Source organism: Odocoileus virginianus, chromosome 30, assembly GCF_023699985.2.
Source record: "Odocoileus virginianus isolate 20LAN1187 ecotype Illinois chromosome 30, Ovbor_1.2, whole genome shotgun sequence".
NCBI classification, from domain to species: domain Eukaryota; kingdom Metazoa; phylum Chordata; class Mammalia; order Artiodactyla; family Cervidae; genus Odocoileus; species Odocoileus virginianus.
The window spans coordinates 33,776,984-33,899,354 of NC_069703.1; the positions used below are offsets into that span (position 1 = coordinate 33,776,984).

The 122,371-nt window shown below is 46.3% G+C and overlaps 1 protein-coding gene, 1 long non-coding RNA gene and 1 pseudogene across 7 annotated transcripts; 2 read left to right on the forward strand and 1 right to left on the reverse strand.

Annotated features, from left to right (window-relative positions):
• Window positions 1–4,116: 4,116 nt before the first annotated feature.
• Window positions 4,117–5,469, forward strand: LOC110133655 (eukaryotic initiation factor 4A-I pseudogene; annotated as a pseudogene).
• Window positions 5,470–7,142: 1,673 nt separating this feature from the next.
• On the reverse strand, window positions 7,143–23,885 carry LOC110125477 (uncharacterized). Its single transcript, XR_002310082.2, has 3 exons — window positions 22,984–23,885; window positions 20,598–20,684; window positions 7,143–13,070 (listed from the first exon to the last, which is right to left on the reverse strand). It is a non-coding gene; the product is annotated as an uncharacterized lncRNA (long non-coding RNA).
• Window positions 23,886–25,682: 1,797 nt separating this feature from the next.
• ZBTB40 (zinc finger and BTB domain containing 40) lies at window positions 25,683–99,073 on the forward strand. 6 transcript variants are annotated; one of them, XM_020874498.2, is made up of 20 exons: window positions 25,683–25,843; window positions 32,886–32,926; window positions 53,401–53,451; window positions 61,813–62,576; window positions 63,033–63,166; window positions 72,207–72,396; window positions 73,002–73,159; window positions 77,130–77,322; window positions 79,670–79,806; window positions 80,203–80,404; window positions 80,771–80,904; window positions 82,528–82,696; window positions 83,006–83,464; window positions 84,537–84,743; window positions 88,345–88,509; window positions 91,725–91,939; window positions 93,224–93,386; window positions 94,107–94,193; window positions 95,068–95,285; window positions 97,037–99,073. In XM_020874498.2, exons 4-20 carry the CDS (start codon window positions 61,886–61,888, stop codon window positions 97,229–97,231), a joined length of 3,717 nt encoding a protein of 1,238 aa, XP_020730157.2. In that variant the 5' UTR covers window positions 25,683–25,843; window positions 32,886–32,926; window positions 53,401–53,451; window positions 61,813–61,885; the 3' UTR covers window positions 97,232–99,073. The 6 variants fall into 6 exon arrangements, with proteins under 6 accessions (XP_020730157.2, XP_020730164.2, XP_020730163.2 ...); XM_020874500.2 differs by lacking the exon at window positions 25,683–25,843 and adding an exon at window positions 30,803–30,880; XM_020874505.2 differs by lacking the exon at window positions 53,401–53,451.
• Window positions 99,074–122,371: the final 23,298 nt, after the last annotated feature.

Here is a 122,371-nt window from a genome sequence, read left to right on the forward strand (position 1 = left end):
ATTCTTTCTTTCCTCGCTGAGTTGTGAACAATCTCCACTGTATACCAGGTTCTCAGCCCTATATTTAATAATAGTGGTATTGGGAAGTATATGTGGTATACATGTGGTATACAGAAGTATATGTGTGGTTTCCATGTTAAGTAGATATCTATGGGTTGGTTTTTCTTTTCTATTAAATATAATGTCTGCTGGCTCAGTGGCAAAGAATTCACCTTCCAATGTAGGAGATGTGGATTCAGTCCCTGGGTTGGGAAGATCCCCTGGAGAAGGAAATGGCAACCCACTTCAGTGTTCTTGCCTGGGAAATCCCACGGACAGAAGAGTCTGGTTGGCTGCAGTCCATGGGTTTGCAGAGTCAGACAGAACTTAGCGGCAGAACAGCATCTTTAACATTAGATCTTAATTTCCCTTGTCATATCATCTTTATCCTGTGGATTATTTAGAGATATGATTTTCAGTTTTCAGACATATGTCCACTTTCCCTTTGTTAGTGATTTCTGCTTCTGTTGCATTTGATTTAGATAATTGTTCAATATGATGTCACTTCTTAAAATTTATTAATCATTCCTTTCTAGCTTAGTATATGATCCATTTTTACACATTTCATGTGACTTTGAGAATAATTTGTATTCTGGCTGTGTGGGTATATATAAAAGCTTAAACTCATAATTGTTCAAAATTTCTTTGAACTTTTAAAAAAATTATCTCTGCCTGATCAGTTTCTGAGAAGTATATGTTAATGTCACCAGCTACTGTTGGAAATTCACCCACTTTGCCTTGTGAGTCTATCAGTTAAAAAGATTTCTAAGTTATATTATTAGATGAATATATGGTTATTATTGTTATGTTTCCTCAGTATAAAGTTCTTTTCTCTGATATCTGTGGCCCTTTTAGTCTGTATGGATGCTTCGTTGCTCTGGCTTTCTTCTAATCTGTATTTGCTTGGTATATATTTTTCATCATCTAGTTTTTAATTTGCTGAGTAAGGAATATGTTTACAGAAAATGATGTTTAAAGGTATATAGTGAATAGTTTTGCTCATACCCAGTTTCCATCCACCATGTGGCAGTCATCAATTTATTGTATCTCAGCTCTAAATTCACTCTTCTTTATGTTGCTTTGAGATACTGAAACCAGACTCTGTAAACATTTCTCCTTTGGTAGATGGTATCATGCTACACCTTGTCAAGCAGAGAGGGCTGAAGGAAATTGCAAGAGGAAAGGGCTTATCTTCTGATTCTGATGCTTTTCTTTCTGGCTTTTATAGTGTGGCTGCCAGCAGATGGCTTCCTTGCTAACCAGTGGCTTCCCTGTCAGAGATGGGCAGCGGTGCACACGCTCCAGCTTCTCATGGCCTATCACAATACCTTCTCCAGTGGAGTGTGAATCTCAGCTTTGGGGTGAGGGACTCTTCTGAGTTTCTTCTTCCTTGAGTACACTCCTTCAGCCTTAGAGACAGCAGCTTACTCTCTACATCTGTGTCCTATGTGGTAGCCACTTTCCAAATGTGGCAACTTAGATTCAAATATAATTAAAATAAAATCAATTTTAAAATTCAGTTCTTCAGCCTCACACTAGTTACATTTCAAGTGTTTCATAGCTCATGTGGCTAGTTGACTATTGCACTGGACAGTGCAGATATAGAACATGTCTATCAGTGCAGAATGTTCTATTGGTTGGTGATGCTTTAGCAGCCTCTCTATTTCTCTTAGGAGTTAGTTTCCTTTATTAGCTAATAATTCTTTACATTGTTCAAATTAATTTTATACTAATTACATTGCTGTGCTGTGCTCAGTCACTCAGTCATGTCTGACTCTTTGCAACCCCATGGACTGTAGCCCGCCAAGCTCCTCTGTCCATGGGGATTCTCTAGGCAAGAATACTGGAGTGGGTTGTCATGCCCTCCTCCAGGGGATCTTCCCAACCCAGGGATTGAACCCAGGTCTCCCACATTGCAGGCCAATTTTTCACTGTCTGAGCCTCCAAGGAAGCTCAAGGATACTGGAATGGTAGCCTATCCCTTCTCCAGGGGATCTTCCTGACCCAGGAATTCAACCGGTATCTCCTGCATAGCAGGCAGATTCATACTCATACTAGCTGAGCTACCAGGGAAGTCCACTAGTTGCATTACTAACTAATAATTCTTTTTATTTTCTGTTCTGATTTCCCAGGTTTCTGTCTGCTGATTGGCCCATGAATGATACCCATTCTATTTTTCATATGTAACTTTCCAATATTTTTATGCAAATATGAGCAAATACAAGTATATATTCCTTTTTTAAGCTTTTTATTTTGTGTTGGGGTATAGCCAATTGTGGGTTTCCCTGGTGGATCAGAGGGTAAAGAATCTGCCAGCAATGCAGAAGACCTGGTTTTGGTCCCTGTGGTGGGAAGATCCCCTGGAGAAGGGAATGGCTATCCACTCCAGTATTCTTGCCTGGAGAACTCCATAGACAGAGGAGCCTGGCAGGCTACAGTCCATGGGGTTGCAAAGAGTCAGACATGACTGAGCAACTAATACATACACATAGCCAATTAACACTGTGATAGTGTCAGGTGAATAGCAAAGGGATTCAGCCATACATATACATATATCCTTTCTTCCCCCAAACTCACCTCCCATCCAGGGTGTTACATAACATTGAGCAGAGTTCCATGCGCTATACAGTAGGTCCTTGTTGGTTATCCATTTTAAATATAGCAGTGTGTACATGTTCATCCCAAACTCCCTAAGTAACCCTTCCCCTCATCCTTCCCCCAACCTGGCAACCATAAGTCCATTCTCTAAGACTGTGAGTCTTTTTCTGTTTTGTAAGTTCATCTGTATTAACAAATATATATTCCTATCTCTATCCACTCCAACACATACACTTATTTACACAAAGATAGCAAAATATGTATATAGAGCAGAAGTCTGACAAACGACTGCCAGCAGGCCAAAGCTAGCTAAATCTGTCCACACCCGTATGTATTGTCTGATTGCTTTCAGGCTACAAATGGCAAGTTGAAAGTCAAGCAGCTGCGACAGAGATTGCATGGCTCGCAAAGTCAAAAATATTTACTGTCTGGTCCTTCAGCAAAAAAAAAAAAGTTTGTTGATTTCTGTTCTTCGTCTTGCTTTTTAAATTTAGTAATATATATAGGAGTTCTTTCTCTGTGAGAATGTTAGTGCTTCTTCACTCTTTTTGAAGCTGTATACTATTCCACTGAGTGGACACATCACAACATATGTAAGTTTGTTCCTTTGGTTTAAATCCCATCTTTTTTCCTATTTCAAGGGTTATTTCAGTGAATAACTTTGTATATGCATCATTTTGTACATCTGTAGGTATATAGACAAAATAAGTACCTGGAAGTGAAATTATTAATCAAAGGGAAAATGCATTTTAAAGTTTGATAAAATCTGTTAGTCTTGGGACTTCTCTGGTGGCCCAAGGATTGAGTCCACCTGCCAGTGCAGGGGACATGGGTTTGATCGCTGGTCCAGAAAGATTCCACATTAGCTACAAAGTAACTAAGCCTGTGTGCTACAGCCCACAAGCCACAGCTACCGCGGCTGTGCTCCCACCAGAAGAAGCCGCCGCAAGGAGAAGCCTGCACACGGCGACCAGAGAGCAGCCCCCACCTGCCACAGCTAGAGAGAGCCCGTGAGCTGCAGCGAGGACCCAGAACAGCCCAAATAAGTAAATCAATAATAATCCCTCATCTATGCAGGAATGGTACTAATCTACACTCCAGTCAACATGGAGTGCCTGTTTCCCATCTCATTGTCAAGTTTCCAGAATTTTGTGAAATTTGATAGGTTTTTTAAAAACAGGTATTTCAGAGTAGTTTTAATTTGCATTGCTCATATCATGAATGGGTTGAGCACATTTTTGTGTGTTTATAGCCCATCTTCAAGTCTTCTTAAGTGTGTGAACTGCCTCTTGATGTCTTTTTTTTTCTTTGATTTTCAGAAGACTTTCAGTCTTGTTCTTATTAACTTCTAGAAGCTCTTCGTGTGTTAGGGAAATTAGATCTTCGTCTATACTATGTGTGGCAAATAAATCCTTCCAGGTTGCCATTTTTGTTTAAACTTTATTTATGAGCCTTTTAAAAACTCTGGCTAAGAGTTTCTAAGGATCATGTCTGCGAGTCAGGATTCCCGATCCAGAGACAATGGCCCCGATGGGATGGAACCCGAAGGCGTCATCGAGAGTAACTGGAATGAGATTGTCGACAGCTTTGATGACATGAACCTCTCAGAGTCACTCCTCCGTGGCATATATGCCTATGGTTTTGAGAAGCCCTCTGCCATCCAGCAGCGAGCCATTCTTCCTTGTATCAAGGGTTATGATGTGATTGCTCAAGCCCAATCTGGGACTGGGAAAACAGCCACTTTTGCCATATCAATTCTGCAACAGATTGAATTAGATCTAAAGGCCACCCAGGCCTTGGTCCTGGCACCCACTAGAGAGTTGGCCCAGCAGATACAGAAGGTAGTTATGGCCTTAGGAGATTACATGGGTGCCTCGTGCCATGCCTGCATTGGGGGTACCAATGTACGTGCTGAGGTGCAGAAGCTGCAGATGGAAGCCCCTCATATCATCGTGGGTACCCCAGGCCGTGTGTTCGACATGCTTAACCGGAGATACTTGTCTCCCAAATACATCAAGATGTTTGTACTGGATGAAGCTGATGAAATGTTAAGCCGTGGATTCAAGGACCAGATATATGACATATTCCAGAAGCTCAACAGCAACACCCAGGTGGTTTTGCTGTCAGCTACAATGCCTTCTGATGTGCTTGAGGTGACCAAGAAGTTCATGAGGGACCCAATTAGAATTCTTGTCAAGAAGGAAGAGTTGACGCTGGAGGGTATCCGTCAATTCTACATCAATGTGGAACGAGAGGCAGTCATCTTCATCAACACCCGGAGGAAGGTGGACTGGCTCACCGAGAAGATGCATGCCCGAGACTTCACGGTCTCTGCCATGCATGGAGACATGGACCAAAAAGAACGAGACGTTATCATGAGGGAGTTCCGCTCTGGCTCTAGCAGAGTATTGATTACCACTGACCTACTGGCCAGAGGCATTGATGTACAGCAAGTTTCCTTAGTCATCAACTATGACCTCCCCACCAATAGGGAAAACTATATCCACAGAATCGGTCGTGGCGGACGTTTCGGCCGTAAGGGTGTGGCTATTAACATGGTGACAGAAGAAGACAAGCGGACTCTTCGAGACATCGAGACCTTCTACAACACCTCCATTGAGGAAATGCCCCTCAATGTTGCTGACCTCATCTGAGGGGGGCTGTTGTGCTACCTAGCACCAGCCAGGGATAAAACCTTGGAGGGGGCTGAGGAGCAGCAGGAGGGGGGAGGGAAGGGAGCCAAGGGATGGACATCTTGTCATTTTTTTCTTTTTTTTTTCTTTGACTCTTTGAATAAATGTCACTTTTTGAGGCAAAAGAAGGAACCGTGAACATTTTAGACACCCTTTTCTTTGGGGTAGGCGCCGTCTTCTCCCAAAAAACACTAATCCATTTCCCTAACGTAGTCAACCTCCAAACCCTAGAGGCTCTCCCACCCCAGCTGAATTCCTCTGAAAACATGCATTCAGTAGGGGCTACAATTTTGCTCCACCTCATCTGCTGGGCCAAATCTGGAGGGCGAACCCCTGAACTACGTAGCCCAGGGGATTGTCCCCAGGTGGGGGGAGCAGGGGAGAGAAAATGGTAGCCATTTTTACATTGTTTTGTATAGTATTTATTGATTCAGGAAACAAACACAAAATTCTGAATAAAATGACTTGGAAACTGAAAAAAAAAAAAAAAAAAAAAAAAAAAAATAAAAACTCTGGCTAAATTGATCAATCTTTTCTTTTTCAGTTTTTAGATTTTGAATCAATTAGAAAGTCCTTCAGTACCTCAAGGTTATAAGGAAATTTGCTCATTTCTTCCCCTAGTACTTTAATGTCTACAATTTCGTAGCTTTAGTTCTTTGATCTATTTTTAGTTTATCCCAGCATAACATGTGAGGTATAGATAAAACTCTTTTTTCAAATGATTATCCAGTTTTCCTCAAACCATTAATTATAAAGCTTGACTTTACTCTTATACTTTTAGAATATATTAAACTTTCATATGAATTTTGGTTTAATCTTGGACTTTCTATTTCATTCCATCAGTTTGTCTGTTTATGTGCTAATTATTCACTGTTTTAATTGTTGAGACTTTAGAATGCAGTTTAATATGATAGGTCTAGTTCTTCATATTCTTTGCTGTTTATTTTTTCCATAAGAAATTTAAAATCACCTTGTCCAGTTGCAGAAAAAAAAATATGTTTTTGTGTTTTCTGAGAATTAACATTTTTATATTTAGTCTTCTTGATATTTAAGAAATGATGTATCTTCCCTCTCAAGTTTTCTGTTGTATTCTGCACCAATATTTGAAGTTTATACTTAAAATTAATTGATAATTTATTTTTTGTTACTATTGTATATATGGTCTTTTCTTCTATTATCTCCTCTAAGTGGTTTCTGTATAAAGTTTATTCATTGGTATATCAGTCAGAGTTCTTCAGAGAAACAGAATCAAAGGATACGTATAGACATGAAAGAGTTTTATTTTGGGAATTCAGTTCAGTTCAGCTCAGTCGCTCAGTCATGTCCAACTATTTGCGACCCCATGGACTACAGCATGCCAGGCTTCCTGTTCATCACCAACTCCTAGAGCTATCTCAAACTCATGTCCATCGAGTCAGTGATGTCATCCAACCATCTTATCCTCTGTTGTCCTCTTCTCCTCCTGCCTTCAATCTTTCCCAGAATCAGGGACTTTTCTAATGAGTCAGCTTTCACATAGCTCAACTGGAATTCCATCACCTCCACTAGCTTTGTTCATAGTGATGCTTCCTAAGGCCCACTTGACTTCACATTCCAGGATGTCTGGCTCTAGATGAATGATCACACCATCGTGGTTATCTGGGTCATGAAGATCTATCTTGTACAGTTCGTCTGTGTATTCTTACCACTTTTTCTTAGTATCTTCTGCTTATGTTAGGTCCATACCATTTCTATCTTTTATTGTGCCCATCTTTGCAAGAAATTTTCCCTTGGTATCTCTAATTTTCTTGAAGAGATCTCTAATCTTTCCCATTCTATTGTTTCCCTCTATTTCTTTGCACTGATCACTGAGGAAGGCTTTCTTATCTCTCCTTGCTATTCTTTGGAACTCTGCATTCAAATGGATATATCTTTCCTTTTCTCCTCTGCCTTTTGCTTCTCTTCTTCCCTCAGCTATTTGTAAGGCCTCCTCAGACAACCATTTTGCCTTTCTGCATTTTTCTTGGGGATGGTCTTGATCACTGCTTCCTGTGCAATGTCACAAACCTCCATCCATAGTTCTTCAGGCAGTCTATCAGATCTAATCCCTTGAATCTATTTGTCACTTCCACTGTATAATCATAAGGGACTTTATTTAGGTCATATCTGAGTGGTCTAGTGGTTTTCCCTACTTTCTTCAATTTAAGTCTGAATTTGGCAATAACGAGTTCATGATCTGAGCCACAGTCAGCTTCCAGTCTTGTTTTTGCTGACTGTATAGAGCTTCTCCATCTTTGGCTGCAAAGAATATAATCAATCTGATTTTGGTGCTGGCCATCTAGTGATGTCCATATGTAGAGTCGTCTCTTGTGTTGTTGAAAGAGGGTGTTTGCTGTGACCAGTGCATTTCTCTTAGCAGAACTCTATTAGCCTTTGCCCTGCTTCATTCCATACTCAAAGGCCAAATTTGCCTGTTACTCCAAGTCTCCAAGTATCTCTTAACTTCCTGCTTTTGCATTCCAGTCCCCTATGATGAAAAGACATCTTTTTGGGAGTGTTAGTTCTAGAAGGTCTTGTATGTCTTCATAGAAACGTTCAACTTCAGCTTCTTCAGCATTATTGGTTGGGGCATAGACTTGGATTACTGTGATATTTGGTTTGCCTTGGAAGCAAACAGAGATCATTCTGTCATTTTTGAGACTGCATGCAAGTACTGCATTTTGGACTTTTTTGTTGACTATGAGGGCTATTCCATTTCTTCTAAGGTATTCTTGCCCACAGTAGTAGATACAATGGTCATCTGAATTAAATTCACCCATTCCAGTCCATTTTAGTTTGCTGATTCCTAAAATGTTGATGTTCACTCTTGCCATCTCCTGCTTGACCACTTCCAATTTACCTTGATTCATGGACCTAACATTCCAGGTTTCTATGTAATATTGTTCTTTACAGCATCAGACTTTACTTCCATCACCAGTCACATCCACAACTGGGTGTTGTTTTCACTTTGGCTCTGTCTCCTGATTCTTTCTGGAGTTATTTCTCCACTCTTCTCCAGTAGCATAACTGGGCACCAAACCTGGGGCATTCATCTCTCAGTATCCTATGTTTTTGCCTTTTTATACTGTTCATGGGATTCTCATAGTAAGAATACTGAAGTGGTTTGCTATTCCCTTCTCCAGTGGACCATGTCTTGTCAGAACTCTTCACCAGGACCTGTCCATCTTTGGTGGCCCTGCACGGCATGGTTCATAGTTTCATTGAGTTGGACAAGGCTGTGGTCCATGTGATCAGTTTGACTAGTTTTCTGTGATTGTGGTTTTTTCTGTCTGCCCTCTGACTGATAAGGATAAGAGGTTTATGGAAGCTTCCTGATGGGAGAGACTGACTGTGGGGCAAACCGGGTCTTATTCTGATGGGCAGGGCTATGCTCAGTAAATCTCTAATTCAATTTTCAGTTGATGAGTGGGGCTGTGTTCCCTCCCTCTTGTTTGACCTGAGGCCAAACTATGGTGAAGTTAATGAAGATGACAGCGACCTCCTTCAAAAGGTCCCGTGCTCACACTGCTGCACTCAGTGCCCCAGACCCTGCAGCAGGCCACCGCCAACCCACGCCTCTGCTGGAGACTCCTGGACACTCACAGGCAAGTCTGGGTCAGTCTCTTGTGGGGTCACTGCTCCTTTCTCCCAGGTCCTGGTGTACACAAGGTTTCTTTGTGCCCTCCAAGAGTCTGTTTCCCCCATCCTGTGTAAGTTCTGTAATCAAATTCCACTGGCCTCCAAAGTCAAATTCCATGGGGGTTCTCAATCTCTTTGCCAGACCCCTAGGTTGGGAAATCTGTCGTGGGTCGCAGAGCTTTCTTACCAGTGTGAGAATTTATTTGGTGTAATTGTTCTGCAGTTTGTGGAAACAGTGAGAGACTTTATTTTGGGGGGCTCCAAAATCACTGCAGATGGTGACTGCAGCCATGAAATTTTTACACTTGTTCCTTGGAAGAAAAGCTATAACCAACCTAGACAGCATATTAAAAGCAGAGACATTACTTTGCTGACAAAGGTCCATCTAGTCAAAGCTATCGTTTTTCCAGTGGTCCTGTATGGATGTGACAGTTGGACTATAAAGAAATCTGAGTGCGTAAGAATTGATGCTTTTGAACTGTGGTGTTGGAGAAGATTCTTGAGAATCCTTTGGCCTGAAAGGAGATCCAACCAGTCAATCCTAAACGAAATCAATCCTGAACATTCATTGGAAGGACTGATCCTGAAGCTGAAGCTCCAATACTCTGGCCACCTGATGTGAAGAACTGACTCACTGGAAAAGACCCTGATGCTGGGAAAGAAAGCAGGAGGAGAAGGGGATGACAGAGGATAAGATGGTTAGATGGCATCACTGACTTGATGGACATGAGTTTGAGCAAGCTCCGGGAGTTGGTGATGGACAGGGAAGCCTGGCATGCTGCAGTCCTTGGGGTGGCAACGAGTCGGACACAGCTGAGCAACTGAACTGAACTGATATCTATAACCATGAGTACAGCTGTGAAAAAGAGAAAAGCACTAATAAATGCAACAACACAGATGAAAATCAACTAATTACACGGAATGAAAGAAGCCAGGAAAAAAATACTATTGCATAATTTCAATATATGAAATTCTAGGACAGTCAAAAGTCATCTATATGGACAGAACGTAGATCAGTGTTATTTGGGGAGTGGGAGGGGGAAAGGGAGTTGAACTAGGAAGGGGCACAAGAGAACTTTTTCAGGTGATCAAGGCTGTATATTGTCACCCTGCTTATTTAACTTATATGCAGAGTACATCATGAGAAATGCTGGGCTGGAAGAAGCACAAGCTGGAATCAAGATTGCTGGGAGAAATATCAATAACCTCAGATATGCAGATGACACCACCCTTATGGCAGAAAGTAAAGAGGAAGTAAAGAGCCTCTTGATGAAAGTGAAAGAGGAGAGTGAAAAGTTGACTTAAAGCTCAACATTCAGAAAACTAAGATCATGGCATCCAGTCCCATCACTTCATGCAAATAGATGGGGAAACAGTGGAAACAGTGGCTGACTTTATTTTTCTGGGCTCCAAAATCACTGCAGATGGTGACTGCAGCCATGAAATTAAAAAATGCTTGCTCCTTGGAAGGAAAGTTATGATCAACCTACACAGCATATTAAAAAGCAGAGACATTACTTTGCCAACAAAGGTTCATCTAGTCAAGGCTATGGCTTTTCCAGTGATCATGTATGGATGTGAGAGTTGGACTATAAAGAAAGCTGAGTGCCGAAGAATTGATGCTTTTGAACTGTGGTATTGGAGAAGACTCTTGAGAATCCCTTGGACTGCAAGGAGATCAAACCAGTCAATCCTAAAGGAGATCAGTCCTGGGTGTTCATTAGAAGGACTGATGTTGAAGTTGAAACTCCAATACTTTGGTCACCTGATGTGAAGAGCTGACTCATTTGAAAAGACTCTGATGCTGGGAAAGATAGAGGGCAGGAGGAGAAGGGGATGACAGAGGGTGAGATGGTTGAATGGCATCACAAACTCAATGGACATGGATTTGGGTGAACTCCGGGAGTTGATGATGGACAGGGAGGCCTGGTGTGCTGCGATTCATGGGGTCACAAAGAGTTGGACATGACCGAGTTACTGAACTGAACTGAAACATATTCTAGAACCTCTGGTTTCTAGTCTGCCATGTAAGAAGCTTGGAGGTTACCACTCCATTCTAACATGAAGTAAAAACCTGAACAAACTGAAAGATCTATAACTCTCCTTAGATTCATCAGAGAAGTGAGGTCACAGAGCAACAGAAACCTCCATGGGAACCAGTACCAGAATAGGAAAACTAAATTGAAATTGATGGATTTCTTGTGGATAAATCTGAAAGTTACAAACTACAGAGGGACCCAGTAATAGATGGGGGTGGAGGGGGTGGGGTGAAGGGGGAAGCAACACACTTTTTTGAGTTTTATCTCCTTGAATTCTCAGTGAGTATCACAGAGAAATCCCCTAGTCCTTCTGGCATCAGGAGGAGGAAAGGAACCATTTTGGAGTACACCAGAGCATTTTATTTTATTTTTTTTTTAAGAATAAGGCCTTCCTTCATAGGAAACCACTGAACCAGAGTCTAACCTGCAGGGTTCTATCACAGTCTAACAGCCATGGGTGAAGGTAAATACACAATTCTAGCTCACTCTTACCAATCTCACTTTTGCCAATCCCACATAAGGGGGTTTGGGGATGAGAAGCACTGGTGAAGTTCATAGTCCAAAGACACAGGCTCACCAAAAATCTGAGATCTAGTCATAGGTCTACAAAATACTTTCCCTCCCCCTATGCCTTACCACCCCATCACTAAAGGTCTATTCTCAGCAATTCCTTTTACCTAGTACATCATTTCCACCTTTCAACAAAAAGATTACAAGGCATAACAGAAGGCAAAACCCATAATTTTATGAGAGAAGCAAGCTGTATGGCTCAGGAAACTCAAACAAGGGCTCTGTAAAAACCTAGAGGAGTGGTATGGGGAGGGAGATGGGAGGGAATTTCAAAGGGGAGGGGATATATGTATACCTATGGCTGATTCATGTTGAGGTTTGACAGAAAACAGCAAAATTCTGTAAAGCAATTATCTTTCAATAAAAAATAAGTTAATTTAAAAAAAAAAAGAGAGAGAAGCAAGCACCAAGAGTTAGAGGGACTTCCCTGGCAGCCCAGTGGTTAAGACTCTATGCTTCTGCTGCAGGGGGCATGGGTTTGATCCCTGGTCAGGGAACAAAGATCCTGCATGCCATTTGGTGCAGCCAAAAAATAAAAGTGAAAAGAAAAAAAACAGAGTTACATATGCCAGAGACATTGGAATTACCAGACTGAGAGTTTTAAACAACTATGACTAAAATGCTAAGGGCTCAATGAATAAAGTAGGCAGCATGTGAGAACAGATTAGCAACGCAAATAGAGATGGAAATTATAAGAAAGAAAGCCCAAAATGCTAGAGAACAAAAACAATGAAATGAAGAATGCCTTTGATATGGGCGTATGAGTTGAATGGACGTGGCTGAGGAAAGAAATTCTGATCTAGAGGCTGTTGTTGTTGTTCAGTTGCTCAGTCAGGTCCAACTTTTTGCAACCCCACGGATTGTAGCCTGCCAGGTTTCCCTGTCCCTCAGTGTCTCCTGAAATTTGCTCAAAGTCTTGTCCATTGAGTCGATGATGCCATCCAACCATCTATCCTCTTGTCGCCCTCTTCTTCTCTTGCCCTCAATCTTTCCCAGCATCGGGGTCTTTTCCAGTGAGCAGGTTCTTTGCATCAGGTGGCCAAAGTATTGCCAGATTTAATAAATAAAAATACAGGATCCCTGTTCAATTTGAATTTCAGATAAACAACACTAGGCATAGGGTATGTTGTTGTTGTTCAGCCACCAGTTCATGTCCAACTTTTCAAGACCCCATGGACTGCAGCACACCAGGCTTCCCTGTCCCTCACCATCTCCCAGAGTTTGTCCAAGTTCATGTCCATTGCATCAGTGATGACATCAACCATCTCATCCTCTATTGCCCTCTTCTCCTTCTGTCTTCAATGTTTCCCAGCACCAGGGTCTTTTCCAATGATTTGGCTGTTTGTATTAGGTGGCTGTTTGTATTAGCTCCAAAGTACTGGAGCTTCAGCTTGAGCATCAGTCCTTTCAATGGGTATTCAGGGTTGATTTCCCTTAGGATTGACTGGTTTGATCTCAATGGAAACCTCCAGAACTGAAAAACATAAAGAAAAAAATCCCTAGAATATATAAGATCTGTGGAACAACTGCAAAAGGAGTAACACATAAATAATGGAAATACTAGAAGGAAAAGAAGCAGAAAAAGTTGTTACTTGTTTCAAAGCAATATTTGAAGCTATAATGAGAATATTTCTGCCAGTTAATGACAGATAACAAACTGCACATCCAAAATCTAAAAGAATGCCAGCATGATAAATATGAAAAAAATAATCCACAATCCATACTGTATTCAAACTTCATAAAATTAACTATAAACAAAATATTTTTGAAAGAAGAGAGGAAAAAAAAACCCACCTTACTTACAGAGGAGCAAAGATAAGAATTTCATCATACTTCTCAGAAACCGTGCTAGCAAAAAGAGAATGAATGAAATCTTTAAAGTGTTAACAGGAGAAACCCACAAAGCTAGAAGCAGGTATCCTTCAAAATTATCCTCTGTAAGTGAAGAGGAATTAAAGACTTCTCAGACAAGAAAAATTTAAGGAACTGGTTGCCAACAGAACTGCCTTGCAAGAAATGCTAAAAGTTCTTTAGAGAAGAGGAAAAATATATAGATCAGAAAACTGTATCTTTTGTGCCCAGAAAGAGCATAAAAGAAGAAGAAATAAGTGTGGATAAAATAAAAGTTTTATTTTTCTTATTCATATTGAGCTAACAGGTAACAGTTTGTTCAAAATGATAATATCTGCTTGATTTTATAAGTATATAAAGTCCCCTTGTGGCTCAGACAGTAAAGCATCTGTCTACAATGTGTGAGACCGGAGTTCGATCCCTGGGTCAGGAAGATCCTCTGCAGAAGGGAATGGCAACCCACTCCAGGACTCTTGCCTGGAAAATCCCATGGATGGAGGAGCCTGGTAAGCTCCTGGGAGCGCAAAGAGTCAGACATGACTGAGTGACTTCACTTTCACTTTCAGAAAATACAAGGATATATTCATGTATGTTTATGTTTCAAGGAAATGAATGATAGCAATGATACAAGGAATAGGAAGGAGGAATTAAAATTATTTTGTTCTTATAATGTATTGACACTACTTGTGAAGTGTTATAGTGTTTGAAAATAGACTTGAATTAGTTATAAATGTATTTTGCAAATCTAAGGCAACTACTAATGAAAGGAAAATAAGTCTAACTGATACACTAAAAAAGAAGAGAAAGTAGAATAATATAAAATGCTTGATTAAAACAAAAGAATACAAAGGTGTAGAAGACAAAATTAGGAACAAAAAAAGGAAAACAAATAGAAAATAGTGACAAATGTGAAAGCTATTAATTCCATTACATAATAATCACTTTGAATACCAACTAAATACACCAATTAAAAGATATCATAACAATACACAAAAATCAGTGTGCTTCTAAATACTAACATGAAACTATTTAAAAAGGTAATTAAGAAAACAATCTCATTTACAATGGCATCAAAAAAATAAAATGCTTAGGAATAACTTTCACCAAGATGAAAGACTTGTCACTGAAAACTATAAAACATTGATGAAAGAAAGCAGACACAAATAAATGGAAACACATCTTGTGTACACGGAATGGAAGAATTAATATCATTAAAACGTCCATATTATTTAAGATAATCTACAGGTTCAATGCAACCATTTTCAAAATTTCAATGGCATTTTTTCAGGAATAGAGAAACAATCCTAAAATTCATATAGAACCACGAAAGTCTTCAAAGACCAAAAGCGATTTTGGGCAAGAAGAACAAAACTGGAGGTCTTACACTTCCTAATTTCAAAATATTAATATATTTCAAAGCTACAGTAATCAAACAGTATGGTAGTGGCATTAAAAAAAGACACAGACAAATGAAACAGAATTGAGTCTATAAATGATAATTTCTCCAACAAGTGATGTTGGACAAACTGGATATTCACATGTAAAAGAATGAAACTGAATCCTGTCTTACACCATATAAAAAACCCAACTAAAAATGAATTCAAGACTTAAAGACCCCAAACTATGAAACTCCTAGGAAAAAAGAAAAACATAGGAAAAAATTTTTCTTGAAATTGATCTTAGCAACGATTTCTTGGATATGACACCAAAAGCACAGACAACAAAAGTGAAAGTGCACATGTAGGATTCTATCAAACTAAAAGCTCTGCAGAGCAAAAGAAAAATTAACAGTAAAAGACAATCAATTCTGCAGAATGGGAGAAAACGTTTGCAAACCATATATCTGATAAAGGGTTAATTACTGAGCTATCAGGGAGGCCCATACAACTCAACAGCAAAATAATAATAGTAACTACCTGATGTTAAAATGAGATGCAAGAATTTTGTCAAAGAAAGAGATAAATCTATCTTTATTTACAGGTGGCATGACTATCTGTTGAGAAACTCAGAAAGAACAAACCAATAAAAACTTCCTAGAACTAAGAAGCAATTATGGTAAGGTTGAATGATACAAAGTTAACATTAAAATGTCAATACTTTACAACATGCCATCAATGACAAGTAAGTTTTGAAATTAAAAATGCAATACTACTTATCTTAACACCCCACAAGATTAAATACTTAAGTATAAACCAAACAGGATATGTTTAAGATTTTTATGAAGAAAGCTACAAGATTCTGGTAAAAAGAAATCATAAAACTAAATAAATGGAGAGCCACGGGGCTTCCTGCTGGCTCAGATGGTAAACAATCTGCCTGCAACGCAGGAGACCCAGATTCGATCCCTGGGTTATGAAGATCCCCTAGAGAAGGGAATGGCAATCCACTCCAGTATTCTTGCCTGGAGAATTCCATGGACAGAGGAACCTGGTAGGCTACAATCCATGGGGTGGCAAGGAGTCAGACTTGACTGAGCAACTAACACTTTCCTTTTCATCCCATGTTCATGGATATGAAGACCTAATACTGTCAAGATATCAGTTCTTTCAAACTTGATCTATATACTTTATGCAATCTCAAGGAAAATCTCAGTAAATAATTTTGTGGATTTTGACAAATTGATTATAAAGTTTTTATGGAGAGGCAAGAGACCCAATAACCAACACAATATTGAAGGAGAAGGACAAAGTTGGAGGACTGACACTACCCAACTTCAATATTTACTATAAAGCTATGGAAATCAAGACTGTGGTATAAGCAAAAGAATAAATCAATGGAACAGAATAAAGAGCCTAGAAATAAACCCGTATAAAGTCAACTGATATTTGACAAAAGTAGCAAAGGTAATACAATGGAGTAAAAAGGTTTTAACAAATAACACTGAACAACTGGACATCCACATGCAAATAAATGAACCTAGACACAGACCTTACTTTTCATAAAATTAATTCAAAATGGATCACAGACAGAAATGTAAAATGCAAAGCTCCTAGACAATAACATAGGAGAAAATCTAGATAATCTTGGCTATAGTGATGACTTTTTTGGATACAAACCAAAGGCAGAATTCATGAAAGAAAGAATCAAGCTGGCTTATTATAATTAAACTTTTTGGTTCTGCGAAACATTATGTTAAGAGACTGAGAAGACAAGCCACAGACTGGGAGAAAATATTTGCACAAGACATACCTGAAAAGGACTATTATTCAAATTATACAAAGAACTCTTAAAACTCAACAATAAGGAAACAAACAACCTGATTTTAAAATAGACCAAAGACCTTAATAGATCCCTCTCCAAAGAGGATAAACAGATGGCAAGTAAGCATACTAAAAGATACTCCACAACATATATCATCAGGGAAATGCACATTAAAACAATAAGATACTGCTATATACCTCCTAGAATGGCCAAAATTCAGGACACTGACAACACTAAATGCTGGTAAGAATGTGGAGCTGTGGGAACCCTCACGCCCTGCTGGTGGAATTCAAAGTGGTACAGCTACTTCGGAAAATAATTCGGCAGTTTCTTACAAAACTAAACATATTTTTCTTATGTGACCCAATAATTGTGCTCCTTGGTATTAACCCAAACAAACTGAAAAGTTCTGGCCACACAAGAGCTTGCACACAGATGTGTATAATGCCTCTATTCATAATTGTCAAAACTTGGAAGCAACCAAGACGTCTTTCAATGGGTGAATGGATGAGTAAACTGTGGTACATTCAGAGGGTGGAATATTATTCAGTGCTAAAAAGAAATAAGATAACAAGCCATGAAAAGATATAAAAGAAACTTAAATGTATATTACTAAGTGAAAGAAAGTAAAAGTGAAAGTTGCTCAGTTTTGTCTGTTTGCGACCCCTTGGACTATATATGGTCCATGGAATTCTCCAGGGCAGAATACTGGACTGGGTAGCCTTTCCCTTCTACAGGGGATCTTCCCAACCCAGGGATTGGACCCAGGTCTCCCACATTGTGGGCAGGTTCTTTACCAGCTGAGCCACAAGGGAAGCCCTAAGAGAAAGCAGCCAATCTTAAAAGGTTATATACTGTATAATTCCAACTATGTAACACTCTGGAAAAGGAACAACTATGGAGACTCAAAAGGGCAGTGACCTCCAGGGGTCTGGGGGCAGGGAGGATGAATAGGGAGAACACAGAGGACTTATTTATTTTTCAAGTGATTTTTTTAAGCTTTAATTTTTAAATTATAAACAGCATATGAGCACATTTATTAGAAAAACTCAATCATCACCAAATATATAGCAGAAAGGTGAAAAGCCATCTGCAAATCTCAGGCTCTGCCTTATATACAGATGTCAAGCAGTTTGATGGGTTTACAAATGTTCATTTTTATAATAATTTTTGAATAGGAAATATATGCTAATAGTTCAAAATTCAAAAGCTACCAAGTAGTTTATAGGAAAAACTGTCTCTTTCCCTGTTTCCAGCAATTAAATTCCCTCCCTTGAAGAAAATCCTATTAACAGTATATATATTTATGGGCTTTTTTAAACTTTTTATTTTATAATGGGGTATAAGTGATCCCTGGTGGCTCAGTGGTAAAGAACCCACCTGCCTGCCAACATAGGAGACCCAGATTCAATCCCTGGGTCACTGAGATCCAGTGGAGGAGGAAGGATCCCCTGGAGGAGGAAATGGCAACCCATTCCAGTTTTCTTGCCCGGGAAATCCCATGGACAGAGGAGCCTGGCTGGTTACAGTCCATGGGATCTCAAAAGAGTTGGATACGACTTAGCAACTAAGCAACATTTGCGTTTTTTTTTTTTACTTTTTATTTTATATTGAAGTATAGGTAATTAACAATATTGTGTTAGTTTCAAGAATACAGCAAATGTGTTTCAGAGCAGCAAAACTACTGTGTATAATGCTATAGTGGTGCACACATGTTATGCTGTTGTTCTTGTTCAGTCCCTAAGTCATGTCTGACTCTTTGCGACCTCATGGATTAGAGCCTGCCAGACTCCTCTGTTCATGGGATTTTCCAGGCAAGAGTACTGGAGTAGTCAATCCCTGGGTCAGGAAGATCCCCTGGAGTAGGATACATGTTATGCATTTGAGCAAATCCACAGAACGTACAACACCAAGAGTGAACCCTAATATAAACTTTAGGTGATAAGGATCTGTGAATGTAGGTATATCAAGTGTAACAGATGCTCTGCTCTGGTGGGAGATGCTGATGGTAGGAGAGGCTATGCATGTGTGGGGATAGGGGAACGAACACTGGAAATTTATATACTTTCCTCTCAATTTTGCTGTGAACCTAAAACTGCTCTTAAAAATAAAAATATTCTATATCTTGATATGGTGGTGGTTACATGGGTGTGTGTACTTTCCAAAATGCCACTTTAAATGTGGAGAAGGGAATGGCAACCCACTTCAGTATTCTTGCCTGGAGAATCCCATGCAGGCTATAGTCCATGGGGTCACAAAGAGTCGGACACACCTGGAGCAACTTAGCAGGCACACATGCACGCACTTTAAGGGAGTATACTTTTTCTTTTATGTAAATTATATTTTAAAAAGTCGACTCTAGATGAGATGACATATTACACTGTCCTGTCTGCAGAACAAAGGATAATTAAAAAAAAAAACTGCAGGAGGAGGATAGGTGAGAGATAAAAGCCATTCAAACTCTGGCCATGGAAACAGAGTATATTTAGAGGTAAAATCAACAAGACTTGGTGACTAGTTGAGGGTGAGTGACAGACATGTCAAGGACAATTCCCAACTGTCTAACCTGAGCAATCAGGTAGAGAGTGGTGGGTGGGCTGTTCTCTCTGAGCTCGGGAGCTGCAGGGGAGAAGCAGACTGGGCTGGAAAATTACAGCCTCTGTTTTGGATTAGATGGATACGATGGGCCTGTGAGCCATCTCCAAACATGTTGATCCCGTCAGTCTGAATGCAACAACGCCTCTTGTCTCAGGAGAAATTGAGATTCATGATATAAGATATAAGAAGACCAGACCCCACAGAAGTACCCTTATTGGCTGGGAGCCCCTTTGGAGTGAGGTAGTCTCTCCCTTCTCTTGGTTTTTTTGTCATCTCGGATGGATGAGCAAGCTGACCTTTCTGAGTCATTTGGCAAATTCCAACAGCATCCTCATCTGAGACTCTGTGGCCTCCACTGGGCAAGATCTGAAGACAAGCTTCATTTGGATTGGAGAAAAGGGTTAGTGGAATTCTAACACTTAGAAAGCCAGGGAAAAGAAGGCTAAGGCCCAGATACCTACTCTAGCAGATAAAAAGCATATGCTGAGCCTCTAGCAAACTTCACTTCTACAAATAACACCACCGCCTTGGGGAACAGCAAAGACATTTGACCAGGCGGCAGCTGTGCGGAGAGTGCTATTTAAAGACATAGCTTTTGCAGCCCAAGGACTCTGGGCTTAAGATTTGATTGGAAGGCGGAGCGAAGACTGAGGAAAGAACCAGATTTGGGGAAAAACATCACCAGGTGGTTGGCTGCTGATATGAACTCTGAATATGTTAAATGAGCTCATTTTAATAAAATTATGTCTATCCATCTCTCTCTGAGTAAATTAAATGTGCTAATTCACAGAAAGCACTTGGAACAGTGTCCAGCTCATGGTGCTTATTGAAAGGAAACTGTCCTTATTACCATCATTATCTCCCCATCTACCTACCTACATATATTTGCTCAGAGATGGAGAAATACTCTTCTATAATGATATGTTACTGCTAAGTGGTAGGATTTAGAGTGATTCTGTTTCTAACTCTCTTCTTTATATGTTTCTGTAATCCTTGAACTCTTTATAACAAACACATATATTTTGTAAAACCCACAAGTCATTATTCTGGGGGCAGGGGGAAGTGAAGGCTCTGGAGTCAGAGCCTTAACCTCAACTCCACTGATTAATCGCTGTGTAACCTTGAGCAAATTATTTACCTCCTCTGAGTCTGGTTTCTCCTCTATCAAAGGAGGTAATGATATTACTTACCTCATTTGGTGGCTATGGGAATGAAATGAGATAATCTAGGTAGAACTTGGCATGGTACTGGCGGCAAACAGAGAGAGATAAATAATGACTGCTATTACTAGTGGCAGAAGTGGCCCTGGCTGTGTTATTTCCTACCAGGGCAAGGCTGATGTCCTACTCACCTCACTGTTCTTGCCCTGAAGTAGTCATTCTGGAGACAGTTGGCAGTTTAACCAGGGCCACCTCAGGCATCAACCTGGGAACACTTTCTGTCAAGGTAGAAAAGAAAGTGAAGAGACCTCAAGCACCATCCCCCTCATGATCAAGAGCTAGGTCCTTTTGGTGATTGAGAAGTACAAGTTATTTCTCCAAAACTCTTGAGACTCTCCCAAGCGAGGAGGTCCTTAGAGGATCCACCATTGGCTTCTTATTCTCCCACATGATGGCTGGCCAGAAGCCAGGAACACTGCTTTCCATAACTTTATGCTGTTCTTCATGGGCTATAGGCAAGTCATTTCCATGAGAATTTCTAATAATACAAAAGCTCAAGGGAACAATTGTGGGGGAGCTGCAGCCACTTTCCATTGACCATGTGTGAGTATGTTGGGGAATTGCATTCATTGTTATGTCTAAAGCAATCCTTCAAAAAACAGATGACCGATAGGCATATGAATTCCAGCTGATCTATTTAAAACCCTAAATGATGATGCTGTTAACATGCTGCACTCAATATGACAGCAAATTTGGAAAACTCAGCAATGGCCACAGGACTGAAAAAGGTCAGTTTCCATTTCAATTCCAAAGAAAGGCAATGCCAAAGAATGTTCAAACTTTCATACAATTGTGCTCATTATACATGCTAGCAGGGTTATGCTCAAAATCCTTCAAGCTAGGCCTCAACAATATGTGGGCTGAGAACTTCCAGATGTACAAACTGAATTTAGAAAAGGCAGAGGAACCAGAGGTCAAATTGCCAGCATCTACTGGATCATAGCAAAAGCAATGGAATTCCAGAAAAACATCTACTTTTGCTTCATTGACTACTCAAAAGCCTTTAATTGGGTGGATCATGACAAACTGTGGGAAATTCTTAAAGAGATGGGAACACCAGACCACCTCACCTGCCTCCTGAGATACCTGTATGCAGGACAAGAACCAACAGTTAGAACTGGACATGGAACAACAGACTGGTTCAAAATTGGGAAAGGAGTATGTCAAGGCTGTATATTGTCACCTCACTTATTTAATATAGATGCAGAGTACGTTATGCAAAATGCTGGGCTGGATGAATCACACGCTGGAATCCAGACTGCTGAGAGAAATATCAAAAACCTCAGATATGCAGATAATACCATTCCAATGACAGAAAGTGAAGAGGAACTAAAGAGCCTCTTGAAGAAAGTGAAAGGGGAGAGTGAAAAAGCTGGCTTAAAACTCAACATTCAAAAAACCATGATCATGGCATCTGGTCCCATCACTTCATGGCAAATAGATGGGAAAAAAGTTGAAACAGTGACAGATTTTATTATCTTGGCCTCCAAAATCGCTGTGGACGGTGACTGCAGCCACAAAATTAAAAGGCACTTGCTTCTTGGAAGAAAAGCTATGACCAACCTAGATGGCATATTAAAAAGCAGAGACATCACTTCACAGACAAAGGTCCATATCGTCAAAACTTTTTCTTCCATTTTTTTACACTCTTCCTGTGGGCATGCCTTGTGGCTCAGCTGGTAAAGAATTTGCCTACAATGTGGGAGACCTGGGTTTGATTCCTGGGTTGGGAAGATCCCCTGGAGAAGGGAAAAGCTATCCACTCCAGTAGTGGGGTCACAAAGAATCAGACACAACTGAGGGACATTCACTTTCACACTTTTCCTGTAGTCATGTACAAATGTGAGAGTTGGACCATGAAGAAGGCTGAGTACTAAAAAATTGATGCTTTCAAACTGTGGTGCTGGAGAAAACTCTTGAGAGTCCCTTGGACTGCAAAGAGATCAAACCAGTCATTCCTAAAGGAAATCAATCCTGAATATTCACTGAAGGACTGATGTTGAAGCTCCAATACTCTGGCCACCTGATGTAAAGTGCTGACTCATTGGAAAAGACCCTGATGCTGGGAAAAATGGGAGGCAGGAGGAGAAGGAGGCAGCAGAGGATAAGATGGTTGGATGGCATCAGTATCAGTTATCAGTTCAGTTGCTCAGTCATGTCCAACTCTTTGCGATCCCATGGACTGCAGCATGCCAGGCTTCCCTGTCCATCATTAACTCCCAGAGCTTACTCAAACTCATGTCCATCAAGTCAGTGATGCCACCCAACCATCTCATCTCTGATGGGGTCACAAAAGAGTCAGACACGACTGAGCAACTAAGCACACATACATGCACTCCTAAATTCACAGGAGCAGCATTTACAATAACCAAACATGGAAACAATCTACAAGTCCATAGACAGATGAATGGATAAAGAAGATGTGGTGTATGTGTGTGTACACACACACACACACACACACACACACACACAGATACACCAATGGAATACTGAAAGAAAAGTGAAAGTGTTACTCACTCAGTCCTGTCCAGGTCTTTGCCACTCCATGGACTCTAGCCTGCCAGGCTCCTCTGTCCAAAGACTTCTCCAAGCAAGAATACTGGAGTGGGTTCCCATGTCCTTCTCTATCCAATGGAATACTGCTGCTGCTAAGTCGCTTCAGTCATGTCCAACTCTGTGCGACCCCACAGATGGCAGCCCACCAGGCTCCCCGTCCCTGGGATTCTCCAGGCAAGAACACTGGAGTGGGTTGCCATTTCCTTCTCCAGTGCATGAAAGTGAAAAGTGAAAGTGAAGTTTCTCAGTCGTGTCTGACCCTTAGCGACCCCATGAACTGCAGCCTACCAGGCTCCTCCGTCAATGGGATTTTCCAGGCAAGAGTACTGGAGAGGGTTGCCATTGCCTTCTCCGAATGGAATACTACTTCACTATAAATAATGAAATAATGCCATTTGCAGCAACATGGATGAATCTAGAGATTATCATACTAAGCAGAGTAAGTCAGAAAGAGAAAGACAAATACCATATGCTATCACTTGCATGTGGAATCTAAACTATGACACAAATGAACTTTTTATAAAACAGAAACAGAAAGAGACTCACAGACTCACGGACATAGAGAACAGACTCATGGTTGCCAAGCAGTGGAGTGGGGGTAAGGGCAGGGATTGGGAGTTTGGGATTAGCCGATGCAAACTATTACATGTAGAGTGGATAAATAACAAGGCCCTATTGTATCTCATGGGCAACTGTACTCATTATCCTATAATAAACCAAAATGGAAAAGAATATGAAAAAGAATATACATCAATATTTATAACTGAATCTCTTTGCTGTACAGCAGAAATTAAGATAACATTGTAAATCAACTACTCTTCAATAAAATTTTGAAAAATAAATAAAACAAACCTTTAGATGAAAAGAGTTCTTTCCATATTGTCTAGACTTTACAACAAATGTATACTCCATAAAATAAGAAACAAAACTTATTTAAAACCTATAACCATAACCCCAGGAATTCAACATATCCACACTTCTCTTTTTTTCTTCTTCTTGTCTCTGTAGGATTCAGTCTTAAATAAGGAGCATAGATTGTGTCTGCAGTTATTCCTGTTGCTTGAGAATAATAAACCTCAAGCCATCCACATTTCCATATAGTACCTTGGCAATAACACTGCTCCTTAAACATTCGACTGATCAGATAAATATTTCAATAGCACCTACTATGTACCAAGCACCACTCTATGTGTTTGTTAAATCTGACAATGTGGTATTGAGTGCTCCCACCAAAGGAGAATGCAGAGATCGTGAAAATAAGCAATTAGGAGACACAATAGCTATAGGTGTGAGTCTAGTGACTACAAAAGTGACTGTTATCTACAGTTACTTTGACTCTTAATGTGATAGTGACATATGACTATACTACTGAAAGTGACAAAGTGGGCAGTAACAAGGACCCTGTATACCCAGTTGTGTGTGTTAGTCTCTCCATCGGGTCCAACACTTTGCAACCTCATGGACTATAGCCACCCAGGCTCCTCTGTCTATGGAGTTCTCCAGGAAGAATACTGGAATGGGTAGCCATTCCCTTCTCCGGTGGGGTGGGGTGGGGGGATCTTCCTGACCCAGGGATCTAACCAGGGTCGGCTGCACTGCAAGCAGATTCCTTATTCTCTGAGCCACCAGGGAAGCCCACCTATCCCGTTGGGGTCTGTAAATGTTGACTGTGTGGCAGGGAAAGTAGCTGAGGGATAATGATGGTGAAAACAACTGAAAGGGTGACAGCTGAGCACACATTCCAATTGCTACACCGCACAGGAACTGTTAGAAGTTTGTGGTCACAGAGAGGGGAGGTTGCATGCTGGACAGTGACTGTAGAAGATAATGAACCGGATGGCAGCAACAATACAAATGACAGTTTTGCCCAGTAGATTGAATTTATGATTAAAAAGGTGATGGGAGTGGGTCCAACAATGACATCCTTCACAACGACTGAATATTGACACTGTGGATGGACAGCTGTAACCAAACAGGGAGCTTGGCCTTGTACTGAGACAACTAGATTTGAGCAGCATGACTGGCAGTGAAAGAAAAATTTGCTGTCAGTGACAGAATGATATTGTGGGGTTCAGCGGGCCAGCATCGATGTGATTTAACTTATCTGACACTGTTTAGATATGATTTCATCTGTCCGGCTGAGGGAAGGTGGCAAGAGGATTCCCCCCAACTGGAAAGCATAGGATGCGATGGCATGTCAACAGAAAAACAGAGCAAAAGCAAAGCTATCACTTCACCCCCAAACCCATGCATCCTACAATGGCCTCTTAACGTCCAAGTCAAGCTTCTTCACCAATGACGAGGCGTTTGGGGACAAGGCTCGGGTCACGTCTCTGTCTTGCACGTGAACTTGCTGTCTTTGGAAAAGTGGAAAGAAACCTTTAGCGCCTAATTCTCTGCTGTGGTTTGAAATGAGAGAATCTTAGCGTGGCCTCACCCAGGATAGTGGAAACCCGTTAGAATTTCCTCAGGGAGTGTGGGGAGGGGAGCGAAGGGTCAAGGGTCAGAGGTCGGAGAAGGGGTTAGCAACCGGCTGGTCCGAGCGTGTTTGCATTGGTAGAGATCACGCGCGTGCGCGTGACGCAGGCCACGCCCCCGTAAGGCCCGCCCCCTCCCCCAGCACGTGACTGGCGCGCGAGGCAGGCCGGGCCGCCCCCTCCCGCTCCTCACACGCCTTCAGCGCCGGCCTCAAGATGGCCGCCCTCTGGCGTATCTGGCGCTGTTGAATGGAGAAAGCTTTATTGTTCCCTTCGGGTAGGAGTGTTCGTGTCCTCTATGGCGCTGTCAATAAAGAACGGCAGTTTGAATCGGTCCTGAACAGGTAACCATAGAAACGGGGCCGGGACTCCGCGTTGGAGACCCCTTTTGCCGCTGAGGGCCGGGAGGCGCCCCAAATGAGGGGCGCGCAGAGACCCTTCGGCCTGGCGAAGCCCGCTGCGTCCTGCCGAGTGTCCCAGCCGCCTGTCCCCGCCCCCGGGGGAACTTGGAACCCCCCTACCGCACCCCCGGAGCGGCCCACACTCCTGAGCGCAGGCTCTGCTCTCGTCTCCGGCCGAGGGGTATGCCCCGGGGTCCCGGCCCGGATGCTCGGCCGGGCCTAGGCCCCGCTTGGGGCCCGCCCTCCGCCGGGGACTTGCCTTCGCCCCGCATCGCCGGCAGCTCGGCGCAATCGGAGGCATTCTCGCAGCTGCTCCTCGCATTTTTTCCCCCCGCCCCCGCTAGAATCCCTACCCCTCCCCGGGCCTCGGCAAACTGAGGCCTTGGCCCAAAGCCGCCGCTCCCCTCCCTTCCCTTTTTTTTTTTTTGGTCTGCCGGGAGCTAAGAAGGCTTTACTTTTTTTTTTTAACTGGTTGAGGGAGAAAGTATTTCACATAACTTGTGACAGTTAACAGGAAATCAAATTCCGGTGTCCATCAGTGGAGTTTTCTTGGAACACAACCGTGTTCGTGGTTTCTATATTTGTCCGTGGCCGCTTTCCTCGTGCAAGAGCGAATTTGAGTAGTTGCAAGGCTTAATCTGATGGCTCTGACGCTTTGATCCCCAAAGCCCACGCTGTCTTTGCCCTTTCGCAGCAGTGTGGCAGGCCCAGCTGTAGACACAAGTAGGCTGGGTCAGTGCTGTCCTTCAGGCCTCAGGGACTCCTCAGGCCCCTTCTCACCCGAGTGGGAAACTCGAGTTACAACTGCCCTGTGCACCCCTAGAGCTCTGTAATTAACCACACACTCTGGTTTCCATTACTTCTGGTTTTATTGGTTTATTATTCCAAGTGGAATTGTTTCCCCTCCTTTGAATAACAGTACCATCTACTGAGCACCTGCAGTAAGCCAGATGCTTGTTTGTATTCATGCACAGCGATTTTGTGCCAGCGACTTTTGTGTGTCCATGTGTCCGTTTTGCGTGAGTTGAAAGCCCAGGTTCTGAGAGGTTAAGCTGTTTTAGAGCCTAATCGATTACGGGTCTGGCAAGTTGCTCCTGGGAGCCACCTGCCTGGGGACCCATGTCATTCTGCTTGGATTTTATTCTTTCAGATCTGTCAACCTGGCACTATTGGCTCTTCCTTGGAATGGAAGCCAAATCTTTGTATGGTTTGTGGATTTTAATTACAGTCTCAAAATGAAAATTTCCTCTTACTTGGCTAAATCATCAAACTTCTGCTGCACCCCCACTTTCTAATTTAGACTTTGTCCTTTTATAGGAGTTGTTCCCAAACCCAACTATTCATCACTAGCTTAACAAGTAGACTCAGAGTACCCCATACTTGTATGCATGCATTTGTTAATCATTCAGTATTTGTCGTGTGTCTACAAAATACTAGGAATGATTCAGACTCCTGGAAATAGAAGTACAATGGTGAACAAGATCAGCGTGATCTCTGCCCTTCCGTGGAATTTAAATTCTGTAGAGTCTTGGACAGATGGCATACGAGTAATCAAAGATAATTTCATATACAGCTGTCATAGCATCTTTATAGTAAAATTAGTAGTTAATTTTTATTGAGTGATTCCTGTGTGCCAAGGACTGCATTATGTGCTTTATTTCCATAGCCTATCATTTAATCCTCACACCAACACTATGGCATAGGTTGAATTAATAGTCCTATTTTAAAGATGAGGAAACAGAATCAGGAGAGATGTCCAAGGTTACATAGCTAATGCCTAAGGGAGCTAGGACCTGAATTTAAACTGATCACACTAACCACCCTGCATTTCCCATCTGTTTATTATCTTTCCTACTGCTTGGGAGGTCTTCAAGGGCAGGTCCTGCACCTTGCTTGTTTTTACACCAGCTGCTAGCCATTGCCCACAACCTGGCATTTGGCAAATATTAAATAAATGCAGGTCATTCATTGAGCAAATATTTGAGTGTCTGCTGTCCACCAGTCAGCACTGTGACTGTGATTACCAGGATGAAACATGGACCTAAAACCAGTGTCTTAACACAGGAAAGCAACAGCCGAGTTATTCCAAGTTGTGGCAGCTGCTGTAAAGGGAACAAGGCGGTGCTGGCTTGGGAGCCCACCTGTCTCCAGGGGTCTCTCTTCCAGGTAGTTTAGGCTGAAACTTGTGGGGTGACCAGGATCCAGTTCAGAAGAAGGGAAAGGGGGAGGAGTTGAGGTGGAAGAACTTTTCAGCAGTTCAAGCACTGTGCGATGGCAGCAGCTTGGAGAGGACAGGGCTGAAAGAAGCCGGTGATGGTGCCGTGGTTCACAGGCCTGAGCCGGCAGTCCTGGCCCTGTTTCCAGCTTTCCTGCTGATAAGGAGCATCTCTTGGGCCAGTTACAAGTTATCGTCTTATCTGATACATGTTGGTAATGGATAATGGTACCAGAGGACTCTTGTGTATTTTTTGTTACACGTATTGCTGAATTCCAGTTAGAGTAGCCAAGTTTGGCCCCAAATGGAAACTTACTTAAAATGCTGGAAAGTGAAAGTGTTAGTCACTCAGTCCTGTCCAACTCTTTGTAATCCCATGGACTGGACTCCACTGGCCCTTCTGTCCATGGAATTCTCCAGGCAAGAATACTGGCGTGGTTAGCCATTCCCTTCTCCAGGGGATCTTCCCGACCCAGGGATCAAACCGGGGTCTCCTACATTGCAGGCAGATTCTTTACCTTCTGAGCCACCAGAGAAGCTCACTCAAAGTGCTAAATAAGAACAAAAATTCAGAAGTGCATTACAGTTGAATTTGAGGGTGTGTGTGTGCATGGGTGTATGTGTGTATGTTTTTATGTTTGGGGGAGGGGACAGGTCTTATTTTTTTCTTAATGTTTATGTTAAGAGGGGAACATTTCCAAATGGGATTTAATTTTTTTAATAAAATTACACAACTGCCTGTAGAGAGTGTTTCATCGTTTTGGTGTTTTAAGCTTGAAAATATTTGCATTCCTTCATTCTAAGAAAACGATAGGCTTCTTCTAGTTGGTGGTAATTTTAGAATTTGTTTGCAAATGATTTTAGGTTTCCTCTAAAAGCTTTCAAAATAATGTTGCATACTATAAGCAGAATGTTGAATGCTTTAAAGCAGGTAGACTTTTTGCACAGGTAAAGACACATGATGTTTGGGCTCATAAACATGAAAAATTACAGAGGCAGTAATAAATTGAGCAGATTATATAGGAAGATCAGCAGTGTCAAGTTTTACTTTAAACTCTCTCCAGTAAACACACTGACTAAGTCATCAGAAGATATGATCCAGCCCAGCAAATGGAGCAGGGAACCCAACAGAGAGTGGCATGTTAATGCAGCGCTAACCAACAAGCCCTGAATTAAATTGCTATTTTAGGTTTGGGTGGGACCTTCGCATTTAAACTCTTGCAGTTTTACTCTGTGATTTGGGTCTGTTGGGTTTCAGTAAAGAGTAGGTGGTAACACTATTTGAAGGATAATATAAAACTGCAGGAAAAGCCAGGGCATACCAATTTGTTTTTCAATCTATTTTATTTCAGTTCAAAGCATCACTGCAGACAAGCAGCGCAGGGTAGCAAGCCACATTTGGGCAATACCTACCTGCTTTTGGGGATTGAGGAAGACTGAGAATAACCAAAGTGTGGCTTGTTTTCTTGGACTATCTGTCTGCAAAGATGCTTTGAACTGAAATAAAATAGATTGAAAAACAAATTGGTGTGCCCTGTTGCCTCGTACTGAGTATTTACATTACCCTTCTGGAGTACTGCCTGTGCCAGCACCCTGGGGGGAGGCCTGACCCTTCAGCCTCTTTCAACTCTTCAAGAGCGTGAGCTCTTTGATTTTCACAAGGAAATTAAATTGGGATATGTGGTTTTCTGGATCTCCAATAGCCTGCCTTCTAAAGCCATCATCCTAATAACGTGGAGAAGGCAAGCTATAACCACAGAGAGGAAAGAATTAAATATTAAGGGCATTTAAATTCAGAGATGAGGTTGTCTCTTCCTTTAAGTCATGCAGAGGGTGCGGTATTTCATTCATACAGAGTGCAGTTTTAAGGCTCCTGCAGCTCAAGGCAGAGAACGGTAGAGAAAGAAAACTGTCTTTCCTAACATTACCCTAATGATGTTATTTAACTGCATAGCCTCAAAATCATGACATCAAGTATTTCATTTCCATAGATAAAGTAAATATGTTACTGCTGATCCACATCAACTTGCTAATCTGGGGTAGATGGTCAGGTTGCAAGGGACCTATGAAGCCTTTGAATTTGCCTGCAGACTTGTGTGAATGCCATTTTTAATTCTGGGAAAAGAGCCCATTATAGGCATAGCGCAGAGATGTGGTGGGTTCAGTTCTAGACCATTGCAATAAAGTGAGTCACATAAATTGTTCGATTTCTCAATTTCGATTTCTCAGTTTCTCAAACATGACATGTAAAAGCTATGTTCACACTATACTAGTCTGTTAAGTGTGTAATAGCATTATGTCTAAAAAAAAAAAGATACCTTAATTTTTAAAAAACTTTATTGTTAAAAAATGCCAACCATCATCTGACAATGTGTGATTGCCACAAACCTTCCATTTGTAGAAAAAAATGAACTCTTTTTGAGCCACAGTAAAATGAGGTATGCTTGTACTTTAGTCAGATCTCAGAGGGGTGGATCCTAGACCCCTCCAAAGGTACAGAGCCAACAATGAACATACATACACCACTGAACTGAAACAGCGAGGAGAATCCCCTTAAAACCAGTACTTTCTGTTTTTCTTTGACCTTGACCTCAAAGATGGAAAAGTATCTTTCCTGGCTTTGTTTCCTGTCTAAACCGGTTGAACATAGTTGAATGTTTGTGCATAAGCCTTTACCCAGTGAAGTGCTTCAGAGATGCTTTAGAGATCCTTGTCATTGTTTTACGTGAGGCTGGTGAGTGGGGACGTGTTGTCTCGGCAGCCTGGTAAGCAGATAGAACAATCGTTTCTTCCGACAGGTGAAGGGAGGAGCACAGAAGCCCGGTCCTGTGGCTCTAGGCGCCAGCTTTCTGCAGATAGAGTCAGTTCCTCAGGATTGGAAAGCGGGGATCAAGGGGAGGGAGGAGGAGCACAGGGTCAGCACAGGGGGGAGGGTGCTGCCTCGCGTGTCCTGGGGCCCCTCTGTGACGGCAGAGCTGCTGCTTTGAAGCCAGACTCATCTCAGACTTTAGCTGGTGTTAGGGCCTCTGAAAAAGTCAATTTGTAGGCGTGTTTTCTGGCTTCATTAGTACCCAAAGCGGGTTGGGGAACGGGGAAGAAGGAAATATCTTTTACATCTTTATGTTCTGTGTGTGCATGCTCAGTCATGATGACTCTTTGCAACGCCATGGACTGCAGCCAGCCAGGCTCCTCTGTCCATGGGATTCTCCAGGCAGGAATACTGGAGTGGGTTGCCATTTCTTCCTCCAGGGGATCTTCCCAGCCCGGAGATCGAACCCGCATCTCCTGCACTGGCAGGTGGATTCTTTTACCACTGAGCCTCCTGGGAAAGCCCATCTGTATGTTAGGATATATATTTATTTAATGGGACCTTAGTAGAAAACAGTTTAAGCCAGAGTTTGGCCCATGCAGTGTTTACCAATTAATTGCTTACTTTTATTTTATTTTTAAACATTCTGTCAAATTAATTGCTTGAGATTTTACATCTGTCTGACCCCTGAAGGCGTTTGCATGAGTGACCTCTGCTACAACTAGAATCTGATTCTGGGACACACCATAGAGTCTGTTTTGTGAAGAAGAAGACCCAGGAAGGTTGAGGGAGATTAGGAGCAAAGGTTCACGAGGCTGAATAGCTTTTTAGGTTCCAAATACTGGCTGTTTGACTTTTTAAAAAATATAAAATCATAAGTGAACAGTATACGACTCTGTTTCTGACTTTGAGAAAATTTTACTACGGGTAATCTAACTCTCCAGTTTCACCTGTTTCTCATCTTTCCAGGACTGTGGCCTGACAGCTGGGTCTTTCTTCTTGACTTCCCTTAGCTCCCTGCCCCCACGAGGGGCTCCAGTAGCAGTGAACTTGTTCTTTTTCTTTCATCTGCCACTTCTCTTGGGTTCCTCATCTCCATGGATGGCGCCACAGTGTTGCCAGAGGTAGAAGTCCGGCAGTCGTCCAGTGTTCTTCTTCAACTCCCCTTCTCTTCAACTCTCCATCCCCTTCCACTCCCCATCCGCAGATGGCACCCATTTATTTAGCCTACAAGCCTGTTGAAGTCCCCTTTCTCTTTTGGCCAAAGCTGCTATAATCTCTTGTCTTGAATTACTGCCACAACAGTCTTCTAGCTGGCTCGCCAGCTTCCAAGCTTCGTTTCTCTGCTGTCTATTTGTACACTGTTGCTTGTGATCTTTGTAAAGCACAGATCTGAACGTGTTACTCTCCAGGCTAAAACTCCTCTGCACGGTTCCTTGGCATGGCTTGGGCTGCCCTCAAACCTTGGCTGTGCCTGTCTCAAGCCTCAACTCTTAGCACTGTCTCCACTCACCTCTCACCCTTCTACTTGACTAACAGTCATTAACACTCAGTGGGCCATGCTCTGGGGCTTTGGGGCTGTTCATTCACTCTGGATTTCTCTGGCCATGTTATTAGCCAGGCAAGTAGCAATGCTGTTATCTGTACTGACCATTAGATTGCTGAATGTTTTAGTTTTCTATGTGGTTTCTTTTGTCCTTTGAATATACACTGTTTGAGATGAATAGTCAAACACTGTTCCAAAGTCCCTTGATATAATTGTTTTCTCTATGTGATTATGCCACCAACTTGATAATCAGACTGATTTTTGTTTTAAAACTTAAGAATTGCTTTTTAAAATTTAATTTTGTTTTTTTAACTCTGAAAACCATGTACATGCTTCCAAAATCAGAACTATATAACAAGGGACATTCACTGAAGTTTTTATTTCATGCCTGAGCTTTCTTTTCTTTTTCTCTTAGGTCTTGCTGCCAGAGTTTTTGGGGTTCTGTCAGTCTGTTAGGTAAGAAATAATATTTAAGTATACTTTTAATTTGTTTTCTCCTTTTATGAGTTCAGAATATCTGCCCAATGTCTGTGGTGTAAGTTACAAAAATATTTTTTACGGTTTGTCATATGCCTGACTTTTACATATGTTGTATTATTACTGTAGAGTTTTATATCTTTATATAGTCCTAATTATCAGTCCTGCAGTGTATTACTTTGTAGTTTGAGTCAGAGTTAGGAAGTTTGCCCCACTCTCAATTTATGAGGAATTCATTAACGTTTTCTTCTAGAAAAATATATGGTTTCACCTTTTTAAAAAAAACATCTAAGACTCTGATCCATTTGGAATTTATCTTGGCATTTGGTTTGAGGAAGGATCGAGTTTTATATTTTTTCCAATGGCCAGCTGTTTATTGTAACACTACTTATTAAAGGCTCTTATCCTTTCTTCACTGATTTGAGATGCTGTCTTCAGCAGATACTACTAAACTCTTATGTGCATTTGGGTTTCCTACTGGATTTCCTGTTTTGTCCCATTGGTTTGATTGTCAATTAATACGCCATTACAAAACTGTCTTAATTTTAGTGGCTTTGTAATTTGTTTTGATATCTGGAGGGATTAGTTTTTCCTTTTCAGAGTTTCCCTGGCTGTTTTGCTTATTTATTCTGCCATATGAGCTTCATAATAAGTTTGTTTAATTTCCAGATGAAACAGCTTGGTGGTATTTTTATTGAGATTATGTTTTAATTTATAAAGTAGCTTAGAGATAATCGACATCTTTATGAGGGTGAAATTTTCTACCCAAGGATCATGGTTCGTTTTTCCATTTCCTCAAGGCCACTTTTGTGATTTTTCAAGAGTATTTTATGTTTTTCCTTATATAAATTTTGCTTGCTTCTTGCTCAGTTTATTATACTTTTCATTCTTAAAAAAAAAAAAAAAATCCTTTTAGAATCCCCCCAGAACATCTCAGAGAAGTTGTATACACCCATATACTCAAAAAGAATTTGCATATCATTTCTGATGGTTGATAGATGCCCTCCTCCAAAAGCCCATCCCACTGTGTCGTCCCCTCAGAATCCCTCCTCTTCTCTCTCTTCCCACTCTGAGTGCTGAGCTCCGAGTCCTACATACTGAAGGCAGTCAGTGCGTGTTTGCTGAATGGAGTGAGTAAAGCAGTAAGAGGAGAGGAAAGAGAATCAAAGAGTGGGGAGGAAGCCTGTAAGACCTGCTTTAGGGAGGTTTTCCATGTACAGATGCTAGATGTCCCTAACATTCAAAAAACGAAGATCGTGGCATCCAGTCCCATCACTTCACAGCAAACAGATGGGGAAATAATGGACACAGTGACAGACTTTGTTTTCTTGGGCTCCAAAATTGCTGCAGGTGATGGACTGCAGCAATGAAATTAAAAGATACTCCTTGGAAGAAAAGCTATGACCAACCTAGACAGCATATTAAAAAGCAGAGACATTACTTTGTCGACAAAGTTCTGTGTAGTCAAAGCTGTGGTTTTTCCAGTAGTCACGTATGGATGTGAGAGTTGGACCATAAAGAAGGCTGAATGCCAAAGAATTGATGCTTTTGAACTGTGGTGTTGGAGAAGACTCTTGAGAGTCCCTTGGGCTGCAAGGAGATCCAACCAGTCCATCCTAAAGGAGATCAGTCCTGAATATTCATTGGAAGGACTGATGCTGAAGGTGAAGCTCCAATATTTTGGCCACTTGATATGAAGAACTGACTCATTAGAAAAGACCCTGATGCTAGGAAAGATTGAAGGCAGGAGGAAAAGGGGACGACAGAGGATGAGATGGTTGGATGGCATCCCCGACTCAATGGACATGAGTTTGAGCAAGCTCCAGGACTTTGTGATGGACAGGGAGGCCTGGCGTAGTACAGCGCATGGGGTTGCTGTGCGCTGGACGTGACTGAGCGACTGAACTGAACTCCAGTCTGTAGTCTTAGTTCACTGGTTCATAGCTTTTTGTTCTCCTCTAATCCCCATCTCAGAACTTAAAAAATACAAAAAATACCGTGTTGACAATAAGAGTTACCATTTATTGAACACCTAAAAGGTGCCAGGCACTGTGCTAGGTGTTTTACCTAATTATTTCTTGTAATCCTCACAGGAACTAAGCAATAGATACCATTATCCCCATTTTAAAAATTATGATGGAAATTTCAACCATAAAAGTGAGTAGAGCATTATGAGCTCCCATATACATGTTCACTCATTTTGCACTTGAGAAAACAGATTGTGAAAGGTTAAGTAACTCAAGGTTTCAGAGCTAAGGTCAGGCTTAGAACCCAACTCTTGTTATTTCCTTACTAAGACTGGTTTTTGGTTTTTCAACTCCCAACTGGCCAGGGAAACGCAGAAGCAAGGGAGATGGTCAAGAGCCACGCTTCTAAATGCCTGCTAGTTGTCGCCTAGTCACTAGATCATGTCCGGCTCTCATGGTGCCTGCTAGCTGTCGCCTAGTCACTAGATCACGTCCGGCTCTCATGGTGCCTGCTAGCTGTCGCCTAGTCACTAGATCACGTCCGGCTCTCACGGTGCCTGCTAGCTGTCGCCTAGTCACTAGATCACGTCCGGCTCTCACGGTGCCTGCTAGCTGTCGCCTAGTCACTAGATCACGTCCGGCTCTCACGGTGCCTGCTAGCTGTCGCCTAGTCACTAGATCACGTCCGGCTCTCACGGTGCCTGCTAGCTGTCGCCTAGTCACTAGATCACGTCCGGCTCTCATGGTGCCTGCTAGCTGTCGCCTAGTCACTAGATCATGTCCGGCTCTCATGGTGCCTGCTAGCTGTCGCCTAGTCACTAGATCATGTCCGGCTCTCATGGTGCCTGCTAGCTGTCGCCTAGTCACTAGATCATGTCCGGCTCTCACGGTGCCTGCTAGCTGTCGCCTAGTCACTAGATCGTGTCCGGCTCTCATGATGCCTGCTAGCTGTCGCCTAGTCACTAGATCATGTCCGGCTCTCATGATGCCTGCTAGCTGTCGCCTAGTCACTAGATCACGTCCGGCTCTCATGATGCCTGCTAGCTGTCGCCTAGTCACTAGATCATGTCCGGCTCTCATGATGCCTGCTAGCTGTCGCCTAGTCACTAGATCATGTCCGGCTCTCATGATGCCTGCTAGCTGTCGCCTAGTCACTAGATCATGTCCGGCTCTCATGATGCCTGCTAGCTGTCGCCTAGTCACTAGATCATGTCCGGCTCTATGGCCTGAGGGACTGTAGCCCACCAGGCTCCTCTGTTCAGGGCATTTCCCAGGCAAGAAGACTGGAGCGGGTTGCCATTTTCTTCTCCAGGGGATCCTCCCAACCCATGGATAGAACCCCTGTCTCCTGCATTGGCAGCTGGATTCTTTACCACTGAGAGGTGATGTTGAGGTGGATTCTTTACCACCTTACATTCTAATTCACATCACGATATTTCCCTCAATGCACTGTTTGCCAACAGCAAGCCCTCCCCTCCCTCTTTACTGCCTCTCTTATGCTCTCTGCCTTTGCTCTGCCTTCTCTTTATCTAGTCTTATTAGTGCGGTCTGATACTAGTTGATTTTTAAAGGCCTGTCACTGTTTTGAGTACCTAGCTGCTAACTTGATGTTGGGAACATAGTAAAAACTTGTATATTTAAATAACAGTGAAACTTGCTGCTCTTACTCATTTAGCCTGTACCCAAAAAGTTTGGTGCGGTGCTATAACTTTTGAGTGATGCTCAGACGCCCCGGTAGTCATTAAATCTGACCACCTAGACACAAGCTGCTCTTCTAGCTGGTACTTAAAGCTGCTGTCAGCTGCCCTCAGTTCCAGTCAGATTTAAACCAGAGGGAGGCTTTCTAAGGTCAGAGTCCAAGACAGCAGAATAATTGGCCCCTAGAGTTCTGGGTTTTGTTTTTTTTTTTTTCCTGGGCAGCAAAATGTTGAGGATAAAATTTTCCATGTATTTCTTTGAACATTTTTGAGCAAATATTATGGAGTCCCATAGGCTCTTTTCAAAAGTTAAAGGCAAGAGAGAAGTTACCCTTTTTTTTTTTCTTTTTTTTAAGTTAGCTACTTAAGTTAACCTTCTTGTCATAATCCTTAGTGATGGGTGAGAGAAAGATTGAGATGAAAATAATTGCCACTTCTTCAAAGACAAGACAAAAGGCTTACAGCACTGAGAGGAGAGGGGACTGGAGTTCATGTCTGCAATATCCACAGAGGTGTCCTGCAGGCTGGGTGACCTGAGTAGTGGAATAGCACAGTCTTGCAGGAAGGTAGGGCTCCACAGCCTCTTCAGAGCTTCTGCTGCTTAACTGCAAAGTAGAAGAAAAGAAGGCTCTTAAACTAAAAGTGGTCTCTCCTTCCCAGATATGCCGCAAACTCCTTGAGAGCAGGGAGTACGCTGAACTTCTTACTCCGTGTAGTTCCGAGCCAGTGAAGGGCCTTTGGCTGAGCTCACTAGAGATCCTCAGGACAGACAAGCACACCCTGTCCACTGGCAGTCTAGGAAGTGGGTCTTGGAGCTTCGCGGGCGGCGTGGGGTTCACATCCCCCAGTGGCATTTTGACCAGCTGTGTGGCCTTGAACAAGTCGGGGGGCTAGAATACTGTGTATGTGCTGCTTCCTCAGATAGCAGGGGGTAAGGGCTCCCCTCATGGGTTAGCTGGTAAAGAACCTGCCTGCAGTGCACGAGACCCGGTTCAGTCCCTGGGTTTGGAGGGTCCCCTGGAGAAGGGAACAGCTGCCCACTCCAGTATTCTGGCCTGGAGAATCCCATGGACGCTATAGACCATGGCGTCACAGAGAGTTGGACACGACTGAGCGCCTCTCACTTCAAGTAGGCTCTAAATCAAGGTCATCTGTTCTTCCTTAAAAAACCACTTCATTTGCTGTCTGTCTCTGCACTGCCTCTGAACGGAGAAGTTACTAAAAAAAGGAGGAGAAGGACTCAAGGATCAAGAGCTTCCATGCTTTTTAAATTCTCAAGCTTGGGCAATATCCAGTGGGAAAGGTTCTGGCTCCAGAGTCAGACAGCATGGGTTCATTTACTGACTCTCCCTCTCACTGGCTTTGTGATTTGGGGCCAGTCATTTTATCTCTCTAGGCCTCCACTTTCTCAGTTAAAAGGGGAGTTAATAATAGTAACTACCTCACAGGTTTTGCAAAAATTATATAAGGCCACCCATGCAAAATGCTTGTCACAGTGCCTGGGCTGTAATCTTCATAAAACGTTAGCTCCCGTGGTTAGGTTGCTGCCTTAACCCTTCCAAACTATGCCTGTCTTTCCCCCTTTCCATCATGTCTTCCTCACTGCTTTCCATTTAAAAAATACGTATCGGAGTCAGAGGAAACAGAAGAGTCTGATATCTGTCGTTAGTGAACTGGAAGGTCTTAAAACACTTCTCAGGGCCTCAGTTTCTTCATCTACAGATGAGATAATTGGAGCAGGTGGTTTCAGTTCTTTGTATCTGCTATTAATTTTCAGTGAATTAAGGGCTTTCTGTGAATCTCTCGGATTACAGTCCAGCATGCTGTTATGAGAGGCCCAGCTCTCTCCCTTTCTTAGCTGATTCAGCTATGAAACTAGCGATGTGATTGTCTATAAATTCTTCTTTAGAAATTATGTAATATTTGACATGTAGCATATAGAAGATACTGATACACATATAATTTATATAAGTGATGAGGCAAAATGGTTAAAAACAAGTAAATCTGTGAACTGACCACACAACCAAAAACTGTAAAAAGAGTATTTGGCAGGTGTATTTTTATGCTCCCGTTTAGCATTTAGTAAATGTTTACAGTGTTACGGGAAAGGCTGTCATGTCTGTTAACTCATTAACAGCGACTTATTAATGCTTGGGTTTCCCTGGTGGCTCAGATGGTGAAGAATCTGCCTGTAGTCAAGGAGACATGGGTTCCGTTCCTGGGTTGAGAAGATCCCCTGGAGAAGGGCATGGCTACCTACTCCAGTATTCTTGCCTGGAGAATTCCATGAAATGAGGAGCCTGGCGGGCTACAGTCCATGTTTACAGCTACCCCATGAGATATGACTAATATTATCCCCATTTTATATGTGAGGAAACTGAGGCCCAGAGGGTTAAGCAGCTGGCCTAAATTTGTATAGCTGGTAAGAGAGACCTGGCTGCAATGCAGCCCCTGGGCAAGCTGTCTGTCTCTGCAGACTGTGCCCCAAACCTTGACTGGTAGACGCACTGCCTCTGGAGTCACACGGCCTGTTTTGGTGTTCTTAGCTGCCTGAGCTCTTTTCCATCAGGTGGCTGTCTTTGAATTTGAAATTTGCTCCTGAGTGGCCCAGACTTACTCCCTACTGCAGAAAAGTGTATTCTCATAATCAGATTGGCAAAAACTCAGAACTCATCCACATTTTCAGATCAAGGTACGAGTACAGTGCCAAAGCCAAGGGTCCTTTATGACACCTAAGAGGTTGGCTGTGAAAGCGCTGAAGTGGTGATTGCTTGTTGAGACTCTGCAGGCTGGAAGGGTCGGCATTAGATGTAATGCAGTCACAATCCCCAGTCACTCATTAGATGAACATGTTGCTCGGGAGATTTTGCAGTTTGGCCTGTGAAGAGTCATCTTGGGTGAACTACTGGATCAGAGCAGCATGGCCCAGAAAGGCAGGGGAAAGGCAGATAAGCCTCTCAAAGCCACCTTCCATTACAATAGCCTTGAAAAAAATTGCTTGTTTCTATGAATTAGACAAAAGCTAAGAGGACACAAGCAGTTTGTTATGCCAAACAGTTGGGTGTTGTATTTTACAGAACATCTCAGAAAAAGAGTGTCATTAGAGATTGAGAGAATCTGGAAAAAGAAATTAGTTGAATGTAATAGTTATTATAGGCTTTATCAAGAAGCAGATGCTAGCTGCCAGTTTTGAGATGTGGGAAACAACCTTTCTAGTGGTCCTTAGTCTACTGTGTCCTGCCTCCTGAGAGTGTGGTGGTGAGGTGGTGGTGATGCTGACAGTGAGGCTGATGCTGGCAGCTAGCCGCTTATTAATTTATTGAGCACTTACTATGTCCCCAGCGTATAATGCCGGTGCTTTAGCTGTGTTAATTCTTTTGATCTTCCAACAGCCCAGTGAGAGAGGTACTGTTATTACCCCTATTTTGTAGATGAGGAAACTATGCCGCATGGAGTTTAGGTGATTTCCCCCAGATCACAGAGTTTGTAACTGGGCGTTCAGGATTCACACCCAGGTAGTCTGACTCCACCTCCAGCCTTTAACCAGTGAGCTACACTGCTGCACGTGATCGTCTCTCAGAAAGTGTGAGGTTGAACAATATTGTGTGTCAGGTCATTTAAAGAACTTACGGATGCATCTTCACCTTCCTAGTCCATGGACTTGGGCTCAGACCCCACACTAGACATATGTAAATTCCTTGTGGGCACTGATTTTACCTTATTTAACTTTGCTTGATACATGGTGGTTGTTGTTGTAGTTGTTTAGTTGCTCAGTCGTGTCTGACTCTTTGCAACCCTATAGACTATAGCCTGCTGGGCTCCTCTGTCCTTGGGATTTCCCAGGCAAGAAAACTGGAGTGGGTTGCCATTTCCTTCTCCAGGGGAATCTTCCCAACCCAGGGGTTGAACCCATGTCTCCTGCCTTGACAGGGGAATTCTTTACCACTGAGCCACCAGGAAAGTCCTGGTACCTGGTAGGAGATAAATAAATATCTAGTGTGTTGGAAATAACACTAGCTTTGAAGCTGGGCAAACATACCTGGGTTTTTTAATTTGCAGATTATAAAAATAATTTATGTTTACTGTAGAAAAATTTGAACTATATGAAGAAGAAAATAAGTCCCCCATAGTGACGCTACCTAGGGACAACCACTGTTAGCATTTTAATATATTTTCTGTCTTTTTTAATGCATATGTATGTATGCATTTACATATATTTAAAAACCACATTGGAATTATATATACAGTTGCATGCTGTTTTTTTTCCTTTTAGTACATTGAAAGCGTTTTACCATGTTATTAAAAATCTTCAAGAGCCTAATTTAAAAAATTTATTTAGATATAATTCACATACCGTACAATTTACTGTTTTAAAGTATACAATTCAAAACCTGTGTAACTATCACCACTTTCTAATTCTAGATCATGTTCATCACTCCCAAAGAACCCCCACACCCATTAGCATTCACTCCCCAATCCCTCCTCCTCCCAGCCTCCAGCAATCTAATCTACTTACTGTCTCTATGGATTTACCTATTCTAGACATTTTATATAAAAGGGATCATGCTCTGTGTGGCCTCTTGTGTCTGGCTTCTTTAACTTAGCATAAGGTTTTCAAGGTTTACCCCTGTTTGTAGCACTATGAGTATTCCATTCCTTTTAATGACTGAATAATATTCCATTGTATAACTATACACCATTTTATTTGTTTATCAGTTGGTGGATGCTTGAGTTGTTTCCACCTTTGGGCTGTTATATATACTGCTACAGTGAAAATTAGTGTACAAGTTTTTGTGTAGACATATATTTTCATTTCTCTTGGGTATATACCTAGGAGTGGAGTTGCTAGGTCATATGATAACTCTGTATTAAATTTTTGAGGAACTGTCAAACTATTTTTTTGCAGTGGCAGCACCATTTTACATTCCTACCAGCAGTGTGTAAGGTTTACAGTTTCTTCATATCTTCAGCAATGCTTATATTTTCTGTTTGTTTGTTTTATTATAGCATCCTAGTAGGTGTGGAGTGACATCTCGTGGTTTTGATTGGCATTTCCTCTGTGACTACTGATGTGGGGCATTTTTTCATGTGCTCATTTGCCATTTTGTATGTCTTCTTTGCAGAGATATCTATGCAAATCCTTTGCCCATTTTAAAATTGGCTTATTTGTCATCTTATTGTTGAGTTGTTATGAGTTCTGGATACTTTGTTCTGATATACTATGTTTATATATTCTGGGTACCAGACCCTTATCAGATATATGATTTGAGAATATTTGTTCTTATTTTGTGGGTTGTCTTTTTACTTTCATGATAGTGCCCTTTGATCCACAGAAGTTTTTTAATTTGATGAAGTCCAATTTATTTTTCCTTCGATTCCTTAGGCTATCTATAGGTATCATATACAGAGCCTGATTTTTAATGGTTGCATAATATTCCATAGTATGTCTGTATACCATATTTACTTTAAAAATCTCATATATCTAAGTTTTCAGTTTCTTTACCGTTAAATCTATTGCTCTGCATAAATATTTTATTATATCCCTAATTGCTAAGTATGTCTTTATTTAGATAGATTCCTGGAAGTAGGTCTAAAGGAATAAACATTAAAAAAAACCTTTTTCTTCTAATATCATGGGACTCATTCTTTTTTTTAATCTGTAATTATACAGCTGATTTATATTGCAGATATATTCTGTAAAACACGTCCTGGTAAAACATTCAAACAATGCATGTAAGGTATATTTTCCACAATCTCCCCAAATTCTCATGTCTCTCTCCAAGGACATTTTTTATAGCTTTAGCTGAGCAGGTTGCTTACTGGATTACATCCCTAAAAGATTTCTACCAGTTTATACTTCGGTCAGCACTGTATGGGTACCTGCCTCATTGCTCCCTTCCCTCTGTTATCAGTGCAAATATTATATTTATCACAATAAGTAACACATATTGACCATTTACTGTTGACAGGCACTTTGTTAAAACATTTAGGATGCATTGTCTCATTTCATCTTCACACCAAAACTGTAAAGACATTAAAGTGACTTGCCCAGGATCACTGACTGAGTGTCCAAGTTAGGCTTCAAACCCAAGTCTAAATCAGAGTCCATGGCCTAAAACCACTGCTTCCCACTGAAATACTATCATTGCACAACCTTTCCAAATTGATTACCCCTAAATAGTATTAATGTTTTGATTTGCATTTCTTTGTTTATCAGGGTGAACTTTTCTATTGGGTTGTTAACTGTTTCTTTAGTGAAATATCTGTTTTTCTTTGTCCATTAAGAAATATAAATGTTGAGATTTTTCTTGTTTTTGTATTATCATTCTATTCTAATATTAGCTGCTTATTTTTCACTTCATGTGATATGAAGTGTTTATGTTTTAATTTTGCTAGTGCTGATTTTTTTGGCAAGTTTTCATTTATATGTAGTCAAATCTATTGATCATTTGTAAGTTTATTGTGTTTCCCATATGCATAGAAAGGCCTTCTCCACCCTGACCTTAGTTAAGTATTCATTAATATATCTTTTAAATATCTTAGTCACTGAAAATTTTTTTGTTTTGGGGGTTTTTCTTATTTTTGTTAAGTCACAAATCCTCCCTACTACAGTTCTCCCTTTGGCAGTGGATTGGGAAATTTGCAGTTATGTATTCCCTGAGATACTTGTGGGCAATTCTGTGGCTTGAGAATAATTATTTTCTCATTGTTAGAGCTATCAATGATTGATATTTAAATCAACATTCAAAGAAAAAACTAGTAAACCAAATAACGTACCTAGTACTAGTGGCTGCCAGTCTGTCAGATACACAGGAAGCCTCCCCGCTGAAAGCCTGTTGTGTACACTTAGGAGTTTGGTACTTGGTTCAAGTGCTAGCTTGAAAGCCCAGAAACCTAGGTCCTGGCTCTAGCCCTACCATTGCCTAGATAACAGGACTTGGCAGTTCACTGAATTTCTATCAGTTTCTTCATCTGGAACATGAGAGGGCTGAATTACATAGTCTCTACAGATAATTCTCGTAAAATTCTCTGATTTTTTTTTTATTATCCTTCTGATCAGGAATCATTCATGTTTGTTATTAATATATCTATATATATTTAAGTTTCAGTGGTTTGTGGCAGAGTGGTCTGAAAGAATGCAGAGCAATAGGTGAACAAAGTGCATGAGAGGAAGGAGGAGGTGAGTAGACCAAGGGAAGGGGAGTAAGGACTGAATCAGGTTCAGCTAAAGCAGATGACCCAGATAGAAGTTAGAAGGTGGATGAGTTCAAAGTTGAGCACTTCCTTGGGCATAGGCTCCTTGAAGGAGGAGTAGTTCTGATCTGCTATGGATAGAGGTTTGGAGCATCTGAAGAGAAGCCTGTGGATGGGAGCAACCGGAGGGCACTCCCTATGTCCTAAAAGACGGAAAAATTAGCTCACGGTCAGTGCTATTAGGTACCTGCACAGGGTCACCTCAAAGGCAAAGCTGAGTTCAGCTGTATCAGAAGAGAGGCTGGAGCCACGGTAGAAACCAGGAACTTGATAGTGGAAGGGACAAGCCAGAATGTCAGTGGCCATGCAGTGGACGTTGACCCCAGACTACCTGCCTGGCCTGGGGGCCACACATTTACTTCCATGGCAAAGACAGATACACCAGGCCACCACTGAATGTTGAGAGATGCAGTGTCTTGTGGGATTTTTCATTATACTTGACCTTACTGCTGTAATTCTTTCACAGATGACTGCAAAGAGTAGGCATATTTCACTAATAAGTGAACTAATAAATTGACTTTCTGATTTATATTTCTTCTCTTGTAAGTTTAGACAGTGCTATCCAAACTCTCAGATGCTTTTGAACTGTGGTGTTGGAGAAGACTCTTGAGAGTCCCTTGGACAGCAAAGAGATCCACAGTCCATCCTAAGGGAAATCAGTCCTGAATATTCATTGGAAGGACTGATGCTGAAGCTGAAACTCCATTACTTTGGCCACCTGATGTGAAGAACTGACTCATTGGAAAAGACCCTGATGCTGGGAAAGATTGAAGGCAGGAGGAGAAGGGGACGATAGAGGATGAGATGGTTGGGTGGCATCACTGACTCAATGGACATGAATTTGCGTAAACTCTGGGAGTTAGTGAAGGACAGGGAGGCCTGGTGTGCTGCAGTCCATGGGGTTGCAAAGAGTTGGACACGACTGAACTGAACTGATCCAAACTCCCTAAGTCTGATTAACTTTGAGACCTAGGGTGTTTGTATGTGTGAGGTTGATAATTGAACTAGACCTTTGGTAAGTGAAATTCAAAGCATCGAGGGGAAGTCACCTGCTAGTCTCTTCCTGGCAGGTCAACTGGCCTGTTCCAACATCACTTTTTCCCAGATACACATTTCCATCCATCTTTTAGCAGAGATCACCAAAAGACAAGACATCTCAAATTCAGGTGATCCTGTTGGATCTTCCAGCCACACATCTCTGTCTATGAGAGGGGTTGAAGAATGGTGGCATTGAGCCCAGAAATCCTCTCAAGACTAGGGTAGTAATTAAGAACAGGTAGATCTGTGTTTGAACGCTGCTCAAACCTGTATGGTCTTGGACAAGGTCTGGCATGACCTTGTTGCATAGTTTAATTTCATCTGTGTATTAGGGATAATAGTGAGATCTACCTCATAGGGACGTTAGGGGGATTAAGTGGGGAAGTCTATGGACAGAGCTTAGAACAAATGCTGGGTATCATTATCGTCATGGAGCAGTTAAGTGCCAAAAAGAGCAGAGACCAGTGGATTGAGGAAAAAAAAAACTGGTTTAATCACTTCCTCTTCACCCCGTTGAGGAGGGAGGGACTCCTACCCTAGGATTGTGTGGATGGGTGAGCACACAGCAGTGGACACTGGCAGATGAGACTGATGGCAGTTTATAACACTTATACTAACAGCCCAGGGAAGACACAGCGGGCGTACGCAGGAGCAGAGTGAACAACCAAGGGCTGTGGGAGGCAGGCCTGTGAGTATCAAAAAAAAAAAAGTGGATGCCATCTTGGTTATGCCAGAGGGTGTGATTGGCTTGTTGAATAATTCTGTGGGCTGTCAGGGAACTGAAACCCACTGCCCAGGAATAAACAGAAACAGTACCTGCCCTCTCTGATAAGGAAGATTGTTTGGCTAGGGGACCTTGTCCACAGGAGAAAAATGGGTATTGGAATTTGTGGTTAGGACATTCGAGGTCCTCTTGATTTTACCAGATGTCAAGGCAGCACAGATTATTAAGCCTTCATCTTTAGACTTTATACCATAAAAGAGAACATAGGCCTTGAAATGCTATTTGATACAGCTTTCAGGGGATTTGAGTAGAAGGCCGTGGAAGGCAAGCTAAGTTGTCTGGTTCAATGGGGGAAGACAGATGGGCATAGTAGTTAGAATGGAAATGTCACAGTACGTCACACATGGTGTCATGAGCCCAGAACTGTTCACTCTGTCCAGTTCAGCCTGCATTTATGGATTGGCTGTACCATCCTAGGACCTGACAAGGCTTAGCCAGGTTCAGCTGACCCCTTCACTCTAGATCAGGAGCAATTTGACTTCCATTTACTTTGGCAGCAACCTAGGAAGCTTGTCTATCCCTGGAAGTCCAGGTCGCTAGAATGCATTCTAAAGGAGTTTGGGTTGGTTCCAGGCCACAGAGCTATTCACCTAAGGTTATTAGAATCCTCCATATTTTGCAGGTTTTGTTCTTAGAGCTGTTCTGACTAGAGAAAAGGGCAGGTGCAGAAGGGAAGGTTTTGAGGATGACTTAGAACTCTTTAGGGGTGAAGGGTTGCATTAACATATTTGATAATAATTAGATGTGAAAAAATGTGATTTGAGAAGAGTGTGGTATAATGTTTTGCTAGTCAGAGAAGGTTTCTTGGACAAACAACATCTGAATCAACTCAGAGCTTATTAGAAATTCAGAATTCAGATCCCATCTTAGGCCTTTTGGATCAGAATCTTTTCTTTGGTGAGACCCCAGGTGATTCTTACCTACATTGAAGTTTGAGAGACTGTTCTAGTGGGTAGAAGGGCATGAGCTTTTAGAAGGCTCAGACAGACTGGATTAAAATTTCAGTTCTTCTACTGATTTGGCCCTGTTGCTTAACCTCTCAGCCATTGGAACTGAATTGTAAATTGGCTTTAGCTATCTTGCTGGGTTATTAGTATTAAAGAGGGTAACATGTAAAACATGCTTAGAAACATAGTAAGGAACTTTATTAGCAGTTCTTATTTGTGGTTATTTGATAAATAATATCCTTGTGAAATTTGATAGAATATGAAAAGAGAGAGCAGGCACCATCAGAGCTAACTCTGTTCGTGAGACATGTGTTGGTGATTTAGAGAGTATGGTCTCCTGAGCCTTCGGGCCCATGGTTGTGGTTGGCTCACTAAGCAGTTCCCCTCTGGGTGCCACTGTAAGTGTCCTTATTAAGTAACCAAGAGTTGATAGCTGTACTTCTTAATGGCCACTGAGCTCTTAGAAGCTAGAGTAATCTGCAGAAGTAGTAGTGAAGTCTTGGCCTCCAGCGAGGTCTTCACATTATAGAGAAAAGACCTATGTCTTGAGAATAGTTCTTCTCAAGAGACCTGGGCTCATTTATGCCCCTTGTTAGCTGTGTGGCCCTCACCAAGCCATTTGACACCCTGAGCCTAAGTCTGCATCTGTAAAAGAAAAATAAGTGGAGTGCTGAGGTAGGAATCCCCGTAGATAGCAAGATACTGTCCCTGCGTGGTGAGTACCATAGAGCTCACTAGACAGCCTCCCAAAACCCCAAAGGTGAATCTTAGGCCTGATTCAGCTGCTTTAGACTCTTCAGTGCAGTAAATCCCCTGCACCCGAACCTTCAAGGCACAAACTTTCATCTGCATCTCACAGATGTGCCCCTGTATGCCAACTGTCATACAGTACTACTGTGCTTTTCAAGATACTGTACTGTGAGGTTAGAAATGTTTTATTTTTTGTGTTTGTTGTGTATTATTTGTATGAGAAGTATTATAAACCTATTACAGTACAGTCCTATTATAGCCAATCATGTTAGCTGGGTACCTGGGCTAACTTTGTTGGACTTACAGATTGGACTTATGAACATGCTCTTGAATGGAACTCACCCAGTTGTAGGGGCCTTGTTGTATGCAGTGCTTCAGAGCTGTTCCAGATCCACACCCAGATCTCCCAGTAACCAGATTGTGCCTTAGGAAAGCACACAGGCCATTCAGGCATTGCTGCAAAGCTGAAAGGTTGGAACAGTAGTAGACTAGCATTTGGGATGGATTGATGATGATAGTGACGATAATATTAGAAACAGCAATGACAATACATATAAAAAGATACTGTCATGAACCCAGGAGTATCAGATATAAAATCTCCATCCCTTACACTATATACTGCTGCCTTTCAGGCCCTCAGTGTAAGAAGAGACCGAATGACAGCTGCTTTTGAACTTGAGAAATGTGGGCCCGCTAAAAGCTACGGTCACCCTTTTGTAACCTCACCAATCCTACTTGCGTTCTCAGAAATAATTGCTAGTGGTTTTCTTTTAACTTCGCTGATTCCTTAGATACCTTACATTTTAAATCGTCTTTTTGTGTGTAGCAAATGCCCCATTTCTTGTCTCTGAATGTGTGATCTTTGCTCTAATTATGTTGAGAGTGCCTGTTATTTCACCTGACTCTGGTTGTTTGTGAGATACTAAATAGCCATGGGGTTCAAGCTGATTTGGATCAAAGAGCAGCTCAGCCTCCCAGGACCTCGGTTTCCTCCGTTAGAAAGGGGAGGGATTGAACTAAGGCCATTGGGTCATGCAACAAGAGTACGTGATAGATAAAGTAATGAACTTATGTTTGCTGAAAGCAATAAATAGGGCTCTCCAAGACCCCTTTCCAGTTCTCTGGTTCCAACAGAGCCCAGAAATTGAGAGAGAAGTAAAGATTTTATTTGGAGATGGGAGTATCAATAGCAACAGTAAAAACAGAACTTTAAGCAGATAAGGTTGCTTTGAGCCAGACCAAAGAGAGATCTCAGACCATGAGAAAGATGTGCCCTAAAGAGAGTGCAGAATTTGTTAGGAGAACTAGGATGTACGACCTTGACCAAGTCTTAGAATGGCTTTTCTTTCTTGGGTATTGGGATACAGAAATCTATACAGAAATCTAGGCAGAGGTGGGTCCACCTTGTGTTCCATGGAACTTTACTGTTAGACAATATACACAGGATCCGTGCTCTTCCTTCCCATTGCTAGTCACTTTTCCCTATTAGCGGCTTCCCTGGGGGCCCAGAGGTTAAAGCGTCTGCCTCCAATGTGGGAGACCCAGGTTTGATCCCTGGGTTGGGAAGATCCCCTGGAGAAGGAAATGGCAACCCACTCCAGTATTCTTGCCTGGAGAATCCCATGGACAGAAGAGCCTCGTAGGCTACAATCCACAGGGTCGCAAAGAGTCGGACACGACTGAGCAACTTCACTTTCCCTGTTAGACCATGCCGTCTGTCACTGGAAAAGCTCTGCTTTAATTGTGCTGTTTCTATTTCAGAAGCTCCTCCCTCAGTGCACATAGAGCTCCTCTGCTCATTGTCCAGCCTCCCTAACCTAGACAGTCTAGTGCTCCACCTTCCCTCTCGCATACGGAGACCCACCCTGGCTCGTGTCCTAATGATGACGACACTCGCTGGAGGCCTTTCCAGTGGGTGCAGTCCCAGTTGCCTGTACTCACACATGATCCCAGAGTATTCTCCCTCCCTTCTCACCCTTGCCTGTTGAAACTGTACCTAACTTGCATTTACCAACTCCAGTCCTTCCCTTTCCTTTCTACTCACTGAGATCAATCTGTTTTTTTTCCTTCTTCTCTCTTTCCCTCTTCTTGTGTCTGGTGGATTGAGTCTTTTAAGACTTCCGTTTTCTGTCATTCCAGTCGAAATAAGCTGTCAACTTTTACCAACTCCCTGTGGACAAGGACGTTGTTTTATATTTCACTTGGCTTCCACACTGCACCTAACAGTGGGCTGAGTAAATGGTAGGCAATTGACCCATAAATAGTTGTTGGTTGACACGTGTATTGCTGGCTGAAGACTTCCTAAGAAATAAGTGCAGTGCGTTGGGGAATGGCGTGTCCAGTTCCTGAGGCCCACGGAAGAGGCTTTTCCCCTCCAGCAGCGGCAGTGGAGGCCTTGGTTTGGGTCTCACTAAGGGCATTGCCATCAGTTGTGGATTTCAGAACATCTACTTTAATTAAATGATGTATGTAAGTCTTTAGTGTTATATTACTTCTTCATTTTTTTTTTTAATGTTTGTTTAGTTGGCTGCACTGGGTCTTAGTTGCGGCATATGGGCTCTAATTTGCTGACCAGGGATCGAACCCATGGGCCTCTGCATTGGGAGACTGGAGTCTTAGCCTCGGAACCACCAGGGAACTCCCTTTAGTGTTATATTCCTTCTTGTTCACTGAAGGGATTCCGTGTTTCTCACCACCTCTCACTTAGTTCTCACTTGTGTTTTTTCAGTTGTCGTTTTTTTTTTTTTTTTTTCCTGTGTGTGTGACTGTTGTTTCTTTGTAACTTAAAGAATTCTCAATCTTTGAAATCCTTTTTTTGGAAGTAGACAGAATAAAAATTGAAATAAATAAATAAATAAATACTCTTTGTGCTTCTTTTAGAAAGCTGGCCTAGTTTCCACTTTGTGTTGAATTCCCATTTGTGTTTTGGGTCATTATGCAGCACTTGGTTCAGCCAATTAAGTGTTTTCTTTCTAAGTATCTTCTATATCAGTACAGTCTTTTCTTGAGGCTTTATTATTGTTCCTTTGAGTAACATCCATCTCTCTGGTGCTTTTTTGTTGCTTAAACGTTCTTCCCTTGGGACTTCTGACAGTTCTCCAAAGTCTAGCAATTTCAGGAAGTGCTTAATAGCATAACTTAGGTTGCCTCTATATAGGAATCTATAAGACTTCACTTAAACAGTTCAACATACTGTGTTCCACTGTAGTTTCTTAACTCTGAAAAGCACACTTTCATGACATTATATTTAGTGCTATATTCTCTCCCCTCCATTTAACTTCCTTGCAAGCAGAGTCAGGAGGAAGCAGTAAAATATATGTTAAAGGTTTTTACATTTTAGTTGTAAGATTGACAATATAGTTTAGCCTCTCTCTGTAGTACATTTCAGTTGCCCCCAAATCGCTAGTGTATCCCTGATGATTATATATTGCATTTATTTAATAACAGTATTCTGTACTTGAAAGTGATCTACAAAGATTATATAGTTTAATTGTTTATGTACAGATATGTACTTTAGCTGTCATGTCAGATGGGTAGTTTCAAAACTATTTAATGAGGAAGATTCAGTCTGTCTAGGTAATTATAACACAGCCAACACATGTGGTCTTTACTGTGTGCTAGGCACTGTTCTAAGTGTAAACACACCCACACGTTAATTCTCTTATAAGCAGAGTATGGCTGTGTGTGTTTTATTTTTAAGAATCCAATCAGAGAATCTCTCTGCCTTTAACAAGAAAGTTTAATCTGCTGCTTTATTGTGATTACTGATACATTTGGACTGACTTCTGCCGTCTTGGGTTGCTTTCTCTTTACCACACTTTCTTTGCCGTTCTTTCCTCTTTTTCTGCTTGCTGCTGTGTGTTCTCAGTTGCTTCGGTTGTGTCAGACTCTTCGAGACCCTCTGGTCTGTAGCCCACCGGGCTCCTCTGTCTATGGGATTCTCCAGGCAAGAATAATGGAGTGGAATGCCATTCCTTCCTCCAGGGGAATCTTCCCAACCCAGGCATCGAAACTGGGTCTCCTGCATTGCAGGTGGATTCTTTACCACTGAGCCACCAAGGAAGCCCACTTACTATTGTAGTAATCACATTTTCTTAATTCATTTTTATATCTCTTATTTGCAAATATTTGTTCAGGTTTTAATCCCTTATTTCCTTACCTGTTAACATCCATCCTTCACTTAAGCCTAGAGCTAAAGTTAATCTTTATTTTTGTCATCCCCTTGGCCCTTGGAACATTTTAACTCTCATTCTTCTTCTCTCATCCTCATTTTTCATTTCAGAGAGACTGTGGATTTTTATGAATGTAGACCTCAGGGCCAGACTGCCTGAGTTTGGAGCCCAGGTCTGCCACATGCTAGTTGTGTGACCTTAGGTAAATTGTATAACCTCCCTGTGCTACAGTTTTCTGACATGTAAAATGAAGATGATAAGAGTACCTACCTTACAGAATTGTTGAAAAGATTAAATGAAAGAATAGATGCAAAGCATTCAGAACAGCACCTGGCACGTGAGAAGCAGGCAGTGATGGTGCCTACTGTGGTTGTCATTCTCTCCATTTCTAATTTCCCCTTCCTTGTCCATTTAAAATAGCTGGTATATGTTAGGTATACCAACACATTTCTTAATTTCTTTTTAATTGAGATAGAATTAACACACAGCACGGTGAATTCTACTTGAGGAGTTTTTGACCAATACCTACTCTTTAACCACCATCCAAAATAAGACAGAACATTTCCATTCCCTGAGAAAGTTTCCTCGTGTCTCTTTCTGTTTAATTCCCTCCCCCCACACCAATCCCACGACCTCAGCAACTGCTATCTGGTTTCTATCACTGTAGATCAGTTTTGCCTCTATGTCTGTTTCCTGTAGATGGGGTCATATGTATGCACCCTTTTATGCATGGCTTCTTTGATTAACATACTGTTTTTAGGGTTTATCCATGTCCTTGCTTGTATCAGTGGTTAATCCTTTATTGTAAGAAACCTCCACACAGTTCTTCAGTGCATTTGTAATATTTTGTACTTTCATCTGTAATGTATAGGAGTTCTAGTCATTCCACATCCTCACATATTCAGTGTTGTCAGTCTTTCTGATTTTAACTTTTTTAGAGGCTAAGAAATATGTTTAGCAATTTCTTTGCTACTTGGTATTTTGTCTTAAATTCTGTACCTTCTGTTTGGTTCCGTTTCCTTCTTACAGTAATTCTTTCAATGGTAGTCTCTGAGCCTCTTATCTTTGAAGGTGATTTTAGTTCAACCTGTATATAGATACATGGTTAATTGTTATTTCCCTTAACATTTGAAACTGTTAACTCCATTTTATTCTGATATCTGTTGTTATTAATGAAAAGTCTGTTATCAGTCAACTTGTCACTCTCTTGTTAATAATCTTTTCTTTTGGTTTGCTTACAATTTCTTTTTCTCAGTGTTGTTAATATTTTCAAGTTTTTATTCTAAAGATTTATGTCTGACTTTAATTCTTGAACATTTTCAGAAATTACACATTCAAATTGCTTCTCCCATGTGTTCTTCATCATTTCTACCAGGGACGCCTATTTGGATGCATGTGAAACCTTGTATTCTGCTTTCCATGGCCTTTAACCTCTTTCATATTTCTGTGTTTGGGTTGTTGGATTTTTTTTAACTCTGCTACCTGCTGAGACATTTTCTCACACTTCTTTTCCTAATCACTAATTTTCTCTTTAGCTTTCTCTAATCTGTTTAATTCATTGATAGATGAATGTCAGTGGCTTAACTTATTCCTAGTTCTTTTGGTTCTTTTTCACATCTGCCTTTTCTTTTTTCATATTATCTTTTTCTTTATTTATGGACTTTGCTTCATTTTGCCTGTTTATTAATAAACTAAACAATTTATAGTATTTTCATAGTACTCTATAATTTTTAGGATTTTCAGTTCTTGGGGATGCCATTTGTGCTCTTTCCTGCATCTAATGTCTTTCCGTGTGGCAGTTCATTTCCTCATCTGACTTTTTGTTTTTGTTGTTTGCTTTTTAGCGGTGTACAGAAATCCTCCTCATCTGTGACACTCTGCATCTGTCTGTCTTGGTAAGGCTCTTCGTGTTTGGTTTTTTTTTTCTCCCTCACCTCCAACCCCTACTCCCATTTCCTTCCTCTTTACAGCACCCACTCTAATGTATTTGATAAAATGTCTTTGGCTGCAGTGTAACTTTATTTTATTTATTGTTTTGATTATGTGATTTTGACTTACATACATGATATTATGCTCTAGAGTCTTGTTCTGTTTGTAATTTTTTCCACTCAACTGGGTATTTAAGATCCATCCATGTTTCTGTCTAATAGCTAGTTGTTTGCTTCTTTCTAATGCTGTCTATTGCATAGTATATATTCTGCATGTGTGTGCATGCTAAGTCACATCAGTCATATCCGACTCTTTGTGACCCCATGGATTGTAGCCTCCCAGGCGCCTCTGTCCATGGAATTTTCCAGGCAAGCACACTAGAATGGATTGCCATGCCTTCCTCCAGGGGATCTTCCCAGCTTAGGGATCAAATCTACATCTCTTATGTCTCCTGTAAAGGCGGGTCCTTTACTACTAGCACCACCTGGGAAGTCCATATATTCTACATGTCTATCTGCATATCGCTAAATTCTTCTAGTGATTGACCTCTAAATTACCTCCTGTTTCCCTGCTACCAAAAACAATGGCTCAGTGGTCTTTCTGGCTGTGTTTTCTTATGAACCTGTGTGAGAACTTTTGAAGGAAATTTATCCAGGAATATGATTCTTAGGGCACAAGGCATATATGCACAGAAAATTTCACTAAATATTAGCAGCAGGTTTTTCCAGAATCGCTATATCAATTTATATACCACCAATTTTACCCTGGGTTCAATTTTATGTTCTACTGTATGTTACTGTAAGACTTTAGAGAAATTACTTACCCTCTCTGGACCTTAGTCTCCTCATTAGTAAGATGGAATGATAATAGCATCTGCATCATTAGATTGTCAACAGGATAAAATGAGTTAATATATGTAAAGCATATTCCTGAATCTAATAAGTACTCCCTGAATGTATAATAAATATTACTGCCTTTACTGCTGTTATAACAACTACTATTACTTGTTAGCCAATTGAGTAAGCTTCTCTTCTGAATTGCTGTTATATCATTTGCCCATTTTTCTCCCCATTGAATTTTTTTCACTGAAGGTTTCCAGGAATTTCTTATATATTCTAGTAATTAATTCCTTGTTGTCTTTAAGCTTTGCAAATATCTCCTGGTTCTACCATTTGTCCATTGTCTGTTAATTGTGTCTATAGACTAGAGTTCTTTGACAGAAACCTTTAATATCAATATAGTCAAATTCATTTTTTTTTTTTTAAAAAAAAGCTTTTTAAAGCTTTTGGGGCAGTGTTTAAGAAGTTTCCCTACTCCTGCTTCAAAGATACCCTTTGATATCTTTTACTGCAGCTTTTATAAATTTACCTTTCACATTCAGGTCTTCCTCATATGGTTTGTAATAGTGAGCTCTTTTCTATGTTTTTCTTTTTCCCTGTGTGTCTCTGTGCTTCGGGTTATGAAAGTATTCTGTTTTTTTTCTCCTGCATGTCAAAGACCAGATTTTATGTTAATTTTTCAGCTCAAGATTCTTGTGTGATACAGAATATAAATTTGGATCCTTCACCCTTTATGTCATAGGCCTACGTTTTAGATTTCCTATGAGTGCCTTTTCCACTATTCAAGAACCAGATAATTAGCAACTTTTATTGCCGTTTCCCTGAGCCAGTGAGATTTTTCAGACTGCAAATCAAGGAGGAGTAGGTATTTGAGGCTCTGGGCTTTGTACAAGGGTCTCAGTTCCAACTCCCCTAAATTCTACCTGCCTGAAGCTATATTTCCAGTCTCCATGTGAGCATTAGTGCTTTCTCCTCCAAGCCTAAGTTCTGTATTGGAGTTTAAAACCCTATGGGCCACCATGGTCTCAAATCCCACTTACTGTTCCAGCTTTGATTTTGATGTTACTTTCATTTCAGATGCCTGGGGATTTCCTTTTTTTTTTTTTTTTTAAAGTTTGACTATATATGTTAAAAGCTTTTTTGTTGTGTTTTATCCAGCGTTTCTGCGTGTGGAGTGGGAGGAAAATGTCCATTTACATCAGCCCAGTGTGCCGTTTTGCCAAAAGTCTTTCCTTTAATTAGTATTCCTGTTGATCTCAGTAAACTTTCAACTTTACCAACGTATATTCATTAAGTAACCTTTGATCACCCTTGAATTTATTCTGCCTTAACTATCCCCATTATCTTTTTCTTGCTCAACTTTATAACCATGTTTTTAGTGTCTACTAAAATAGACATAAATTGGTTCAACTTTTTAAACCCTGCTCAGTTGCTTTTTCTGTTACAGTTATTTTTTATTTTCTTATCTAATTTAGTTGTTTACAAAAATATGAAATAACTGACCACAAAAAAACTGTAGTTAATTCTCAAAATACCTCCCTTGGGATCATTGGTGGCTCTCTGTGTTTTTTAATCTAATGAAAGACTGACTAAAAATGACCAGAAGAATGACTCCCAAAACAACATTTTGAATAAGTTTTAGTTTATCCTAAAGATATAATCCCAGTAACTTGTTCTTTATTAATGTGTTTGTTTAAAAAGATTTATGTCTGCATTACTTTTGACTTATTATAATCCATAAAGCCTATTTCTTGCCTTAGGAAGAAAATCACATTCCCTTAATATCATTTGTTCTTTAGAAAAACCACATCATGTTTAGTAGTTTTTACTTGGTTCTCAAGATGCTCTTTGAATAAACTTTTAAAAAAATTATATGAATTCATGAATGTTCTACAGTGTTAGACACTACATACAGTTTGGGGTGATTCATACTGAAAAATTTACATTCCTAACTGGAAATTATTTTTTAAATAAAAGAACTTTATTTTTTAGAGCAGTTTTTGGTTCACAGCAAAATTGAGAGTAAAGTGCAGAGAGTTCCCATATAACCCTGTCCCCACACAACTTCTCCCACTATCCTGAAACATACTGATAACATTTGTTACAATCAGTGAGCCTACATGGATACATGATTATTACCAGAAGTCCTTAGTTTTCATTAGGGTATATTTTTGGTTTGATACATTCTATGGATTTTGGCATGTGTCTGATACATGAATTCACCATAGTAGTTTTATAGAGGATAGACCCTCCGTGCTTCACCTGTTTATCCCTCCCTACTCCTAACTGCTGGCAACCACTGATCTTCTGCAGTCTCCGTCATTTTATGTTTTCAAGAATATAGTATGGTTGTATACATATTGTAACGTTTTTGTGTTGGATTCTTTCACTTACTGATACGCATTTTTAAGTTTCCTCCACATCTTTCCATTGCTTGATAGCATTTCTTTTTGCATGAATCATATTCCATTGTTGGGATGTACCACAGTTTATCCATTTACCTGGTAAAAGATGTTTTGATTGCTTCTAAGTTTGGGAAATTGTGAATAAAGCTACCGTAAGCATCTGTATGTAGGTTTTTGTGTGGTTGTAAGTTTTCAGTTTGTTCGGGTAAATGCCGAGAAGCACAATTGTAGGGTCATATGGTAAGAGCATGTTTAATTTTATAAGAAACTCCTTAACCGTTTACAGAGTGCTGTACCATTTTGTATTCTTGCCAGCAGTGAATAGCGATTCCTGTTGCTATCCATCCTCACCTGCGTTTGGTGTTGTCAGTGATTTGGTTTTAGTGTTTCTAATAGGTTTTCTTTGCAACTCCCTTACAACATATGAAGTTAGACATATGTTTATATTCTTACTTGCTAGCTGTAGCTCTTTCTTGGTGGGATGTCTGTTAAGATCTTCAATCTATTTTTTAATCAGGTTGTTTATTTTTTATTGTTGAGTTTTAAGAATTCTTTGTATGTTTTGGATAATAGCCTTTTAACAGATATGTCTTTGGCAGATATTTTCTCCTAGATTGTTGCTCTGTGGCTTGTCTTCTCATCCTCTTAACATTATCACTCACAGAGCAGAAGTTCTTTAAGTTTAGTGAAATCCATCTTATCTGTTATTTCTCTCAGGGATCATGGCTTAGGAGATATATCTAAAAAGTCATTGCCATTTATGAGTTTATCCAGGTTTTCTGCTATGCTGTTTTCTAGGGGTTTTATAATATTGTGTTTTTGCATTTAAGTCTGTGATCCACTTTGAGTTAAGTTTGTGAAGGCTATGAGGTCTGTGTCTATTTAATAGATTCATCTTTTTTTTTCACATGTGGCTGTCTAGTTGTTCCAGCACCATTTGTTGAAAATACGTCTTTTTTCCATTGCACTCTCTGCCCCATTGTCTAAGATGAACCAACTGTATTTAGTGGGTCTTTATCTGCTCTGACCGGTCGCACGGTTAGATTACTGTCGCTTTGTCGCTGAGGATTGAAGTTGAGTGCTGAGTAGTGTTAGTCCTCCTACTTTGTCCTTCTGCCCTGATACTGAGTGGGCTATTCTGGATCTTTTGCCTCTCCATGTAAACCTTAAAATCAGTTTGTCAGTATCCACAAAATCACTTGCTGAGATTTTGATTAGGATTGTTTTGAATTTATAGATCAAGTTAGGAAGAACTGAAATCTTGACACTGAGTCTTCCTGTCCATAAACATGGAATATTTCTCCATTTACTCAGTTTTTCTTTGATATCTTTCCTCAGAGTTTTGTAGTTTTTCTCATATACATGTTATATATATTTTGTTAGACTTATTCTTAAGTGTTTCACTTTTTAAATTTTACTTTTTGGGGTGCAACTTAAATGGGAATGTTTTAGCTTCAAATTCCACTTATTCATTGCTGATAAGGAAAGCAGTTAACTTTTATATTTATTTACCTTGTATCCTGTGATCTTGCTATTATTAGTATTAACTTTTTTTACCAGTTCCTTCAGATTTTCTATATATCATCTCATCACAGACAGTCATATCATCTGTGAATAGACTGTTTTGTGCCTTCCTTCCAATATGTATACCTTTACTTTCTCCAGAATGATATTGAAAAGCGATGGTGAAATGAGACATCCCTGCCTTGCAACCGTTCTTAGGTAGAAAGCTTTCACTATAATCGATATGCATCTTTAAGTGGGTTTCTTATAGACAGTGTAAGAGATGGGTCTTGTCTTTTGACCCACTCTGACAATCTGTTTTTAATTGGTATGTTTATAACACTGAGGTGGTAAGGTGTGAGGAGGAGGAAGTGTGTTCTATAGACAGTAGGTCTCAGTCTCTTGGCAAGCCTGTGCCCCTGGACTGTGAACCTCACCAGTGCTTTTCCCAGCCCCCTGCCCCACCTGTAAGTGGTACAGGATGACTGGAATGGGCTGAAGTTGAAATTGGGTATTTCCCTTCCTCCAAGTAGGTTAGACTCTGGTAAAATAGTTTCTTCTGATTCTAGACCTTGTTGAGAAGAACAGAATGCTTTTTCATATTTTAAAATGGTTACTTTCTCCTTCCTCCTGCCAGAACAGAAGGGAATTTTTCTCCAGGATATGCTGTTAGAACTCAGTAGAACTCTTGGAGTTAAAACTCACAGAATTATGACGCCATCCCTCTGGGGCTTTTCACTCTCAGACTGGTCCACCCTGAGCCTCTATCAGTTTGTCTCCTTAAACTTAGTTTTCCTGTTCTGGTGCCACTTCCCGTGGACTTCTGCTGGTGCCTTTCTCTCTGAGAAGCTGTGATTCTCTGCCAGTCTCTCCAATTTTGGGGGCAGTGCTTTTGCCCAGTGACTTCACTTCTCTGACAGAGATGAGAAGTGTTGTTGATTTTTCCATGTATCTTTTCACTTGTTGTCAGGGTAGAATGGTGACTTTTAATCTCATTACATGCCAGACTAGAAACCTGGGAACCAGAACTTGGAAATATTTTCATTTCTATTTGTCAATTTTAAATGTGGGAAAATAAGGAAATAGTGGTGGAGTGAAAAAGTAGTCATCCTTCTGACAAAGGCAACTGTTGTTGTTTTGATAAATGTCATTCCATCCTTTTTGTAGTTTTTTTAAAATTTATACAAGTGAGATTGTATAGTTTTGCTATCATCATAATATCCTCAAACCCAAAGCAGAACTAGATGTCTCCTTCCCTAAACTATCTCTTTCATGTTATCTGGATCATTTCGGATAACTCACTCACCAAACCAGGAACCTGGGAATTGTCTCTGACTTCCCTCACATCTCTTCAGATCCTAAGTCATGACAGTTACACTTTCTAAATATTTTTGGCTACCTCTCTCCCTTCTGTTACCACTTCTGCTGGTCAAAGCCCTCAACGATTTTTCCTTGAACTTCTGCAATAATAGAGCCTGACTTTAGCATTATCCCCTTCAAATTCTGCACAAGTGTCGCTTGGATGATATATTCCAAAATGCGTATCTGACCATGTGCCTTTCCTGGTTAAAGGCCCTCAAGCTCGTCATTGACTCCCCACTGCCATTAGGCTAAGTCCAAGCTCCTAAGCACGGCCTGTGTACCTCTCTGTGGGCAGAGCCTTTGCCTGCCTCTCCAGGTTCGTGTGCTGACACTTCCTGTCCCCTTCTTTATGTCCCACTATCACTGATCTCCTTATACTCCCCGCTCCTAAACCTCCTTCCTGCCACTGTGTGATCTGTTCTTATCTGTGTGCTTCCCGCAGGCTTCCCTGCTTGGAATGCCTTTTCCCCCCTCACTTATTTCTTAAGGCAGGTGAGCTGTTAGCTCCTCCTCAGAAACCTTACTCTGACTCTTGAATATCCCTGTCCCCCAAGCTGGACTTTAGGTACAAATCTCTGTCATTACATTTCCTCCCATTCATGTATTCATTCCACCAACTAACCAACAGTGTTCATGTTGGGCAGGATTTTAAGCACTGGGATACAGCAGACAATGAAAAAAAAAAAAAGCTCCTGTCCTAATGGAGTTTATATCCTAGTGAAGGGAGGTACATAATAAGTAGGTGGTAAAAACAAAAACATGTGTCAGTAGCTATGATGAAAAATAGAATAAGAGGGATGGAATGTTCTGAGGTTGGAGAGGAGGCTGCTGCTTAAAGAACACGGTCAGGGAAGGCCTCATTGATCATGTGGCCTTTGAGCAGAGCCCTGATGGGAGCAGGAGTGAGCCACGCACACGTGAAGAAACTTGTGCACGAGTGTGCTCCGTGTGTCCCACGATCAGCAAGGAATGCCTGGTGCTTTCAGCACGTGGTGAGGGGGAACGAGGCGGAAGGTGAGTTCGAGAGCTAATGACAGCCAGAGTCAAAATCTGACATTTGGCTTTTGCTCTGAGACGAGGAACCATGCATTCTTTTGTACAAAGTGACGGTATCTGACTGTGTGCTAAAAGATGACTCTGACTCCTGGGTTGAAAATAGAGTTGGGTAGAGAGAGGTAGGGCTCAGAAGGGGCGGAGGCATGGAGACCAGATAGGACGTCGTTGTAGTAACCCAGATAAAAGGTGATGGTGGCGTGGGCTGACCAAAGTAGAGCCAGGGGAGGTGGTGATTAGTGATTGGAGTCGGGATATATTTTGAAGGTAGAGCCAACAGGATTTACAAAGCCTTGGATAAGGGACATGAGAAAAAGCAGGAGTCCAGAATGATTTCCAGGTTTTGTATCTGAACAACAAGAAGGGACAGAATTGCTGTGAAGTGGGGGGGAAGATGGCAGGGGAGTGCGGATTTAAGTTTAAGAAGCTGATCGGGCCTCCAGTTGGAGATGTTTAGTAGGTAGTTGCAAGTGTGCTTCTGGAGTTCAGAGGAAAGGTCTGCGCTAGAAATATAAATCTGAACGCTGTCAGGATTTAGATGTTTCAAAGGTATGGAATCAGATGAGAGAGAAGATAAGATGTGAGATGACAGTCCTGGAGCAAAGAAAGCTTTAGAGGCCAGAGTGGTGCAGAGGACCCTGCAAAGGAGCCAGAGAGTGCAGGCGCAAGCGGGAAATGCATCTTACAGGGTGGGGACGATAACCTGTGTCCACTGCTGCAGGCAGCTCAAGGTTGTGTTGTAAACCTGCTCATGTGTCTTTGTCTCCTTCAGTTGGCTGAGAACTCGAGAGCAGACACATTCAGCAGTGTTGTTACTTGCAGCTTTGAAATCAGTGAGATATGGGCATGCCATTTAATGGCTATTTTTCCTTAGGCTGGTTCTCTCAGTCTCTTTGAACTTCAGTCTCATCTGTAAAATGGGAAGGTTAGAGCATCTTGTAAGAATCAATGAGATCATCCAGATGGCATACCAAGCAGAGCCCCATCCAGGCGGTTAAACCCGTGCCAGTTATCATCATGATTAATTCAGTGCACCCAGCCCTTCCTGTTCAGCAACATTTGCTGAATGAACCAGTGAATTGCATGTTCATTTTAATATTTCATTCAAGGCGTTTCCCTGTGTGCTTGTGAAGCGTTAACGTGGCATTTCTGGGGGTTCCTCCAGGATTGCATGCTGACCCTCACCAAGTGTTTCTGCTGGAAGAGAGGAAGGGGAGTCCTTGGACAGAGCTGACGTGATGGAGCTCCCCAACTACAGCCGGCAGCTGCTGCAGCAGCTTTACACACTGTGCAAGGAGCAGCAGTTCTGCGACTGCACCATCTCCATCGGGACCATCTACTTCAGGGCCCACAAGCTGGTCCTGGCTGCTGCCAGCCTCCTGTTCAAAACCCTGCTGGACAGCACAGACACCATCTCCATCGATGCATCCGTCGTGAGCCCCGAGGAGTTTGCCCTCTTGTTGGAAATGATGTACACCGGCAAGCTACCTGTGGGCAAGCACAACTTCTCCAAAATCATCTCCTTAGCCGACAGCCTACAGATGTTCGACGTGGCTGTCAGCTGTAAAAACCTTCTGACCAGCCTCGTAAGCTGCTCTGTCCAGGGTCAGGTGGTGAGGGATGTCTCCACACCATCCTCAGAGCCATCCAGCAAGGAGTCAGAGAAGCCCGAAATGGAAATCCTTTCCTCCGAGAGTGCTGGAGAGCATCACGCTTCCCCGGAGGTCTCCACTCCTCCAGGGGGCCCCGTGAAAGCGGAGGTGAAGCACGGGGTCCATACGGCGGGTCAAGAGATGAGAGTGGATCCTCCCGCTGCCCAGGAGGTTCAGGGGGACACAGACACCCCAGTGTCTCACTCAGCTGAAGTTTGTCCCTCCCACCCTGTTGTACAAACCTTTATTGAGGCAAAGGAAGCAAGCACAGAACAAGGTAATATTCACTTAATCGTCGTTTTGTAACCTATCCTTCTATTACTGGACTCAGTGACCTTTATGAGTTTTTTTGTTTCATTGATAAATTTATCAAAGACCACTGTTAAATTGGAAACCAAGATCCTATGCAATAATCGTACGAGGGCATTCTTCTTTTAAGCACACCTGTGGCTTTAAGTGTTGGAAGCCTGAAGGTGAACCACAGAGCAGAGAAGCAGTGTTGTATTGAAATAACCGTGTACCATTTTTTATTTTTACCCATTATCTTAACTAGGATGAAGATGATGCAAAGGAGGAAGCTGTAAGAAATGGTGTTTTCTGCTGCCCATAGTTGACATGTTAGATACCATTTATAAATGCAGTGCATGACCTCAAAGTTCTCAGCTTAAACTTGTAAAAACCATTTAAGTAATCAGCCACTGATTTTTTAAATTTTGTTTTGTTTTACATTCAGAGTATGAGGGGAAACATTACCAGCTGAATTTTCTTCTAGAAAATGAAAAAATCTTTTCAGATGCACTCTTGATTACCCAGGATGTTTTAAAAAGACTAGAAGAGTGTTCAGAAATTAAAGATGTGCAGAAGCAGGTAGGTACCATGAGTTTTATTTGTTTGCTGGTTTCATGTTCTAAGGATAGCAGATCAGGTATCAGGGTCTCAAAACCTTAAGCTTTTTTTGGGGTGGTGGGGCAGACATTTACCTCCTAAAAGGACAATCTTGAAAAGTGCTAGGCAAGGTACTTTCAAAACAAAGACACATTTTGATCACTAGGTGAATCCCCAGTTTTGAACCAGGATACTTAACTGCAGTTACCATTTCCTCCTGATTAATCAGGGGTAAAATGAGGCAGAAGGTAGTCACAGATAACCCCAAATCATAAATCAAATAATAGAAACAAAAAAACAAAATAATCATAATTACTCAAACATGGTACAAAAAGGATTTAATATAAACTTACATAGTAAATTGCATCCAGTGTTTAGGAATACAGTCGCTATTTTCAGACAATAATGGGGAACTTTTATTGAATACTTAACTTGTGCTATACTTGGTACATATGTTAGTTATCTCATTTAATCCTCAAAAAATCATTGAAGTGGATACTATTTTATTATTTTATATCCCTGTTTTACGGATAAGAAGAACTATCTCAAAGAGGTGCTATAGCTTGGCCAAGGTCGCAGAGGTCGTGAAACTAAACTCTGAGCGAGAAGTCAAACCTAAGCATTCTGGTGTTAGAGCTCTTCTGTTACACTGTGTTATTGCCTCCCACCAGGGTAAAAATGACACGCATATGTCACATATGTATAAATGTTTAGTGCTGTCTACAGAAAACTGCCAGCTGCTTGCCATCTCTGTCACTTACTTGACGTTTTCTGCTTTTTCGTCGTCTCAGTGAGATGCGTGCCCACCAGTGGGCTCCCTCACACCTGACGGGGCAGGACCCCACGGCCGCTGTAGGGCCCCCTCGCGTCCCCTTCCTCGCGGCCTCGCCTCTTGTCCTGAGGGGTGCTGGCAGAGTGAGCGGGCACCGCCCCGCAGGCCTGCCCGTCTGACTGGCGGGTCCTGTGGGGAGGCCTCCTCTGGTGCTGTGGGCAGTTTAGTAGCCGTCGGTTACTGTTGGTGACTGAGTTGGTAAGGAATCCGCCTGCAGTGCAGGAGACCCCGCTTTGATCCCTGGATCTGGAGGATCCCCTGGAGAAGGAAATGGCTACCCACCCCAGTCTTCTTGCCTGGAAAATCCCATGGACAGAGGAACCTGGTAGGCTATGTAGTCCATGAGGTCGCAAGAGTCTAAAACGACTTAGTGAGTAAATCACCAGTTACTATTCATCCAAGCAATGCATGCCTTCTACTCTTTAAATAGTTCCCTAATTCATAGCATGTTACTTTTTATTTTATTGTTTAATTTTTAATTGGAGGGTAATTGCTTTGTGTTGATTTCTGCTGAACAACGCAAATCGGCCCTAAGTTGTGTGTGTGTGTGTGTGTGCGCGCGCGTGCGTGCTCACATATGTGTGTGTATGTGCGTGTATGTGTGTATGTGCATGTATATGTGAGCGCGCGTGTGTGTATGTGTGTCCCCTTCCTCTTGAGCCTCTCTCCCTCTGCCCCACCACAAGCTGCTTCTTTGAAAAAACAAATTCAAGGTCAAGTGTTTACCTCAACCATGGTTTACTGACAATTGGCTGTAAATTGTTTTCTTGAGAGATAAACTGTTTACAAGACTGTGTGGACCCTGATGACTCTCTTAGGGGAGGTTTCGAGTTGTAAATCCTTGGCACTCTTTGTACTGATTATGCAGAAGGACATGATGGTTTTATATTTTTGCACTTGGATGTTCTCTTAACAGTGCAATCCATCATTTTTGTCACTAGTTTGTTACCTCGATAGCGTACAGACACACCTCTTCGTTTTCTCTCTCTGACTTCCTCTGCACTTGGGTTACCGAGGAGCGTTATCATTCCTTAGACCAGCAGTCCTCAAATTATTAGTGTCACCTGTGTACTCACTTAAACGGAGTCTTGTGCGTTTTTTTTTTTCCTGACACTGCTACCTAATAGTGTCTGGCACATAACAGGTGCTCAAAAAATATCTGCTGTACAAGGGTTCACTCAGCTTTTTCCCCTCCTCCTCGTCCTAATCCTTTGATGGCAACAATGTTAATAGTGCTTTGCAACAACACCGATTCTCCCTGAGTGATCTTTATAGGATTATGTTATTTCTTCCTCCGGTTTTAGAGGTCAGAGTAAGAGCTCTACAAAACACTTGGTGGCTACATTTAAAAATGATTCTGTTTTATTCTATAATAAATTGTTCAGCTACAGAAAGAAAAAGGGAAAAATACTCTAAGAACATAAGATTAAATTAAATTAAACATAGGGTTGGAGGAGGAATTCCTTGGTGGATTTTCCACATCCAGCGCAGGGGTCCCAGGTTCAGTCCTTGGTTGGGGAGCTAGGATCCGGCAAACTGCGTGGCAGGGCCAAAAAAATGTGTGTACACGTGTGGTGCGAGCCAGCAAGAGAGAGTTGGGGGCCCTCGCCTCGTGCACGGGCCTGTACGCTGCTTTCTCGCTCTTGCTCTCGCACTCCCACTTTCTTTTAGACAGCTTGAGGTATGATTGACATACACCAAACTGCACATGTTTAAAGATGGCTGTTTGCTAAGTTTCAAAACCTGAAATCATCATCACAATCAAGATAGTAGCCATGTCCATCCCCCCTCCAAAATATTTTCACATCCCTTGGCAATCCGTCCATCCTGCCCCTCTCCACCTGCCCTTCCCCAGGTGACACCGGTCTGCTTTCTCTCTCAATGAATGTGCATCTTCTCGAGTATTATGTAAATGGGGTCCTACGGGCTGTGTTCCTTTGGGTCTGGCTTCTTGCATTCAGCGTAACTATTTTGAGGTTCACTCCGGTCGTTGGATATTCATTCATTTTTATTGCTGAGCAGGGTTCCATTGTATGTATATACCATTTACTTATCCAGCTCTAGCATTTAGTAGCTCTGGAGCAGGAGATGGCACCCCACTCCCGTATCCTTGGCTGGAAGTTTCCGTGGGCAGAGGAGCCTGGTGGAGCATAGTCCATGGGGCCGCAGAGAGTCAGACAGGACCGAGTGACCGAGCGTGCACACACCCCCGTTTACTAGCCTTGTGACCTTCATCGGGCTTACGCTCTGTAAGTCTTAAGTCCCTGATTTGTAAAATTTGGGAGTGTTATCACCTACATCCTAGGGTCATTGTGAAATTAATTAAGATTTATGTAAAACTCATACTAAAATGCCAGGCACATAGAAGGAACTCAACAGGGGATGACTGCTGTTGTTTGCTGATACATTAACTCAGTGTTTTTGGACCCAGTCAGCCTTGAAACTCCTTTTTCACTTAATACCTTATAATATCCTAGTACTCTGGTCACTTCCTTTGACACGAGATGGTTTGCTGTTGATGTTTAAGCTTAATTTGCAAGTCATGCTTTCAAATGGGTACCATTACCCTTGAAAGTAGTTACCTGAACTGCCGGTGTAGTGTCTCACACGAAGCCATCAGTCTCTAGAATAACAATTCAGTGTATATAAAATGATCTTGTTAAAATGTACGCCTCCAGACCACATTTCCAGAGTCTGAATCTTACATTCTGGTAGAGCTTGGGAATCTCCATCTTGAACAAGTTCCCTGTGGATGGCTTTTTTGGTACCTCTAGACTACGTTTTGAGAAGCATTGTTGGAGAAGTTAACAGCCCACAAAGCTCTTAATGTGTGATGGCAGATGTCGCAGCATCTATGCTGACAGCTCTCAGTGTTTTGAGGAGTTGCTCAATACCCATTTTCCCAAGTGTTATTCTTTGTTTTCCTCTTGATTCAGCAAATATTTACTGAGCAACTGGTATGTTCCAGGCATTGAGCTTGTTGCTAGGGAAAAAAAAAAAAACCTAAATAAGGCTGGATCCCTATCCTTATAGAATGTCTTGACAGCAAAGAAATCCTGGCACATAGATAATTCTTTGAGAAGTGTGCACAGAAGTCAGTCACACAACTGCCAGAATCCCCCAAAGACTTCAGTGTCAAATCTAGATTTAGAACTGTTCACTTGGACCATCATTCTGTATTTCAGCTGCAGTTGTAAAGGTTGTTTGGAGAGTTTGTTTGCTGTTGTTCTGTTTATATATTTCTTGCTCCCAGATAGCTTTGACTGTTTTTTTGGTGGTGGTGGTGGTTATTATTTGATTAATCATCATCACATTTAAAAAAAAAATTAGCTTGGGCTTCCCTGGTGGCTCAGTGGTCAAGAATCTGCCTGCCAGTTTGGAGGACACAGGTTCGATCCCTGGTCCGGGAAGATCCCACATGCTGCAGAACGTGTAACCCCGTGCACCACAGCTACTGAGTGTGTGCTCCAGAACCCAGGAGCTGCAACTCCTGAAGCCTGTGCACCCTGTTCCACCACAGCCAGAGAAGCCGCTGTAATGAGAAGTCCACGCACCACAGCTGGAGAGTGGCCCCTGCTCGTCGTAACTAGAGAGAAGCCCGCTCAGCAACAAAGAGCCAACACAGCCGACAATAAATTAATAAAATTACATAAAAAAAGCCCAATGTTAAAAATAATTTACACTTAGATGTGTAATTTTGAGACCTATTAAGGCTTGTAAGTGATATTCTGATTGAGATGGACCAGTCAGTTCCTATTTTTTTCCTAAAAATCAGATATGAGATCGGCAGCTGGCCTGGATTGCGTCATGGGGGGACACACGGACCAGCGTCCTGACTGTTCTCTTTCCTGAGATGAGTGATGAGAGGTGGCAGAGCCGCTGCCAGAGCAGCGATTGCAGCAGCGTGAGAAGGGGCTGGGCCGCTTGAGTTCTGTGACACCAAAGCCAGAGCTGATGAAGGAGAAACCTCTTGGGTGTTGGGATGGGAAAGTGTCTTCCGCGTGTCTTTATCTCAGTGTAGTATCTCTGACCCATCAGAAAAAGCAGGTACTGACCTAAAGGGCTTTCTGGCTGAGCTGAGTAAGAGAAAAGTGTGAAAGTGTTAGTCGCTCAGTTGTGTCTGACCCCAGGGACTTTGCGACCCCAGGGACTGTAGCCCACCAGGCTCCTCTGTCCATGGGATTTCCCAGGCAAGAATACTGGAGTGGGTAGCCATTTCCTTCTCCAGGGGGTCTTCCAGAGCAAGGGATCGAACCTCCACCTCCTGCAATGCAGGCAGATTCTTTCCCGTCTGGAACCACCAGAAACTTACACTTTTTTTTCAGCCTTTAGCTAAAACTTTTAATTGTCTACTTTGTTTATTCTTAGCCGTGGCCCTGCTTTTTAATTCATTGTGTATATAGCAAAGTGAGTCTTTGACTAGAATAAGGAGATATCTCTTTCTACTATTGATTTCCTGCTGTTTGATCTACTTTTCACCTAAAGTTCTGGAAGGACTCCCCAAACCACAGGCCTGGTAGCATCCTTTTTTCCTCCACCTTTGTTTCAAAGGCAAATAACATTGAAGGCTCTTATGTGAATCTGATGTTTTCAACTGTGTCATGACTTCAGGGGCTTGTTAAGTGCAGGTCTGCGTTTTGTGAACTGTGCTCACTGACAAAGTAGGGTAACTTTCTTGAGAAGTGAAGGGGTAGGATTCACTTTACAGATCTAGGAGAGAGAAACTTAGGTTTTTTTTTCGAATCTCTTCTAATTATCAAGTCTAAGATATGCAGCTACAGCTCAAAGGGCTGGTGGTCTTATGGAAAGGGAATTTCATTTAGTTAAACAAACATTTATTAAGCACCTATTGTATACCAGTCTCCGCAGTAATCATTGAGACTGGGAGGAATGGTATAGATTGTCTGGAGGCTACCCAGTGTTCCATCTGATGTTGATTCTATTAAGTCCAATAAAATCCAGTGAAGTGGATTTGGTCACACTCAAAGTCTGGAAGATGAAACTGGGCGAAGGAGGCATGCCAGGCCCGTGGAGTGAGCTGGTGTTTCATGCTGGTGTTCTGCTCACCAGCCATGCAACCTTGGGCAAGTGACTTCACCTCTCTGACGCTCCTTTATAGCCGCGGTGATGCCTGCAGGATGTGACGGGAGGAGTGAAGTAGATGGCACGTATTGCACCGCGTCTGGGGTGGTGCTGAGCTGTCGTGGTCTGTCTCGTTATTACCCTGGTCTGGCCCTCAGCATTCAGGGAAGGCATGAGCAAACAAGAGTGTGGTGTTACCAGACAAGTCCAAAGGCAGTAGGCAGACAGTTGGGAAAATAAGTAAATGCCATTAAAAGATACGAGTGTAAGGGAAAGATTGAGTCATTTTTTTCACAGACAACAGGGAAAGAAAACTGTTCCATCTTTAAATATATTGACCCATATTTCACTCATAGATAAAAGTACTTTGAGTACTTGTGTGACCATGAATTGGTATGAATTTATTGAAGTACTTTTAACTCTAAGAATCAAAGGGGTTCTAAATGTCTGGTTGAAGAATAAAAGTCTGTTTTGGTTCATTTTCCCAGAGTTCTGTTCCGTGATAGCAATCAGTGAGTTCCAGCCTGTTGCAATATGTGACAGCCTTCTGTTTAGGCAGATTCCCTATTTCCAGAAAGGGGCTTACTCCGCTGTGGAGCCCCAGGCAGCCTAGGGGGCTGATGGAGTTAACAGGTAACTGCGCTGGCTCCGATGCAGGTCCAGAGTAGGTTCTGGAAGAAAGAGCAGGGAGCAGGGCCGTCCAACCAGCTGACTGCTCGCTCCTGGCCCTTCTATCAGCCCAGCCCCGCTTCTCTTCCCAGATGGCCACCCTGGTGTCACTGCTGAGCAATGAAGTTAACAAATGTTTTAATTTCACTGCTGAGCAGTTCGGCAGAGGAGGAGACGGCGGTGAGGATAATGAGCAGCTCATCAGATCCCACCCTTGATGGAAACTTCCCCTCCCCGCCGGCTCACAAGATAATGCAGACAAATTGGATGCTGAGAGGGGCAGACTTGGGATATCTGGAGAGCTTCGGGTGAACGAAAAGTGGTCTAGGATTCAATGAGATAGCTGCAGGCTGTTACCAGCTAAGTGCACAAGATGGGCGGAGGAGGAAATGGAAAATAAAGAGGAAGAGGCAGGTTTAAAACTGAGGGTATGAGCAGTCTTGGGTCTTTAGGAGACCTATTCCCATGCTCCTACATTGAACAGATCTCTCTTAAACTTTAGCAGCATTAAAGAACAAGCATCTATGCCCTCACGGTTTCTGGGGGTCAGAAATCCAGGCACAGCTCAGCTGAGCCCTGGCTCAGGGTCCCTCACAGGGCTGCACTCAGGGTGTCGGCCTGGGCAGCAGACACACCGCGGCTCAGCGGGGGGCGTCTCTTCCTAAGCTCACTCATTTGCCCGTTGGCCAGGGACTGAGTTCCTTGCCACGAGGGCCTCTCTGTTGGGCACCTCCCAGCATGGCAGCTTGCACCCCCAGAGCAAAGATGCCGAGAGAGTCCACACAGGGACGAGACGGCAGCCACAGCGACCCAGCCTCACACGTGCCGGCCCAACACCTGTCCCATATTCTTCTCCTTAGAAGCGAGTCACGAGGCTCAGCCCAAGGGCGTGAAAACCTGGAGGCAGGCGTACTAGGAGCCATTTCAAGAGGCTGCCTGCCTCAGGTCCCTACTGCTGTCAAAGAAGAGGCGTTCTAAAGAGACTGTAGGCCAACTGCTGAAAGCCAGAAAGTCTGAATAAATGAGAGCAAAGAGAATTAGGCATTCAACTGGTATCTTTATCTTATTTATTATTTTTAAAATAGAGACAACGATTTATCTTTTGTTCATGAAAGTTACTTACTCCAGTAAAATCTTAGTGTGGATTATGTATTTTATCTCTGTTTACTTTTGGAGATGACCAAAACACATAGGAACCTTTTTTTTTTTAAGTTAGCTTTATGCAGTCCTTTCTGATCAGAAAACAAGCTCGAGCAAACTCAAGAAACACAGAGTCTGACTCATTTATAATCCTGTTTATTTGGGAGGCAAAGAAGATCAAGTCTCTCTAAACAATAATTTTAAACATGTAATTACTGTCAGAATATGTAATAGCTGTCTGGGTGAACTTTGCCAGTGTACATATTTATGAGATCCTTTTGTGTTGTATATATTGCTATGTGTGTGTGTGTGTGTGTCTAGAAAATCTTAAATTTTTGTTCTCTAAAGACTCTCCTTAGAAAACTATTTTCTTTTGTAGTATCAATACTAAAAAAACATCAGAGGTAGTTTTAGTTTTGCCAAGTAGGAATATAAAGATTATACATAATGCTATCCACATGAAATTAAGTTTTGATTACCAGATTTTTCATTACTGCTGAGATAAAAATATGAATTCTGCCTTCCAGTTGGCCTTCTTCCCATCTGCATGAGAGATGCTCAGTTGAATGCTAACATTGTTTATTTTACCCCTGGAGTCACTTTTGTGCTCTAGGTTTCAGAGTCGTGGAGGTGAGCTGGGTGTGAGGCATGTGGTGCTGAGACCCCTGGAGGATCAGGTACATCCAGCAGACACTGTGACTCTGGATTGAACAGAGTTCAGGATGAGCACACTGGTTTTCAGGGCTGTCTGCATAAAGCGACATGTGTGAGAGCTTTTCAAAAGGAGAGTGGATAAGGGAGAAAAAACAAAGTTGAGACCAGTCTTAGGCATTGCTTTTGGTTAAGGATTTGAAAGAAGAACTGTCGAGGAAGGCAGAGGAAGAGTGGCCAGAAAGGCACTGGACTTCGGACTTCCCTGGTGCCTCAGACGGTAAAGCGGCCGCCTGCAGTGCGGGAGACCCGGGTTCGATCCCTGGGTCGGGAAGATCCCCTGGAGAAGGAAATGGCAACCCACTCCAGTATTCTTGCCTGGAAAATCCCGTGGACAGAGGAACCGGGTAGGCTGTAGTCCATGGGGTTGCAAAGAGTGAGCGACTTCACTTCACTTCAGAAAGGCAAGTTCTTACCGAAACACTTCCATGTCAAGAAGTCAGAGAATTGTGTTGCAGAAACGATAGTAACATCAAATGTCATAGAAAGGTCATGACGGCGGGGATCATACTGTTGAGGGCCTGCTTGCCCAGTCCAAGGAGCATAGGATTCCTGACTCATCTCTTTCTGGGCACTTGTTTTCTGCAGACCATAATGGGATGCCTTGAGGGTGAAGGACAATCAGCATTTCAGAGAATCCTGGATAAAGTAAGAAGTGAGAGCCTGGATGTTCAGACCGTTGTGTCCCTGTTGCGGCTGTACCAGGACTCCAGTCCTGCAGTCAAGACAGCACTGTCAGACGGAAAGCCGGAGGCTGTAGAAGCAGAGCAGCCGAAAGGTAGGAGAAACCCCACCCACCCGAGTGACTGCATTTTGCTCTGGGAAGATGCTACAAAGCTTACTTGAGTGATCCCATTTTTTCAGTGGCTTAGTTATTGTTAAGTGGTTTGCACATAAATTTCTACCTGTAGTTCCATAGGCTGCGTGTTAACATACACAAACTGAATTTGAGTCTTCATTTCTGCCCCCTAGTTAACTAAATCTGACACCTTGAAGTTGCAGAATATCATTCGTGTTCTCCTGCCCTTCAAAAGCCACACATCCAAATCAGTGTTTGGCGTGCCCAGGGTGAACTGGTTTGCTGACAGCACGTAAAGGCTGAGATTTCTCTCGTTTGGGTTAGGTACAAAGCGGTGGCCTTGCCAACCAGACGTTAACCTCTGGCTGGCTCTACCGCTTTGTGTTTCGACAGATAAATGAAACATTTTCCCTTTCATAGAAGAGTTTAAACGGAATAATAAAGTATTTTCCTCTCCAAAAAGAGATTCTGTGTTCGGGTGCTCAGAATAGGCTGAGAATCACTTTACTATTCTGTTAGATCTCTCTTGACAAACCACACTGTCATTCTCTTCAGACTGACTAGCTTTTCCTGTTCGTCTCCAGCTCTTTCTCCCCCAGGGAGCGCAGAGGAGGGAAAGACCTTGTCTGTCCTGTTGCTGGAGCACAAAGAGGGCCTGATCCGGTGTGTGACACAGCTGAGGCCCATTTTGGAGTTCCTGGAGACAGCGGAGGAGGAATTCCTGCCTGGCTCTGAGAAAACGGTAACTGTCCAGTGTCTCTTGCTCCCTCCTGAACTCATGTGGCACAGAGCACCATTTCCCCTCGCAGTATTGCTTCACATACTGTGCGGAAGCACCTTAAACTCGGGTTCTAAACTTCATGCCTCCTGTATCCCCTGCGTCTTTAGATGCATGGACGGATGACTCTCCCCGCTCTGACTCCGTGAGATTTTGATATACATTTGCCCCCAAAAGAATTAGGTATGTGTGTGTTCAGGCACATTTCTAATTATTATGACACTTTTTACAGAAATGATAACACTCTTCATCTTTAGAGAAATTGGGAAAGCAAGCAGAAAGGAAGAAACCTAAACGTCCCACCATCTCAGCACTCAGAGATCGTCACTGCTAACATTTTGGAGCCTGTGTGCCTGCTTTTCTTGTTTAAATCACCCTGGGGTGGGAGTACTGTCTAGTTTTGTGAGTTTATTTTTTAATTGAATATATTGTGAATGTGACTTCCCTGGTGGCTCAGATGGTAAAGCATCTGCCTACAATGCAGGAGACTCAGGTTCAGTCCCTGGGTTGGGAAGATCCTCTGGAGAAGGAAATGGCAACCCACTCCAGTACTCTTGCCTGGAAAATCCCATGGATGGAGGAGCGCTGTAGGCTACAGTCCATGGGGTCGCAAAGAGTTGGACATGACTGAGCGACTGCACTTTCTTGCACTTTGTGAATGTGTTTCCATACCTACAGTGTGGATCCCGGTAGCTGTGTTCTGTTCTAATGCCTATACCATGATTCTTTAATGCTTTCCTGTTGGGCATTCGTTTCTTATTTTTTGCTATTCCAGTATTTTGCTATCATAAATGATGCTGCAGGGAACATTTTGCACACAGATCTTTGCATACATCTCAGGTTATTTTCTCAGAGGAATTTCTAAGAAGTAAGATTTTTTGGAAGAGAGAATATCAAGTGTTTGATATATATTGCCAAATTGCCCTTCAGGAAGGTTGTACCAATTTACTCTCCCACCAGCCAGCTGCTAAAATCCTCATAAAACTGCTAGCATGACTTCTCAAGTCAACTAGATAACTGTACTTGTTGGTGTTATCGATTTCAACTTTGTGCTAAAAATATTTTTATATTGGGAAGGAAGAAATAGGGAGACAGAACTTTCGTGGCATCAGACTGTGGGAAGTAGCTTCACTGTTCAGGAGAGAAAATGTTTATGAACCATGGGTGTGATGGCTGAGTGTTGGACTGACAGTGAGGGCATGGATCCTAGATTTTCTTATTCTCGATGATATTGCATTGCCATTTTTTTCATATAAAATGGGAAAACTCTTCATCTCAAAATTGTATTTTGAAAATTATATTTTTAAAAATTTAACTCCTTTGAACTTTTTGAGAAAGATGATATACACAGAGGATAAGATTAAACCCCTATTTTCTCCTTAGACTTCAGATTAAGTGTAATTTTAGGCACTCAGCTTAAGTAAGTTGCTTCTAGCTCTAGAAGCATCCCATTCCTTGTTAAGTGATTTCATTCAATTACTCATTCAAACTTTTTCCTTATTAGCTAGATTGGATGTGTCCTCTGAACTGTTTCATTATCTTGGTAAAATAGCACTTATAGGTAGAGCCCAAACTCAGCCTCGTTCTCGCCTGGCAGACCACACTGTCATTTTCTTCTGTCACTTTCAGTTTGCTTGACAGAAAGGGCTGAAGCAGAAGAACTTAAATTAGTTATAAATCACAAAAGCACTTCTTAGGATTGGGGTTCCACCAGAGCTTCATTAAGCTACTCTTTCCCACGAAGATTGAAGCAACACCATAAAGCAGGAGTGCAGCTGTGAGTGTCGGTCACACAGGCACGGTGCTTTCACACCATCTGGAGCAGGCTGTCTCGGGCCTTTGGAACTTTCTCTCTTCAGGAATGATGCTAATCATAAGTACCTTGGCCCTTCTGTAAACATACCTTGGGTTCTGTAAGAAGTGGTAAATAGGCATTTCTTTATTTCAGGATTGGAAACAGATACAGAAATAGTAATTACTATAGCTGCCACTTGTTTATTGTTTTCTGTGTACCAAGCAGTGTGCTGAGGGCCTTTTAAGCCTTCTTAAATTCTACCCTTGCAGTAACTTTATGAAGTCGTGGGTATTACCCTCATTTAAAGATGAAGAAACAGAGGCTGTGGAAGGGTAAGCAGCGCACCCAAAGGCACAGTTGCTTGGGGCTGGCACTGGAGCCCAGACTTCTAAATAAAGCACGTCTGGGACTTCCCTGGTGGTCGGTGGTTAACATGTCACCTTCCAGTGCAAGGGGTGCTGGTTCGATACCTGGTTGGGGAGCTAAGATCCTACGTGCCCTGTTGCCAAGAAACCAGAACATAAAACAGAAACAAGATGGTAGCAAATTCAGTAAAGATTTAAAAAATGGTCCACATTAAAAAAAATAATTAATAAGTAAGTGAACATAACACATCTCTTAACCCCTGGGCATCTTGGTTCCTATTAATATTGGTAACCACTGTCATTTACTAGCAATCACTTGTCCTAGGAGTTAGGCTTGGCTCTACAAATGGGAACTTCATTTTAGAGAATCCTCATAACAACTGTGCAAAAGAGTTGGTATTGTTATTTTCTTTTGCAGATGAGGAAAATTAGTTTTAAAGACTTAAATAACTTGCCCAAGGTCACAGAGGGCATACATTTTAGAACTTGGTTTCAAACTAGGCCTGTCTGGCTTAATAGTTCCTTCTCACTATTAACAGTATCCGCCTGCCTCATTTTGGATCAGGTTATCATTTAGGATCTAAGAGGTAACATGGAAATCAGAATAGCTTTTAGATACAAGCCCTTATTTTAAATTATGACTCATTTTGTAGATAGAAATCTGATATGTTTGAGACCTTAAAGAGAATGACTATGTTCTGTACAGACAAGAAATATGACAACTTGATTTATTAATATATACACGTGCCTTTCATAGATATAATACTCCTTTTACATATATAAAACCAATTTGGTTTTATACCTGACCTTTTTATTTTTAAAATGGGAGTAATTTGATAGTGGCATCCTCTGACATGCAACAGTGACTGATCTGCCTAACCCCTTTTTCCTGAGAGCTGGCATTTTCCCAAAGGAAACCTCAGGATTCAGTTACTGTGAACCTATAGACTACATGTACTAAAATAATCCCCAAAGTTATGCACAAGAACCAAGTTATATAGAGTGAGTTGCAGTCCATGAAGAATTAGTTCTACTGTAATAGGAAAATAGCTATAAAGTCACTGTCAGCGATTTGACTTTTCAGCCTTTTGCTGGAGCCCTGTGCCCTCTTGACCCAGAGAACCCTCTAGCACACCAGGGAAGAACCAGAGGGTAGAACTGTGGGGTGATGGCTGCAGCTGGTGTCTGTGGCCCCTGGAGAGGAGAGGGGTAACGAGGGACCCACAAGAAAAGTAATCCGAAAGTGCACTTTAAATCTGTTATTTTGGAGACCACAGACAAATGAAGCATCTGGGTATTCAAGTTGCTGTATCAATAAAGGAAGGAAAATAATAGAATTGCTCTGAACTTGCAACCTCTGGCCACTTTATTGAATAAAACGGGAAAACACTGTAACCGTATTTATTAATTGCTACTCAATTTCTCAATCCTTAGTGACTGAACAGACTCAATCTAAAGCTTTGATATAAACTGCTCACTCTGTCACATAAGCCTAGCATAAGAATATTTTCGCAAAATGCAGTGAGGTAAAGAATACACACAGAACTGCAGTTGAAAGAGAAAGATTTTCATAGAGCTGTTTATTTGGAGACTGTTTTGGATTTTATTTAAGCAGAATAAGGAAGAGACTGTGACAGCTAGCTCTAGAGATGAGCGGGAGAAGACTTGGAGACGGGGCAGCTTGTACTGCAGTCTTGCTGGGCTTTCCAGTGGTGTGTCAGATACACTTAGAATTGCCAGTAACTGGTGTCGGGTTGATTGCTTGCCACTGCAGGTGATTCTGAATTGCTGTGAGGGCAGAACACCCAAGGAGACAATAGAAAATTTGTTGCACAGAATGTCTGAAGAGAAGACCCTGAGTGCTGAGAGTTTGGTAAAACTGCTGCAGGCTGTGAAGATGATGTTCCCAGACTTGGGCCTTCTGCTGGAGAATTTGCAGAAATTAGCCGCTTTGCCGAGCACCACAGGTATAAGTTAATTATTGATTCTCTGGACTGGGATCACTGCTACAGAAAATGATAGCTTAAAACTCCCCATTTGGCTCCTCACTGGGGAGATAAGACGGCGTTTGGAAAGGCCACTGTGAAAGAGAAACTCGCTGCCTCCCAGTCAGTGCTTCTCAGCGTTTCTGGAGTTAGGATTGGAAATCTGAGAATTTCTTCTCCATTAAACTCCCCTGTGATGTTCCCCTGGTTCAGGGTTTACGAAAGTACGGCTTTCCGGGGCTGAATGCCTGTGGAGCAGATGGGCTCACAGACGTGAGCAGCAGGAACTCACTTCCCGCCTGGAGTGCTGTCTGCTTCCAGCAGTGCCCAGAGTGGACCACCCCTCGTGTCCAGCCAGTTTGGGTTAATGGATCCACATCCCATCCCTTAGAAAAACAACCCAGCTCTAGCCAATCCCACTCCTACCCCACCCTACCCCCATCCCAGAGCATTGGAGACTGAGATGGGTTTCAGAAAAAGGGAGTTTGGGAAGTAAGAGAACTTTTTTACTAGCTGATAGAAATAGCATATCCTTATACAAACTTGAACCATTCAAAAAATAAAGAAGGAAAGAACCTCAAATCCCACTTGATTATGTCAGTATTAACACATTCTGTCACATTATTTTTACAGTGTTGAGATACTCTACTACATTTTATCATTTCCCCCACTTTACAGTGTAACATAAATATTCTCCACATTTCAGAACACTCCCTAGAGTTCTGGGTTTTTTTTTTTTTAAGGCTGTATAGTTTCCATCATCAGGATACACAGGCTGTTTTACTTGTGCCTGTATCCAGGGGCACGTGTAACCTAACGGTGGAGTCTTATCAAGATTCCTGGGGTTTACATCCTGCCTTCTTTGGTAGCCGTATGACCCTGAGTAAGTGACTTAACCCTTCTGAACCTTATTCTCTCCTCCGTGAGATAGGGGTAAGAATGGTACCTACTCCTTCATTTTCATGGCTACTATGAGATAAATATGTAAACATTGAGCTCAGAGCTCAGCACATAATTTTGTCATTGTCTAGTGGTCAAGTCATGTCAGACTCTTTGCAACCCCATGGACTGCAGCTTGCCAGGCTTCCCTGTCCCTCACCATGTCCTGGAGTTTGCCCAAGTTCATGTCCATTAAATCAGTGATGCCATCCAACCATCTCATCCTCTGTCGCCCTCTTCTTCTGCGTTCCATGTTTTCCAGCATCAGGGTCTTTTCCAGTGAATTAACTATTTGCTCTCAGGTAGCCAAAGTATTGGAGCTTCAGCTTCAGCATCAGTCCTTCCAAAGAGTATTCAGGGTTGATTTCCTTTAAGATTGACTGGTTGGATCTCCTTGCTTTCTAAGGGACTCTCAAGAGTCTTCTCCGGCACCACAGTTTGAAAGCATCAATTCATCAGCGTGCCACCTTCTTTATGGTCCAGCTCTCACATCCATACATGGCTACTGGAAAGACCATAGGCTTGACTATACACATAATAGGCACTCAATGAATGTTGGTTGTTATCTTCTTCATCATCATCATCATCTCAAGTTTCTTAGTGGCGAATATCTTTTTTTAAATTTATTTTTAATTGGAGGGTAATTGCTTTACAATGTTGTGCTGGTTTTTGCCATACATCAACATGAATCAGCCATAGGTATACATAGTGGCAGAAATCTTTGTACACAGATGTTTTTCTTTCTTTCTTTTTTTTTTTTTTGCCTTCAGATCATTTCTTAAGGCTAGATTCCCAGAAGTGGAGTTACTGGGCCAGAGAGGAGAATAAATTTTTAAATATCTGTAGAGCTAAAGGGAATGCCTGATAGTTTTTATTTTTCTTTGCTTTCAAATAAATACGAGTTCTTGAAAGAGAGCCACTAACAGATAGACTCCGAGGGCATCTGAACAGAAGAAGGATGGGTCAGCTTCGCTACCGCACTCGCAACTCATGCCTGCCTGTACTTGGGATCACCACATGGATGCTTTACCTCGGGCCTGATGTATAATATCCCTTGAATCTGTACATCTGAATCTCTTACAAGTGCAGCCTTCTAATTACCCTCCTATTGAGCAGTCACTAGCTTCTACCACTGGGCACTAACTTTCAAAGTGCTGGTGGGTGTTATGGCCCTACAGCCCCGAGTGATTAAGTGTAGCCCAGAGGAGACACGAGCACATGTGTGTGAGGCCCCACGCCAGGAGCTGCAGTTGTGCACCAGAGGAGACCAGGCTCCCATACCGATCTGCTCCCCCGCCTGCGTTTGTAGCTCCCCTCACGTCACCTGGAAGACGCCCTTAAGGAGGCTTTGTCGCATCAAACGTTGTTGTCTTGCTAATATCCTATACAGCTCAAGCAAACCCTGATGACTATGGGATTGAACTATTGAGACGATATCAGGAGAACCTCTCTGAGATTTTCACAGACAACCAGATGTTACTAAGAATGATCCCACATGTGAAGAGTGTAGTCCCTGGAGAAAAAGAGGTAAGAGAGAGGGAGGAAGGGTGGGCAAAATGAGAGAGAGAAAAGATTAACATATATATGTATGTTTAATATATATTCTATATAAGCGCACACAGCCGTGTTCAGATATGATAGGCTAGGAAGTCAGCAGAGAAGGAGAAATAGAAGGTGATTCCGTTTCGAAGGCAGAGTGACAAGTAGGGTAGTTGTAATGTCTGCAATGATGTAAAGAAGGGCTTTCCAAAGGAGGAGTGGGAAACCTCATGTATCAACATCTCTCAGGTTGAAAGGGGTGAAGGATGTTGAAAGACTCCCCAGAAATATGTTCACTATGACGCAATGCCCAGACTCGCAGTTCTGTAACTGGACCGCCAGCTAGAAAGTCCCTTAAGTGTGTGTCTGTGCTGCATCCCGAAGGTCATGGAGAAGCTCGTGAGACGTGATGCTGGTTCCGGCGGTTTCAGTGCTCTGATGTCAGCAGTTCTAGAAAAGCACACACTGTCTGCAGCGGCCATCTGGCAACTGCTCCTGGTGGCTCAGGAGACGAAGACCTGCCCACTGAATCTGCTCATGGAGGAAGTACGAAGGGAGCCCGGCGCTAACGCTTTCTTCCGGTCAGGTAGGGTGCCAGGGACTCTGTGCTCGCTTTGCCCCCTCCAGAGATTATTGTCCGTCTTGCCGGAAAATGGAGCTCTCTTGCAGTCTTCCGCATCCCAACCAGTAGAAGTAAGGACCGGCAGTTTTGTTCAAGGATGTGGGAGTTTGTAAACCTCTTAAAGTAAAATATGGGCAGTTATTCTACACTTCTGTTAATAATATCAGTCTCCCAGCTTCAGTGCTGTTTGCCCTTCCCCTGCCCCGGCCCCGCCGAGGTGGGAGCTGGATGAAGTAGATTCTCATGCCGAAGAATTGAGCTGAGAAAAGGTGAGGAGGAAAAATGCAGCTCAGTGCTCTACTCAAGAGTTTTCAACCCCTCTTTGTTCAGTGATGACCCCAGAAAGTGCTGCCTTCGAGACCATCCTGAGGCATCACAGCTCGATCCTAGAGGCCATCCAGCAAACGGCTCAGCTCAAGTGCCTGGCCTCAGAGGAAGAGCAGCTGGCAGAGACCGTGAGAGAGGTGCGCTGGGGATGAAAACGCAGCGTCTGGGGGAGTTCTGCAGCATCGGTGCCCAGGACCGTGTTCTCTCCTAAGGGAGGAGCCAGCTCCTGTTCAGCGCCTGCTGTGGGCGGGCCCGGGACCAGGAGACATTTGTCGCGCTTTCACTCTTTTCATCCTCCCTACTCTGCGTGGCAGGTGCTGTCTCCCACATTTTACAGATAAGGGACCTAGGGCTCCGAGGGGTCAGTGACAGATCTAGGATGTGCCAACCGGTCAGAGAAGCAGCCAGGATTGGAATGCGGGTTCAAGTGACTCAGAGGCAGATTGGGTCCGTTTGTCTGAACCTAGAAAAACTCAGAGGGAACCATGATAATCTCCTGTCACATGTTCTAAGAAGCAACTTTTTTCAGAGGAAGAAAAGTAAAATTGGTCTTATTACACGCTCTGTTCTGGCTTCTAGAAAGAGCCAAAATAAACATAGAAAGAACAAAGCTTTTGCCCATATGGGGTAGCAAATAGTGCCAACTCATTTTCTGTAAGGCTTCTCACAGTGTGGCTGGCGTCCCAGAAAAACCAGGTGGGGATGGTGGGGGGAATTCACGGATGTTCATCCCAGGATCATGTGCATCTTGAGTGCAAAAGAATCATAAAGGAACATGAAATTTAGCTACAGATTCACCTATGATGCTTTTTGATCCAGATGGGCATGGCTGTGGTGTGTAGAAGGGCCTTTTCTAACTCTCCGCACAGGTGACAGCCCCACCTTGGTCTGACTGTCAGATGGGCAGAAGACGGCACACGTTTCTGTGGGGCTTCAGAGGAGAGATTCATCTGCTAGACTCTCTCCAGCGTGCCTCGCACTTCAGAGATGGGGCTTCTGCCGTTGATCAGTTTTAGCCTCACTAATTGGTCTCAGGCCTGCCTCCAGGGACATCAGGTTTATTTAGATAGACTTGAAAAGAGCAGAAATGAAATATCCCCCAAAATGAAAATTCCATTTGGCCATCTGTGGATGGTTTAGTTTTATTTCTCAGCATACTGACTCTTTCTGCTGATAGCTCTAACATTCTGAGAGGGTGGCTTTGAAATAATATTCTTGGCCTCTTTAAAGCCCCTATTTGAACCTTCTTTAAAAAGCTGAGTTTCTTTATGAAAGAAAATGATGTTTAAAAGGGTACATCTAAGTATCTAAAAATGTGAAGCCTGCACTGATCATGCAGAATTGCTTCCCGACACTGAGACCATTATATACAATGAAAAATTATCTCAGTCTTCAAGACAGAAATGCCAATAGCCACGTCCTATAGCTCTCCCAAGCATTTGATACTGAGATCTAGAAAAGTTCTTTAGGAGACTCCTGGTTTCTGAGAAGATACTTCTCATAGAAATACCTCATCGATTCCTTGCTCACACCTTTGTATATGCACAGTGGTCTTCACATGTGTCTCCTTGTTTAAATTTTGTGAATTTCCCTGCACTTGGAGAAAAGGGGGCTCTCCGCTATATGTATAGGGAGAAATGTGTTACTTATTATAGATGGGGCAGTGCCTCCCTGAAATTAGCTTTGTTTCCTAAGTGGAAAACCATAGAGAAAATCTGCTGATGTTAACCACAAACCTTGGTCTCGTGGTATTCATTTAGATTCTGAGCAGCTCCTCCGAGACAGCCAGCCCTGAAGCTTCCCTGGGAGCACTGCTGAGCAGAGCTGCGGAAAAATCCATCTCAGCCACTGAAATATGTCAGCTCCTGTGCAGCGTCCACAGATCCTCCCCAGGCCTGCAGCCTGTCATGCAGGAGTTAGTGTGCACTGGTGAGAAACGGGGCGGGTGGGTCCTATTAGGCCCCCAGCTTGTCTCCTTGTTGGAGAGAAGAGGCTGCAGTTCATAGAAGAGTTCATTCCTCACGACCTCACTTATTGTATCTGCTCTCGGATGCTTAGAGGAGTCATAGACCATAGATATGTTTTGTGTTTGTCAGAGAGAAGAGATGGCAGTGATATTTCATTAGAGTTTGATGAGGGTCCCAAGTAGTTTCCAGTCTCCCCCCAAAGAAGGAAAGTTAGAAAGCAAAGTAGAAGCCAGGACAATTTCCAGAGCCATGCGATCTCTCTTCTGCACAGGTTTCCTTACTCAGGAAAAGGGAGAGAAGGAAAGGTGGACAGTGAGTGGTAAATTTCACTCTGAAGGCAAGGACAAAGGAGGGGAAAAGCTAGCTGGAGAAGACCACCAGCCTGGAAACCAGGAGGGTCAAGGAGAGACGGCTGCCTTGCCCGAGCAGCAGGAGAAAGACCCGTCTGCCTCCCCAGACTCTGCCAAGAAGAGCTTCGTCTGTAAGGCCTGCGACAAGAGCTTCCACTTCTACTGCCGCCTCAAGGTGCACATGAAGCGCTGCCGGGTGGCCAAGAGCAAGCAGGTGCAGTGCAAGGAGTGTAACGAGGCCAAGGACTCCAAGAAGGAGCTGGAGAAGCATCAGCTGGAGGCCCATGGCGCGGCTGCAGGCTCCAGCGTCCCCAAGAAGAAGAAGAAGAGGCTCCCGGTGACCTGTGACCTCTGCGGACGAGAATTTGCTCATGCCTCAGGTACGCTCAGAAAGGCGTGGTCACGGAGGGTGATGATTCAAACACGGTGAGTCCCCTCCGTGCGGACGACTGCTGTTCTGACAGCGTGTGCGTTAAGTCCAGCAGTTAGCCTAGGTTCCCTGCTCACAGGACCGGCTGTGTAGTCCTGTATTACAATGGGTTTATAATACTTTTCACACAAATGCCGCATAAAAAACAATCACAAAAAAGAAAATGTTTTAAATCTTATAGTACAGTACCTTGAAAAGTACAGCAGTCCAGGTCAGTAGCTGGCATACAGGGGCACATTGGCATCTTTGAAAGTTCGCAACTCGAAGGTTCGTGTGTAAGGCACTTACTGTGTTGTAGTTTGGATTCCAGGCCTTGCCTCCAGGATACAGGAAGGACTGTGTAAGGCCTTAGAAAATACAGCTGAGGCAGAGGACCGTTTTCAGAAGAGCGCGAGCTTGGGACTCAGCACCCTGAGCTTTCATTTACACCCTCTGTCAAATAGGTACCCTGATTAACACCCACTTTTTTGGATTGTTATGAAGATTTAGGGCTTCACTGGTAGCTCAGCTGGTAAAGAATCCGCCCACAACACGGGAGACCTGGGTTCGATCCCTGGGTTGGGAAGATCCCCTGGAGAAGGGAACAGCTACCCACTCCAGTATTCTGGCTTGGAGAATCCCATGAACAGTATAGTCCATGGGGTCGCAAAGAGTCGGACATGATTGAGCGACTTTTCGCTTTCATGAAGATTTAAGACAGTATAGCTAAAACATCTAGTACCGTGTCTTCAGTAGAGTTAGTGCTCAGTAAACTGTGGCTGTTATTATTCACGACGATAACCAGCTCTTTCTCACCTGATACTCTGGTTTCCATGTATCACTGGTTTCTGGAGCGTAAACAAGAGTCCTAGAAACCAGCAGTAGTAGATTGTTTTCCCTTGCCTGAGACCTAGTGAAACAGAAAAGTGAATTCACACCGTGCTCTCTCTCGAGGCCTGGCCTGGCAGTGTTCAGGCATGTCCTCCTGCTGGATTCATAGCTCTGACCACTCGTATTTCTGGTCCGTGGCACGGCTTCCCTAGGCATGCAGTACCACAAATTGACAGAGCATTTTGACGAGAAGCCGTTCTCCTGTGAAGAGTGTGGGGCAAAGTTTGCGGCCAATTCTACCCTGAAGAACCACCTTCGCCTTCACACTGGGGACCGGCCGTTCATGTGCAAGCACTGCCTGATGACCTTCACCCAGGCCTCTGCCCTGGCCTACCACACCAAGAAGAAGCACTCAGAAGGTAAGGCGTGGAGAATGTCTTCATTCTTCCTGCAAACATTAATGGTGTGAGCTGCCTGAAAACGCACTGGAAATTAGGCATGATACAAAACCTCTAGTAGATCGAAAGCAGAAACAGACACAGAATCTCAGGCCCACAGACAATGGAAATACCTTTGTGCACAGACATGTAAGATGCTTATGGTGAGAGTCTAAAGAGTGGCCAGCTGACATAGTGTGGTGACTTTACGGTTACAGAATTTACATAAAGCCAGGAATCCCATGGGCTTCGAGGTGGAGGTCAAGCATAAGAAAACCATGGTTGAACATGCACTGTGGATCGGGCAGTGGTGGGTGCTAAATGTCTTACCTGGAATCCCTGTGAGCATGGAGCTGATGGTCTCGAGTGTCTCTAGTGTGGCAACAGAGACCTCAGTAGTGTGAGGTGGAATAAAACCATTACAAGGACACACGGAACGTGGAATAAGGGTTTCTAGCCCAGTGGGAGGGGAGGAGGAGGTGTGTGGTCAGGGAAGGCTTCCCGGAGGAGGCTCTGCATCTTTTGGAGCAGTTATGTGTGAGCACAAACAGCACCATCATCTCACCTGGATCATTGTTGTTGCCTCCTAACTGGTCTTCCCCCTCACCCCCTTTCTCTGGGCAGTGTGGTCAACGCACAGGCTCAAGCGAGCCTCCGAAAGCTAAACCATAGCAGGTCACTTCTCTGCTCAAAGCCCTGCAAAGATTTTTCACCTCAGTTAGCGTGAACTCTGAAGGTAGCCTGCTAGTCTCCTCGTGATCAAGTCCCCGGATGCCCCGCCAACCTTATCCCTCACTGCTCTCCCCTCGCTCGCCCTGTTCCACCTGTTGCAGCCTCCTTGCGAGGCCTCTGACCTGCGGGGCACCTCCTGCTGACCTGTGCTCTGGCTCTTCCTCTGCTTGGAAGGCTTTCCCTTCAGACACCTCCAGGCTTCACTTCTCCCCACCTGCAAGTCCTCACGCATGCCTCGCCTTTCCCGTGAAGCCTCTCCTGCCCACCCTGTGTGAAATCTCAGCACTCCAGCCCCCTGCGTGGTTTTCTCCATATAGCTTACCATAGGATCGATCTGTCATCTACCATCTTTATTTTGTTTATAGTTGGTCTTCCCCCTGTTAGAACGCATGCTGCGTGAGGATAGAGCGCTCAGTCTTTATCTTCCCCCTCCTTCTGCTGTATCTGTGGAACTTAGTATAGTACTCAGCAAGAGGAGGCCCTCAATAAGCATTTACAGAGTGAATGAATTTCTTGAGCATCATTCCAGGTGCTAGAGATGGTGCACCTGTACACACCCTCATGGAACTTACATTCCAGTGGGTAAAACCAACCATATATCGATGTATAATATAAATTCAGGTAGTAGTCATTGCAATGAGGGAAAATAAAGCCGAGTAAGCAGTAGGGGTGCAGGTCAGGCCCTGTTTATTTGTATCAACAGTGAGGGCAGATGAGATCTGAATAGAAACCTGAATGGAACCATTGGAAGATCTAGGAGAAGAACATCACCATGTGGACCACACACCTCCACACCCCACTTGGGAGCGAAAGAGCCTCACCTGCTTGAGGGGCCTGAGAGAACTATAAGGGGCTGAAGCACAGTCCACGAGAGTCCAGTGTTGAGAAATAAGGTCAGGGAGGTCACCAAAGGTTGGCTCTTATAGGATCTTAGGAGCCAAGGTAAGGACTTGGCTTTTTATGTGAGGAGTGTTAGTTTCTTTTGCTGCTGTAAAGAATTTCCAGAAACAGTGGCTTGAAACAGCATGAATGTATTATCTTTTATCATCTTGAAAGTTAAAAATCCAAAATGGGCCTTAAGAAGCTTAGCACCAAAGTTTCGGCGGAGCGCGTTCCTCCTGAAGGCTCTCGGGGAGTTTGTTCCCTCCTTTTCGCAGCTGCCAGAGGGGGTTCCATAGCTGCAGTCTCTGCCTCGTCATTATGACCCCCCTTGCCTGTCCTCCCTGTCTCTTCAAAGGACCCTTGAGATTCCAGTTGGGCCTACTGGGGTACCTAGGGTGTCCTCATCTCAAGATCCCTAGTCACATCTGCCAAGTCCCCTTTGCCATGTAAGGTGACAAGTGCACAGCCTCGGGCGTGAGGGTGTGGACCTCTTTGGGAGCATTGTCTGTCTGCCACGGAAAGCCTTCGGTGAGTTTTGAGCAGAGGAGTGATAGGATCTGACTCACAGTTTTTCAGGTTGACTCTGACCACTCTGGACAATAAACCTTAACAAGGCAGGTGTATAGGATAAACAAAGAGATAGTTAATCCATTGTGGAGGCGGTGGACTTTTCGATGAGAGCCATGTTGGGGGAGGTGTAAAAAACATTCAAGTTGGGGGCTGTATTGTTGAAAGTGGAAGCGACAGGATGGAGAATGGATTAGATGTGGGATGTGAGGGAAGGAGAGGCATTAAGGATGGCTTAGGGGTTTGGACAGGAGCAGCCAGGCAAGTGATGCTGCCCTTCAAGAAAACGGGGAAACTGGAGAGAGAGGGAGAGTGTGTGTGTGTGTGTGTGAGTGTGTGTGTGTGTGTGGCTGTGTGTGGGGGGGGGAGGTGTGGGAGTGTGTGAGAGAGTGTGTGTGTGTATGGCTGGGTGGGTGGTGGGGTGGGGAATCCGGAGCTCTGTCTTGGTATATGGTAATTTGAGATACCCCTTAGACCTCCAGGTGGAGAAGGAGACTGATAAGATAGGCAGTGACTGTAAGTCTGGAGCTGATGCTCTAAATGTGGGAGCTGTGAGTGTACAGATGGAATGCAAGGCTCTGAGATGAGATCATCCAGAAGGTGGAGAAGGCGGCCAAAGGCTGAGTCCTGGGCTTCTCAATAGTTTCAGCTTTTGGCTCTAGAAACCCTTTTCTTTCCTAACAAAATTTTATTCCAAAGGGTAAACATACAAAAAATGAAAATGAGTTTGATCACCCTAGTTAAGGTCAACCCTCTCTGGGGGGGCCTGGACCCTAACCTTGTAGGTTTTCCCCCTTTTTGTTGACCCATAAGGGTGATTGCAAGTACAGTTGTTCTAGGTTTTTTTTTTTTTTTTTTAACAAGTACCAGGTTTCCAGACATGCTCTTTACCAGTGTTTTCTAATAGTCTTTGGCAGTCTAGTCTGGTCATTGTATTTTCATTCCATGCATGAGAAAATAGAGAAGGCAAGAGAATCTTTAGAGCAAGTTGCTGGCAGAAAATTTTCATTCTTCTCAGAAGCTGTGTCTGTCATTTTTATGTGCATTTCTGCCCTGTGTGTTTTCAAAGGGATCCAGACTCAGGTGTTTCTGGGCTCAAGAATATATCTGTTTCCTGGGAGTGGAATCAGCTCGTCCTCACTTGCAGTGGCCAGATTCACAGATGGGTAGTCTCAGGGCAGGGAGACCACAGTGATGCCTTCTCTGTGTCACTGCTGTGTTGGTGAGGTGCCGTCTGACCGGATGGCCCAGAGCTCGCACCTAGCGCATTACACAGTACCTGATGTTTTCCTGTCGTCTCCCAGGTTATGTTTCCCTGCCATGTGCCTTAGAACGTGACTGTGTTTTTATGAATGCCCTACATGTCTAGTGCTGGCTCTGATAGACTCCCGTGTGTTTCCAGGGAAGATGTACGCCTGCCAATACTGTGACGCTGTGTTTGCCCAGTCCATCGAGCTGTCTCGTCACGTGAGGACGCACACCGGCGACAAGCCGTATGTCTGCAGAGACTGCGGCAAGGGCTTCCGGCAGGCCAATGGGCTTTCCATCCACCTGCACACCTTCCACAGTACGTACTGAGGTTGCACTGGGCTCCAGGCTGGGCCCTGGGAAGGCACGCAGCGGTCCTCACGGCAGCCGGCTCACCACCCTCCCGGGCCCCGCTCAGCGCCTTCCCCTCCCCTGTCCTCCTGCAAAAAGCTGGAGTCCCTCTTTGCTATTTCCAGAAGAATCCCATTTTAACATGTCTCTCTGTGATGCCTCATTTCTCTGTCCGGGCTATTTCCTTGTCTTCTGGTTTAGCCCACCTGGCTCTTCTTGGCTGACAGAGGCCAATTATGTTTGAAGGAAAGAGCCTCTGTGACAGACAGGCTCACAGAGCCCCAGAATATTTCCCATTTGTCTGCTGAGCTGCTTTCTTCTCCTCCCACCCCGCCTCTCCTCCTCTCCTTCTGGTCATAACCTGCCTTTCCCCCGAGGGACAGCCCGGACACTTTGTGAATTAATGTGTAGCGTGTGGCCCCTCGCGTGCCCCTTAAAAGCCTGCTGCTCAGCATCCTCTTCTGGATGCCTTGTGTTCACTCAGTTAGTGGGGTCTGCCCTCTCTTTGTGGAGAAGGAAATGGCAACCCACTCCAGTGTTCTTGCCTGGAGAATCCCAGAGATGGGGGAGCCTGGTGGGCTGCCGTCTGTGGGGTTGCGCAGTCAGACACGACTGAAGCGACTTAGCAGCAGCAGCAGCAGCCCTGTCTTTGTCCCCTTTGACTAGAACTGCTGCAGGTAGAGACACACGTCCATTCGACACACACGGCGGGGAGGGAGAGGAGATTTTGTGATCCCCCATCATCAAGAAAGGGCTTCTTCCCCTGTGCTCAGTGGGTAAAGAATCTGCCTGCAATGCAGGAGACACGGGAGATGCGGGTTCAGTCCTCAGGTTGGGAAGATCCCCTGGAGACGGCAGGGCAACCCACTCCAGTGTTCTTGCCTGGAGAATCCCATGGACAGAGGAGCCTGGTGAGCTACAGCCCATAGGGTCACAAAGAGTCGGATGTAACTGAAGCGACCGGGCACACACTCACGCATCATCAAGAAATCATCAAGGAGACACGCACGGGTCACACCGTCTCCAGCCGTGCTAGTTGTAGCAGGCGCGTGATCAGCACAGTCCAGCAGGGGCTTCACAGCCCAGGTCTGAAATCACACGGGCCTAGGTTTGAATCTTGACTACTCTGCCATTTACTTCCTTGAGGCCTTAAACAGATTTCCTTCTCTTGCTAAGCTCCGCCCCTTCGGTAACCGAGAGGAAATGGTAAGGCTGCCACACTGGGCTGTTGAGAGAGGAGAAGAGACCTCACACATGGAGCGTGAAGCTCCATGCCTGACACATAGAATGCGCTCAGGAAGTGCAGACGGCGCTGGTGACAAGAGCAGCCGTCTCCGGTGCCATCTGTCACCGTCAGAGCCTGTCTCCTCCCTCACGCCCTGCACCTTGCATTCCCGTCTTCCCTTTTCCCCTCCCTGCCTCTGTTCCCCACACACCAGTTTCTAGCCGTTGGCAAATACGGTATCTCACAAACATGTGCTTTCTGTCAACACATTCAGGCCTGTTGTCAGCCAGCCAGCAAGGCACTTGGCCAGAGCGTGCATGTACCCAGCATGTGGCTGGACACTGGGCAGTGCAGGAAAACAAAGTGCCTCCCATCATGACCCCCCATTACCCCCCAGGAGTTTGACAAGGTTGTCCAGCAAATCTAGTTTCGGTAGACTTCCAGACGAGTGAGATCTGGCTTGGAGCCAGTGCCACAACTTGGAAGTCCTCTCAGCCTCTTTCAGTGGCATTCTGCTCCAGTCACATTGTCCCAGGAGTGTTATGTGGGGTCAGGAGAGGGGCAGACTTATCAGTTTTCAGAGTAGAGCAGACCCTGAACACTCCGCCATGACTTGGCGCGCATCTGCAGCATGTCCAGCATCCAGGCCCCTCTCTCGTCGGCTGTTCTTGCCTGTTTTATGGTCTCCTCACTGCCTCTGGAGAATCCCTTCAGCTGTCTTAGAAGACAGTGTGAATCTGAGATCTCATGAGCTCATGTCTGCGGGGAAACTAGTTAACGATCCTGAGTCCCACCACATGTCGGAATTCCCAAGTTAATCTCAATCATCGCACACAGGAGATTGGCTTGTGGGCTGGGCCTTTCTTGTGGGCAAAGAATTTTATTATTAAAACATTTTACTTTCCGTTACTTTCAGAGAAAGGACTGATGTCTCCTGCCACAGGGCTGGCAGATGTAGTCTTCATCAGTGCTAGTTCTCATCCTTGAGGTTCCTCCGAGGAGTTGCCTTGTCCAGTTAAGCATGCAGTGCAGAGCGTGGCCTGGTCACCCAGCTCCGCAGTATCCTACTCACGCCATCGGACATTCTCTAAAGCTCAATTTTCCTAATCTATAAAGTAGGGCTGGTCATAGAATCTGCACATAGGGTTACTGGAAGGATTGAGTGAGTGAGGGCATGGAGGGCACTTAAAACTCGCCCGTCATATGGCACTTAGTAGACATGGCTTAGGAAAATGTTTTTGTGGTTGAATCTAAAGTGGAGATCAAGGACGCATTCCTCCTCTGAGTTGTCCTACTGACCACAGAGAAAGTAGTGATGCTTCAGTAGTGATGTATGGGGAGTCTCTGTGGAGAATTAGAAAACTCCACAGTGCCCCTCACCACCAGGGGAAGGGAAGAGTCCTGCTTCCTGGAAAATAGAAAAATCAAGTTTGAATCATAAGACATGAAGTGAGGAATCGAGGTAAACTGCTTAATGCTCAGTTCAGTTCAGTCGCTCAGTCCTGTCTGACTCTTTGCAATCCCGTGGACTACAGCACACCAGGCCTCCCTGTCCATCACCAACTCCCGGAGCTTACTCAAACTCATGTCCACTGAGTCGGTGATGCCATCCAACCATTTCATCCTCTGTCATCCCCTTCTCCTCCCGCCTTCAATCTTTCCCAGCATCAGGGTCTTTTCAGATGAGTCAGTTCTTCCCATCAGGTGGCCAAAGTATCAGAGTTTCAGCTTCAGCATCAGTCCTTAAATGCTCAGAGGTGTTTAATCCAGAAGCCTCAGAGGAGTCCCACCCCCCACCCCGGGATGAAGGTGGGAGGTGGTTGGGTGGTAGATAACAGTGACTCCCAGCCCTTGGATCCGTGGCCCCGTGTGACCTCCGAGCAGTCTGGCGTCTGGAACTGCACACAGCCAACCTCTTCTCACTGACTGTTGCCTGTGGTGTCTCCCCCGCCCACCAGACATCAAAGACCCATACGACTGCAAGAAGTGCAGGATGAGCTTCCCCACCCTGCAGGACCACCGCAAGCACATCCATGAGGTGCACTCCAAGGAGTACCACCCCTGCCCGACGTGCGGCAAGATCTTCAGCGCTCCGTCCATGCTGGAGCGGCACTTGGTGACCCACGTCGGGGGGAAGCCCTTCAGCTGCGGGATCTGCAACAAGGCCTACCAGGTGAGCCCGGCCCCCGCGGGAGCCTCCCAGCTCCGCACCCCACCCCGTCTCCCTTGGCCCCCCCGGGGCTGGCAGCCTGTGGGACACCCCGCGTCTCCAGGACGTGACTTGGCGGCTGGTTCTCATGAAGCACGCTGCTGGTAGCTTACTCAGCTCCTCTGCGGTGACTGGTCAGAGTGGGGTCGGCAGGGAGCTTTAATTGGAGCCAAGAGTCCTTGCCCTCCTTCTCTTAGAGTTCAGCCTTGTCCTGAACTGAATGCTGCTTTTTCCCTGGATACTCAACATTCTTTGGCACCTATTGATCCGTGTGTCAAGGGATGTGAGGCGGACAGTGGCTGGAATTATCTTGTTTAGCAGAATTACTGGTGTTTTGTGGGTTTTTTTTTCCTTAACTCCTAGGGAAGAGCTCTTTTTTTTTTTTTTTTTACCTTAGAGTTCGCTATGTAATTAAGTGAAACCCCATGTGGATCTGAAAAGAAACCACATCTGTGAAAAGCCCTCTGAGACCACAGAGCGGAGGACAGCCCTCGCTGGAGTCTGTAACACTTGGGTACAGAGAGATGCCCAGCAGCTCATTTCAGCTCAACTGAAATGGACAGCTAGCTTTGTTCTGAGCCTTGTGCTGGGACGTTGGGTTTGCAGGGCTGGGTGAGACCTAGGTCGGGTCTCTGGGAATCCGTGGAGTTGTAGGGAGAGTGTCACAGCGCCGCTCCAGAACCCAGGAAGAAGGGACACTGGCTTTCGGAGCTGGCGCAGCAGCCCCTCTCCAGGTTTCCTGCTGTGCCCTGGGCCTCTGAGAGACAGCTGGGTGGTGAAGGACAGATCTCCAGGCAGGCCAGGGTGTGGCTCCTGGTGCTTCTGTTTGCTAGTCGTGTGACCTTGGGCACTGCAGAGAGCCTCGCACCTCCCTCTCAGGCGTGCTGTGAAGCTGCGTTTCTGAAGGGCCCAGCCCTGCCCTGTAGTGGCCTCAGTACATACAGAGGCACCTCGTTGCCATGAATACCAGCCTCCCGTCGCCTGTCAGCGCTTACGGTGACGGGTACGAGTGAGACTCCAGGTCGACTAACTAACTGGGCTCCCCACTCCTTGGAGCTCCTTTCTCTCTGAGATTGGCTGCTGCCTTATTCAAATCAATTTTTGCTCAAATAAACTCTTTAAAAAAAAAAAGAGTGGGACTCAGATCATGACCTTCCTTCCCTGGGAGCGCTTGTCTCTCCTGAGTCTTTGTGAACCCTCCAGCTTCCGGAAACATTTAAGACCTGACGCTTGCCACATTGCTTTCAGCAACTGTCCGGCTTGTGGTACCACAATCGGACGCACCACCCGGATGTGTTTGCTGCACAGAACCATCGATCTTCCAAGTTCTCGTCCCTCCAGTGCAGCTCCTGTGACAAGACCTTCTCCAGCACCCTTGAACACAAGAAGCACATCAAAACGGAGCATGCAGGTGACGCTGGGGTGCCCCGGTCAGGGAGTGGGAGGGGCCCGGTGGCTCAGCGCCCTGGGCTGCAGCCCCAATCACTCCTCCCCGTGCTGGAGCATGGGGTGCTTCGGTGATTCCCCGCCGCGCCCTGGAACACCCGCGGGTGCCACGTCTGTCCACCCATCCGCTAGCAGAGGCAGAGGTCCTGGAACCTCAAGCAGTGTGACTCCTGCTGTCCCCGGGTGACGGTGGTCATGACACGGGAAAGGGCACACAGGCGGGGGTGGGACTCCTGATTCCAGTCTGTGACCTTGGGAAGTGACCCCTCTCTCTGAGCCAGTTCCCTTCTCTTCAGAAGGTTGATTATTCACACCTGTGTGGCAGGTAAATGGCATGATGACAGCAGCTCGTGCTCAGGGAGGCTTTCCTGAGCACATGGCAATACGCTAAGCCTCAGGTGTTTCCTTCTTTGATTCTGCAATTCTCCCCTTTACATCCAGCTGTTCTGGATCCACATCTGGCGCTCTTTACCACACATTTCGCTGGTGTGTAGGGCTGGCCAGAAGGCAACATCGTGCAGAAAACCCGAACGAACTTTTTGGCCAACCCCTAGCGTAGGAGTAGGTTCCTAGCGCTTGTAAGATGCCCGCTACGTGTGCGCCCTCGCCCCAGCCCCGGTACTCCCCAGCCTCCGAGAGTCTCCCTTTCGTTCTTCCCACCATGCTTTTCTCCTGCACTGCGCAGACATGAAGTTCCACGAGTGTGACCAATGCAAGGAGCTCTTCCCCACGCCAGCCCTCCTGCAGGTTCACATCAAGTGCCAGCACTCAGGTTAGTGCCCGCGAGGTGCCCCCGGACAGGGCGGCCCAGGGTGCGTCCCCTCCCCACCCCGGTCACAGCTGCGCAGCCCAGGCTAAGTGCCTCATCTGCAAAGCGGGGCCATTAAGTAAGTTGATTAACATAAGAACTTGGCTTCCCAGAGTAGCCCTCAGGTGAAATTATTGGCATGCGTGTTATTCCACACGGGGTTGTCCTCTGCCATCAAGAGCGCCGGTGAGGGAGCGCCTCGTAAGGCCTGTGGTTTTGGTCTCCTGAGCTTTAACGTAGAGCTAGTCTCTTCTGATTCCTGCTTTGGGAATGCAGCTCACCATTCAAACCTGACCTCCCCGCTCCTCAGCCATTTGGTTCCTGTGAGTTAGAAACACGCATGGCTCCCGTCTCAGGGCTTTTCTTTCAGGCAGTGGACAGGCATCCTGCAGGTCTGCATGCTGCCTCTTTAGGCGTGCGTGCATAGGCGCTTGTGGGCAGTTACACCCGACCTGCACGGCTTGCAGCAGCGGTACATGTCATTGATCCCATTTCAGACATGTTAAAAGTGACAAAATAGTCAGCATCATTACCATTGAATGAATGAATAATGGGCTTTGGCAGAGGCAGATGTAGCCTGAATCGGATGCTAATGAAGCTGGACTTGGGACCTCTCACTGGCGGGACTTTTCCAAAGCTCCCAATCCTGTGTGTGTAAATTTGTATTCATTTCCCTAAAGAGGGCTCCCCAAGTTGTTCGAGCTCCAGGCCCCACACAAGCTGAAGAGCTGCCTCTGGACGCCTGGCCCCGCCCCTTCCTGGCCCCGCCCCGCCCCTTCCTGGCCCCGCCCCGCCCCGCCCTGGCTCCCTCAGCCACACATTCCTCCCCTTCACGCAGGGTCGCAGCCCTTCCGCTGCCTGTACTGTGCGGCCACCTTCCGCTTCCCGGGGGCCCTTCAGCACCACGTCACCACCGAGCACTTCAAGCAGTCGGAGAGTACCTTCCCCTGTGAGCTCTGCGGGGAGCTCTTCACCTCCCAGGCCCAGCTGGACTGTCACCTGGAGTCTGAACACCCGAAGGTGCTGGGCGCTGAAACCCAGTCGCAGATGGTGCAGGTGATTGTGGGGCCTCGGATGCGGGGGTGCTGACCCAGGGGTCTTGAGGCTTCTCCGGAGGCAGCCCCTTCAGACAACTAGCCTTTCTTCCTGGGACTCTCAGGGGGCTCCGTGAGTGATGACTTCAAGGCCAGGAGGATCTTGCAGAATTCTCCCTGGACCTTCTATCGGACAGAACACAAAATTCTAGCCACCTGGTGGCTGCCTGTGAAATGGCCCCTGGGTATAGAGAGGCTAGAAAAAGAATTTTAAAAGCAGAATGACCTGGGCCTCTGCTCCCAATTCACACCCTCCTTCACCCTCTGCGGACCACCATGGGGTGTGGTCAGAGTTACAGGAAACTTTGGAGGAGGTGGATGAGCTCTTTGTTGGGACCACCTTGGGTGGAAACACTTTGATAAGCCCCTGTGGGCTGGGCTCAAAGCATGTTTGAATGTCTGGGCTTTTCTGGGGGAAAACCCGCCTCTTCTCAGGTTTCAAGGCTGTGTTTGCTCCAGCCCCTCTTTGTGTCTCTGGAACTCTTACTGCTCTTCCGGTCTTCTCCAGAGAGGGTGGGCAGAAGAGGAAATGAAGCTCCATTCTGTTGATTGACAGTAAATTGTGGATGGACCAGAGAGGGACTGGGAGCTGGCTGGGCTGCACTCCATCCTGTCCCATTGAGCAGTCCCTTCAGCGGTATTCCTGCAGGCCTCTGTGCAGAGCAGAGGGCAAGGCAGGTGCCCAGGCCTCTGGGTGCTGTGCCTGCTTCCATTTCAGAAGAACAGCTCTGCTTTTATTTTATATATATATATATATATATATATATTAGGATTCTTGGTAAGATGTCCTTTGGAGGGGAAAAACAAAAGAGTCCATTGCTAAAAGAAAACAACAGTTTGAAAGCTGCTGTCCTAGATGATTTTTTATTGAATGTTGCAGTCAGCCTCTTCCCTCCCACAGCAGAGACGTGGCTGAGCTTGGCTCCCCCATCTCTCCACTCCTGTCTGGAGGAGGACACACTCTCCGCTCTCGACTAGCCTCAAGAATCAGGGTGGCTGAGCCCTGTGTGGGCCCTCCGCATTGACAGCATCAGCTATCCCGAGCTCCATGGCTCAGAAGGTTGAGGTTCAGGCAGCAAGTAGGTGTTCTTAAGCAGACTAGTTCTCCCAGTGATGGGGACGTCCGCTCTAACAGATGATGCACATTTGAAGGGGCACATCAGCCGGGTGAGCTGCACGGGGGAGCTGATAGAAGCCACATTCTGTCTACCTGTTCTCTCCTGTAGCCACCTCGCCTCCCAAGTGAGGCCCTTCGCCTGATCAAGGCCCAGACACGCCACCTGCGGCAAGCTGAGGCTACCAGTCAGCCATCCCCGTTTCCCCGGTCCAAGCATGACATGAACCACCTTCATTCAGTAGCATTCCTTTCACATGGCACTTAGCTCTGTGGTGTAATCCTCGAGACAGGAACACCAGTGTGAGAAGCGGGGCCCATGTTCACTGGTGTGTAATCATAGAGTCCGGGCGCCCTGAGATGGCGTACTGAGCTAAATTATAGCAATTTAGCACACAGAGTTATTTAAATTGTTTGCCTGCCTTCTCTTTTGCATCACGGGTGTGTTAGACTTGCCTCTTCCCATTAGGCACATGTAATTGCTCTCCTCAGGTGAAAACATAAATACCGTCATTACAGCGTGAGAGGAAAACCATGTAAATCTTGGGGAGCCAGCTGTGGACACTGCCCAGCCCTGCCTCGTGGCCTTTCCCTTTCAGGTGATCCAGACCCCAGAGCCGGTGGCCCCGACGGAGCAGGTGATCACGTTGGAGGAGACCCAGCTTGCTGGCTCACAGGTGTTCGTGACGTTGCCGGATTCACAGACAGCCCAGACCAGCTCTGAGCTCGTGGCCGTGACCGTGGAGGACTTGCTGGACGGGACCGTGACCCTGATCTGTGGGGAGGCCAAATGAGTGGCTGCTCATGGTGGGGGGGGGTCCTGTGTGTGCAGTGGAGGAAAAGCTCCACACTTGCCTGTTGCCCTTCCTCCCTGGCATGGTATTGAGCATCTTAGCTTCGCACCAACCTAAGTGGTCTCCCTTGGGAAAGAGGCAGAAGCATGGCTGTTCTCATAAAACCAGCATCTGAGTCACTGGCAGCCAACACGACCGCCCCCCGTGGCCGGCAGGCCCGTTCCCCACAGGCCTCTTGCGGCAGCCTCTGTGACCCTGTCTACCCCCAAGCGGAGTGTGGCTTCTGAAACAGCCTGAAGGAGCAGTGGGGTAAGGGCCGGTGACCAGAGGGACAGGTGTGATGTGCCGGCAGCCCTCAGTGTGTGGAGTGGCTGCTCCAGGCGGGGCCGTGGCCTGCGGGGTGGGCCAGCACACACTGCCAGTGCCTTCTGGCCGTTGAGAAGGGAGAGAGCCGCACCGTCAGACCATGCAGGAATCCCTTTCCTCAAGTCTGGCGTCCTCCCAGCCCCTGCACGGCGGCGGTAGGACCAGTAGCAGCATGCCCATCAGGAAGGCCTCGTTTCTAGGCCGAGGCCCACCCTGTCGGTTCCATCGGCCCTTCCCATGGCCGTGGGGGTGTCCGCTGTGAGGCCACGTAGCTGCAAACCAGGCCTGCCCTCCCGGAAACTCCTTGCGGTGGTTTGTACCGGAGGCTGGTTCCCACAGTGTTTCTGGGGTGTCCTTATCCCCTTTCCTTAATCAAAGCCTCATGCTTCCACCCAACCTGGAGGCCTTGGCCCCCGCCCCCTGGTGCACATGGGACCAGGGGGTGTGGTACCCGCACCCCCTGACTCCTCCCCCTGCCCCGTCTCCCCTGCCTTCCCAGCCGCCACGGGGAGTGCTGGCCAGCGGGCCTCTGGAGTCTGTAACTTCACAAAGCTTTTTTTTTTTGTCTTCAGTTCCCAAAATATAATCTGATAATTAATGGTTTATGGAATCCATTATGAAGTGCAATTAGATGGATATAGGTTCCCGCCGTTTGGAGGGAATGGCTAGCATTTATCTTCCTTTCCTTGATGCCAGAAGGTTGACGTCTGCGAGGGCAGCGTGTCCACGCCTAGCACGGCTCCCTGCCATCTTGTGCAGCTAAGCCCCTGTCTGATCCCTCACCCTCACGATATAGGCCGCCTGAAGACAAGGCCACCCCTTCTCTCTCAGCACATTTCACATCACCAGGCACCAGCAGGGGAGGGGGTCGATTCGAGTCACTGAGGTCAGTCCTTTTATCGCCATCACACTTTGCTGGACGGGCCACAGTATGGCCCTTACCACCAGCCCGCTCTCTGCAGGCAGCTCTGCAGCTCACTCCCACCTCCAGCCGCGTGCTCATTTTCTGTGCAAATCGCTTGAGCTTGTCAGTTCAGGGATCTTCCCTTTAGGAAGTAAATGAAGTTTTCAAAGGCCAATGACTGACCAGAAGATGGTGCTCAAACCTTTAAGACTTGGCCTCCCTGTGAGGCCCTCGCTGCTTCTGCCAGGGCTGTCTCTATCTTAAGGTTTCTCAGCCCCGTGAGCTGTCAGACCAGGACTGCTCTTGATCAGCAAATGACGAGGTGACACCGAAGCTCCTCTTGGCACCAGATAAAACCCCACTGAAAGGACGGAGCTATCCAGCCCGCAGGGTGTGGAGGCCAAGCCCGGCAGATAAGAAGGCAGGAGTACTTGGGAATCGCCGCGTCATCAAAACTTCTTCCAGCCAAAAAAGGAAAAATTTAAAAATTAATGACTGAGGACCTGTAGGGGAAAGTGATTTTTTTTTCTTTTAAAAAAAGTCTTCTGAATAAAGAAAGCTATAAACTTTCACCCCAACTTTCCGATCCTTTTCAAGTACTGAGACACCCTTCTCTCAGGTTTCGGGCAGAGACCCGGATGGAGGCAGGACGCTCCTTTGCCTCAGAATCGCCGGACCTGCAGCTCACTTTGCTGAGAGCAGGCAGGGAAGCGGGGCTTGCCGCCAGCTGCACTCTGAGCCCCGGCATAGCCAAGGGGAGCATGAGGCCTGTGTTGGTTCTGGTCGGCGTTAGGGGAAGGTCCACCCTGAGTCTTCGTTTCTGCTCCAAATGGACCTCTGTGAGATGCCACATCAATTGTGATTTTTACACCGTTGCTCCCTGGAGATTCCCAAGCGTGGATTCCACTGTAGGCAGACTTCTAGTTCCGTCTGCCCAAGAGACTCTGAACTGCTGCCAGGGGGGACGCTGTTACCCGGGTTGCTTTGTCCACTTCACTGGCTCTCATGTGGCACTCGTGGCCTTTGCTGCCATGTCACTGCCCCGACAGTCTCGGGGCTGAACCTTGGGGCACTGGCCATGGTACCCGAGAGTCTGTGGGCTTTCTTGGAACACTTGGATTTATTCGTGAGACCCCCGCCCGCCCCTGCCCCCCCCAGCCTCCTTCGCTGATGCCAGAGCTCGTGAAACGCCTGGTCAGGAGGAGAGGGCAGGCAAATTCCAGGCTGGAGTCTGATTCCATGGGAACAGTGGGGGATCTGTGATGGAAAAGCATTTGCTCATCCCAGGTGAGTGAGGCAGCCAGACACTCAGGAGCAAGGATCGCCCTGGGAAGATGGGCCTGGGCAAGTGTGTGAACAGAGGCCGAAAGGGAGCGGGCGGAGGCAGCGGTGTGTACTTGTTTATTTTATAAGGCCTCTCTCTTCTGTCTCTGAAGCTGTATGTTTGGGAAACGCTGAGCCCAGGAAGTACCACAATCTCTGGTGTGAGAGCAGGGTTCCGCTGGTGGTTCAGGTCCTCTCTGAGGAAGCTGTCTGACTCGCCCACACCAACCACGGAGTGTCCTCAGCGTCATCCCCCGGAAAGAGCCCCGAGAGTCGCGGGCTGAGGGCAAAGGAGACCCTCAGACACAGGCACACAGGGGGACGAGGAGCCCGTTCTCTGCCCGTGGTGTAACTTGCCCCAAGGAGAAAGATGGGACGGGCCCGAGCTTCTCTATCCCAGGCGACGCTGCCGCCACCATAGGCTAACTACATATTAGTACTGGGGGGGGGCAGGGGGCGGTGTTTATATCTCACGTCCCTGAGATCTACGAGTGGACCAAGGGTTGGAGGATCCGCGCGCCTTACACAGAATGGTTCCAGGAGACAAGCGGTATCTCTGAAATTGGGGTAGACAGTTGGGCAGCGGTGGAGAAAATCCTGGGGTGCTTTCGTCAGAGGAGGGCTTGAGCAGCCTCTGCCCAGCTCCACTGGGCCCAGCGTTTTCCCGGGTTCTGGGGAGTCAGGGAGAAAGTGGGCACGAAAGAATGATCTGGGGTCTTGTGGCCATGGAAAACCTTGGGGCTGGTAGGACTTGGGCCCAAAGCTCAGCAGCACAGCCAGAAAGAAGTCAGAAAGTTGCTCCCCTCGAACTCGGCCTGGGGGGAAGGGAGAGGACGTTGTGCTTTGGGGATGACATTGTTGGAAGAAAGAAAAAAAAAAAATATATCCCCTGGGCTAATTTAGATTTCTTCCCAATCGGGAAATGTTTAATCACATCCCTAACAAAGGCCAGCCACACTGGCTACCACCCGTGGTGAGGGCAGCTAGCCAGCACAGGGTGCTGTTGAAACTGGATTACAGACCATTAATTCGCATTCAACTTGAACTACTCTATATAAATAAAATACATACTTTGGAAAGAATTATGCTGTGTGAGTTTCAAATGGACTGTGATGATGCAGACCCGTGTTCTCTGTGGTTGTGGGCAGCTGTCAGATGGGAGCAGGCTGGACAGGCCTGCTTTCCCAGGGGCTCTTGACCCTGCGGACTATGTGAGCACGGCCTGGGGACGGCCAGGACCCGCCTGTCCGGTGGAGTCTCCTTTTCCTGTCCCTCGCTCCCAGGGAGCAGGCATGGTGTCCGGGTTTCAGAGACCCACCGCGGCGCATCCCAGCACTGTCACTTTATGCCTGTGACCTTGGTGAAAGCCTTATCCTTTCTAAACTCCCTCCTCCCAGCTCTCATTCACAAATAGAGGAAATTATTGTATTTACCCCACAGAATTGTTCTAATTAAAAGCCTGGATTTAATGAACTTGGTGTTGAAAATTGTAGTTGTTATTAATAAGTCCTTCACATGCAGGTCAGCCGTTCCCTACATTTTCCAGTGCTGGGGAGAGCTTTCATTCCTGCCCCTCTGCACGTCTCACCTCTTCCCCTCTCTCTCTGCATCCTTGGGGATCTTGAGAACACCCACCACTTTCCATTTATCTCTTGAACCTCAACTGCCCCCAAAGCGCAAAGTGCTGAGCAGATAACTGTGAAATAAGCAGAAACCTTTTGTGGTGAACAGCTGAAAATGTCACGTTGCTGGCAGCCAACACGGAAACGAGAGGTAGCCACGCGGGCAGGATGTTCACAGTTTCCGCAGTGAGAGTCCTGCGGGGAAGGCGGGGGCATCATACCCCCCCCCCCAAGCTCAGGTCCGCCCCGAGGCGGGGCTGGGGGTGGCTCTGCTCACGTCTGGGACAGTCCTGACCCCTGCCCAGAGCCCACGAGGCCTCTAGGACGTCGGCCTTTCTGCCTGAGCAGTGTGTTTGGGGAGAGGGGCTGGAGCCATCGGTCATGTCTGGAGCAGTGATCCTGGGCCCTGGCCGTGAAGGTGAGCGCATGCAGAGGTGAAGTGCTGCTCTGGGTCAGGAGTGGTTGAGCAGAGGGAGGAGAGTGGCTGGGCGATTCCCCGGCGGTGTGGTTATCTCCAGTCTGGGCCGGGGGTCGGCTGCTGGAAGCAGAGCCAAGGTGCAGCTTCCCAGCCCACCTCCTATCTGACCGTGATCTCTGGCGAGTCATTCCTGACGACGGCTGTGAGGCGGAGGATCAACATCTGTAAAATGCCCAACGTATGACGCCTGTTCCTGATTCTAGTACTTGAACCTGAGGGAAGAGGGCAGAGAAAGCAGGAAATGCCCTAAGATGAGGGCCTGGAGCAGAGGGCAGGGGAGCCCCAGACCCAGACCCAGAAGGTCCCGTGGAGTTCCCCAGGCCGCACTATAAGCAATCCAGAGCCTCTGTCTCAGGCCGGGGTGGACAGCGATAAGAGGGGCACAGGACCTCCCAGGAAGGAGCCGGGATTCTCGGAGCTGCTTGGCCCCGCGGCCCTAGGGGTCCCGTCCGAGAAAGGGCACAGACTGGCGATCTGGTGGGCACACATCCAGCGAGAGGGCGGGAAGCGGAAACACCAAGGATGCGATGGTGTCCAGCCGTCCCGCCTTGCCTCTGGAGCTCTCAGATTCATTGTTCATCTTCCCTTCCACGAGCCAGTACTCAGGCACGCGTTTGGGTAAAAAAGAAAGAACTTAGGGCTCCACATGCCTTGTCCTAGACCTTTGTTGGGAAGCACTCCAGGACTCACGGCTTCACTGAGAAGAGAGGATCCAGGACATGCTTGGGGGGGTTGGTGCGGGGGACGAGCTCAGCTTCTTGTGAATGCTCGCCAGGCCTTGTGCGTCTGCCCTGCCTTCTGCTCTGTCACCTGGTGCTACCAGAGCGTGGGTCCCGCGCCCACTGGACACTTGTATTTCCCACATGCCTGGCACCAGACGGCGAGCTTTGGGGGTTTGGCGGGTGCCCCTCCTGCCCAGCCAGGGACCCGCAGAGCTCCTCCAGTTGCCCTCACACCCTCGGGCAGGACTCACCTTCCGCCTCTCCCCATTGCTAGCGAGCAGGGCCCCCCAGTTACCCATGGGCGGGTCCATCAGGACATCCTCCTCTCTCTGTCCTCCGAGAAGAGCTGGGCAGAAGGCTGACAGCAGCTCGCCCAGCCCGGAGCTCCCCAGCTGCTCTGATCAAACACCACTCCTGCCGGCTCTGCGTGCACCAGTTCCCCCAGCGCAGGCCAGAAACAGCTGATCAAACACATCAGGACAAGGTCAGTCCAGGGACCCACAGTACCCCTCCAGGAGAGATTTCACAGACCTGCCATCAGGAGGGTCTGATAAAAACAGACAAGGGGTGGGGAAGCGGACCCACGGGGCTGACCCAGGACCAAACATCTTTTCACTCCATTTTGAAACCTCTGTGGTCCATGCAGGGTTCAGACCAAAGCCCACATTTCCAGACCGGCCAGAGCCAGAGCTGCCTCTGAGCCTAGGGAGCCAGGGGGACGCATGTGCACACAGGACTGTGGGGGTGAGAGAGATGTCAGGTAGGAGCGCGTGGGCTTGGGAGTATGGGGCTGTTAGGTTGTCACAGGATGACTCGAGAGCCTCCCTTGCTAAACTGTGACCCTTTCAAGGGCAAGAACTGTGCATTATCCTTTTTGTTCACACACACACACACAGGCTGGCACAGCAAGTGTCCTTTTGAGCTGAAGTTCTGGAGCCTGTGGGGTCCTATCATGTACATGGTCTCATGCCCAACACTGTGGAGGCTGAGGGTAGATCAGGTTAATACAGCAAGGAGATCAAACCGGTCCATCCTAAAGGAAATTAATCCTGCATATTCATCGGAAGGACTGATGCTGAAGCTGAAGCTCCAATACTTGGGCCACCTGATGCGAAGACCCAGGACCCAGATCTTGATGCTGGGAAAGATTGAGGGCAGGAGGAGAAAGGGGGATGGCAGAGGATGAGATGGTTAAATAACATCACTGACTCAGTGGACCGTGAGTTTGAGCAAACTCCAGGGGATAGTGAAGGATAGGGGAGCCTGGCTTGCTGCAGTCCGTGGGGTCTCAAAGAGTCAGACACGGCTTAGTCAACACGACTGGACAACAGCAACAACAGGCTAAGACAGTGTGTGAGGCCTGCCCCGATGGGACTGCTAACCTGGCTGGCCAGGCAAGGACTGCGGATGAGACATAAGTACCAAGAACCCCATGCCAGTGCAGACTCGCAACCTAAACACCTAAACACCTGTAAACGCTGTGTTCCTTTCTCTCTCTCTCTTTCTTAGTTTTGTCTTTTTCACTGGTGGGGGTGATTAATATTTTCAAGAAATGCTCTCATAATTAATAATTAGTGTTATTAAGTGCTTAGCACATGTTGTACTCTGGATGAAGAGCTTTATGTAATTTTTATTTCACCGGCACCATGATATAGGTGCTGTTCTTACCCACATTTCAGGTGAGGAAACCCGCCCGGGAAAGCCACTTGGGTACATGGCCAGTGAGCAGCTCAGCTGGGATGTGATCCAGGCTGCCTGACTCCAGACCTCGATCCTTTTTTTTTTTTAACTTTTAATTTGTGCTGGGGTATAGCCGATTAACAATGCTGTGATAGGTCAGGCGGGCAGCGAAGGGACTCAGCCATACATATACATGTGTCCGTTCTCCCCCAAACCCCGCTCCCACCCAGGCCGCCCGGAGTTCACTCTTTAACACCAGGCTACATCCAGGCATTTCCTGCTTGATACCCAGTTAGCCAGAAGATACCTGGGCAGCCAACTTCTCAGTCCTTGGGCCACTGGTCAGGGCCACCTGGACGGTCGTAGACCTACCGCATCCCCTGACCTGCTTCCTCCTTGACCTCCCCCCCCGTCTCTCCTGCCTGAGACAGCCAACCAGGCCAGAAACTCTGCTTATATCAGCTGGAAATGTGTCCGGTAGCAATAGGAGTCACACCCTTTGCCTTGTCTTGGGACTAGATCATTTGTGGTCTAAGAACTGTCACTTGGAGGGGCCCCTGCTGCCTCTCACAGGGTCACCAGCTCAGTGGGCCCTTGATGGCCCGTCCAGCGCCCTTCCTTCAAATCAGAGGACTGTCCAGGTGCTGTCTGAGCTCCCACTGAGCCCAGCTTGGGGTCGGGCACGAGTGTGTGAGGGTGCTTCTCCCCCAGGCAGCTCAGGGAAGCATCACAGCCTCTCTGCCTTCCCCATCTCTACTCTTATCCTGGGATCCTGAAGGAAACAGTGTTTCCTAGAACAGCAGTGCTTTTTTTGGAGGACACAGGATCAGGAGACAATAGAGCATGCAGCGGTTCAGAGGCCGCTGTAGAGTTACTCAGATCCGAGTTCAGATCCCTGCCTGGTCCCCTGTTAGGTGTGTGCTTTGGGCATGTTTGCGTGTCTTTACCTGATTGTTTTTCTTCTCTGTAAACTGGAGGTAATGAAAATCTCAGGGTAATCGTGGAGATTAAAAGGAACACCTGTGAAATTCAGATGTTGCTAGTGGTAACGAACCCACATGCCAATGCAGGAGACGTCAGAGATACCGGTTCGATCCCTGCATTTGATACGATCCCCTGGAGGAGGGCGTGGCAACCCACTCCAGTATTCTTGCCTGGAGAATCCCAGGGACAGAGGAGCCTGATGGGCTCCAGTCCACAGGGTTGCAAAGAGGCAGTCATGACTGGAGTGGCTTTGCGTGCACGCATAGGTCATGGTACGTAGGAAGTGCTCCATAAAAATGACCCCATTCATCAAGGGACCCAAAGCCCCAGGCAGGCCTTGCCTCAGTGCGGAGATCCCACTGGCTGCTTCCAAAGCTCAGGTAGGGTAGACTTCTGTGGGGGAGTGGAAGGTGAAAAAGAGGGCCAGCCGGACAGAGTCCCCGGAGGGCAGGGCCCAGCCTTGGTGTCTCTCCATCCCCCCGTTTCCTTGATGTCTGGCGTCCAGGGAGCACCTGCTGTAAGACTGGCGAGCGGCAAGCCCAGGCCTGGGGTCCGGACGCCGGGAACTGTGCTCCTGACGCTGCTCCCTGCTGCACCCCGGGGCCACCTGGAGCGAGATCCTACAGCCCAAGGGGCGGTCGCAGGGGAAAGCAGACGTCCTGGATAGAACCTGGCCTGTGGCCCCAGTGGGCTTGCTGTCTTGTCCTGGCATCAGCAGAATAGGTCGTCTTGACCCATTTCTGTGCCAGCCTGGTCTCTCAGCTTGGAGCAGGAGAGTCCTGGGGTGGGGGGTGGGGGGTAAATAGAGGGGAGGGGCAGGGAGCACAGAAAGGCAAAGAGGTGGCAGGTCCTTGGCCCAGAGACGGGGCCTCCAGCATGTTGTGCAGGAGCAGCGGGCCCATAACACCTTACACTTGAGGAGCACTCTGCTGCTCTCAGATCACTTCCATTTGCGTCACCGATCCTCACGGTAACGTGGAAGTGTAGAGTCAGTATCTTCACGGTGACCCTTTTCCAGTGAAGGAATTCAGATGCAGCCTCCTCTGAGGACCCGAGGGTCCTCAGCTAGTGAGATGGCTTGGACACCAGCTGGAGGCTTTGCCCACCTCGCCACGCTGCCCTGTGACTCTCTGGTCCCCCCCGTGACTTCATGACTTGCAGTCATTTGCTTGCTTGACTCTGGGCAGCATTGCTCTGAGGCTGGAAGGGCTTGAAGGTTTTTTTTGCAGATGAAGAAACTGAGGTTCCGGGAGGTGACGTCACTCGGTCCCTTGGGAAGTCAGTGGCAGAAATGCAGTCAGAGCAGCTGGACCCGGCACTACCTTCACTTTGCAAGGAAGGGCACACCTGAGGCCAGGTGGGGGAGGGGACTTCGGTCTCAGCTGGAGCCCCCAAGGAGGGGCAGGCTGAGCGTCCGTTACCGCCCTCTGCCCTGGCCCGGCCAGGCGTGCACCCACCCAGTGAGGTCACAGGTGAGCCCCTCCGACAGGACTCTCTGATGACAGAGTGGTCTATCCTGCACCGTCCCATGTGGGGCCACCGTCAGATGTGGCTTTGAGCACTTGAAACGTGGCCAGTGTGGCCGAGAAGCCAGATTTAAAATTTTAAATGGTTGTCTGCAGCTAGTGGCTGTCGTCTATATGGCAGAGAACAGGGTGGAGGCTCAGAGGTGATCACTGCACAGGAAGTGGGTGAACCTGTACTCAAACCAGGTCCGTCAGACTCCAAAACCCACCACCTTCCCCCGCCTGTCAGGAGGGAAGTGCAGTGAGCGAGTGGTTAACACGGGCCTCGAGGTTCGGAACACCTAGCTTCCTTTGGTAAGGCTTCCCTGCTTCATGCTTGTAGTGTCTCCACTGCTCTGCGCCCGCCCCGTCTTCATCCTCATCCTTTTTATTTATGGTACCAGGGGCTCCACCGCCCCGGTGACTGACCCTGGTACGTCCTCTATGGTGACGGTACTGCCATTGCATTTTACCGATGAATAAGTATGTGGATGCTCCAAAGGGTGGAGAAACTCATCCAAGCTGGGTGATCTCTTGCTGGAAAAGTCACACTGGTATGAATACACAATGCCCAATTCTTGCTCCTGTTTCTCTCCAGCTCCACACCAGAGCTGAACTGAACTTAGAGGGTGCCACGGAGGCAGCCAAGAAGCCCCCTGCCTTTCCGTTCCTTGAGAAGACATGGCCCTGAGCACGCCGCCTGGGCACCAGCCACCGTCCACCCTGGAGTGGTGTGTGCTTGGGGACACATACCCTTTGTGTGTCTCCTATTGCGGTAGAAAGCACTTGCCTCAAACACGTTTTTTAAAAAGCCTACCACAATCTCAAATGCGAGTTTTGTTTATCTTGGAACTAGCAAGATTTGTGGCAGCAGGCCAGCATGTCTATAATGAGAGTCGTGGGAAAACTAAATTCATTGTCACTCACGAGCCGTGTGACCTTGGCCAGGTCTCCTCTGCCCCAACCCCAGTGAGTGGGTTAGATGACCTCTAAGGGCCTTCTGCAACATTCTGTGACTCCTTATAGAGCACGGGCAATGGAGAAATCAGGACTCGGGGCCCGACTCTGCTACGTCCACGTCGTGTGAGTTGTCTCTGAGCCTCTGGCTCCTCACCTGGGCTGGCACTACCCCTGCAGATGGAGGCCTGGGCCAGTCACGAGGCTGCCACGTGGCAAGGGGGCCGGGCCGCCGCTGGTGGGCTTCATAGGGGCTCACACAGCACCCAGCAGTGCCTCATCGCCCCACTCTCAAGGAAGAGATGCTGGAGGAATTCCCGGTCCTTAAGGGGGAGAGGAACGCGCCCCCTTCGGGCCAAGATGCTGGCACAGGTGCTCAGAGCTGTGCCAAAGAGAGCCTCCCAAGGTGCCCTCCATCCGGTCCAGTCCCGCCTCCTCCCTCCCCAGTGGGGGCCATGCCCACCACCTGCACAGCTGGGAGGAGCTGGCGGGACAGGTGACAACAGCCTCCAGGCCTTCCTGGAGCTTGTGGGGAGCAGCTACCCCCTGGAGGGGAGGGGGATGTTAGCACACTGGCCCTGCAAGCCATGGTCTGAAGCGAGCCCTGGGCCAAGGGTCGCCCCAGAGCTGAGTGGTCAGGCCTGTGGGGTCACGTGGCCAAAGGTCAGCCCTGCCATTGCCCAGTTCTCTGGGCAAACCCCATAACCTCTCAGGCCTTATTCTCCTCATCTATGAAATGGAGGCTTCCCTCATAGCTCAGTTGGTAAAGAATCCACTTGCAAAGTAGGAGACACTGGTTTGATTCCTGGGTCAGGAAGATCCGCTGGAGAAGGGACAGGCACTCCAGTATTCTGGCCTGGAGAATTCCATGGACTGTATAGTGCATGGGGTGGCAAAGAGTCGGACACGACTGAGCAACTTTCACTTCACTTCACTTCACATGAAATGGGGAGGATAATAGTCCTTGCCTGCCTCTTAGGATTATAAAATAACCCACGTGAAGGCCTTTACGTGCCCGGCAGAAAAGGGACTAAGTGAGTGGTTATTAGCTTCCCCGGCCCCTGACCCTAGAAAGTTCAGCTGTTGCAGGACGAGGCTGTGAATCACAGCCGGGACTCTGATGCCCAGGGTTAAGAGCAGAGGGAGTGCCTGCTAGGAGTTCCACCGCCGCCCTTGGTTAGGCTGCGGCTTTTGTAGTGATAGGGAGAGGCCTGAGGGGCTGGGCGGTGGAGACCAGAAACCCAGGTTTACAAGGGGCTTCCTTAACCCAGCCATCAGGCGGCCTGAGAAGAAGGGATTCCTGCCTCCCACAGACTGCCCCCATCTCCAGGTCAGAGGCTCCCCACAGGCCGTCTCAGGGGCTCACGCCCAGGCCCTGAGAGGGGACAGGGATTCAAGGCTCCCAGCATGGGGCCCATGGACCCCAGCCAAGCACAGATACTCCAGGCCAAACTCACCTCCAGGCCCAGGCCGGCCCCATCACCCACCCATGCCCCCAGCCTTTTCCACCCGGCTTCTCCCCATCCTTCAAGGACCAGCCCGAGTGACTCCCACTCTAGAAAGTCTCCGCCAGTCACCCCAGCCAAAAGGGTTGGCCTCTGGACTTCTCTGATCCCTTATATGACCCACAATATTAAAGCACGTGATAACATGTGTTCACGCCTTCTCTTTTTACTTTATTTTTTTTTTGTAGACTTCCCTGGTGGCTCAGACGGTAAAGCGTCTGCCTACAATGCAGGAGACCAGGGTTCCATCCCTGGGTCTGGAAGATCCTCTGGAGAAGGAAATGGCAACCCACTCCAGTGTTCTTGCCTGGAAAATGCCATGGATGGAGCAGCCTGGTGGGCTACAGTCGATGGGGTCGGGAAGAGTCAGACATGACTGAGCGACTTCACTTTCACTTTGTGGCAAAATAAATATGACATTTACCTTCGTAGCCATTTGTGAGCGTATAGTTCAGGGGCATTAACTGCACTCACATTGTTGTGTGCGACCATCACCGCTGTTCATCTCCAGCACCTTCTTGCCACTTCGCACTGAAACTCTCTTCCCACTGAATATTTTCATCACCCTTGAAGGCAGCCCCATCCCTGTGAGCATCACCCCTTGGTCCCCCTCCTCCTGGACACCAACATTCCACTCCCTGCCTCTGACTGGGTAGTCTAGGTTTATCATCAGTTCAGTTGCTCCGTTGTGTCTGACTCTTGGCGACCCCATGGACTGCAGCACACCAGGCTTCCCTCTCCATCACCAACTGGAAGTGGAATTAGTGAAATTATGTAGTATCTGTGTTCATGGCTTAACTCTCCATGGAGCCCTGTGCCTCTGCTGAGTGAATGGGGCAGAGGGGCAAGTGAAGGAGCGAAAAAACCAAAGGTGATGCCGAAGGCTCCCAAGACAGTCCTGGTCCCCTGCCACGCCCCCTCACACCACTTACCTAGAATCCATTCATTCAACGACGGGCATCTATCAAACTCACTGTGGCCAAGACAGGGTTCTAGGTGCTATAGATACTGCAGTGAATAGAACAGAATGAAATCCCTGCTCTCATGGAGCTCATATTTTAGTAGGAGAGACTATACGTGAGTCAATAGCCTGCTGGATAATGTTGAGTATCCGAGAGGACAATAAACAAAATAAAATTTTTTAAAAAGAGAGAATGATTATATTGACAGGGGACAGAGGGGCCTGGCAGGGGTGTAGGTAGGAGGCTGGAAAAAGCCTCACTTATTAAGTGACTCCAGCAAAGACCTGATGACTTCCACGGCCTGGCCATGTGAATATCAGTGTCTCCAGGAGAGCTTCCCCAGCAGTGGAAACAGCTTGTGCAGGAACCCTGAGGCGCGTGCATGTGGCTGGTGTGAGGAGTGCAGGGGAGGCCAGTGTGGCTGGAGCAGGGTGGGCCAGGGAGAGCCTAGGAGGAGATCCAGTTAGAGAAGTACTCAGGGGGACCCCCCTGGTGGTCCAGTGTCTGAGACTCCACACTCCCAGTGCAGGGGGTCCCAATTCAATCCCCGGTCAGGGAACTAGATCCCACATGCTGCGGTGAGGATCGAAGATCCCGTGTGCCGCAACTAAGACCCTCTCAGCCCAATAAAAAAATAAAAGTAACTATTAAAAGAAAGAAAAGTAGTCAGGCCAGATTACCTAGGACCTTCCTTGGCCTTGTGAGGGTTTGGCCCAGTGGCGGGTTTTGAGTGAGTGCTGCGGCTGCTGTGTAGAGAATAAATATAGGGAGAGAGAGTGGGTGCTGGGAGATTACTTAGGGGTTATTGCAGTATCTCATCACAGAAGAATTTCATAAAGATTAAAAATTAAAATGAGGCTGCAACCTAAATAAGTTTCTGAGTGGCTCATTTGTTAGCCGAGCAGGAAAATGATGAGGGCCTGGACCAGGGCGCTGGTGAGGGGTGGTCAGATGCTGACAGGGCGCACATAGGGTTTGCTGATGGATTAGACGTGGGATCTGAGGAAAAAGAGAAGACTCAGGAATGATTCCCAAGCTTGGTATAAAAGTGGGAGCATGAAGTCGCCATAGGCTGTGGAGGGGAGAAGAGCGAGGGGCAGGTTTTGGAGGAAAGAGAAGTAACACAGCTGGGGGCGCGTTAATCTTGAGGTTTCAGTTAAACACCCAAGGACGCACTTGAAACATGAGTCTGCAGTCAGGGGCCTTAGTGATCGCCCTGCCCAACGTTCCTATTTTGTTTTCTGAGGCCCAGCAGGCACCTGGCATCAACAGAGCTTTCCAGAAACCCAGGTGTCACAATCTGCCACCCTTTGTGCACCTGTCCATCTGCCCATCCATCCGCCCATCCATTCATCCACCCATTCATCCATTCATCCACCCACTCATCCATCCACTCATCCATCCATCCATCCATCCATCCATCCACCCACTCATCCATCCATCCCCCCATTCATTCATCCATTCATCCATCCATCTATCCATGCACTCATCCATCCATCCCCCCATTCATTCATCCATTCATCCATCCATCTATCCATGCACTCATCCATCCATCCATCCATCCATCCATCCACCCACTCATCCATCCATCCCCCCATTCATTCATCCATTCATCCATCCATCTATCCATGCACTCATCCATCCATCCCCCCATTCATTCATCCACTCATCCATCCATCTATCCATGCACTCATCCATCCATCCATCCATCTGTTCATCTGTTGATCCACCAGGCCCTGTACATCTAACCTGTGTCAGGCATGGTGTCAGGTGCTGGGAAGACAGGAATTAGGAAGACATGTCTCCTCCTCAACAGGTTCACAGTCTTGTCACAAATTCTCTATGCCTTCCACTCCTTGGCCTCAGTCTCCCCATTGGTAAAATGAGTTTGGGCCAGACAATCTCAAAGGGCTCTGCCAACTCAGATCTCCCATAACCTCATGAGGACAACTTGCCCTCACCCTCCTCTGAGCTGGGCCCCCCAGCTGGGATGGATGGATCTAGGCTGGGGCTCATGTAGCCTTCCTACTTCCACATGACCTAGCAAAATTGCCCTAACCTTGCCTTTGCAGTGTACATCTTCCACCGAGAAGTGATTAACTCTTGGTGAAGCAATTAAGTCAATTAAGCAAGTGTGATTTGCAGGCCACAGCAATCACAAGTGACGTGGGTTAAGGTTGAGGGGGTATGTGCTCAGTTACTAAGTCATGTCTGACTCTTTGCCACCCCATGGGCTGTAGCCTGCCAGGTTCCTCCATCCTTAGGATTTTCCCAGCAATAACACTGGACTGGGTTGCCATTTCCTTCTCCAGGGGGTCTTCCCAACCAAGGGATCAAACCCACATCTCCTGCATCTGCTGAATTGCAGGCAAATTTTTTTTTACCGCTGAGACAATGGAAAAGCCCAATTAAGGGGGATGATATTTGGCAACTGGAGGCTGAAAAAATCTTGCCCTTTTTACATAAAGTGCATATATGTGTAAAGTATATACACAAACATACGTGTATCTATAGTATGAAAATTTCATGAGCATGGAGAATTAGGGGAGAAGATGTCTTAAAAGGCTCCTTGGGGAGCAATTCTAGAAAAAAGAGTGAGAAGCACCAGGTTAAGAGAGGGAGGGAGAGTCAGAGTTTGGAGCAGACAATAATAGGGCTCAGTGCTCATGCTGAGGACAGAGGTGACCAAGCTCAGAGACTCTTCCCTGCAGCTACAATCTAGTGAGGGACAGGCGGGAAGCTAGACAATCGTTATACACGATGACAAGCTCTGTGCTGGGGCCGGGGTAGGGCTGGGGGTGGGGCCAGCACCAGGAAGGCTCCAGGGACGTGGGTGAGCAGGCAGCTCTGGGCAAGGGCGGCCTAGTGACCCCAGCTCCCAGTCCCGGGGGCAGAGAGAGCAGATGCTCACGTAAAGTGATTCCTCTGGGGAGATGGGGGTGCAGGCAGAGAATTTCCTGCTTTCAGAGCCTCCACTCAAAAATAACATCATTGGGAGACACTTGGAGTCCTCCCATTAGAGCTCCATCAGGGCAACTTGAAAATATTACTCTTGATGGTACTGGAAAACATTCCAGACCAGGTACCAAAATACCTGACTCCTGGTCCCAGCCGTGCCCCTGGTGTACACGGAGTCAGTGTCCTCTGACAGGCCACCTCCCTCTCGGTCTCAGCTTCCTTGCCTCCAACATGGGAGGTAGAAGAGCCTCTCCCCCACCTACGTCACAGGGGTGCTGGATGAGGGAGGCACTATAGGAGCCATGAGTCACACTCCCCAGACACATGAACGCATCTACTTACACGCACCCACTGCTCTGAGCAGGAGATTCCTCCCCATTTTACAGACGAGAAGACTGAGGCACAGAGGAGCTAGTCACTTGCCCAAGGCCACACAGATAGTAAGTGAGGGAGCCGGGATTTGAACCCATGGGCTGAACGCAGGCATGCGTGTGGTGAGAAGACAGACAGGGGTGGGTTTAGGGAGCCAGATGCACTGGGCGCGCTGAGCTGTCCGTTTAAGAGCCACGATCCCTCACTCCCCGGGGCCCCGTTTGCAAGCAGGGCACATGCTGAAGAGATGGCCTCGGACGCAGCTGGAGATCCCAGGCCAGAAAAGGGAAGGCCCCCAGGGCCCTAGAGCTGTCTTCCCAGGCCTTCAACCGTCAGCAGGGTCTGCTTATGATGGGGATAGGGTCATGTTGTGCCCTGGCTCCAGACCCGCAGAGTGGCCGAGATGAAGTCCCGGCGGTTCAGCCGGACAGACAGGGCGCTCCACGACTCATCACTCACAAGTGCCGGCCTCCAACCTCCCTCTCCAGGCTGCCAGACTGCCAGCAGCCCCCTAAATGCTGTGCCTGTCCTGCTTCTTCGGCAAGAAGGGAGGATGGGCTCCCTGCGCCTCCGCTCGTGGTCCCAAAGGCCAGGGTGCCTGTCCTTCGCTTCCTCCCGGCCGACTCCTGCTTCCGCTGGAAGACATCCCGAGCTGTGACTGGGATGTCGGCTTTTTCAGGAAACCCTCCTTCGCGCCTCCGTTGCACCCTTGCCTTGTCCTGACCCCAGGGGCCACGGTCTCGGGGTCCACCTTGCCGGCTAGGCCTGGGCCAGAGTCGCCATCTGCAGGTGGACCAAGCCCCTGCACCGGCCGTCCCGGGAGGCCAGCACAATCTTGTCCTGTATTCTCATCCCCATGGCAGAGAGGAAGGAATAGGAACTCAGCCAAGGTCACGCAGCTACTAGGAGGTGGAACTGGGATTGAAACCCAGAAGTCCAGTGTCAAAGCTGTCATCTCAGCCTTGCAGGAGGACTGGGCCCCGGGGAGGCGGAGGGCCAGAGCTGTAGAGCCTTTGCAGAACTTTCCAAGACCAGGGCTCTCAGATTCTAATAATATCCACAGTAGCTGAGTGCCACCCGTGCAGAGAACCACCCGTCCACACGGCCTAAAACAATGGGCCCGTGTCACTCTCTGCCCTTCACCCTCAAGTCAGCTGTTGCCACGGCACCTGTCACCATCTACATGTTTACACCGTCTCCACTCACTGGTCTGTCTGCTCACCTACACAGGGGAAGCACCGTAGGGGCAGGCACCTGGACTTCCTGGTTCACTGTTGGATTCCCGGCATCTACAACAGGGCAGGTGCTGAACGAATGAATACTTCCCGTGCCTGTGTGCCGGAGCCCTTCACATCTCTCACCCACCCGCCCTCCCAGCGGTCCTTGGACGGAGGAGGTTTTTTCAAAGAGGAAGTGGTGCCCCAGAGTTGTCAAGTGATTTGCTCAGGGCCTCGGATAGGAGACAGAGCCAGCCAGTGGTCAGGCCCATTGGGTTACAAAGACTACCCTCTTGGACTTGCTGTTGTTGTTCAGCTGCTAAGTCATGTCCAACTCATGTCCAACCCCAAGGACTGTAGCCCGCCAGGCTCCACGGGGTTCTCCAGGCAGGAATACTGTAGCGGGTTGCCATTTCCTTCTCCAGGAGATCATCCTGGACCAGGGATCAAATCATGTCTCCAGGACTGGCAGGCAGGCTCTTTACCACTGACCCATTAGACACTAGGCCACCAACAAGGAAGCAGGCATCAGAGAGGCTAACGGACTGGCCTCAACCCCAGCCAGCTTCGCCTTTGTTCTCTGCACAGCCCACTGGCGGGTCTCTGAGGTCCTGAGGCCCAGACCTGGGCCTATTCGTAATACTTCTCCTCTGCCTTTTTTGAAGCGTGTGAGGCCTGCAGCCTTCACCACTGAAGGGTGAGTCCAGAGTTCAGCTTTGCCTTTGCCTTTTTCTCCTTTTTAAATGAGCGCATCCTTCAGCGACTATGGTGTCCTTAATCCACTGGCCTGCCCCCATCCTTGGTGAGTTCTGGATACTGCTTTTAGGCTGTACGACCTGGAGCAAGCCCCACTCCCATCCCCAACCTACACCACGAGGGCTAATGGTTCTTCCAGCTCAGCTGTTCTAAGACCAACAGAAATACAACAGGAGCCACACGTGTCATCCTTTAAAAAATATTTGCATTATTTAACTTTTTGGTGGCACTGGTCTTAGTTGTGGCTCGGGGGATCTTTGGTCATGGCCTGTGGGATCTAGTTCCCTGATCAGGGGTTGGACCCGGGCCCCCTGCTTTGGGAGCTCGGAGTCTTAGCCACTGGACCACCAGGGATGTCCCCACAGGTGCCGTTTTAAATTTTACAGTAGCCGTGTTAAAAGAATAAGAAAAAAAGCAGGTGAAATTAATTTAACCATATATATATTTAAGTTCATTTATTTTCGGGTGTGCCGGGTTTTCAGTGCTGTGCAGAGACTCTAGTCACGGCGAACGGGGGCCACTCTCCCTCCGCGATGTGCAGAGCGCCCACCGCTGTGGCTCTTCTTATTGCAGAGATGGGCTCCAGGCTCAAGGTCCCCAGTAGCTGCAGGCACATGGGCTGACTTGCATGTGGAATCTTCCTGGCCCGGGGATCGAAGCTGTGTTCCCTGCATTGGCAGGCAGATTCTTTACTACTGGATCACCAGGGAAGCCTCAATTTAACCATACATCTTATTTCACCCAGAACATCCAAAATATTCTCATTTTAACATGTAATCAGTATAAAAATACTAACGAGATAGTTGACATTTTCTTCATACTAAATCATCTCAGTTCAGACTACCTGCTCCTCCCGTGCTCTGTGCCACACGGGCCAGCAGCTGCCTCCGCGACCCGTGCTGGGCTGGGGTTCTCATCTCATCCTGCCCCAGCCTCTGTTCTCCCTGACTCCCCGGAGCCCGGCTGGATGGCAGCTACAGGGCCTGTGACACCCAGAGCTCTGCTCTGAGGCTGGGGGGTGGTCCTTGTGGCCTTGACAGGATGTACGACCCTATGAGACTTTCCCCCACGCCCCCCAGGCCCACCCAACCTGGGAGGAGGGGACGCAGGGGAGAAGGGCACCGCCTTCCTCTCCCCCAGAGGGGAGACATCACGAGGAAGACAGATCTCAGAACCTGGGGTCTCTTTCCGAGGGCGTGGGTCCCCTTCAGCTCAGATTCAGTTGAGCCAGGTGCTGGGCTAAACCCTTTACACGACTCATCTCATTTACCCTGGTGAGAGCCGGGTGAGAGGTGGGAATTCAGATCCTGGGCTTTCCCAGAGGAGGAAACTGAGGCTCAGAGACATGAAAGGACTCTTTCCCTTGCTCCTCGATTCCTCTTTCATTCCGCCTCTCCCTTTCCGGCGCCTTCTTGCCCATCGTGAGTGTCTGTGTGTGAGTACGTGGGGCACTGGGGGGCGGGGGGGGGGGGGGGTGGCTACAATGCACCTGGGACCCACACACGGCCTTAGCACCAGGCATTATCATCCTGCTCGTGAGCTGCCCCATTGCTGGGGGTCGGGACAGTGAATGGAGGTTGGGTTCAGAGCTGGACTCTGGGATCCAGAGACACAGGACCTAAGACCCTCAGCTAAGGTGGGGGCGGTGGGGGGCAGGGGGGAGATGGGGAAGGGAGGCTGGGAGACAGAACCTTCTTCTCCTGCCCCACCCAGCACCCTGAGCCATGTCCCACCGCCAACCCCAATTTCCCCTGTCTCATTCTCTGGGACCCCAGAGTCCCTGGGCCTGGCCCTGCGCATGCTCATCAAAGAGTGTCTCCCCGGTGTTCTCGTCCATCTGTCCATCCTCCCCCTCTCTCTCCCGCCCTCCCCATCCTCCTGGCATTTGTCTCCACCTGCCTCCTCTTTCCCTCGCTCACTGCCTGAGCCTGGCTCTTGGCCTGTCTCTGTTCCTCCCCGTCTCTCTCTGTGTCTCTTTCTCTCTCCCTTCACTCACCTTTTTCCCTCTGGGCCATCCCATCTTTCCCCGCATGTCTGGGGTGTCCTCCGGGGGCCCCTAGCCTCACCCTCGGCCCCTCCAGCCTCTCCGTCCTCCCTCTCTGCCCTCGGGGTCTGCTCTCATCCCTCCCCGCAGCCCCCTCTCTCCCTGTCACTTGCTTCTTCTCCTCCTCCTTGAGCTTCAGTGGCGCCCCGGCTCCCGGCTCCTCCCGCCCCTCCTCCCCGGGAAGGTGGGCGGCCAGCGAGAGGGCCCAGAGGATGACAGCCGAGCCCCAGCTTCCCTTGGAGCTGTCACCGAGGAAATCACACACCAGCGCCTGAAATTCAAATTAGAGTTTTGCTGAAGCTGCTAAAACTCATCAAATACTATCTTTGAAGTCGCCGAGCAAGCTGGCCATTGCTCTTAAACGAATCTCTGTTGGAAACCGAGGGGTGGGCGGAGGGTTTGGGCCAGGCCACCCTCCCCGGGGACTCCTCCCTGCCAGGCCACCCCAGACCTGCCCTGCCACACGGGTCCAGCCCCCGACCCCCGGACACTCCTGGGGTCAGCTACCAGGCTCAGCTGGCTGAGATCCCACTGCCCCACAGGCTCCCCACCCCTCCCCGGGGGATCACCCCTGCCATGGACTTGCAGGGAGGATGACGGAGAGCCAGAGAGCCGGAGGTGAGGGGATGGGGGGTGTGACCCTGACTCTGCACAGACTCCGCCTCCACGTGCCGTTCCTCAGCTCCTCCCCGCCTCCCTGCCCCTCTGACTGCCCAGGCGGGGTGAGAGTATTTACCCACACGGTGTGGCAAGGATTAAATGAGCTATCACATGACTAGGGCCAGCGCACGGCTCGATAAAGAACCACCATCACTATAACAGCAAGAGCAAAAACGTGGGTAACCAAGCAGCATCTCGATCACAGCAAACACATACACGCCAGCCTGCCCCTCGGACCTGGATCCTGTGGACTCAGAACTACCCCAGGAGGAGCTGCGGGGATCACCTCCGTGGTCAGAGGAGCACAGCAGCTCGCTCAGGCTCCTCCCCAGGGCTCTTCCCCACCGCCCCCCTGCCGGCCCCTCAGTGTCCCTGCCCCAGGGTCTGGAGCTCCGTCTGGAGCCTGCCCTTTGCCCACGGCCGGCACTTAGTTTCCCCAGCAGCCTTTGGCCCGCCCCTGTGACCGGATGTCTGGGTAGAGGAGGGCCCGTCACCATTCCCTCCTCCGGCCTGGCCTCCCCCCCCCCCCCCCCCCCCCCCGCCCCGGGCCCGCCCACTTTTCCACCATTACTGTCCCCCCACTCATCTGACCTTCCTCACTGCAGATAATCCTTTGTGTCTGGTCTTGTCACAAGCAAGGACAGGCAGTTTTCTGCTCAGGAACTTTCAAAGTCCTTGGACTCTGCTTCTGGTGATCGCTGAAAGACGACTCCAGGAAAGGGCAAAAGTCACGAGGCTGAGATGGGGAGACGGAGCCCCGAAGACCTTGGGAGCATGAGAGAGGGGGCCCACCATGTTTGGGAAAGGCATACCCAGGAGGGCATGGCTGGCATTTGTGCACCAGCGCTGTGCCTAGCGCTATAGGACGGTCCTCGGTTGAGCTTGCCTATGGCACAGGGTTGGAGCCTGCTGGGCAGGCAGCCCCGCGGAGGGCCCTTGGCCCCAGAAATGGCCATGTTTGGCAGGCGCTGAAGAGTCAGGTGGACGCTCAAATCATGAGGTGGGAACCAGTGGGGGCGTGGAAGGGCAGCCAGAAGCCACCAACCCTGAGTTTCCCTTGAAGGGGACACCAGCCCAGCGCTCCCAAGTTCTAGGTGGCTGGAGAAGGCGCCCAGCATGGACACGTCACTGTGATGAGTGATGGCAGAAGTTCAGGACACTGCAAGTCGGAGGATGCACCCAGCCCAGGTGCAGGGAGCCAAGGACGGCTTTCCAGACGCCTGAAGTTGGAGTAGCTTGAAGCTGAGATCACCAGGCAAAGGGGTGGGGAAAGAGGAGTGCGCCCATGAGAGGCCGGCGGAAGGGAGCCAGGGGACCCCGGCAGACTAGGGACACTGAAGCTTAGAGTGGTTGTTGCTTAGCCTGGGGAAGGAGGCGTGGTGAGACCCGTGACTGAAGAGGTAATCAAGAGCCAGGATGCAGAACTCTCTGGGTGGGGAACTGATACAGAAGAAGGGATTGCCAAATGCTGCCTGAAAATTCACTCTTCCAGGATTTGGTGGCTGAGTTCAGACTAGCCAGACTACCCTGAGTACCTACTATGTGCTCTAAGTGCTATGTGAACAAAATGACTGTCGACGTAGGAACACCCCTAACAGAGCCTCCGGGGCCCTGAGGGCCCAGCACGGCTGGGCCATCATCTCTGGTCAGGGTGCAGGGACCACAGGCCAACCAACATTCACCACGAGATTCAGGCGACCGTCTCAGATGCTCTGGCGGCAAGGGCAGCCTGACGGCCTTTCACATAAGGAAGCTGACACTAAAGAGGAGGACGCCTCGGTCACCCAAGAAGCCAAGGTCACAGCCGAGTTAGTGTCGAGGCCAGCACTCAGAGCCCAGAGTGCCCATCCAGCACTTTCAACTCGATCGAGTGAGCCTCAGAGCATGAGGCTCTCGGTTAGGAACTTCTGATGCTGCTGAAACCTAACACATTCAGCCTGCACGCATCTCCAGTCGTGTGCCAGGCGCCGTGCTGCATGTTTGGAAGCTGTGCTGTGGACAGGGGAGGGGCAGGGATCAGACAGCATCTGAGCCGCACCAAGGCCCTTTCAGAAGGATGCAGGAGACAGTGAGTGCTGTGCAAAGACAAAGAGTGATCTGAGAGAGGAGGAGGCCACGAGGGATGCAGACTATGAAAGGATGCCTGGGCCCCCACCCTGGACCCCACCCTTCCAACCCTGAGGCCAGGGGAATTGCTGAAACCATCTGCCGGGGTTTCCTATCCTGCCCTTGCGTGCTGTTCGCTGAGCCTGCGTGCGTGCACGCGTGTGCACGTGTGATGAGCAGGAGCTGCTGACAAGTGCCCCAGGTGTATTTCGGGGGCCGTTAAAGCTCCGTGTTTAATGGCTGGAGCCACAGTGGTCACGGCTGTCATCGGAGATTTCACGGGCTCGTTTACATCTTTAGCTTCCTCCTTCGGAGACAACTTCATCATCCCCAGCTCCCCCCAGCCCCTCGGCGGTGGTGCGGAGAGGAGGTGGGGTTCAAAGCTCTGGTGGGGGAACAGGCTGGCAGAACAAGCCCGAAGCCCAGGCTGAGGGCAGGGCAGGCCCTGGGGTGGGGTCCCGGATCAGGTTTATCCCCAGCTGCCCCGCTCAGAGCCAGCGAGCAGGAGGGGTTGGGAGGGCCAAAGGCAGGATCTACCCGTGGAGACAGGGCTGGGGGACCAGCAAGAGCCAGGATCTGGAAACCAGGAGGTCACAGATGGGTGAGGTCAGGAACTCTGGAGTCAGTAAAGGGGCTGCCAAAATGGAGCTGAGAGTCCCAGGAGTAGGCTGAGAATTCCTGGCTGCACTGGGAGGAGCAGGCCCTTCATGCCCTTCCCTGGAAGTCGCTCAGAACTGTCAGGGCCTCCAGAGGCCCAGGGCTGCTGGGAGGGGTGGTCCTGGCTACAGTCAGACTTCCCAAGGCTGCTTCCAGCCAGAGCTCAGGACCAGCCCCCAGAAGCCAAGATATCAAAGGTAAGATGTGCGCTCGGTCTCTGTCTGACTCTTTGCAACCCCATGGACTATAGAGTCCATGAAATTCTCCAGGCCAGAGTCCTGGAGTGAGTTAGCCTTCTCCTTCTCCAGGGTATCTTCCCAACCCAGGGATCGAACCCAGGTCTCCCGAATTGCAGGAGGATTCTTTACCAGCTGAGCCTCCAGGGAAGCCCAAGAATACTAGAGTGGGTAGCCTATCCCTTCTCCAGTGGATCTTCCCAACCAGGGATCGATCCCAGGTCTCCCACACTGCAGGCAGATTCTTTACCAGCTGAGCCACAAGGGAAGCCCAGGATGTGCGCTAGAAGTGGGTAATCAGGAGTTTTGAAGTCTTTGGTTTACATCAGCCACTTAGCTGCTGGTGCCTCTGAGGACATCATTCCCATCTGGAGCCCCCCCATCCCCTCCTTTATAAAGTGGGTGATCACAAGGCACTCAAGTATCGTAAGGTGCATGCCGCAGACGAACAGGCACTTCCCACACTCTGGGGGGTGCCAGGGTGGGACCAGGTGATGCGAACACAGCACTGAGCACACGCCCTGCACAACTTGAGAACCTACCCCGTCAGCTGCTGCGGGATGATGAGGATGATCAAGGGGTAAATGCCAGGATGCTGGGCGCAGGGAGCACCCTACCCAGACTTCCGGACTGCAGTTCAGGGAAGGCTTCAAGGAGGAGGTGATGTCCAAGCTAAGACCCATGGGAGAAGTAGAATTGGGCCCTGTGGGGAAATGGCAGGGCCAGGGGAGGGTGTGCAAAGGCCCAGGGCAGACAGGAGAAGAGGGCAGGGAAAGAGCTGATGCCAGACTTCAAAGGGCATTGTTTCTCAGGCCAAGGAGCCAGGGCTTTCTCCTGGGACCGCGGGGTACCTGCAGCTGGTAAGCAGGGGAGAGTGATGCTTGAGAAAGGTCACCCTGCCCGTGGTCAGAAGCGAGATTGGAGAGGGGGCACCCGGAGCAGACACCCACCCTGGCATGATGGAGTTAAAGAGGGGGTGGATTCACTGGGTGGTCCCAAACCAGAAGCGGGCTGGCAGCTGAGCTATTCCTGGGGCTCCTGGGGAGGAGGCATCAGAAAGGCTGAGCCCCTGCCCATCGCCGTCTCCAGGCGAGGGCAGGCTGTCTCCCCATCATCAGTACTCCTT

Coding starts and splice junctions, on each gene's coding strand:
- ZBTB40 (XM_020874498.2), top strand. CDS start 61,886: ATGGAGCTCCCCAACTACAGCCGGCAGCTGCTGCAGCAGCTTTACACA. Junction 83,465..84,536: donor AGAATTTGCTCATGCCTCAG/GTACGCTCAGAA, acceptor CGGCTTCCCTAG/GCATGCAGTACCACAAATTG. Junction 94,194..95,067: donor CATCAAGTGCCAGCACTCAG/GTTAGTGCCCGC, acceptor CCCTTCACGCAG/GGTCGCAGCCCTTCCGCTGC.